At 38.7% G+C, this 140,678-nt stretch overlaps 10 protein-coding genes across 11 annotated transcripts in view; 8 read left to right on the plus strand and 2 right to left on the minus strand.

Moving 5' to 3' along the window:
- The window catches only part of LOC148836896 (G protein-coupled receptor 55-like), a 4,466-nt gene extending 3,047 nt beyond the window's left edge, over positions 1 to 1,419 (plus strand). The window contains exon 2 of the mRNA XM_088914690.1: positions 233 to 1,419. Coding sequence (XP_088770816.1) covers positions 243 to 1,190 — 948 coding nt within the window. The 5' untranslated portion in view covers positions 233 to 242 and the 3' untranslated portion in view covers positions 1,191 to 1,419. The remainder of the gene's footprint in view (positions 1 to 232) is intronic.
- A 20,043-nt stretch (positions 1,420 to 21,462) lies between these two features.
- Positions 21,463 to 26,599, plus strand: LOC148836897 (G protein-coupled receptor 55). 2 transcript variants are annotated; one of them, XM_088913741.1, is made up of 2 exons: positions 21,463 to 21,521; positions 25,581 to 26,599. In XM_088913741.1, the coding sequence occupies exons 1-2, from the start codon at positions 21,463 to 21,465 to the stop codon at positions 26,521 to 26,523; spliced, it is 1,002 nt and encodes a 333-aa protein (XP_088769867.1). In that variant the 3' UTR covers positions 26,524 to 26,599. The 2 variants fall into 2 exon arrangements, with proteins under 2 accessions (XP_088769867.1, XP_088769866.1); XM_088913740.1 differs by lacking the exon at positions 21,463 to 21,521 and adding an exon at positions 24,036 to 24,117.
- Positions 26,600 to 40,094: 13,495 nt separating this feature from the next.
- On the plus strand, positions 40,095 to 44,938 carry gpr55a (G protein-coupled receptor 55a). Its single transcript, XM_088914410.1, has 2 exons — positions 40,095 to 40,156; positions 43,286 to 44,938. Exon 2 carries the CDS (start codon positions 43,292 to 43,294, stop codon positions 44,225 to 44,227), a length of 936 nt encoding a protein of 311 aa, XP_088770536.1. The 5' UTR covers positions 40,095 to 40,156; positions 43,286 to 43,291; the 3' UTR covers positions 44,228 to 44,938.
- Positions 44,939 to 50,654: 5,716 nt separating this feature from the next.
- On the plus strand, positions 50,655 to 52,070 carry LOC148836899 (lysophosphatidic acid receptor 4-like). Its single transcript, XM_088913633.1, has one exon. The coding sequence runs from the start codon at positions 50,663 to 50,665 to the stop codon at positions 51,560 to 51,562; it is 900 nt and encodes a 299-aa protein (XP_088769759.1). The 5' UTR covers positions 50,655 to 50,662; the 3' UTR covers positions 51,563 to 52,070.
- Positions 52,071 to 60,073: 8,003 nt separating this feature from the next.
- LOC148836900 (lysophosphatidic acid receptor 4-like) lies at positions 60,074 to 60,997 on the plus strand. The gene has a single exon (XM_088914213.1). The coding sequence runs from the start codon at positions 60,074 to 60,076 to the stop codon at positions 60,995 to 60,997; it is 924 nt and encodes a 307-aa protein (XP_088770339.1).
- A 12,757-nt stretch (positions 60,998 to 73,754) lies between these two features.
- LOC148836901 (lysophosphatidic acid receptor 4-like) lies at positions 73,755 to 75,719 on the plus strand. The gene has a single exon (XM_088914214.1). The coding sequence runs from the start codon at positions 73,755 to 73,757 to the stop codon at positions 74,691 to 74,693; it is 939 nt and encodes a 312-aa protein (XP_088770340.1). The 3' UTR covers positions 74,694 to 75,719.
- A 6,926-nt stretch (positions 75,720 to 82,645) lies between these two features.
- On the minus strand, positions 82,646 to 100,303 carry itm2ca (integral membrane protein 2Ca). The gene is made up of 6 exons (XM_088912521.1): positions 99,487 to 100,303; positions 88,665 to 88,802; positions 87,450 to 87,638; positions 86,590 to 86,700; positions 85,612 to 85,762; positions 82,646 to 84,470 (listed from the first exon to the last, which is right to left on the minus strand). Exons 1-6 carry the CDS (start codon positions 99,580 to 99,582, stop codon positions 84,379 to 84,381), a joined length of 777 nt encoding a protein of 258 aa, XP_088768647.1. The 5' UTR covers positions 99,583 to 100,303; the 3' UTR covers positions 82,646 to 84,378.
- A 1,464-nt stretch (positions 100,304 to 101,767) lies between these two features.
- cab39 (calcium binding protein 39) lies at positions 101,768 to 117,572 on the minus strand. Its single transcript, XM_088912705.1, has 9 exons — positions 117,359 to 117,572; positions 109,884 to 110,038; positions 108,545 to 108,709; positions 107,551 to 107,669; positions 106,069 to 106,237; positions 105,850 to 105,909; positions 105,471 to 105,536; positions 104,450 to 104,593; positions 101,768 to 103,881 (listed from the first exon to the last, which is right to left on the minus strand). Exons 2-9 carry the CDS (start codon positions 109,995 to 109,997, stop codon positions 103,693 to 103,695), a joined length of 1,026 nt encoding a protein of 341 aa, XP_088768831.1. The 5' UTR covers positions 109,998 to 110,038; positions 117,359 to 117,572; the 3' UTR covers positions 101,768 to 103,692.
- Positions 117,573 to 127,318: 9,746 nt separating this feature from the next.
- On the plus strand, positions 127,319 to 128,752 carry her8.2 (hairy-related 8.2). Its single transcript, XM_088914119.1, has 4 exons — positions 127,319 to 127,381; positions 127,500 to 127,595; positions 127,692 to 127,770; positions 128,376 to 128,752. Exons 1-4 carry the CDS (start codon positions 127,319 to 127,321, stop codon positions 128,750 to 128,752), a joined length of 615 nt encoding a protein of 204 aa, XP_088770245.1.
- A 5,733-nt stretch (positions 128,753 to 134,485) lies between these two features.
- Positions 134,486 to 136,732, plus strand: her13 (hairy-related 13). Its single transcript, XM_088913309.1, has 4 exons — positions 134,486 to 134,868; positions 134,966 to 135,052; positions 135,178 to 135,259; positions 135,397 to 136,732. The coding sequence occupies exons 1-4, from the start codon at positions 134,788 to 134,790 to the stop codon at positions 135,852 to 135,854; spliced, it is 708 nt and encodes a 235-aa protein (XP_088769435.1). The 5' UTR covers positions 134,486 to 134,787; the 3' UTR covers positions 135,855 to 136,732.
- Positions 136,733 to 140,678: the final 3,946 nt, after the last annotated feature.

Here is a 140,678-nt window from a genome sequence, read left to right on the forward strand (position 1 = left end):
AGGAACACGTAACTAAAATGCCGAAGAAGGCTCCACACCCAAAACGTTGTGTTTTCTTTCTTCTCTTTTCAGCAGGGAATAAACCTATTACTTGTTCTAATAAAATGTAATAGCCTGACACAAACATAAATATAAAATGTAGTTAAAACATCTACTGTACCTATATTATTACAGAATAGTTGTTTTATTACTAAATCATTGACAAATGTTATCATTTCTATTTCCTTTTCAGTGCTGAAAAGATGAATATCTCATCAAATTGCACCCCTACAATAACAGAAGGGGTTCGGACATTGCTGACCATTATCTACATACCCACATTCATCCTGGGAGTGCTAGGCAACGTCACTGTATTGGTGATATTTGTCCGTGGGAGAAGACATTGGAACGACATGATGACATACATGACCAACATAAGCATTGCAGACTGCTTCTGCCTCATTTCTCTTCCATTCAAGATCTATTCTTATTATAGCACATGGACATTACCATCTCTCTGCTTTGTTTTTGTCTCCAGTTATTATGTTAACATGTATGTGAGCATCCAAACAGTCACAGCCATAAGTGTTGTTCGATATATAGCAATAAAGTACCCTTTTAAAGCACAAGCCATTATGTCTCCATGGAAAGCGTTAATTGTGTGCATCTTGATATGGGTGCTGAACTGCACAGTCAGCTCTCAATTTCACTTGGTTGACGCTCCAGAAAACCACAACAAGACGGATGACGATTTTAGATGTTTCCAGAAGAACACAAAGAAACCTTTACCCCTTCCTTTTATTCTGATTTTGGAGATAATAGGCTTCCTTTTGCCTTTTTCGATAATGACCTTTTCTTCACTCCAAGTTATCCGTACTTTGTCAAAGCAAAAACGAGTAGGTGAGAAAACACAATGCATTCGTATCATCACATCTAACTTAACCATCTTTGCAGTCTGCTTCATTCCCTTCCATTTCGGATTTCTGTTAAAGTACATAATTGAGACATATGCACGTGACAGCTGCGATCTCCTGCAAGGAATACACAATTTTGTTCACATATCCATGTGCATTGCCAACACAAATTGTTGTCTTGACTCTTTCTGTTATTACTTTGTAACCAAAGATTTCTGGAAGTCTGCTTTATGCTGTTCTACTTCACCTAAGGAACTTCTAACTAACAAACCATCGGGTGCAGGATCAGTACATTAGCTGGAAGTTCACAGAGTTTTTTTATCATTATGGATCTAAGGACAAGACTGGAATAGTTACATGTACCGTAAGCCACTGTTCTCATAAAAAATTGAAAGGAAACGTCTTCATCACTGTCAACAAGGCATATCAGAAAGAATTTGAGAAATAAACTTTTCCCTTTTGCAAAGAAAACAAGCTTTTTTCACTTGGATACAAATATTGAATGCCTTACCCAGGGATGACAAGGTCTGATGAATGTTGGTCTAAGAAACTAAATTGACTGAATCTGAAAAAGGTTGGGTAACACCCGTATGGTACACATTCAACTACAACTACATTTCTTTGTGAAGAATGTACTTAGCAAAAACAGTGTCAGGAGTTTTGTCCATAATCTGCTTTTATGTATGCCGTATTTGTTATATTCTGTATGTAGTGTCAGTATCATGTTAAAATATCAATGCGCTCAAAAACTGACGAAGTAACTAGGTCTTAGAAACATCCCCTTGCCTCTTATTTAACCAAATATAAATAAATAAAGAATCTTTTTATGCTAGATCTTCTGACCTGGTGGTGACAGGCAGCACTTTCCTATTAAGGGAGTGCTTCCCAATATGAAATACTGTATTTGCATCTGAGCAGGTTGCATTGCCAGACATCACTGTGTCACTTTGCCGAGATTCTTTAAAAAGGCAGAGGTTTGGGATCCATTTTGCCAAAGCCTGAGAAAAGATAGGCGGAACTGCTGCTTTTATTTCATTTGGTTTTGCCGTGTTGAATGTGTTGGTATTGTTTTAACAAAACCTCCTTTATCAGTTTAATGCCCAATGATGTAACTGAGATGTCAGTGTCTACCTTGTGTTTACAGTTTTTCTTTCAACTGTAATAAATGTTATCAAAGAATCTATTGAGTCAACTCAGAGTCAACTATTTCTTGCTCATTTCAATGTGTGAGTTTTGAAACCAGAAGGAAATACCCAATATTTCTACAATAATATCAATTAAGATATAAATATTTTATATATACAATAAATGCCTTTTCATAAGGGTTTTCCTTACGAAAGCTGCTTCTGCTTCTCACAGGTGATTGAGTTGTCAAACAAATAATCCACAAATCTGAAGTACGTGCAAGTGACAGAAAGACAAAAAAATGAAAGGAGCCACAGTAGAAAAACAATGACATTTGATCAGAGAGATTGGTTCATGTTGCATTTTCCCTCATCTAGTAATATCACATTGGCAAGCACCTGTACCAGAATTAATAAACCACCTTTTTTTTCTTATAAATCCATTTTCTAACTATTTCATCCAATTCAGGGTTGTAGGGGAGCAAGATCCTATCTCAACAAGCAACGGGCACAAGCCAAGGTACAGCCCTGGATGGGAGTTTGTATGTTCTCCCCGTGTTTGAGTGGGTTTCCTCCAGGTGCTCCAGTTTCTTCTCACTGTCAGAAGACATACGGGTAAGTTAATTGGCTTCTGGGAAAACGGGCACTGGTGTGAGTGTGTGCACCAGTGTTTCAGTCCGTATCTGCCCTGAGATGGACAGGAGTCCTGCCAATGGCGTATCCCACCATGCTCACCAGAATAGGCTCTTGCTCCACCGCAACAATGAATAGGGGGGAACAGTTAGAAAATGGATGGATGAAGGAGTGTTACGACCCCAAGTGTCTAGGGGAAAAGGGGTGTAACATTTAGGATAATTCTTTTGGAAGCAGGGGGGTTTTGGTGAGGGACTAGGAAGTGTGATAGCAAGGGTAAGGAACTAGAGTGGTGCCAAAGGAAAGAAAATAACAAACAAAATGGAGCTGGCTAGGACAGTGAGGGAAAGCTAATCTGACTACAAAAGAAAACCCGAAACACACGGTCTTCGGCGTCTTCAACACCCTAGCTGACCTGCACTGACTACCCAAAACCATACAAGACAAATGGCACTCACCCGTACTAAACTAGTGTACTAATACAAAATCAACTAAGTGTGTAAGTGTACCCAACAACCTAAACTAACCTTATATACAAAAGTTCACACAAAAACACAAGTGAACCAGGAAGACAAATAAGGGAAAACAAGAGTAATAAACAGGAGCAGGGTACAAAAGAACACAAAAGTTGAACATGTAACACTGGGGCAAGCTAATGACAAAACAAGGATGAACACATAAAAAAACGAAAGTACAAAGAAACTAACAAAAAAAAACAACAAAACAACAAAGCCAAAGCTATACGAAAATACACACACACAAAGCAAAACAAACCAACAAACGAAGCCGAAGCAATAACCAGAAGCGAAGTGATATCCAAAACCAAACGGGACCAAAGTCAAACGAAAGGCCTTTTCTTTCTGAAAGCCTCCATGTTAAATAGTGAATAAAATGAGTTCTGATTGGCTGAAGGCTGATTGATGATGACATCATATTGAAACAGTGGAGTGATGGTGGGCCAATGGGGAAGGGAGAACAATCAAGGGTCAGCAGTGTGGAACATAGAAAAAACACACACAGAACACACACTGGGACATAACAAGGAGTTTCTACAGTGAATGCTTCAAAAAATGTTTGAGAGGTGGCTTTCATATGTACTTTGATGCAAAGAGAAATGGTTTGACCCACAATGTTTGAAAAACAAATGTGACTGTAAAACCAATGGATTTTCTAAATAATAGTCCTGCCTTTTCTTTAGTATTTAATTACAGTTAAATATCACTTGCAGCATAAAAAGTGGGAAATTATTGTATCAATGAATGTACTGCACTGAATGTATCGATTCTGTACTGCAATAATTATTCACCACATTCATCCATCCTTCCAATTTCTAACCACTTTCTCCAATTCAGGTAGGGTGGCAACACAGCCAAAGCCTATCAGGGCAAGCAAAGGATGAAAGCAGGCTACACTCTGAATGGGACACCAGTCTATCACTGGGCACACACAGACACGCACACACTCAGACCGGGGCCAGTTTTTAACTAGTTTAAACTACTGTGTGCTTCTGGACTGCAGGAGGAAACCCATGCAAACATGGGGAGAACATACAAAACAATAGACCTGCAGATTGCACCACAGGAATCAAACCCAGGGCCCCATCACTGTGTGCCAGCAATGGTAACCACTGCACCACCATGCCACCCTTAAGCCTTACAGTCAAGTCCACAAATTATCAAACATTTCCACTTAACAAGCAGTGTAATAAGCAATCGGAACTCAATCACACAAGCATGTCTTAGCTCAGAAGAACAATAAAAAATAAAGCAAAAAGCCTTGAAACAAAATATGTAAAATGGGACACCTTTCAGTATAATAGAACATCAGTTTGACTTTGCAACCTGCAGGTGAGTTAGTTTCATTAATGTGAGAAAGACCTACTGTACATTAAACGTTTTGACATACAGTAAATGATGAAATTATTCTTTATTTTCTCATTGTGTCTGCACTATTAATGGAATAAACGGTTGAAAAATAAAAGCACAGCTCCTTTTCTGGAATTTGAACTGCCACACTCAAGATGGCAGTAACAATATTAATTAACTCAAAAGCAGTACTCAACAAAGAGTACACAATTTCCAAAGCACCTCTTTAAAGTAAATTGTGACAAAATTTATATTTTCTTACACATGACGATTAAGGAAAATCTGAGTATACCAACAATTTCAAAATAAAAACACAAAAAAAACTGTCTTAAAACTATCATCTATGGCATGCTTATAGACGTACAGATTTATTTAGACTGTTCATCTGGTCTCACATTTCAAATTCATCTTTACATGTCATAGACCCCGCAGTATATTCAGAACAAACCTGTCAGTATATTGCTTACCAGAAGATATTGGTACCACAAACTATAGCCATTGACACTTGGTTTCTAAACTGTGAATATTTATATGTGTATTGTAAATATTTGGATACTTAAGTTATCTAAAATCCTTTACTATACAAAAAACTAACACCTTCTGGGTCCATTCTCTAGGTTTTAGACTTATCTATTCCTCTAGTTCAGGTAAATAAATTATGATTTCTTATTTCTTTGTTAAATTTGTAATCACAAGTTGGTTTTCTATTTATATCCCTCATTGGGCAGGAGATAATTAAGGGTAATGGAAATTACTATGATCTTCACAGCCTGGGGAAAACAGCACTTTGACAGTCAACCACTTCCTGACAAATAGTCTGCTTCGCAGAAGGGGATAGTCAACAGAGCTCTTTGCAACAAAAGGGCCATGTGATAAAAACCAGAAAGGATCTATTAATAACCCTGTGGCAGCCTTTGTACAATTACCTGCAGTAGTAAATAGTTTTTGAATGTTTAATTTTAATATATAATAGTTAAAATCACGGAATTGGCGTATAAAACACTTCCTTATTGCTAAATATTTTGAAAGTGTGCAATTAAACCAGTATTCCTTAACAAATGATAAGAATTTGCGTATCTTTGATACAGCTGAAAGGACAAACGTCTCATTGAGCCGCACTCAAAAGCGGGTATTTCTGACAGTCATCTACTTACAGTACGCACTTCTAAGCAACTCTATAGCAGATATTCCTCCGTGGGAGAAGACACTGAGGTTTCGAATGACGTGATGACCCGCATGACCAACATACAAATCGAAAACGGCTTCTGTCGCATTTCACTCTAGGTCTATATTCCTACGCGTACTTCTTTTCTTCCACGAGGTGGCAGTGTTGAATAAGTAGACAAGTAGGGAAATTTTAATAAAATTTCCAAAATGGTAACGTTTTTAAACTTTTAGAGTCAATTGAACTGCAATGCACGGCAATGCATGGCAATGACTGAAAATAATTTTTACGTTGTGCAGCAGTTGTAAATGATTGTAAAAATCAGTTATTTCATGGCGTTTCAGATTTATGTCCTTCAGCTGTTTAAAACCCATTAAAATAATTATAACAATAATAAAAAACTTTTTTATAGCGCCTTTAAAGGTGGCTTCTCAAAGCGCTTTACAGAATGACAACAACAATAAATAAAAAGAATACACAAGATAAAACACAATTTTTTGTGTTTGGGGCGGAGCGGTGGCTCTGTGGCTAAGGATATGCGCCTGTGGCTAGAAGGTTGCTGGTTCAAATCCTGCAGCCTGCTGAGGAATCCTACTCCGTTGGGCTCCTGAGCAAGGCCCTTAACCCCAACTGCTCCAGGGGTGCCGTACAATGGCAGACCCTGCGCTCTGACCCCAGGCTCTCTCCCTAATTGTGTGTCTGTGTGTCTCATGGAGAGCAAGCTAGGATATGCAAAAAGATCATTCCTAATGCAAGAAATTGTAAAGGGTTAATAAAGTGATGTAAAAAAAAAATTCAATATGCAGAGGAGACTGTGGATGGTGGTACAAAGAAAAATAGAAGCAGAGGGGTAAAGAATGGAACCAGTTAAGTAAAGGCTCTTCTAAAGATTAGTTTTGAGTCTACATTTGAAGGAGTTTAGAGAAGGCGACTCTCTGATATTCTTGGGCAGAGAGTTCCACAGCTTGGGGACATAACAGGAGAAGGCCCTGTCACCCATACAATGTAGACGGGCTTGAGGGACATTTAGGAGACCAGAATTAGAAGAGCGAAGGTTGCGAGGTGGAGAGTAGGGCGATAATAGCTCAGACAGGTACTGAGGTGCCAAGCCATGCAGAGCCTTACAGGTGAGCATGAGGATTTTAAAGTCCACACGGAATTTGACAGGAAGCCTCTCCTATACATTTCCTTCCCGTTAAAAAGAGTTTCCCAGTCCTTGTGTTGAAGGCCCAAACACCCTGCTGCATTTTACTCCAGAGAGTCCCCATTTACATGGATGGGCCCTTAAATAACCTAATAAAAGGATTCATGTGATTTATTTCAGTTCCTAAACAATTAGGCCATTGGTTGTTATATATTACATTTCTTTACTATAAATCTTCAACTTTTCAATAGAAAACAATTCTCTTAAGGGTTAAATTGAGAAGTGTGTGTGGTCCACCAGCGCCAGGGTGGGGAAACCCTGATTTAATTTTTTTGTACAACCTAAAAACGTCATTGCTTTTTTCCAATTACATATATATCAAGTTTGAAATAATACTTTAAAAAAAAGAGAAAAAATGGTGATTTGCTCAAAACTAATAAAGGTATGCAAACTTTGTGCTTTTGATAGCAGAAGTGCAGAAGGCAGAAATGCAGACTGTCCATCAATGACATTAAGTACCAGTGGTTCTGTATATGTTAGAGGTAGTGATACAATAGAAACCTGACTGATGACCTTCAGGTTGCAGAGCAGTTTGATATACATTAATGTAAACAATCTCAATAGATGATTAATTTCAGCTGCCCATGTCACCCATTTTAATTTGGCTTCATTTGGTTACTTTTGCTCAGCAAAGGTTTTTAGGAAGCTGCTTATCCATTCAGATCCCTTCAAGGAAAATTATAATTCTTTGAATTTGTGTAGCACTTTCCTTCCCAAAAGATCTCAGAATGGTGTGCATACATAGGAGAAGCACCACTTACTCTACCACTAAAGCGTAGCATCTCAATGATCTGCAGCAGTTACTATGAACCCGCAACACCATTACATAGCAGATCTGAAGCAAAATTGCTTCACAAATAAAATCAAGGGGCAAATGTAAGAAAGACAGTTTGTCCCATCCCGGAGTAGACTTTAGTCTGGACCCTAGCAGTAACACCCCTGCTTATAGAAACAGTGTCATCGTATCTTAAATGACCAAGTTCCTTGGTTTCAAGTCTCATCAATAAGTCATTACTGAAGCACTACTGAAGTTTTTGTGTGCCACATACTGACCCTCTAACTCCAATTACAGCAGTAACCTGGTGTAAGCTTAATGTTGGTTAAACATTCCTTATATATGTGGCAATGATAACTCTAAATCTATTGACATTCGTTTTACCCTGAAAAGTAACTAGGATTACACAAAGTACTGTAATACATATAAGGCCTAGATTGTAACTTCTATAACCTTATTGTTCTAGAATATACATCCCTCAACAGGGAAGACAAGAACCTGAAAATCTGGAGGTCATAAAGAAAAAAAGAGTCAGGGAAAGAGTTACAATAATTGTCATTCTGATTGCACACTGGACTGCTGATTACTTTCAAGACAGACTCATTGTCCAACAATAATTTAAACTGCAACTCAAATTTGACCAGTAGGTGGCCCTTAGACACAATGTAACATTTTGAAGGCAATGTTAACTTGTACATTGATCTGAGGCTCATTTGTAGTTTCCTGAAAATGTTTCTATTGGCATATTGCAGGACCCCCATCAGCAGAATCAGCAGGAAAGCAAAGTATAAGAAAATGCACCTAAAGTGAAAATATTTTTGAAGAGTTGAGTTACTCTTGGTTTTCATTTAGTTCACAGGAGGTTCATATTATTGTGTCACAATGTGCCTCCAGTTTCAACACATTCTACACATGCAATGCAGTGAAATGAGAAAATACGCTTTGTGTGCCCCAGCTGAACAGAACACATGAGTGTAAGAAAACGTGTCAAGTGAAGTGGAAAAACAAGTGATATGTGGTTACAGGAACAAAGTTACAGCACCTAACCTTCGATCATATTTAACTTTTGACCCTATTCTTAAAACACAGCTAAATGTTAAGACAAGAGCCAAAACCTGCAAGCAAACCCGCTGCTTATGTCAGTGCTCCTATATCTGCAGATTTGTGATTCACACCTCAGTAACCCCGTCCAGGTACTGTAATTGCTACTGCAATTATGTGAGAATGAAAAAAAGAACGTTTTAATACAGCTGCAAGCCCTTTGATAACATTTTCCTATTTTGTTTATATAAAATATATCCTGTTTATGTAAAAAATACCCTATCTCATACACGCATACAACTGCATATCACATCCAGCACAAGTCAGTTTCTGGCCTGGGTACTGTAAATGATATTATTATTATATCATAAATTGGCATGGGGCAATGGTTAACTTGTGAGAATTTAAACTTTGCACCATGAATATGCTTGGTGCACCACGAAAACCAATATGCACCATGAAAACTACTAATTAAAATCACAAAACAGGAAACAGGATCATAAGAGTAGGTCTAGAAAGGTTCTTACTTATCAGCATTGCCATCCATCTACATCTTGATAGACTACCAGTAAACAGACATGCACTTTGTTAACCACTCTTTTTGTGAAGACCTACAGTATCTGTTTCCTCTCTTAATTGGCAGGTGAGTGAGTTGTGAGGGCATTACTCCATTGGAGTACTCACAACTGCAGTGTAAAGAGCAGTATGTACAGTATGATCCAAGCATGTTAACACCTTGCTTCTTTCACTGAAAAACCCATCTAATCATCTGTGGTGTACCATTTTATTTTTTAACAATCTGGCAAGCTTTCTTGAAAAAGGACTGAAAAACTGCCTCAAAAAGTTTTTCATTTTGTTCATAGTTAGAACCTGACATATTCACTCATCTACATTGTCTGGAGAGTTTTACTATTCAGTAGATCTGTGATGCACTTGTGGGAGATAGCTTGCATATTTGAAGCCTCTCAACATCTGTGTTACGGCACCAAGGCAATTAGTAGAGAGTTTTCTGAATTTGCCATTTGGATATGCAACTGCTTAAATGTCCACAGTATTTGGCTCCTTCAACAAGATTAAATGTTTTTTTTTTTTCCAGAGGTACACTATTAGTAGTCAAGCCTTTTGAAGCTCTCCAAAGTGTCACTGTACTGAATATATAGAACATTAATATGTTAATTATATATTTGTTTTGTTACCATAAAAACACTTTGAATTCATTTTTAGTGTTCAGCTTCGTTTTTATTAAAACTTAAGAGGAATTCATAAGAATGTTGAAACATGAACTGATGCAGAATAGTGGAAGCCGAGCTTAAAATGGAAATTTACAGAATTATCATACAGTCATGTGGACTGGTTAAACAGCTCAGTAAGGAAGCACTGTGCACTGTTGAGCAAATGAAACGAACTGGACCACAGGCAATACATCTCCTGCAGGTCTGTACCATGCCCTGCTTTGCATTATGGGTAAACATGGGGTCACATTACAGTTGCTGCAGTATTCCTTAGTGTTAACCATTTTAGAGTTGTTTCAATACGCCACAGAAAATACAATTATTTCACACATGTAATATACTGATGCTATAAAATTAAATACAAGGCAGATCAGCATTTAAAGAGTGAACCTGATGAAAGATGAACCTGCTAAGTATTGCCTTTGTCATGATGAACCACCTGAAGCACAAATCTATAGACTCAAAAATGTATATCAATGTAAATGAATCCCTTACATAAATAAAAGTTCAAAATCACTCCTAAAAATAAAACTACATTTAAATTTCAGAGAAACATGTTTCTGTAACAAGAAATAAAGGAATAAGGTGCAAAATGTGACTGCAAAAGTAAACCAACCTTTAAAAACAGTCATTCTTTTGCAAATCTGGAAAAGCAGCCTAATACATCATTTCGTGAATGCCTAATACAGTACATCATTTGTCACCTTAAAAAAAGGTTGGCAAAAGGGCAAGCAACCTGTGGTTTGTAGTGCAAGACAGAGCAGGAAGCAGCAGTCTGTGGGGCTGCCGGAAAGCAGAGATAGATAGATAGAAAGCTCGGAATGAAGGATATTAACAGTCTTTCTGTGTGGTGTTACTAAAAAATCTGTTTTAGAACACAGATCAAGAGAAGTGTAGCTCTTTAAGTGCAAATGGATATTTGTGGTCAGCATTAAATGCACCTGATAAAACGTATGTATTGCTGCTGACAATACAGTACATACAATACATGGTGAAGAACACAAAATCCTCTTCACCACTCTACTTACTGTATGTGATAGTTTTATTAATGTCAAGAAAAACAGAGCTAGTATGCTGGCACATGCTGGACTTTTTCACCTAAACAGAAAAGGTAACAAACTAGAGTTTGGTTAAGGCAGAACTATGCCTCATTGACCAAAGTCGCACTAAAATTTAGTGTGGTATGGACTGAGTGCTTATAAAAAAAGCTGATCTATTTCACATTTTGAATTAAGTTGTGGAAGTGGCCTCAAAATAATCCAGCAGGAGTAACTTGTGTATTACTTCTTCAGCAGGGTTTTTGACAGGTGAAAAGGCCTTTCTTGCTTCAGAAGCACCACTAGACATATATTTCCAAACCATCCAGAGTGGACATCCATTAGCACAAGCCTCTTCATATTTTGCAGTTAGCAGGGATTTGTAAAGTCAAAGGCATCGTATCACTTCTGTAGTATATACTGTATGTGCTGTACAATAAATTAAAACTTTCTAATTAGCTGTGTTTGCACAAAACAGATAAAAAGTTTAAAGGATGAAAAACAGAGCAATCTGTTTTAAGAAATTCAAAACTAAATGTTGTACCTTTTCACACATCAAAGCAGATAACATTAAGTGGAAATATAGGCCTATACAGCAGGTCAAAAAAGTGTTTGTTTGACATGGCAATATAGTTGAGAAACATAACAGTGACAGCAAACAGGATATGATTAAGCTGTTTTTAGATCAAGATGGTGTTTGGAGACCAAGCAAGACCTGGTTACCTGCATACCTGCTGCATACAGTACTTGCTGTGGTTCAGTGGCCTAAACATAAAAAGTTTTTTTTCACTAGTTTAATAGCTGTTATTATTTAATTAGCAAATTGTACTAATAAGCTGAATGACACAGTGGTCCCTGCATTAATACATCTCAAAGAAATAATGTTCCATTAGAATTACTGAGATCGTAGGACATTTCTGAGCTTTGGTTGGCCTTGTTTTCAGCCTTCAAATTAATTTAATCTATCACAAACGATAATTCACAAAATCTTCATGCAGATCCTGATGACAAACACTACTCATGTGAAAAGATGTAGGTCACTTTTGGCAGATGAGATGAAAAGTGTCTCTGTGTTCTTCACTAACAACAGAAGCTGAGGTGTACTAAAGAGAACAGTCAGCAAACGAAAACGGGAAAGAATGAAACAACAGTCGTCACAGCAGGTAAACTTTGAACTACTGTACATCTCCTTGACACTAGAATAAATCCACCTTGACTATTTGTATCTTTCAAGTAATACTAAACTTTTAGCTGTCACGATTGTAGTCCCTCCCCCTTGAGGGCGCTCCGGCTCTTTCACTTTTGAGTTGATTTTTGCACCTGCTCCCTATAAGAGCCAGACGCCCACTCTGTTCCGGGCTCTGCATTGGTTCCCGTACCAAGCGAGTCCGGGATCTGAGCGCCTGGTCCCATTCCCCCCGACCCTCCACCGGATCCCGCTCCAGTTTTTAATCCCGTTTGTCCTCGTCTCGGATGGACCGCCCGGCTTTGGACTTTTGCCTCGTCTTGGATTTCCCTTTGGACTCTGTTTTGGATTGTTTGCCCCGGACTCACCCCCCTGAACACCTACGCACCTTGGACACGCCCCCTGTTTTCATTCCCGACTCCTGCATGCTTTTTTCCCCGTGTTTTCCTCACTCATCCCCGGCTTGTGTCGTCTCCATAGGGTCCTGAAAGAACGCTTTTGTTACGTTAACTAGCAACCAGCGTTTTTAAAAGGAGCAAAAATAGATAATCTGTCTCTTATACTTATGGTATTTCAGCTGGCAATGCCAAACCATAGGACTGAGCATATGTGAGAATGTCTAAGAGGCAGAAAAACACTGTCACTCCTAAATCTTTTTTTTTGGGGCTAACCATCAGTGGTCGCACAATTTCTAATTCCTTGCTCAGACTGAAACACATCTACTATTAGAGCCTATTAACCCTTTAACTTTCTGTTTGTAGAAAGCAGGACTAGGAAGACACAGTACGTCTACCACAGTATATGTAACTACTCCAGGTCACTTGCAGTGAAAGATTTGAACCTTAAATACAATACTACATCCTAAAAATCTTAATTGTTTTTGTACTGCAAGTTGTGCACTGTGAAATTTGTATAAGCTGGTAGAGATCCCCTACATACCAGAATAAATTCTAGTACCAGCTGGACTCAAAGCTCTTATCTTTTGAGCTGTGAGATAAGTTTAGCACAGCCTTGAAACACATTTTTAACACCGTAACTCTTGAGAACTCCTTAAAAGGACTTTTTGGTCCCATACTCTTACTTAAAACAGGTTAGTGATTTACCTCTTTTAACAACTATATACAGTGGTGTGAAAAAGCGTTTGCCCCCTTCCTGATTTCTTTTTTTTTTGCATGTTTGTCACACTGAAATGTTTCAGATCATCAAACAAATTGAAATATTAGACAAAGATAACACAAGTAAACACAAAATGCAGTTTTTAAATGAAGGTTTTTATTATTAAGGGAAAAAAAAAATCCAAACCTACATGGCCCTGTGTGAAAAAGTGATTGCCCCCCCTGTTAAAACATAAATCAACTGTGGTTTATCACATCTTTGGAAAGCTGAGTTCAATTTCTCTAGCCACACCAAGGCCTGATTACTGCCACACCTGTTCTCAATCAAGAAATCACTTAAATAGGACCTGCCTGACAAAGTGAAGTAGACCAAAAGATCCTCAAAAGCTAGACATCATGCTGCGATCCAAAGAAATTCAGGAACGAATGAGAAACAGAGTAATTGAGATTTATCAGTCTGGAAAAGGTTATAAAGCCATTTCTAAAGCTTTGGGACTCCAGCAAACCACAGTGAGAGCCATTATCCACAAATGGCGAAAACATGGAACAGTGGTGAACCTTCCCAGGAGTGGCCGGCCGACCAAAATTACCCCCAAGAGCGCAGCGACGACTCATCCAAGAGGTCAGAAAAAACCCCACAACAACATCCAAAGAACTGCAGGCTTCACTTGCCTCAGTTAAGGTCAGTGTTCATGACTCCACCATAAGAAAGAGACTGGGCAAAAGACGAAAACCACTGCTGAGCAAAAAGAACATAAAGGCTCGTCTCAGTTTTGCCAGAAAACATCTTGATTATCCCCAAGACTTTTGGGAAAATACTCTGTGGACTGACGAGACAAAAGTTGAACTTTTTGGAAGGTGTGTGTCCCATTACATCTGGTGTAAAAGTAACACAGCATTTCAGAAAAGGAACATCATACCAACAGTAAAATATGGTGGTGGTAGTGTGATGGTCTGGGGCTGTTTTGTTGCTTCAGGACCTGGAAGACTTGCTGTGGTAAATGGAACCATGAGTTCTGCTGTCTACCAAAAAATCCTGAAGGAGAATGTCCGGCCATCTGTTCGTGACCTCAAGCTGAAGCGCACTTGGGTTCTGCAGCAGGACAATGATCCAAAACACAACAACAAGTCCACCTCTGAATGGCTTAAGAAAAACAAAATGAAGACTTTGGAGTGGCCTAGTCAAAGTCCTGACCTGAATCCGATTGAGATGTTGTGGCATGACCTTAAAAAAGTGGTTAAGGCTCGAAAACCCTCCAATGTGGCTGAATTACAACAATTCTGCAAAGATGAGTGGGCCAAAATTCCTCCACAGCGCTGTAAAAGACTCATTGCCAGATATCGCAAACGCTTGATTGCAGTTGTTGCTGCTATGGGTGGCCCAACCAGTTATTAGGTTTAGGGGGCAATCACTTTTTCACACAGGGCCATTTTTTTCCCTTAATAATAAAAACCTTCATTTAAAAACGTTTACTTGTGTTATCTTTGTCTAAAATTTCAATTTGTTTTGATGATCTGAAACATTTCAGTGTGACAAACATGCAAAAAAATAAGAAATCAGGAAGGGGGCAAACACTTTTTCACACCACTGTAGCTCTAAAAATGCATGGAAATTAAAAAGATTGCACTTCCCATAAAAATATCTATTCTGCATCAATGTTCCGTTGTATTAATATTAGAAAATGAAAGGATATTAGAAAATAAAAGGATCACAGTTTTATTTCTTAATGTTTGCTCAATTCCAGCAGTAGAGATTTGTGCACTAATGGCTGATCCCTGAATATTATTTTGTTTTCTCCCATAGGCTTAGAAGACAGCAAGGGGCAGATCCAAATGCTAACCATGTTCAAACTGAGGCCTCGTATTGCACCATTCTGAGCAGGAAGCAAAATTAAGAAAGCTAGACTTTTTCATACAGGCACCTGTCTCCAAAAGATGGCGTATGCAGGAAGGTTTCACATCCCTTTTTTAACTTGGCACCTATTTTCCGAAAGCAATAAAGATTGCAAACAAAGATCTCTTGAAAAATACTTTGAAACTTTCAACTGCTGGTTGTATTTTAATTAAGAAATGGGTTCAGTTATTTGCAGGTGTTAAAATAAAAGGTTTTACTGTAGAGTGAATTGAAAGAAAAAAACATCATTAAAACCTCAAAAGCGGGAGTGCGCACTCAGCACACTGAAAGAAAAAGGATGTGGTTAACCTTTCATGCGAAGTTTGCTGTCAAAAGCACTGTTTCATACTTGCAAGTCTCTATCTTTTTTTTTAAATATTCATGAAGTATTGGCTCTGGGTCTCTAGTTCCTCATTATGATTCAATTTACTTGAAAAAGACTGCTCAGACTGGTGAAATCCAACTCTTTAAAATTCACAGTATCTCACAATACTTCTTGTTTCCTTTGTTGCAAAATGCAAACTTCATTAATACATTAACTGCACACCTATGTATATAAATATATTTGATTCTTTAATGGCCACAGGAGGCATAAACACACATTCTCACCATAGAGACTGCCAGTATATTCTAAGTTATACTGTTAAAATCTTTTACTGCACCCTATAACCATTTTAGTCTCTGGTTATATAATATATATTATTGTGGCTTTGCAATGATACAGTGAAACTTCAGATTAGGGATTGAGAATAACATTTATAAATCTGCATAACAAAACATTCTGAGACGCTTTAGAAATGTCACATCAAAACAAAATGTAACAGGGTGTAATAAGGAGTCACATTTATTTAAAGGTATCTGTGTCCCCCATACAACTTTAGTTACTGTGAATATGCTCCTGAGACTGCAATATGATAGTCACAAGGTGATATGGAAAGAAGACACCATTAATTCAGTCACCCCTCAAAAAATGTTCGACGTGTAGTGCATTAGGATAGCATGAGGTACAAAATTATTAGTAGTAGTGATGATGATGATTATTATTATCACCATCACCATAATAATGATGTGTCATTGACAGGCTGAATTGACACACGTGGACATAATGATTCTCTTCTGCTGCTGCAAGACCGCTGTCATTATGGCAGCATTCGTTCTTTTCCATGTGTCTCACAGATCAAGTGGATTCATATCCAGGGGTCATGCTGGTGAGATCAAGAGCGCAGTGATGTGCAACTGCAGATGTGGATTCCAGGGAAGCTGGTTTACCACGTTACCATTGCTTGGGCAGCTACAGCACAGTCCAAAGCTACAGAGATGTTTGATTACAGTCATTGCAAACATGGGTCTCCTACAGTATGTGTATTTGCAGCCATTGTTGCAGCTTTACAGGACTGACAATTTGACAAACAGAGGCCACCCTACCCACATGTGACATGGACTGGGATAATCAGAGATGCTGCCTGTCTCTTGGCACTGTTAATTCATCTTAAAGATGGTCAATGGGCAAACTCTGCACTTGCAACTTCTCAGGCTGACATCCCTGCCTAGAGCACACCGTCTCTCGCTGTGGGATCATGATGCCTGCTTTTTATGTGTTCATTTTCCATATTTTAATGTGCAGCATGAACAAACCTGAAAAGGTTTCTTGTGAATGTAACACAGCATGTCAGATGAGAACATTAAAATTAGGCATGGTTAGTATTTGATTCTGTTCTTAGTCTCTTAGCACTTTCATATTATTTGCCATTTGTATCCTCTGGTTTGCGTATTACTGCTGATTTGGCTATACTGGATATAATACTGCTGAGCAATTAAGTAATACAACAGAAGTCTTGATACAGAGCTGGATCATGTAGGAAGTCTGCTCTTTGTGGCATAATTGATTGTTTTGATAAAAACGCCTGTCTAGACAGCATGCTGTCAGCAAGCATTGTACTGGTACTATTCATGAGAAAATGTTCTTCAGACCCCCAAATTGTAAGTTTTGGTTTTCCATTAGAAAACACGATCCTGTGATGACTTCATTTTATTATACGTGTCACAGTAGTCATGTTTTGCTGGAAGACAGAAGTGATAGAATTCACACAGCCTTCACTACATGTAAATTACAAAAGCGCTGCAGGAATGACTCACGAATGACAGGAAACAAGCATCAGCCTAAGAAATCTTTGTGAAATAAATTGTAAATTTTAGGATTGCTGCATTCAAGAGACATATGAATATGAGTCAACAGACCATTTCTTCCTTAATCACTACACCATCTCCTGTATCAACACATGATGTGTCATCATCCATAGCCAACAGAAAGGATTAAGAATCAGATAAAAAAGCATAAATCACATAAAGGTTTTCTAAATTCATAACGGTTAAGAATGTCAACATTTCTGGAAACAACATGACTATTTAATATTGTTGAGAGTTAAATTAAAAAGATGATCTAATACAAAAGCAAACATTTTTTGCAACACATGTTTTATGCCATCATATCTTATCTGTTTCAAGAACTGAAATGTTAACCCGAAACTTTCAGAAACCATTTTGAGGTAACATATATTGATACAATTTCCAGCTTGTACAAACTCCATTACTCTCTCCAGTCCCAAGAGCACATCCAAGACAAATTATATCCTTAAGAATTATAGAAAAGAAATAAGTGTGTGTCATCATATAATATAGACTTGTGTTTTTTTTCTTAGGGTTATAATTTTTTATTTAAACACTTTAATTTATGGTGATGTTGCTTGAAATCTACATACTTCCTCAGTAAAAGCACCATCATCATGTGTACAGTACTTTAGAGTCTTTAGGTCTTCTGCTGGCCTAGTATGCAGGGACTTAATCTCAGTATCTTGACCTAAATTGACAGGCTGCTCTAGTTTTTTTTAAATGAATCACGAAGCATGGTTATAGCACAGAAGTACTACACAGCAAATATACAAAATGTTGTAGCTACAAAATGTTGCTATTTGTGAGAGATGAGGTATCAACATTAATATGTTAGTTGTGCATTGAGTAAAGTGCTGAATTGATGCAAACCAGACTTGAAATAGTACAAAGCAGGCACAAATTTACTTTTACAGTATTACAGTCATGGTTGAAATTTGTTCAAGAAAATAACCGTGTGATGCATCATGATTGAACTCTCCTGTGATGTATACTGTAAAAGTAAACACCTGAAAGTGTAGAAATGCAGCAAAGAAATTTAAAACGGCAAATATAAGCAGAAGAAAATGTTAAATTTCATAGTGAAGTTCTTTTCAAAGTATTTGCAGGGTAGCAGAGGAGATCAACTTATCTTAATGGTTTAAGTGTTTTCTCTTTGATCATTTTAAGGTATTGGGGGATCAGCAGCCAAACTTCCCTTGCATAGCCTTTTCTAAACCACGAAAAAGAAAACAACAACACAGTCAATGATACCAACATGTCTCATAAGTAAGGTTCCACCCTATCACTTTACTATTCAAAGGATGCACAAGTGTTTGAAATCTTTCACTTGCAAAAAAAAGAAAGATGTTATTTGTGTAGTACACATAAACCTAAACTAATGAACATAAACCGTGGTTTTTGCAAACGCAGAAGCATGTTGTTTAATAAGAAGAGTGATACGAAAGTACAGTTAGCAATCATGTTAAATAAACTGATCCAAAATTTCAAACTGTGGCATTCATTAAATGGAGAAGACAACTAGACCTGGTTTCAGCAATGGTAGATATATTAATTGATCTGTTACCAGGGTCAGACTATTTTCTGATATTATACAACAACTAATTACAAAGATAAGATAGATTGAAGGTGTAAAGAGGTATATTTAATAAGAAATGTTTTGAAGCAATTGAAAATGAACCAGAGGAATCCATCTTCTATGTCATCCACACATGATTATACCACAGAAGCCACTTCTTGTTCTTCAAAATGTCACATGCATATGAAAAATAGCAATGTTACCTGATAAAAGTCATTGCTATGTCACTTTCATTAATAAGCTATAATTATTCTGCTTTAACCCCTAGAGAATCCAATTTTTCTTCACCTTTTCCTAGCTCTTCCTCTCACAACTTCCTCTCTAACTGAACAAGTAAAGATATGAGAGTAAATAAATAAAATATGAACTTTTGTGAATTATAAACAAAATATGTTTCACGGATGGTCCCCAATTCATTCCTTCATTCCTGTACTGTTACTTGGATCTCTGCGTTTCCACAAAGAGTGTGCTACGTGGGTGGCCAGAGCACTCACTGATGATCAAAGACGATTTGGGGTTACAGCCCAAACCTTTTTGGGCAAATACAAAGCAGAAGGTGAGAAGGCGATATATTATTGACAGAGATCAACACCACACATCAAACATTTGTTCATCATTACGAACGTGAAAGCAGTCGAGCTTCAATCATCACTACCAACACCAAAATTTCAAGTCACATCCTTATATCAGGAAAGTGTTCATGATGATATCGCAGGACCAGAAAAGTGTTCCTTTCATGTGTTTAAGTGTTGACTGTTAAACAGCTCAAAGTAATAATATCAGAAAAAAAAACTACGAAAGAATAAGGCAGTGCTTCCAAGAAGAATGGATTAATTCACAGCTAATCGTGATTCAGCGCATCTTTATAAAAGGCAGAACCTCTGCTTGGATAGATGTAAGCAGTCATATACTGTAGAGATTCACTTTAAACCTTTTGGTCTTTCTGATATATATCAGCTACATTTAAATTCTGGCAGCAGAGACACCAAACAAGATGATTTTGCAGATTATCCTAAAATACAGTGAATAGCAATTACAGAAAAAGTGGCAAGTTTATTGCAAAAAGATTATGGCAAAAACACGGACTGAGCAGATACAAGGCAAATTAAATTTAACATCAACAAGTGCAAAGTGATCCACCCCAGATATACACAGGATTACACACAGGGATACTGTATACTGTACACTATGTTTGGATGTCACATGGATGATTTTGACCTATAGTAAGCATATACTGTAAGAAACCTGGATGTTAATGCAGATCCTTCAATGTCCCCATCAAGATGATAAAGCAAGTACAGTCCTTGGGCATATCAATTGAATTTATATCAAGACCAGGAGATGCTCAATTTTTTAAATGCACTACACTACTACTCTTTTTTGTATTTGTTTGGTCACAATGACACATAAAGGATAATATAGATTAAAAAGTGCTCAGAAAAAAGAGGCAAGATTGATTCCTGTTCTGAGGGGAATTATCATATGGATAGAATAAAGGAGTTAATTATCTTCAGTCTAGAATCAAGGAGAATGAGAATTGATTTGATCTTAGTACAGTATATAAAGTCAAGGCTAAAGGTCAAAGTTCTTTAACCTATCTCTGTAGGATACTCCTCTATGTTTACCTGTTAACTTGATTTTGATCCTGATCTTTGAATTGATTCCTGAGCTACTATGTCTTTAATGTAAATACCAACCAAAATTGCATACAGCATTCAAAACCTTGAAAGGAATTGGCAGTGTCAGCCCAAGTTTCCACCTCCAATAAAGCACAATAATCTATGGGAACAAGTGATTATTAAGTGCATTAAAGACTGGAAATAAAAGTATTACTTTACATACTTGCAGGCTATACAGCCCTTGCCAGGTTTTTTTGTATTTTTAAGAATAGGTCTTATTAGACACTTGTATCAGTTTTATTAGACTGTAAATGAGGAATTGTAGTCACATGGCCCTGTCTCATATTTGTAACACCTCCTAAGACCTTATTTGCCCTTTTTTTACTATTTGGCCCACATCTTTGTGTTCCACACAAATAAAGAAATGAATGACCAATATGACTCGTTTTAAGCAAATAAAATTAAAGGCCTGAAATTGAGATGACAGAATGATGGAAACCCCCTCCTTTATTCATGTAAATGAATGTGACCGTAGTAAATATCCACAGTACAGTATATGGCCATGGCATAACAACACTACCACCAAAATGAGACAGACATTGCAGAATCTGGAACATAAAAAGATTTTTAAAAATCATACAGGAATTACAAGTGTTTCTTTAAATCTTCAAGGAGGAGGTGTGACTTCCTCATCACAATCAAAGGCCCATTCCTGACTTGTTTACAAACAAATCTTTATCTTTTTTTTTCAGTGGGAAGTTTTGAGAACTTATATTTAGTCAGAACGGTTCATTAAAAAACCTATTATTACTTAATATATAAAATCCCCTGCGCAGGAAAGTTAATTTCTTTGCAAATTACTCTTACATCAAAAGATAAAAAAGCATTTATTAATGGTGCATATGGTTTTGTTTTCTCTGTTGCAGTTTGCCAGATGAGATTAATGGAGTTTGTGTACTTGATGAATCTCTCGATTTTTAGGCTCTGGAATTGGTAAGCATTACACTGTCTTTTTCAATTTGTGGATGAGGTGGCAAGAATCCTTTTCTCGAGTTAAAAGGGTGAAAATTTACTGCAGCACACCTACTGTAGTTGGTCTTTTGCATGTTCCTGATTCTGTAGGTAATGCTGCAAGTCCTGGCAATTAACATGTATTTAATGAAGGTACAACAGAAAATGAGCCATTTCATCTTGAAAACAACATGCATCACAAGTGCAGGGTAGAATTAGGAATTGGTATATTTCCTACTGAACATGCCGTTTTAAAGTGAAAAAGTCTCCAACACAATCAAACTTAACTTCAAAAAGCATTATAATTATGATGTGGGAGTATAGGAAGTATTTAAGTATGTTAATAGTATTCTATTTTTACACCTGTACTATTTGCGGAAGAGAGAACAAAGGATATTTAAAGCTTTCAGCCGAGCAACAAAACAAAGGGAAATGAAACATTACACAAGGTAAAAGATGTCAGCAACATTTTAACCATTTGCTGTGTTATTTGGGAATGAAGAAACATTTTCCTAATTTCCGTTTTATAGGACTTGTACAAAGAGTATTTTCAAAGCAACTACTTATTCTTGCCTGTAAAAATCTAGATTAGACAAATAGCAAAAGAGCAAGTTCTAGTTTGCTGTATCTCTACAATGTAGACGAGAGAAGATAAAGTATGTCTTTACACAGGATAAAATGTAGACTGAGTGATCTGCAATCTGAGCATAAAACAATAGATAATTTTTATGCATTATAATCTGTGACCAAACTGGGTTATTATTTCACTAAAATTTTAAGAAGTCAGGGACTGTAGGTAGTGAAATTTCAAAAGGGGCACTAAATAAATAACTTAATACAGCTTTAGGGCAATTATTATTATTAAGTTGTTAATTCTTGAAAATATCAAATTATCATAAACTGTAAATATAGAAATCAAAGCTCTTGAATTTAAAATATAATCAATACATTATTTAAAATAACAGAAAAATCTCAAATTAAATAAAAATGAACTGCAGTAAAGTGACAGATTTATCATTCTGATTCTTACAGTTCTTTTGAAACGACAAGGAAAATTACAATTGCATTATTAACATATCACTATTTTTCTACACACTAACAGCATCAGAAAGTAATTCTACTTTAAAAACTTTAAAATTTTGAGTATTTACTTTAAAACTAAATACTCAAATATTTCATTGGAAAAAACAAAGAGCATCTAGTCCTATGTCAATAAAACAAATATAAAAAAGTAACAAAAATATTAATGATTAGCTTCAAAATTATTAATACAAAGTAGCTTGTGTTTTATAAACTGTGACAGATTATGAATTTAGGGTGCCTAAAAGTATTACAATTTGTCCTGCAGTTAGACCATCTCAATCTTTTATTTCATATTGTAGTTTGAAATAAATGCTGCAATGCTGTTTAATACTAGAGATATAATAAGGTCTAGTAAAATGAGTAAAAAGAAATGTAAATATGTAAATATAAATTGTTTATAGGCTTACCAGACACAGAATGGAGTAGCCAGTGATACCCAGTTGTGTGACATTCATACTGTATGTTAATGATGGGGTTAGTGTAATCATACTTAAAGAATTGTATTACAGGAGAAACAAATGTCACTTACTCAAAAATATTTCTAGGTGTGATGTAAACAGTATTTCACTTCTGAATAATGAACTTTAAGTCTTATCATTCAACCCAGTAAAAACTTAACAGAGAGTGAGGAAGGGTGTTTCAATTTGTTGCTCTCCATAGATGTGCTTACTCTTTTGCTTCTACAGGTGTTTTCATTTAATATAACCACTCATTCCTGAACACATCAATTTTGCTACTTGTATCAAAGGTTAACAAATTAAAATGTTTTTGCAATTTAGAAGTACACATAAGCACTATAGCTTAGTATTTCTTTTAAACAACTCTTATTAGATTTAAATATGAAGAAGCACAGTATCATAAGTATACAGTAAATATGAGACAATAAAAATTAACCTTTAAATCATTTAGGTTTTTCATTTTACAACAAAACCATCGTTGGCTCTAAACAGCTGTTTAAGTATAATGAAAATGAGAATGAGCATGTCTTCAGATAGCAAGTAAAGATATTCAAGTTCTTAGTTAGCCTTTCATGTATACACCCACAAGGAAAAATTCTTATACCACAAAAGAAATCTTGTCACGCAAACCATTTTTTCAGAATCAGACACCAGTAAGTATTAATTGTAAAACCCATGAAATTTGCAGCACTTTTCCTTAAGGTATTTACTTTAAAATACTACTACACTTTTATCATTTGAATAAAAAATAAGACTTTTTTTAAATAAATGGAAACTGTGAAAAGTATCCCATCATTGAATTAACTTGAAGATTGTTTAATCTAACTATAGTTTTATAAAGCCTTAGAATTAAAAGATAGAGATACTTATATCAATTTGAACACTCCTCCTTCTCAGTACTATAAGGAGATTGCATGGTTCTCACTTAATAGGAAGTGGTACTTGGACTTGCTGCAGACAACAGAAGTCTGAACGGTTGTACAAAACAAACACCACTGAACATTTGTATCCGTCTGTCACTCACAGATAAAGCTCAGGTAAGAGACTTCTAAACTACAGCGATAGAGATTTTACATTGCAGGTATAAATTGTATTGATGGATTTGTTCTGTTAACTGATGTAACTGAGTTAATGTGCAAAATTGTACTTTCGTGTGACTTTTTTAAAATCAAAAAGATGTTAACTTAGATGTCAAAAGCTGGCAATGATTTCAACGTGACACAGAAAGAGATAATAATAGCTGTCACACTTATAGTTTTTTATTATCCAATAAACATCATACATTAGTCTTTCAAGCAAGCGGAAACTCAACTGTTTGGGTTTCAGCTATTTCAGAAAAATATGACAAAAGTCATAGCTCTAAAATTGATTTGTTGTAAATGATGCTATGTGAATGAGAGACATACTTCTCTTAAATCTGCAAACCATGTCAACTGCTGGTTTCTAAATCATGTAGACTACATAGTAAACAGACATATCAAAACAGACTAAGTGTAGGGGGGTATTCTGTACCCACACAAGTGAAAAAAGAAAGTGGTTTTACACTATTAGTCAAAAAATCCTACAGGCACAAGATGTGAAACTTACCAGCAACATATAACAAAGGCTTACATTTCTTTTCCTATCATTCAGAGATGTTTTCCAATGCAAAAGACAGAGGCATTACATAAGTTTTGTGGCCTTACCCTAAATTGAAACGACATCTCTTTTAACATGAACAAATAATTTAATAAAAGTTATTAAAACTACTTAAAACATAATTTACAAAATTGTGCTTCTAAAGAAATTTACAAATATTTCTTGGTTTGTGCTGGGTGAGACCAAACGCCACCTAAAAGCTATAGTATATCAATTGTTGCAGAAATACGTTTGGTTAGTCAGATGTGTTTTGGAGAAGCACAGGAACAACTACATATTGAGTAATTTGTTTGTCTCGGCTATGGCTACTCACGAGTGCTATGCTTGAAGTCTGTGTTACTATTTTATGTTCATTTTAAACTTAATTCTCGCCGTAATTAATTCCTTTGTGATTTCTCTGGCGAACAATACTGGAAAGATGTCATGTGCCATTCCTGAATTCTCACATTTTTTTTGTCAGGCCACTAAACTAATTGTAATTTACTGACTTACAGTATAGAGACTTCCACTTCTGTTGTGCTGTACTAATTAAAGTAGTATCAAATTAATGACATGATTTTGCTCTAATGTTTAGTCTGATTCATTTTATATAATTTTGGGTGTTTCATTTTATTGGTGTTTTATTTAGTGTTGCGTTTTAAGTCTCACTTAAATCATGCAAAATATACCATGTACAGTAGATTCTGAAAATAGTATTTGGTTTTGACAACGTAAATAACCCTCTGTAAATTTAGCGGTGTTAATCTGTTACTTTGGTTAATCCCAAAAGGCATTAAGTAATTCATTTTGAAAAGTATTCTATTCTGCCAAAAATGTGGTGAAATGGTTCTCCCCGTGAAACAACTCATGTTCTCTGTTTCAGCTTCACCATGAACAACTGCTCCTATGGCTATGTTAACGACTTTGCCAATTCACTACAGTTAGTCGTCTATATCCCCACCTTCGCTTTGGGCCTTATCCTGAACTCAGTGGCACTCTTTGTGTTCTGCATCCTGCTGAGGAAGTGGACAGAATCAACCATTTACATGACTAACCTTTCACTAATGGACCTCCTGCTCCTGCTCTCCCTGCCTTTTAAGATGCACGCATCCCAGAACAACTGGTCTGTCAACAAAAAAATGTTCTGCACTTTCCTGGAAAGCCTTTACTTTGTCAGCACGTATGGAAGCATATATACAATCATGTGCATCAGTGTTGACCGGTACATCGCGATTAAGCACCCTTTCAAGGCCAAAGTCTTGAGGTCGCCAAAAAAGGCACTAATAGTCTGTGCTGTCATCTGGGTTGTAATGTGGACAGGAACATCCCCTGTGTATAGTTTTCACAAGGATAAAGATGCTCTCCCGTTCCGATGCTTTCATGGCTTTTCAGCGGAGTCTTGGAATCCTGCAGTAATCATCAATCTGGAAATCTTTGGATTCCTAATCCCAATGCTGGTGATGGTCTTCTGTTCCATCCAGATCATTAGAACACTTAAACAATCACAGCGGGACCCTAACATGCAAAATAATAAGACTTGTATCAGAATCATATATGCCAACCTGTTCGTATTCTTGGTGTCTTTCACGCCAAGCCACTTGGGGATTTATCTGCAGTTCCTTGTTCGCCAAAATTATTTTAAGGAGTGCAATACAACAGAAAAGATCAGCCTTTTTGTTCAAATAACCATGTGTCTGGCTAACGTCACCTGCTGTCTGGATGCGATTTGTTATTACTTCATTACAAAGGAAGTCCGCTCATCATCGACGGATAATATCAGAAGATTCCGAAGCCATAGGGTTAACACTATAACGACTGAAGTGTGAACTGACGTTTTTTAAATGCATAGAGGCACTGAGCATGGGTTACAGGCTCATAAACAATGACGGATCAGTGTACGCAGCAGTGGTTGTTTGAGTATGCATAGTTTCAGATAATGTGTGCATTGACAATGGACATCTTTTATCCTTTTGACTGCTGTATGTATATCTGATTGAAAATGAAGTGGGATCTTCAAGTCTTCTTTAAGGCCACTATTAAATCAGCAGTGGTACTGCAGAAGAGGTGTGTGCTCATAGAGATTGACTTTGGAAGTTCATAAAGCATCTTTTGGATACAATATTGAAAGAAAAGAGTGTTACTGTGTGCAAGAGATTACTTAAATAGTCATTAAACATCAAGGAAAAAACTTACAAAATAATTATTTAAACCTGGGAGAAATAAGGCTTCACATGCATTTATGTACAGAAAATTGTGAAAACATCACTTTGGTTATTGAAAATCGTAAAGTTCATTGTATGTTAAATAGCAAAAAAGCAAGTCTTTCCCAAATTGATTTTATCGCATTTGTAATTAATATTAAAGATGAATGTCTATATATTTTTGGATGCACTATATTGTGGGGTAATGCAGTTGTCTTAAATGTTAACTTGATACTACCATACTACCAACTTTTAAGTTAAATTAAGTGGTTACCACACCCAAAAAAGGCAGAAATGACAATGGGTTATGTTTTTGTACCTGTACATACACAAGCAATTATTATCTTTCTGTCAAGTTATGTATCGTAAAATAATTCTGTTGAACCTTCATTTGTTAGACCAGCACTCTGTTCAGGGTCTTAGTCAAAGAGCTTTGTTTTTAGCAACATTCAACTTTTGAACTTTCTGGAGGAGCTGGGTGGGACACTTTCTTAACATTCCCCTTCTGGCCACCTGATTGCTGTTGTGTTTTCAAGACTAAACTAGGCCTACACCCACACTCATACCCCAGTTCCACTTACCACCTACTCAAGTGTAGCCACTCCCTTTATGGGTGCACACTACTTCATATTCTCTTTTTTTACTTTGTTGAGTATACCTTTTAGCAATTGACCCACGATAAGTCAAAGAACAAGTGTGATCTTACAGAAGTCAAACACAAGCACACATAACTAAATTTCAGCTGTCTGTTCAGCTGCATGGGACTCGCTTGAGAATTAGTTTAGAATATGTTGTAGAAAATAGTTATGGGTCACTCGCAATCAGATTTACACTTTTAGGCAAGTTACACCTCTCTTCTGACAACATGGTGAATTCTGTGAGTAAACTGTTTTGGTTTATATGAATGAATATTGAACTGAATAGAAATATTGTAGTTATAACTCATCATCAGGAAAATAAAAACAATTACTTTGAATACTGATGTACAGTATACAGTTCAACATCATATACTGAACTGTGTATACTCTGATCAAAAGATGGAATGTCAACTTTTCAATATTAAAACATGTTTATCTCAAAAACACCATTATATTATCTAAGCTATACTGTACATGTATATTACAATGTGGATATGTTGTTTTTCATTTTGTTTTATAATCTTAAATATTAAAATATTCTGAAATACACTTTAAGATAGCATTTAATTCAGAATGATTAAATTGTAGTCAAGAAAGGTAATAATTGTTTGTTACATTAGCTACATTAAGATAGTTATTTGAGATACTCAGCCTACTCCCAAAATTTGAATCGGCTTCAACAAACTATAAATGCCAGATCATTTAACATGCTAAGCTCAGTTAAGCATTAGCGCAGAGCAGCAATGAATTGTCCCATGTGTTTCTCCTATGTTCCATTCATTCATGTACTGTAAGTCAAAATAAGAACACTAGAATGATTATGAACAAGAGGAGGTAATTGAATTCATCTTACCAGTCTGGTGGTTAGTAGCTGCAGTAAAATATTCAAATTTATCATCTTGAAAGAAGCCAGGGTAGCAACTTCAACAACATGGTTTGTTAACATGATCCGTACTCCCACAACCCTTAAGGTAAGTATCTCCAGTTTAACATTAGCTTCCATGGACAGTACACCTGGTTCCTGCTTCAGTGTTCATTCTAAAGAAGTCCAGAACAAAGTTTCTGAACCACTTGTGTACATCATTCTTGGGCAGCCTAACTACATGTCTGTCATAACAGATTTATTCTTTGTGAATTTCTTCTTGCGAGTCCTGTGAAAACTGACTATGACTGTGTTAATAAGTTTTCGTCTGACTGGTTGACAACCGTTAGACTAGTTTGCAAGTAAAGTGCGGAGAACTGAAAAGGTGTTAATTGTATGCAGGAAGGCTAACAGCCTTTCGTTATTTCCACAATACAGTCCTCGGTGGCAAGTAAAGAACAGATTTAATACTTGAAAATATGGTGGTTAAACCAGTAATCCAGTCGTCTGCAGTTTGTGCAACATGGGAAGCACCCTGGATGACCCACAAGAGCCGAGCTACATCTGTGGTGACTGCTACAAAATCCAGGACTGAAGGAAAAGGTTAATACTGAAGAAAAAATTAAAGGCACTCAATGGGTGCAGCATTCAGGGAAGTGTGCACCCTGAATTATCAGAGAAACGTGGAGACTGATAGAAACTGGTCCCAGTTGGTGAAAGGGAATAAATTCCACCAACACATCCCAAGAAACCACAAAGCATGACATCACTGACCAAGTCCGCCCCACTATAGGACCTGGATTCTGACATGACAACTCAAAACCACGACACCTCTATCACTGGCTGGAAAACTCAATCACTGGTCTCAGCTAAGAATCCAAAATGAAGTGGTAGTTCTCAGAGCCTCTACTCTGTGAAACACTAGGGCTTAGATTTGCACTAAAAACCATGAGACGATGACAGAGTTCTGCCTGCCTGGAGCTGGGATGACGCATTCTCCATAAAGCCAACTTACTGCTAGCCTGGCCAGGTGACGGCCATGTCACTGTGTCCATGTGGGTGGAAATCATTACCCAGAACAAATTTTAAACAACTTGGCAAGAAACTAAGGAAAAGGACTAAAACTCTCATTTTCTCAGGACACCCACTAGCACCAGACAAATGTGAAAAAAGCTAATGCTAATCTGTCAGCACTTCACACTGGTGAGGACATGACTTACAGACATCTACAGAAGAAGGCTTCAGCTTTCTGGACCACTGAAGACCTTTCTATAGCAAAGGGCATCTATACAGACATGATTATATCACAACAATTAAATTAGATGGGCTCTATCTTCCCGTGAGTCCAGAAACATTTGAACTAGAATGAATGAAGGGAGAAACCCAAGAAAATTGAAAAGGAAGTTAGATGTGGAACAGAGATCAAGAGAAACATAGAGAAAAAAAAACTAACAAATGATTGGGTAATTAAGTGCTTGTACCTGAATGTTGGGTGCACCAAACAAATTAGGTGAGACAAATGCTGAAAATGATGGAGATGAATGAAGACTCAATAAAATACATTCCAAAGGTTTGTAGCGTATGCAATAGACCACCAAATATAAATGTTGAATAGAATTCAATTCAGTTTACAGAAATTGAGAATTAATGTGCAAAGGAAAAATTACTTTTTACGGAAAACTTTAACATACAATGGAAAAGATCTATAGGAATAACAGCGACAGAAATTGAAATGGAAGACATTGTTATTGATGGCTTTCTTACTCACACTGTCAGAATACCAGAGAAGGCTTGTATAAACCTTGTATTTTTAAACAATCAAGACAGGAATCAGGAGTCAGGAATACAGATGTGAGAGAAATATTAGGGAACTGTGATCATAATATATTATGGACCTGTACACGTTAGGTTCAAATCAAAAGTATACAATTTCCAAAAATTACAGACTTTGAGGGAATGTGACGCAGTGTAAGGGAAATAAAATGGGATCGGATAGATACAAAATCACTGGATAATAGACAGCAACAGTGTCAACTGATTCTGCTTGATCCAAAGAACAAATTTATCCCAAAAGTGAATAAATCAAAAGCTTAAAAATAGTATCTAAAATGTTAGCATCCAAAATCCAACAAATCAATTGGAAAAAATATATAGAAAAAGAGAGTGCTTTATAAAATGATAAAAAAGACAACCGGAAACACAAGGAAAAAGGGATATTAGAACGACAGATTGAAATGGCAGCTAAAATAAATATGTTATTTCAGGACTAAAGAATTAAAACATATCAGGAACAATAATAGGAAATGTCTAGACAGTGAAAGGGAAATGGTTGAATAGTTCAGTCAGGTGTTCAATGAAGAAGTTAACGATATAATAATAATAATTGCTTGCACTTATGTAGCACTTTTCTGGACACTCCACTCAAAGCTCTTTACAGGTAATGGGGACTTCCCTCCACCACCACCAATGTGCAGCATCCACCTGGATGATGCGACAGCAGCCATAGTGCGCCAGAACGCTCACCACAAACCAGCTATCAGTGGGGAAGAGAGCAGAGTAATGAAGCCAATTCAAAGATGGGGATTATTAGGAGGCCATGATTGGTAAGGGCCAATGGGAAATTTGGCCAGGACACCGAGGTTACACCCCTACTCTTTTCAAGAAACGCCCTGGGATTTTTAATGACCACAGAGAGTCAGGACCTCGGTTTTACATCTCCTCCGAAGGACGGCGCCTGTTTAAAGCAACACAAGAAACTAGTGAAACAGGGAACTAGATCAGCATTGCAGTACTGTATATATACATATAGCTCTATGCAAAATTACTTCCACAGCACATTTTCAACCATTTTCAGAAGTCTTGTCTGGAAAATTACCTAGGTAAACAAAGCAAACAAAGAAAATCCTTATTGGAAAGAATGTTGCACAGAGCACATACACTGAACTGATAGCTGTGAATATAAATAAAAGGAAAATTAACAGGTTATTGTACATAAATGAGACTTATGAAGTAATTACTTATGAACAATCGAACTTACTGATTTTTTGATTATCTGCCAATAAGAAAATATTGTCCTAATACTGCAATGTATCTGTTATAGAACAACTGTAATCTCCTTAGGTTGGTATACAATAAGTACTGTAGGTTTACAAAAAGCCTGTGGAAATATATTAATAAAATCAAATACCACAGCAGCAATCTTTTTGTACTTCAAACAAAACGTGTTTTATGTCACGCTCAGCCAAGAAAGTAGCGGTTTAAGTACAGGTTGAAATAGTCCACCAGTTGAGCCAGTCTGATCATGGGATGTGTGACTGTGACCCAATGGCCAAGTAGTGAAACACAGTTGTCAAAGCAGGGCAGAGTGTATGTTAGTCAACATGGCATTTGTCAGATTGTGGTTAAATAGCAAAGTCAGGTGTTACAAAGCCTGTATGTAACAGTCTTGCAATAAAGTCAGTAAGAGAGACATCACTACTCCAATCAGTGTCAAGAGAGTGGCTCGGCATTTTCCCTGTTGTAGTACAGGACTTCCAGCCAAAAGCCAAGTCTTAAACAATTTGCAATCTCCAACTGGGGGGGCAGACGATAAAAAATAATTGCCAACATCACATTTATGTAAAAAAGCGCTTTACAGTATGTTGACAGCACTTTTCAGGATGCCAAAAAAAGTTGCTATACTCTCTCCCCTCCGCTCATTGAGCTCCACCTACACTGAATCAACTGCACAGGCCTCTGTTTATAACAAACGCTGAATACTCTGCACCACAATTTTCTGTGTTTGCCCGGCCTGATTTCAGTGTGCTCTGCAACTACCATGTGGGTTTTCTGTTCTCCTTTTCTGAGCTGCTGTGTGTTTCATAAGTTTCTATGTAAAACACACTACTTGTGAGCGGGTACAGTTTGTAATCAGTCCAACAAAAACACTGTTTATTAGTTTTCCAACAAAGAACGGTCTCAGAATTAGTTTTCCGGCAAAGAATAGTTTTGATATTGCAGTATTTTGGAGCTGCACAGTAATAAACGTAGCAAGATTATTTAATTCCTGAATGTAACATTGTTCACAGATTAATTAATGTCTCTGATGTCAGTTGATTAGGCCGTTCTCACAAATTATGAAACTGTATTTTAACCAGAATGGCTATCCTACCTTGTTACGCCCATTGGTACAATGTTCATAAGTATATCAAAATGTGGATCTTACATTTCACCTATGGTATCATATCAATGAAGATATACTGTACTCAACAAAATGCAGCTCCATAAAGAATGTGCTGTCTTGTGCTGTGATGTGATGTAATGTTTTTCCTCTTCAAAAAATGCAGCTTGTATGACATCTTGTAGTCCATAAATGCATTGTTATATCAATGATCCTGAATAATTACAATCCTGGTTTCCATCTTCAATCAAATCAGACCAGCTTTCTTGTAAATCACCAGGATCTTTATATACTCTATGTATATGTATTTGTGTGAGTTTGTAGATTATTCATTCTCTAAAAAGAATTACCCTTAATGAGCTAAAGAAGCAGCCATAGTTAATGTACATTCTGCAGCTTTTATCAATGTCCAGCGTGGCTGCAGTACCCTAGATCTTGTGACAATGTTTAAAAACAAAGCAGTTTATCTCAGATGGAGTCTCTGTACATGTTCTCTTGTCAGCAGTCCAGAAACAAAAGGCCACATGTTTTTTGTCTGACTTCACTTCTCACTTACAGGGAGGATTCTTAAACAGAACAACCTGACTGTGACAGATAATGCGCTAAAGACACCATGCGGTAAAGTGAACATGCAGCAAAAAGAAAACAGTTACATTGATTCAGCCATTCATTAGGCATCAGAACAACCATATGCACATCTGGAATCTTAGCCACCATGGTTTGTGAATGCAGAGAAACCCAAACAGCCATCCATGTGGTGGAAGCATGTCTCATTTACAGCCTTTAAGGAAGCTGATGTCCCCGACTGTTTCTCTAGACTGTCTGAGGTTCACCAAATTCACCAACTGACTGCTTAAATGAAACGCCCGACCACATGCAAGAAGAAGATGGCACATTTAAGATGACTAAAAAACCCCCCAGCAATTTCTCAACTAACAGAGGTCCTCTAAATCAACAGTGTTTCCCAATAAGCACACCAATCCCTATGTCAAACAGCAATACAGCACAACTATTCTGCTGTGATGAGCTGCAACAAGCAATCGTGACAAGCAGAAGAATCTTGGACAGAAGTAAAGAAATACATTTTATTAAACTTTGTTGTCAAATGAGACTGGAAAAAACTCCCTTTCTTAATTTTAGATGTTAAAGGAAACCACCCTCCATGACCAAATGAAATCTGATGTGTCATACTGAGGTACTCACAAACGCCATGGGTAAGGTGTTTTTTTACACCTCCCAATGTAAGCCCAGTCAAGACAGGATCATGGCCCAGAGCTTTCTTTGTTCAGACCTTTTACAGAGTACTGTACTTAAGATGCTGGAAAGAAAAGACATACTTTAAATATTCTAGACTACCTGTTCATTTTTACTGTCACAAAGGTAACTAACAGTAAGCTGCTTTCGAATGCACTGAATTTAATATTATCTGAGCACCTGCGAATGCAAAAAATGACATTTCACCTTAATTACAAAACACGGCTATCAGTCACAGCAACGTTTCTTTGCAAACACAGAAATTGCAATCATTTTTACAAGGTCAAAGAACCTTTCTAAAGTTCAGGTATAAATGCTGCATGTTAGTGCATTGAGTAACTAAGCAGTGTTTCATTGTAAGAATTCTCACTGTCTTACTGTCTTAGAATTTAAACACATTGCATTCATACCAGGAGAAATGCAAAACATAGATCACAGAAAAAAGGAAACATGCAAAGAACTGAAAGAAAAAGAGCCGTGATATTTTAATTTTATACAAAACAAAAATATGAATCATTTGAAGGTATAATTAATTGGTTTTTCAGTTTTTTATACTTAAGCAGGAACAGCAATTTCTAGATAAGTTTTGCAAGAATAGTCCTTGAAGAAAGATTTGTGGTTTTAGCCAGAAAAGAAACTAATGGAGTTGTAAAACAGGATGCTTATCATCCCCGTCAGACTTCATTTTGATTTTATAACAGTGGTAACTGGTTACAAAATATTGGAGATATGTATCTAACATTTATAAAAATCCCTGCAGCAGTTACAGAAGGAGAGACATTTTCTGACATTTTGTTTTATCACTGAAGATTTCTATCTTGCAATTCACATCCTTTAAAAGCAATTTAAATCACCTTTTCAAAACTCATGGTTCAAGTACTTATTATCCCAAATATTTCAAAAGCAGAAGTAATCATACAAAATAAGGAAAAATAAAAAAAAATTAACAGAATAGATAGCATGCAGTGTGGTATTGTGATTTGGAATGGGGAACTATTGAAAGAGACTTAGGAATCATTTTAGTATTCTTTGGAAATTCGTTCACTATTACAGCTTTAGAGCTCTTGAGCACAAGTTCAACGTTTCGTAAGCCATTTGGTGTCTTAGTAGTGAGTAATTATTTTAAAGAGTCCTTTTTCATTTTAATTGTCATTTCCAATTTACGCTCCAATGGAATGCTGTAATAAAAAATCTTATAAGTATAGTTCTAAGGACTTCTTAATGTTTTGTGTTATGTGGAAGATCCCTCCCACCCCTCCTGCAACCTCTTTGCCCTCCTACCATCTGGTAAAATATATCGCAGTATACGGGCCATCTCCACCAGACTCCATAACAGATTTTTTCCACAGGCTGTCAGGCTCCTCAACACCCTGGTACCTGCTGCACCTCCTCCAAATCTGGAAACCTTGTTCTTTTTTGCCTAATGTCAGGCATATTGTCTGATGTATTCTTTGCACAATCCTGTAAAGTAAATTGCCCTATGCACATTACACTTCATGTACCGTGTACCCTGTCAGAAATGTCTATGTCTACATGGTCTATAGCATTGTCCTGCCGGTGTCTGTCTGTATTCGCACTGTAGACCTGGAGAACGATATCTCGCTCCTCTGTATACTTGTATATGGCTGGGCTGAGAAATAAACTTGAACTTGAACTTATGCCTAACAAAGCTCAACAAAAATCTCATTCTTCCCAATTTAGATGTTGAACATAACGAAATATTTTGCAGTCAATCAGTGCCCTCTGGTGGCAACAAAAACGTCAACGATGAAAAGCGTGTAACAACTACCTCGCAGCATCGTTGGGTAAGGTTGTTTTAGCTGTACAAAAGTACAAGACTATAATTGTTATTAAATTAATCCCATTTACTTACAGAATAGCTCAGTCAGTGAGAAACTTAAAAAGATTTTAAGTAAATAAAAATTATGTAAACCTCTGAGAACTTTCTATCCTAAATTTAATTTTGGGGTTGGAATATCCTAATGGTGTAATCATGATGTAGATAATCTGTCTTCATGTAAGTGTTTTGTTGTTTTGTTAATGTAAATTTCAAATTCATTTTAAATGGCTTTCTTGTTTGGCTAGTGGCGCTTTTGTTGTATACGAACTTAGACTGCCAGCTGTGGTTGTGGTAAGATGCTGATACTCTAAAGCAAATAAACTACTTTCACAAGAAATTGAATGTTACATTTGGTATTGGTTGTTTTCTAACAGATAAAATTTAGCTTGATGATTTATCTATCCTCAGATACAGTGTGTTAGAATTGATTTGTTTACTGAGCTGCATAAAATCCCTTTACATACGACAGTTCTGTAACGTTCCAGTCAAAGAAAGATTTGCATACCTGAAAATATGTTTATGGAAAATCAATGTGATGCATGAAAAGCTAAGCAAAACAAAGTTGCAACTTATTAGGGAAACAAGTAAATCCAAAGCCCTGACAAACCATATATTTATCCATCCACTTTTCAACCATTTTGTCCAATTTAGTGTCACAGAGAACTGGAGCCTATCCTGACAAGCAATGGGCACAAGGCAGAATACACCCTGGACATGACTACACGTCCACCACAGGGCAGACAGACGCCAACATACACACATTTTCCCAGAAGCCAATTAACTTACCAATACGCCTTTGGACTGTGGGAGGAAACCAGACTGCCTAGATGGAACCCATGCAAACATGGGGAGAACATACAAACTCCACACAGACAGATCCCCAGGTCCAGTATTGAACCAAGGGTCCCAGCACTGCAAGGCAGCAGTGTTAACCACCGTGCCACCCTGTCTATTGATCAGTATAGAATATCAATCTTATTTGGCTTCTTGTCTCGGTTTTCTATCACTCCTCCCTTCACAATTATGCCCAGGCCGAAAGTGCACACTGCAGCACAGTGAATTCATTTGGTTATGCTGGGAACAGGGTCGGAGCTGGACTACAGGATCCATGAGATAACCTCTGAAGCAGCAACACCACCTGCACAGAATATGGTACTTAACCTACGTTTTGTGATTGCCATCTCTAACCTATGTTTCTTATGATTGCCATCTCTCAAAACTCCCACAGCATCTACAGTGCAGCTTCCTTCAGAAATTTTCAAATGAGAGTGAGCTTAGTCTCTTATATGAGTAAACAGGAAGTTACTACCCTTGACAAACTCTATGATTCCACTACAGGCCAGTGTTTTCCAACTAACTGTGAAAATATAGATATACTGTAGTTTCCTTGGGGGGGGGGGGGAGGGGGCTTGCTGTGTTTGGCATCATGGTTTTTTGACAGGTAGACAGACCATCTGTTATGTGATAAAGGTGGAATTTGAACATCCATGTTTATGTCCATGTTTGTTTAGGCCATCTGCTCATATTTAATTAATTAATTTAAATTAATTAAATTTAAATAGAATTAATTAATTTTCAGTAAACTTATTTAGTGAATTATATGATTTGGTCCTTTGTTCTAAATCAATATTGACTGTTTTTGCCCTTTTCCTTTTCTAAGACTTAAAAGGCACATTTCAGTCTTGCTCCAATATTTCTGAAGCTCCATATGTCACATCAGTGTTGGCTGTAAATGAAGGTGACAGGGGACATTTATTATGAATGTATCATAGTCATAGTTTTTGAGAAGAGCTGTTTTGCTTTAAATACGACAGCTCAGAAAAGAAATGCATCAGGGATCATAAAACTGTGTGACATCTTTCGTGGAGATATGCCAACATGCAATGCTTCTCTTCTTCAATGAACCCAATCAGCTCTTACACAGTATTCTGAGAAGTGTTTCAATGGGATCTTTAGTCATACCGATAGTTACAAATGTGAGGAAATTTGAGAGACTTTTGGAGAAAAAAATAATTTAATGCATACCTTCAGAACTTACTGTAAGTTCAGGTTTTTCAGTATAACATGAATAATAATAATTATTATTATCTGACTAAATCTGGCTAAGCCACAAGACCTTATGAACAGGAAACCCAATTGTCACATATGTTCTCAAAACACCTGTTTCCTGCAGGGTCTCATGCCCTCACACCTTCGTGGAAATACAAACAACAGAGGGGCAAAGCACCAAGTGGGTACATGCACACTTACGAACATGCAATGGAACTATTCACCGAGTGCACTAAGGTCCCATGGCTTAAGCATGCACTAACCTAGACTCTACTGTCGTTATTGGACGAATACTACTGTTCCCTAGTGTCACGATCGTTACTCCTCCTCTTAAGGGTGCTCCAGCCCTTCCTCGTTCTGTCCCATTACCCACACCTGTTCTTTATTCCAGCCCCTCTTCTGATCCCCCTTATAAGCCAGATGCAGACGTCATCCGGGGCTTCTCATTGATTTCCGCATCGTGAGAGCCCGGGTCCTGCTGCGTCTGGCTCCGTTATGTTTTTAACCTTCAGTTCCTGATTCCCCTCCCTTTGCCGGTCCCGACCCGGTTCATGGTTTTAACCCCCGGATGGATTGCCTGGTTAAGGACTCTTGCTTTTGTGTTGGATTCCCCGTTTGGACTTTACATGGATTGTTTGCCTCGGCCACACCTCCCCAGCTCACCAGTACTCCCTGGACACGCCCCCTGTCTCCAGACCCTTTTCCTGCATGACCATTTTTCCCCTTGTGTCTTCACAACTCTGGATCAAGCCGTCCGCATAGGGCCCGGAAAGAACCGGATCGTGACACCTAGAGTATGCACTACAATATTACTTTCTTGTTATAGCTTGTAACAAGAGACAACAAACAGTAATAAATGGAAAAAAGCAATGCAGAGCAATGTCATCCATGCCCTTATGAAAGTTTTAAAGGATGAACTTATCAGAGACATTCTACAATTGTGGTTAGCTTTCCCAATAGCAAAGGTTTTTGATAGGTTTTTAATAGGTCTTCACAGTCCTTTGCTACACCCGACTGTAATGGGAATGGGGATATCACTAAACATTCTCTACACATTTTTTTCACTGTATCCCTGGGCACAGTGTGTAGAGCACAATGAAGGCAAAGGAAAAACACAAAACACCATTATCAAATCAATGGTTAAATCTTTAAAATGTGTAAAAATGTTTTGACAAATTCAAAAATATTAAGCTTTTATAATAGTTGTTGAGCTATTGGCTGAGAAAAAAAGGAAGAGAAAACCAAATGACTTGCAAACGTATACGCAGTGGAAAATTGTGGTAACTGTCTGCAAGGGTTTAAAAAAAGCCACATGAAATACTTTTCAGCACTCAGAACTGCTTGTGAAAGAGCTAAACATCGACCTGTCTGTATTTTTGTCTTTTTGCCATCTCAAGAAGAGTCATTACCTTCAGTTCAGGCAAATAAAACCACTTATAGTCAAAGCTCTACAGTAATTCAGTTGTCCCCTTACAAACAAAACAGAAGACATACAGTATATTCTAATACTAGGAGAAAGACAATGATTCATTCCATTATGTATGCATCACTGCACTTTCCCCCCCAAAAAATAAGCATGGATGAAGATATCCACAATACCAATGACTAAGGTATTTTGAAGCATATTATTTAAAATTGTTACCATATCCTGTTTAAAGTTAAAATACTTAGTTTCAACATCAAAGTTCATCATATAAGACATCCTTTTGATGAATATCATTTATCATTCAAGTGATTGACCGGTTTGAAAGACCATAGGCATTTTCCTTTAGGAAAACTATTATTTGCTTTTTGAAAATTACATGAGATAGGTCATTTTTTCTTATCGTTCAGCTTTTCTTATGTTTCTTATTTTTCAGCCTTTCAGACAAAAAAATGACTGAGAGAAACACAAGTTCCAGTTTGCTAATCTATACATTCCTTCTGTCTGTCAAGAGACTTCTTTTCTTTTTGAAAAAAGCTCAGAGATGTAAATTTATAAGGCAGATTTCCTTGTGTGCTATCTTACCTGTTTAAGAGAAATGTCTCACTGAATTACTACATTAGTAAAGCTGGGCTAGGTAATGTTCACCTTCTATGGATGCGTATTTCTAAAAATTGTGATGGTCCTGCATGTTGCATTTACTTAAAATACCGTTTGATGAGAATAGAAACCACGTTTGTATTCATCAACTCTGCAAGCTCTTTTAAAAAAAATGAATGCATGTTGTAACCTTTGGTATGTAAAAGCAGAGATGTGAAACCTTGAAGCAGAACCAAAACCACAGAAAAAAGCTTTGCATATCATTATGTATGTTGCAGTACTGCCTTTATCTTTAACAGAAGGGGGCTGAACATGCAATGTTGAATTTACATAACTGAAAACAATTCACAACTTTGTGTGTTTTTCTCAATATGTGTTTCTGCAAGGACTGATATCTGTTTTAGAACTGCAAGCCTGTCTACACTTCTATGAAGTAAGTAAATATTTCACATTCAAATCTATTTGATTTTAGAATAAATTGAATATGATATTTATGATTTATGATGATATTTCTTTTTAAAAATTCAAGTATGTTCACTCCTTCACTTATATCAGCTTGAAAGGTTAAAGAGCAAGTAGTCAATTACACAAAACCATACAAAGAATGTAAAGGTTTACAAAGTTTGCAAATGTCCCATTGTACTTGTACTTCAGTGTATAGGGAGTTAGAAGTAACTTGTGTGGTTTGTGAAGTTAATCAACAGATGGAAGACTTCCATCAAATTAAAGTGTGTCATGATGTGCACGGTGTGGGAAAATATATTTTTTTAAAGTAGAAAAGGCCAACAATGTTAATTAATAAATTAGTTATTTCTAAAATGAAGCATTTCTAAGTAAAGATTATATTATATTGTGCATTCTCCGGAGTTACTGGGACAAATGTGTTACTGAAAAGATGTGGAGAAGAAATATTTAAGAAATTACAAATAAGCATCTATGTTGTTTGGTTGGTAGAAAATAATTTGCTGATCACATAACAGCAATGCTTGAAGAGCTATTAATTACAAAGATTAAGAATATCTTCTAGACATTATGAGGTACCATTAATGAAAGTCAAACAATGGTGTGATATATAGCTTAAAATTTACATAGTAGATAGTACAATTCTATAATTGATGGACAACCACAAGGGCATGTGAATCAAAACTGACAAAGTCAACCCAATGAACTTCTACAGACTCATCCGTTAAACACAAACCAGAGGCAACCATTTGAAACTACAGAGAAGCACATTTAAAGCTGAGAACAGGAGGCAACCTTTTACACAAAGGATAGAGAGGATCTGGAACAAGATACCCAGCCATGTTATTGAATCTGATACCCTAGCTTCCTTAATGAGACATTAGGGTGAGATCTTTAGATCAATTAACTACAACCCTTGCAACCCAGCAAGCCTGAAGGACTGAATGGCCTCTTCTTAAGGGTAACACTTGTTAATACTATTGAGCTAATACTATTTAACTGGATCTTGAACTTGAACTTTATTTCCATATGTAACCGGTACATGTACTGGTACAGTGCAATGAAATTCTTACTTACAGAAAGTAGACAATGTACAAGTAAACAAGTAGACAGTTCTGATCTAAACAATGCAGAGATGTAAACAATGACTGCAAATGTGCAATAAATAAAATTATGAGGTAGAATGTGTAGGTGTGGTCCGAGGGGCATGGCCAATTTTTTTTGCTAATCGCACTGCTTGAGGGCAGAAGCTATTGAAGAACCTGGTGGCAAGTGTCCGTATGCTCTTGTATTTCTTGCCTGAGGGCAGTGAGGTGAAAAGCTCATGCCCGGGGTGGTGACTGTCCTCTGTGATGGCCAGAATTCTACCACGGCAGCAGTCCTCATAGAGCTGTTTAATCTCTGTGAGGCCACAGCTGATGATCTTCTGGGCCACATAAAATACATAGAACTACTGAAATGTTATTGTAACATATTAGCCTTTTTCCTTTCATTGGCTGCACATTTCCTACTTTTAACTCTGAGATATCTTACTCTCTTTCTAAACAAGGTCATATTATGTCTGCATTTCCACAAACTAGCAGACACCTGTTAAGAGTTTCACATGTCAACCAGGCTCAGAAGGACATCACTCACAGTCAGAACATCACATTTCTGAATAATTGAAGCAGAGGTAACACACTGCCCATTGAGGAAAATCCTATCCACTTGATAAATGGCCTATGAGGATTTCCACACATTAAACTTGATTTAAACAATTGGATAGAGGAATTGTTCTGGTTTTAAGCTTCACTAATCTCCAGCTAGATTAGACAGATTAGATTACAAACAGGTTTTCAAGTGGCTGCCACAGATGACCATGCTTCTCTAATTATCATGCACGTCCATATTCACATTCCACATCATTAACAATCATTCTACTGCAATTCATTAAAACGTCTTTGTTTAAGCCTCTGGTGGTCACCTGTTGTTACTGCAGCCTTCAGTTTTGCCACGATGTATGAACAATTAATGTAGGAACAGGTGCACTGTGAATGGGGCCAGCCTGAACAATCCCTGTCCAGCCATGCGGTCAGGGCCAGCTTTACTGCTGGGCAGTTCCCCCACCAGAGCACCATGACAAAGAGTGCATCCAGAGAAAAAAATTCAATTAAAAATGAAAAGAGATAGAACACAAATGCATACGTCAGAATGGGAGAATGATTAGGGCAAAGGAAATGATATGTGTTCATCTCAGTTTACAATGGCTTACATATTAAATAAAAGGGCTGGTGAAGAGGAGTGCAAAATAAAAACGTTTTTAGGAGATGGAGTTTTCCCAAAGTTGAATTTTTGTTTTCCTCAGAGAGAGGACACTACCCACAGCAGCCCATGGCTATCATCATGGGTGTAGTTTTCTCTGGGCATAATTTGCCCTAAAGCCATCCCTGCAAGAAGATACCCTTGGACACTCAGTTAAAGTACAGCCAGCAGCCATGTCACTCTGCAACTCACAACTGGCAGCCCACTGAAGCTCAGCAGGTGTGAGCCTGGTCAGTACCTGGATAGGAGACCTCCTGGGAAAAACTAAGGTTGCTGCTGGAAGAGGTGTTAGTGGTGCCAGTAGGGGGCACTCACCCTGAGGTTCATGTGGGTCCTAATGCCCCAGTATAGTGACGGGGACACTATACTGTAAACAGGCGCCGTCCTTCGGATGAGATGTAAAACTGAGGTCCTGACTCTCTGTGGTCATTAAAAATCCCAGGGCGTTTCTCGAAAAGAGTTGGGGTGTAACCTCGGTGTCCCGGCCAAATTTCCCATTGGCCCTTACCAGTCATGGCCTCCTAATAATCCCCATCTATGAATTGGCTTCATTACTCTGCTCTCCTCCCCACTGATAGCTAGTGTGTGGTGAGCGTTCTGGCGCACTATGACTGCAGTTGCATCATCCAGGTATGCTGCATATTGGTGGTGGTGGAGGGGAGTCCCCATAACTTGTAAAGTGCTTTGAGTTGAGTGTCCAGAAAAGCGCTATATAAGTGAAAGCAATTATTAATTATTATTATTATTAAATTATCAATGTTTGCTCTAGGAGCTCTCACGTGAACGTTTTCTCTTTCAGAACAGAATGTCTGGTAATGAAGAGTGCAGCTTGGTGTGCTGGATCCAATGGATAGTCTACATCCCAACATTTGTTGTAGGCCTTGTACTCAATCTATCTGCACTTTGGATTCTGCTTTTTAAAATACGAAAATGCACTGAATCCACAGTTTATCTGGCAAATCTAATTTTAAATGACTCCTTTTTGCTATTCTCTCTGCCTTTTAAGATCCATTCTTACAAATACAACTGGGTACTGGGGCACACCCTGTGCTCATTCTTGGAGAGCCTGCTCTATGTGAACATGTACGGGAGCATTCTGCTCATAACATGCATTTCAGTTGATCGCTACATCGCCTTAAGACATCCTTTCCTGGCAAAAACCCTCCGTTCCCCTCAAAAAGCTGCCGTCGCCTGTTTCGCAATATGGGTTGTCATTTTTGGAGCAAGCGTGGAAGTATACAACCTTCACGAAAAGAATGCCATCTACTGTTTCCGAGGTTTCTCAAATAAAACCTGGGAAAAAGTACACATAGTGGTCATGATGGAGACCGTGTACACTGCCAGTGCCCTCATCATGATCTTCTGTTCGATCCAGGTCATCAGAACTTTAAGAACAATGAGGAAAAGGAAAGCAGAGGTCCAGACATTAAAGAATAACAAATCAGTTAAAATTGTCCTCTCTAACCTTGTGACGTTCTTGGTATGTTTCACACCATATCATATTGCAGCACTTGTGTATTTCATTGCAAAGAAGAAAGTTACAGAATCAATTCAACCTCTCCGGGACTTCGTTCACCTTAGCATTTGTCTAACAAGCATCAACTGCCTATTTGATGCAATATGCTATTACTTAATTTTTAAAGAGAACTGGATATCTACTAAACAGGCAAATGAACAGGAACAACAATGCATGAAGAAGTCAGAAAACGTTCATGCTGTAAGTGCACAAACTACCAGGTAACCCCACAGTGGTTAAGGACAACTATTAAGGACAGACCAAAGACTACATTTGTTTGGCTACTAGATAAACTAACGGTGGCGAATCAAACAATGGAATGATGCCACAGATTCTTATTTTTCCACTACAGTAATAACTAACACTTTTCAATGAAGACGATTGTGTGTGGATTTGAACATGACAGTGCATGAATGCAAAAAACAGCAGCAGTGAAAAACGCGAAAAAGAACAATAAAGGGTATTTTCTCACCGGTCTCATCTACAGTCTGTGCTTCCTAACTGCTGCATTTCAGGTATGATGCTGAGTAAAAGTACATTAATGGGCTTTTCATTTAAACATGTTTTGTTTCCCATTGTGTAACCATTAATCCACAACATTTCTCACGAATCATTTGTTACACATCCTTAAATACAAATTGAAACAATGCAGCCCACTTCCTTTTTGCCGAATAAGCAGAGCAGGGAGGAACAGAAATCTGAAGGTCCATTTACACTAAAACATCTTGCATCACAAACTACCTTGGCAGGCAATTTCCATTTAACTTATTATTTTAGAACATGCAAAACCAGGATTTGCTGAAAAAGGAAAAAAGGAATTACCAGAATAACAAATTCCTTGTTCCTTGTTACAGAAATTAACATAGCCACAATCATTGACCTAATTTGAACTGGAGCAGATAAGAAATATCTGTCTGGCCCAGTGTCACACGCTTGTCAAGGGGATCCCTGTACGGAATTAAACTGAATCTTTTGTATATGTTAGATTCATTAACAGAAGAAGGTGTACTACACCAAAACTACTTTTTTTCTGTTAAAAAATACATTTCCAGGGAGATTTCCAAATTATTTTACTACTTTTCCATTATGGCTCTGGCTCTGGCTCTGGAAACTGTGTAGCGTAGTAGTTGTTCTAGGGCTCAGGACTCTTGATGTTTAAATCCCATTCACAAATACTGCTGTTTGTGTCACTGAAAAAGTCGTGTACCCCTGGGCTCTGTAGCTCACCCAGCTGTGTGTGTGGGCATCAGGATTGCTTTTTTCCAGGAATAGGACTGACCTCCTATTCACGGTGAGAAACTGAGTAAACTGTCAGCTTTACTTTGGTCATAAAAACCAAAGTAAACTCTTTATATTGAGGCTCATTGTACAGGCCTATCCTATCTCTGTTGCATGACATTACTGCTGTAGTCAGATGCATTTATAACTGACCTTCTGTGCACTTTCTTTAAAGCTCCTGTGTGCTGTATAATGCGAAGTGTGACTCATATACCTAGTCTGCGCGCTGTTGTAAATAATCGTCCCCAACCACAACTTGGTCAGTCGCTCGCACGCCTTTTTCTCGTCCCTTCTGGGGAACAGCAGTGCAAGCCAGAGCCTAGACTCGGTCTTTCCCGTTTGCCCGCCCTACCTCCTTTTTTCTTAATTTACAGGCGGGCTGCCCGTAAACGACAGAGGCTGCTACTCTTCGAGAACTTTCCCTGCTTCCCTGCTTTCACAAGAAACCCCTCTGCTCCCTGATGTCTCTGTTCGTTCTAGGCGTCTCCCTACTTCCAGACACCACGCCCTGAAATCCCAAACCTTCCTGTAATACCCAGATGTTGCAATTATTTTCTCACTGTTAAGCCTGACTGCGAGGCTCTAGCCCAAACCTGTGTAGACAACCTCCGTCTAGCTCCTGAACCCTTAGAGGGTTCTCAAACTTTTTCGATGACAGAACTCTTTTCTAATGGATCCCCAGCAACATTTTTCTTACTTTTCAGGATTAGCTATGGTGGTGTTCTGCAAAAAGCATTCTAGGACTGCTATTCAGAGGCAATTTAGCCAATTATTAAGGATGAAACTGTCGATTGCTTTTGTTTTAATTGTAAGCATTGTATGAGCCCATTGAGTTTATTTCAGCTAGCAGCCATATCAACATGCAACTCACAACTGGCAACCCATTGAAGCTAAGCAGGTGTGAGCCTGGTCAGTACCTGGATGGGAGACCTCCTGGGAAAGCTAAGGTTGCTGCTGGAAGAGGTGTTAGTGGGACCAGCGGGGGGTGCCCACCCTTTGGTCTGTGTGGGTCCTAATGCCCCAGTATACTGACAGGGACACTATACTAATGGGGTGAAGCAGTGGCTCTGTGGCCAAGGATCTGTGCTTGTGGCTGGAAGGTTGGCAGTTCAAATCCCGCGGCTGGCAGAGGAATCGTACTCTGTTGGGCTCCTGAGCAAGACCCTTAACCCCAGCTGCTCCAGGGGCGCTATACAAGGGCTCACCCTGTGCTCTGATCCAAAGCTTCTCTTCATGTCTGTGTGTCTCTAATAAAGTCATCTTATCTTATACTGTAGTGGGAGTGGTCTTTCAGATGAGACGTTAAACCAAGGTTCTGACTCTCAGTGGTCATTAAAGATCCCCAGGCATTTCTCGAGAAGAGTAGGGAGGTATCCCAGTGTCTGGGCCAAATTTCCCCCCTCAGCCCTTACTGCGGCCTCCAAATTGTCCCCATGTGTATGATTAGCTTGCACTTGCCCTGCGATGGAGTGGCGCCCTGTCCAGGGGGTACCCTGCCTTGCACTCGTTGCTTGCTCCGGCTTCACCACGACCCTCACCAGGAAAGGCGGAAGTGAAAATGGATGGATTAATCACATGCTAACTTTTCTGATTAGCACCCCTACAGTTCAATAAAGCTTAATCACGAAATACTCGTTGAGAATAAAAGAATCAAAGTTCTAACGGCCGGTTCGACCAAATCAGAAGAAAAGTCGAAGGCTTTCCTTCTGGTTTGAAAACTTTTATTTTTTTGCATAGTTAACAAAGGGGAAAAAATAATAGATTTATAGAAACAGACGACACTTTATATGGTCGAACCCTGCGCAAACAGGAAAAGTTGGCAGCAAAATTACTAAGTAAAACAAAGTGAGACAGCAATACATGACTTTTTTTAAGAGTACTGATAATTTTTAATGAACCAATTTACTTTACTAAACCCGCAGAAACAGAACAATCTCGTTGTGATGAGTGAGTTTGCCTCTTATTTCTACACTTTTTTATATTTGGAGTTATGGATGTGAGTTGCAGTCTCATGTTCGACTCCGCATCTAAACTGTTGCGATACGATACACGTATGACGAAAATCCGGTTTCACACAGATAAGTGGTCACAAAGAACAGCAAGATCTTTCTATGATAATACTGGATATTCGTTTTTGGTGCTGCACCAAAACACTGCCAACTGCACTTCATTAAAAGCTGTTTGTATGGAAGAGGCTGAAATCAGATCATTGAACCTCTCACCTTCTTGTGACGTGAAGTCGCGAAGTCTTTTAATTGTTTTTCACATTTTTCTTTTTTTTTCTCTCGTGGTTGCAGTAATTTCTAAGCGATCTTTCTACCTAGTAACACGCCATTTTCTCTCATTGCGAGAGTCTTTGAGAGCTGCCGGATAGCGAAATGGCAAACATTTTTATCTCCAAACAAGAAAGAAGCGCAGATGGAAGAGGAAATTTCATCCGACACCTTTGAGGAGCCTTCTGGCTCAAGCAGCGAAAGTACAGAAATTTATCCAGAGAGTTAATTAGATGACGTTTCAGAAGATATGCCTACTTTTTCTGACTTCTTGGAGCCATGCAAAGCCATCGTAACACATTTTTTTATTAATAGCAAATTTTTATTTTTCTATGTGAGAACTCACACGGAACACAATTGGAGAACCACTGTTTACAAACCAGTTTACAAACAGATGAAGCCAATCCCCCAATACCATAGTGCACAATTATATATTCACATAGGCTGCCCTCTAGTGACCTAACCCAGTTCTGACACTGACACTGATCCCGCTGCTCTGTTACACTGAGTTATCATTACTGCTCTGAAACTGTTTTCTCTCTGAGGTATCTGCATGTGAATTCCACATGACTTTTTTAATTTGATTCTTGGTCTCAAGACATGATGGGTCATCAGCACAAATTGATAATGTAACGAATTCGGGTTCAGCGAGGAATGGAGCAGGCATGGGACTCAGGGAATGGGGTTTGAACAACACATTTATTAACTCAAACCGGCGACATGGCTTACACCACAGCACCTACACTAACACACACACACGAAGGGAAGAGACTGTCTCCCAGCCTCCGTCCCACTATATACAGTCCAGTAGTCCTGCCCACAGGCACTGTTCCCAGCCAGCCTTGTGTGCGCATGGCTAAAGCACCCCGCATGGCGCTACAATAATATTTCATCAATAACCAACACTGAACATCCTCAAAAATAAGGTCTGACGGTACAAAAATAATTTGTGTTGTTTGTCTCATTCACAAATACTGCTGCTTGTGTCACTGAAGAAGGTGCTGTACCCCTGGGCTCCCTGGAAAACGTTTAAGTATGTGTAGACCACATTCAAATGTTTAATTGGCTGAAAAGAATAATGAAAAAGTATGTCCACTATCATGTGTCTACTGTCCAGTGGTGAAATGGAAAGACAGTTGAGTTAACTATCATCTGTACCCAACAAAAACCACCCAATTAATCCTTAACATCCAACCTGTTTTACTGCAAAAAAAATCTCACAAAAGTGAGTTTAAAAAATGTCTCACAACACAATATAAACCACTCCTTGAGAATGGCAATGCAAGTTTCAGAAAGGGCCCTTATCAACAAGTCTCTAAACTCTTTTCTGAACTTCTTAAGTTATAGGTTTACAATTTTTTAACAAAATAAACTTTATTTCCCCAAAGTGTACAATTCTTTCAATGGGTACAACTCTAAACATGAAATCTTTATCAAATCAAAAATGTCTTGAAGGGCAATTGTCCGTTCTCAATCAATTTATTCTGCAAGTGGTTGTGGGGCTGGATTTGTACACTAAAAGAGTCCCTCCAAGCCCTTCCACTTGCTTTAGTCCAAGTCTCTTTTTGCCTCTCCTGGCTCTGAAACTGGGGGTGTCCAGTCCCCCGCAGGCGCTCAGAGGAGCAGGGTTTTTCTTCCCTTCCCTGTTTGGTTGCTAGCAGGTGATCGATCCAAGGATCACATCCAAGTATTTCTTCAAGCAAATTGGAATTTCAGCTTCGGCAGGTTTTGAGCTGCAATGGGCCACAGACAGGGACACTTAAGATAAGATCACTTAATCAGCCATATACAATTTCTTGCATTAGGAATTTGTCTTTTTTCGCATACCCCAGCTTGCTCTCCGTGAGACACACAGGCACGCAGAAGCTTAGGGTCAGAGCACATGGTCAGCCATTTATACAGCACCCCTGGAGAAGCTAGGGTTAAAGGCCTTACTTAGGGGCCCAACAGAGTAGGATTCCTCTGTCAGCCGCAGGATTTAAACCAGCAACCTTCCAGCTGTAGGCACAGATCCTTAGCCACAGTGCCACCACTCCGCCTTTAGAAATGATATTTCAGACTTCGGCCTGCTTCAGACTGCACTTCACGTAACCAATTCTTCCACAATTTGAAATGTTCTGCTCCTCCTTGATTTGACTCAGAATGAGATGTTTTGTAGATTTTTTCAAAAATATCAAATGGTTTATTTGAACAAAGTGGATTTATTTATATACCCGTTGTGTTTTAACACCTTTCATTATATTTTTGCATGAACTGCATGCAAGAATGTGGATGGTATTAAAATGACCTGACCTTTTTACTTTTCTCCAAGTCTTATTGGTTGGAAGTTTTGAGTCTGTGTTTTTGGCTTCTTTCTGCAGTCAAAGATGTAATGTATTCTTTAATATGGGGAATGACATTTTGATGGACATTTCTCCTGATGTGTTCATGAAGAGCTGTCTCAATAATATTACATATGTGTATAATGTAAGCGGTTGTTCAGGTGGGTAGCTGTCTCAGCATGCATAGGCTGCAAAGGAACAAGTGATAGGTTTATTCCATGCTGAAAGGAGAAGTAAGAAAACAACGTTTCATTTGTGCAGCTTTCTTCGGGTGTGAGCGTGTAATGTAAGCAGTTTTAACATCAAGAATGTAAAAAAAATAGATTCCATTTCTAAGCAGAGGTGTATATTTTTGCATTTAGTGTACAATCATCAGTTGAGAAACATATGACAATGCATAAAATTCTTGAATTGAAGTTAAATTTATTGGTGGCAGTGTTGTGTAAAATCACTTTATAAATTTTCAAATTAATTTATAAAACCCAATCTAATTTTCTTATAGCACAACACGAATTTCTCGATAGCACAGCACAAGTAATTCATGTATGAAAAGAAAATTGAACACAGATGGTTAAAAAAAGGTGTTTGGGATTTTTTTTTCTCATTGAGAACATCAAACAGAAGTGGTTGGCAGCTGAAGAAAAAGGTAGTTATAACGTACCACAGTGTAATGGGCTTGTACTCAAATAGAAACTTACCACTGCAAAAGGAAGAAGTGACACTATTTTATATTCATCAGCTGTGTCTGAACTTTGCCGTTTGCACAACCATTTTGAAAGGCAAGAGAAATGAACAACACGACCTGCAGTGTGAATGGGACAGCACCTTACCAATACCTTTTCACCACAGTTTATACTGGAGTGATGGTTATTGGTCTGCCGTTCAACGGGATCTCTCTCTGGATTTTCTTGAGGAGACATGGGATGAGGTCTCCGCCTGCTGTTTTCATGACCAATCTGGCTACTGCTGACCTTCTCTTTGTCCTGTCTTTGCCTCTGAGGATCTATTACTATTCCACTTCGAAATGGCCCTTTGGAAAAGTCATGTGTACGATCAGCGTGATGTTGTTCCGATCTAATATTTATTCCAGCGCTTTCTTCATTACCCTGATCAGCGTGGATCGCTTCCTGGCTGTGGTTTATCCTCTGAGGTCCCGGGCAATTCGCACTGTGAGGATAGCTGGCACGACATGCTTAGCAGTCTGGGTTTTCACCATGATCCTCATCGCCATCTGGGCAAAAAAACACAATGATAGACTGGCTAACAGTTCTGGTTGTTTTGAGAGCAATTCGACGCTGAACAAAACAAATATATCATCACCAATGCCTTTGGTGTTAGCTATTTTAGTATTTCTTCTGCTTATATGTAACGTATTCTGCACTGTGATGGTTTTGAAAACTCTGCACAGGACACTGACTGGTCAGCTCCTGGCTGAGAAGAAGAAGCTTATGTGGATGTTTTTTCTGAACGTCTTCATGTTTGCTGTGTTTTTTGCACCATTTAGCATTGTATTGTTTTTAGCTTTCTATCAAGGCACTGTCTGCAGATTGACTTTACGGTTTGTAACATGCTTTACCAGTATCAACTTCTGTCTAGATCCAGTCATCTATTATTTCTCTCTAGAGTCTTTCTGGGAAAAGAAAGAAAGTGTGGAGATGGACACAACTCGCACTCAAGATGACATGTGAAGATTCATATACTACACAAAGCTACTTGAGACAAATGAATGATTCTGTACGTTTAGTTAGACTTCTTTAATTTCAAATGACTAAAAAGAATGCAAAACAAGGCAGGCCTTATGTGTGCAATTTTTTCATTTTCAATATGCAGATACATAGACTACATAGTATGATTTAGGATTCTTTATTTCCAAATAACTTTTTTGCTGACAAAAATACTTGTGAAATGTGTATTTTTCCTCACTTCAAATGTTCACATTTATTGTAAAATGATTTTGCTATGTGGATATAACGTTATAACTGACTTCCATTTGCTTAATAGAATTGCCTTGAAATGATAGAAGATCAAGATCACATTAAATGAATTTATATTTGCCTTTGACTGGATGATTTAGCTTATGTGCAGCTTAAAGTGCATTACATGTTCCATTAAAAACATTTTTGGTAAAAAAAAAAAACATGCTTGTAACAGCATACTATTATTCTTTAAATTAAAAAATGCAAATGCATGAGTCAAGACTTGCTTTCTCCAGAATTTGAGATTCAGTATATTCAGTAACAGCACTTTCTAAGATAGTTAATTAAGTTCTGGGTAAATGATTAAGTGTCAATCAACAGTCCAGAAACACACCATATAAGACCAGATGAGGAGAAGGAAAGCAGAGAGAAACAAAGAAAAAGAAGGTGAGACCACGAGAGAGAGAGGAGTCAGGAGGAGTTCAAATTTGAAGGCTGAGCCAGGCGAGAGTCCCTACTCCATGATCAACTGAAAAAAAAAAACCCTGATTGGAGCTACGTTTTTGCATCTTGCCGAGAGAGCTTGCTATTTTGTAGTTTTTAGGGAACTTGGAGTTCTTGAGTGAGGAATCCCTCAGTTTAGTACTGCCACTCCTGCTAGGGGTGACTTTTAGTAGAGGGAGATAGGCTTCCATTTTAATTTTGTGGCATCTGGGTTAGAGAGAGATTTAACTGTAGGTTGTATAGCATTTAGTTTAAAAGGCAGCTTAAAATGCCTTGTCTGTACATACTGTATACATTGTAACTTGTGTGTTGTATGTTTATGTTGTGTGTAGTGTATGTGTGTCACTGTTACTGTTAATAAATATTTGTTTAACCAAGTGTGCCTCTTTTCACCAAAGTTGTGCCCGAGAACAAATAATCAATATGCCTCCAACTATATCAACCATTCAGGTATTTACTGGCATCTTCACAAGTTGGGGGTTATGATCATTTATTTTACTTATTGAATAATGCATTCAGTCAGTTCCTGATATTTCATATTTTTGTAACCCTTACTTAGACCTTCACAGTGGATCCCTTTTTTTCTCTTAAAGATTTGTAAGTTTGTACAGCTACAGCGCTAACAGGCTTTTATCGAAAAGACATTCACATTTGTGCAGCTGGGGATTCTACTGGAGCAATCAGAGTAGTTTTTGTAGTTTCAAATGCAGCTTCTCCACACTGCTACACCAAGGCAGGAAATAACAAATCATGCAACGGAAATTGCACAAATCAAATTTGTGAATTTGTCTAGATAGTAAATGTAACAGGATATGAAAATAGATTTAACAATAATGCTCAGAATTAATGTGGGTCACATTTTGAGATGAGTGAGGCTAACAGGCTATTATGGATGTTTTTTTTTATTTTTTTAAAACAAAAGAAGCCCATTAAGTGTACAATGCTTTCATAAAGCATCACCAGAAAGTACAAGTGAAATTGGTTGAATTTGACAAAGTAATATTAAAGCTATTAATTGATCTTGGAATTGGTTTGTTTGAGGATTACGAGATACATTCAAGCCCAGCAGGGTTCAAAGGTGTGAAAAAAAAATTAAAAAAACATTTTTCATCTTTTAATCAGATATAGTTGGCCCTCCTTTATAAACTCACTACTAACATTTATAGAAAGAAAATAGTCAAAGAAAGTAATAATATCCTAATGTACTGTATTCTCTTTTTACTAGGAAAGTAAAAAGAGAATACATTCTAAAAGCAAGGTGTGTGTGTTGTCAGGTAAATATAACACCTATTTCCACTTCTAATTATTTTAAAACAATCTGCTAATGGATTGTCTAATTGTTCAGATGCTGTGACCAACTGTAGATAATACCAAGATTTGACAAATGCTTGTTTTATGTAAAACAAAAACAGATTAACAATAACCATTAAGCAGATAAAGCTAAGTAGGAAGAAACTTGGTATCTACATAGGTCATGTTCACAGGTGTAGGCCACAAAGGAATGCAATTTCTTAAGAAGTAGAAGTTTTGGCTGTGTGACACCTCTGGCTTTTCCTTCGATTAGTTCAGACCCCAACAGTCGTGCCAAGCATACCACTTCACACTCCAGGCAGTCGAATTTCAGTTTTCAGGCAAAGAGCCTCCTCTCTGAAGAGCTTGTCTATTTGTGCTGTTTATGGCAACAAGTGGGCCAGTCCAGAGCTAGAGGCCTGTGTGTGTAAAATTCAGAAGGTTCCTGCAGTGAAGTTTTCCGCCACTCATTCAGTCAACGACACAACACACAGTGGACTGCCTTCTGTTTGAACTAAATATCCAGCAGTCATATCACCGTGCAACTCACAGCTGGCAGCCCAGTGAAGCTCAGCAGGAGTGAGCCTGGTCAGTACCTGCATGGGAGACCTCCTGGGACAAACTAAGGCTGCTGCTGGAAGAGGTGTAAATGGGACAGTAGGTGGTGCTCACCCTGCGGTCTGTGTGGGTCCTAATGCCCCAATATAGTGACAGGAACACTATACTGTAAAAAGGTGCCGTCCTTCGGATGAAAGATCCTGACTTTCTGTGGTCATTAAAAATCCCAGGGCGTTTCTTGAAAACAGTAGGTGTGTTACTCCGGCGTCCTGGCCAAATTTCCCATTGGCCTTTACCACTCATGGCTTCCTAATAATCCCCATCTATGAACTGGCTTCATCACTCTGTTCTCCTCCCCACTGAGAGCTGGTGTGTGGTGAGTGTACTGGAGCTCTATGGCTGATGTCACATCACATCCAGGTGGATGCTGGACATCTGTGATGGAGGAGGGGATCCCCATTACCTGTAAAGCACTGAGCAGAGCGTCCAGAAAAGTGCTATATATTGTAAATGAAAGGAATTCTTCTTAATAATAATATCATAAAATTATTCATTTTAAGTAGCTCACTCTGAGGTAACTACAGTCACAACATGTCAGGTGTGAGGTTAAAAATCCCAGAACAGGCTTTTGCATGGCCTGCAGTTCTGTTTCAGTAAACATTTTAAACAGACAGACCTGAGGTAAACGTCTGCACACTGGACTCCCATCAAGTGCAGAGTAGTCCCTAGAATAAGCCAAAAGATTAGAAGCCTGGTAAACCATTGTGTGCTGGGTGAACAGACCCCAAGCCTGGGACAGGCCCAAGTCAGGGGACTTGGGATTAACATTTCATATTCAGAATTGTCATTTTATGAATTTAACATCTGTTGACATCATTGATGTTAGCTATACTGTGAACATATGTAAAAGGTCAAAGCTTGTATCGCTGATAGTGTTTTTTTATGTTTATTGCCCTGAGGACAGTATCATTATAGTATATGGATTCCTTAAACTTTAGAGAAGCTATTGAGATACATTTTCTCAGGGTATACTTAGGAAAAATTGTAACTTTGTGAAACATCCAGCGATTACAGTCTGTATCACAAAGGAGGCAAAGTTAATCAGACTCTACGAAAATATATTATAAGACTGATATCAAGGTTTAAAAAAGCAAAGCTCTAACCTAAGTGAATGTCGTTTACATAACTCCTGAGCCACAACACAACTCATTAGGCATATTAATACATAGCAAAAGTAATACGTGTTGTGGCAATTTTTAAGATCAAATTTGAATATCATGTTCTCTATTGTTTTAACTTATTTTTTTGTTGTTAGAATTGTAGATACTATTTCAAAACGTGTGTGTGGTTTGTTTAAACATATCAAGCTCTGCCCAAATAATTCATTTCCTGATTGTTGATTATTAACAATTAGTCACCAAATCATCTCAAAAGTAAGCTGGTGCCTTTCAATTAAAAAACACATTATATAATTTTCATTTTCAAAACATGCACACAGTGGTCAGAAAATAAATCACTCACATCATCATATTCTCTTCAAACCAAGTGTCCAGCATTTTTTTAAAAAGTATAGAGGTATGCAGATAAATGATCATCTACTGGCCTTCCCAGTGTCATTATTGATACATTAGTAACATTATATTGATAAATAGTAGCATTATTGATACATTTTACATTTTAGAGGAGATTGTAAACTACTTTTTAAAGTAAATACAGCATTGCTAACAATTTTGTGTTGTGTTATATGATTCTGTATGTTTAGATTCTCTTATCTGAACATACTTGTGCATATGCAGGATATGCCCAACGCATAGTGTGCAAAGATTTGGGATGAGTCTCTGGAAGTTTATTTTTATTATAATAAATGCTGATTTTTTTACTTGTCATGTAAAAAAATGTTCTTACTATTGTTTGTTACTATTCCAGGTATCTAGAATAAAAACAGAAACCTGTAACCTGTCATTTAAAAAATTATTTCCAGGGGAGCAGCCGTTGTCAGATAACCAAAGCTTATCGGAAAAGATGCACAGAAGTCTGTGTTTTTATAGCTTTCTTGTCTTGTTTGCGCCAAATGCTAAAATTAGAAATACCTCAAAAAGTTGCAGGATGTTAGATGTCAGATAAATGGATGCTTAGCTAAAAGGCAATGCAGAAGGACTTTTACTTTCATAATAAAAAAGGAAATCATCTGTTTTGCTATAAGTGTAGTGTTTTCTTATGACTGACATTTTGATTGCATGCTGAACAAAAATGTTTCTTTAAACGTTATTATTTAATTACAACCTAAAACAACAATGTTCCTTTTTAAGGGAATGAATATTGTGCAGCCTAATGAGCCTAGTGTCACGACTGTAATCCCTCCCCCCTTAAGGGCGCTCCGGCCCTCTCACTTTGGACTTGATTTTGCGCACCTGTCTCCTGTTCCCAGTCCACCTTAAAAGCCAGGCGCTGACATTAATCCCGGCTCTGCACCTGATCTCCGTATCGTGGGAGTCCGGGACCTCGAAGCGCCCGGTCCCGGTCTGCCGGTTCTGGTTTTTATCTGGTCTGTTTTTGGATGGACCTCCCGGTTTTGGACTTTTGCTTTCGTTTTGGATTCCCCCTTTGGATTTCTACTGGATTGTTTGTCCCGGACTCACCCCCCTGAACACCAGCGCACCAAGAACACGCCCCCTGTTTTGATTCCCCGTTTCCTGCGTGGCTTTTCACCCAGTGTTTCCTCACTGTTCCGAATTGTGTCGTCCGCATAGGGGTTTATAAAGAACTGTTCGTTACACATAGCTCTTTGAACATACAACATTTCATTCGTATGCTGAATGAAAAGGATCCAGGTGTTTATCTACATGATAGTATGAATACTGTTTCATTGCCAATGACATTCCTGGATTTGAACTAATTGTTCTGCTACTTGCCTCAAGTTTCACTAAATTAAACCACTAGACAAGAGGTTCACAAATAATACCTGGTGCCATACAAAGAATGTATTTAGTAATAACAATACCCCCAGTAGTCTCATCTGTCCAGGACTATAGAGGTTTGGTTTCTTTAGCCTTTCCAAGACTTTCCTTTAGGACTATAAAAGTTATGAAGTGTGGTAACCACATTTATACACAGTACTCTAAATGAAGACTTATTTTTAAACTGTGAATTTCTAGCCTTTCATAAATTTTCTCTCTCAAAATACATTTTACCCAGGAGGTAAAATACTTGCTCTTGTACAAAATCGGGAGGCTGCAAACAACACGTCTGACCTAGCCTTTGAGAAAGGGAAAAAAAGTCCATAACAAGTGTCCATAGAACCTTAGAAGCAGCCTATTTCTTCTGCACAACACTGTTCTTCATTATCAAAACCACTTTGACATTAATGAGTAATTATTCTGTGCATCTACAGAGGTGTAGATCATGACTATTTAAGTCACTAAGAGCACATGACCACATTAGACAATTACAAGTTGGAGATGAGCAAAATATGTTTCATGTACAGCAGAGCTGTACCACAGGATTGTCAGATTGGTATATCAAATAATTTCATTTTGAAAGACAGCATCAGCTCATTGGTTTGCATGTTAACTGTCCAGTTTAAAAGTGGTTCAGGTGGGTAGCTGCGTTAGCATGCGTAGGCTGCAAAGGAACAAGTAATGGGTTTATTCCATGCTGAAAAAAGAAGAAAGAAAACACAATTAGAAGAAAATAAGTCTGTTGTTAAGAGAAGGGGGAAGGTGTGAACCAAGTTTCAGAATAATTTTAGCTTCTGATGTCATTCTGCTAAGGAGGTTAAGAAACCCTTCTTTGAGAACGCAGATGGAGAGATCAGTGTGATCATGGCCATCAGAGGTGAAATGAGAAACTATGGGCTTGGAGAAATTTTTAATCTTCACAGCCCTAACATGTTCTCTGAAGCGGTCTCTGAGTCTCCTTCCTGTTTCCCCAGTGTAGATGGCTGGGCATTTACTGCAATAGATACAGTAAATAAGGTTGCTGGAGGTACAAGATGTCATCTAGGTGATCCGGAATTGTCCTGAGGGGCCTTGAATGAGTGTGGTGTTAGATGTGTACTTGCAGGTGATACAGCAAGCTCTGTTGCAGGGGAAAGTGTCCGGATGATTACTGAGGGCGGTCAAGGGAGCTATGAACAGGAAGGTTACACGGATTAGGTGGTCGGGGATATGAGATGATAGGTCAGGAAATGGTCAAGAAAGAGGGAACCAATGGAGGGATCATCCTGTAGGATAGGAAAGTTGTCGGTCCTGGGGACAGAGAGCGTGTTAGGGTGGTAGGGAAGCACCAAAGGAATGTGTTTGTTAGGCCAGGAGTTCCTAATCGAGTTGGTAGTTCAAGGGCTGTTTTTGGCTCTGGTGAGGGCCCTGTCAATAATATGGGTGGGGTATCCTCTGTTGATGAAGAAAGAGTGCATTTTGAGTGCTTGCTTCTGGAAATCAATGTTATCATTGCAGAAATGTCATAGCGGAAGGAACTGTGAAAAAGGGAGAGGGTTTTTAGTGTGTTTGGGGTGAAATGAGCTGTACAGAAGATAGCTGTGTACAGCCATCTGAATCTATGGGTTTGTAATAGACCAAAGTAGAGAATCGGGGATGGTTAATGGATAGATTTATGTCAAGAAACGGAAGACTAGCGGATAATACATTATCTGTATATTTGAGAGACGGGTTGGTGAAGTGATGCAGAAAGTGCTCTAGCTGGTCATTAGAGCATGTGGCGGCACAACACAGTCATCAAGGTATCACTTCTAGAGGTCCAGGACAAAGCCTGGGAGTGCCTGAGTTTCTCCTTGGGTGAGGTTAGACCTGTGTTCACTGGGTATAGAAAGGGTCTTGGGAGCTTGATTGATGCATTAGTTAATGAAGTAATCAACTGGTGGAAAACAGCTCTGTTTAGGATTAATATTGTTAATTGCATCAATAACCGGGTTGTTGTCAGCTGCCTGTGAGGAGTCATCAGAAAAATGTGTTCCGAGACGAATCCTGCAGAATCCTGCAGTAAAAAAAGGTCGACTTGGGTTTGGGGGATGTCCAGCTTCTTGGGGACTGGTACAAACCTGAGGCCTCTGCTAAGAGATCGTTTAACTTTTTAAAGTGAAAGGTCAGAGGGTATAGTAATGACAAGGTTAGGATTGGTGGAGGTGGTAGGGGTGTTGGTGGTATTTTTCTACAGAAGATGATTGAGTTTTTTATCCTTCTCTGAAGTGAGGAACTGGTAGAGCTGGGAGTTGAGGGATCTGATGAGGTTAGTTATAAAGGGAAGATGATGTGGAGCCATAAAAAGTCCTTGGCTTCTTTGTTGTTGTCAGAAAGGGTAATCTGTTATTTGAGGGAGAAAATGGTAGAAATTATTAGTTTCTTAGAAAATTGTTGTAGAAGTCTCTGAGTGTTACTCTGGGTGGTGTAGGAATCAAAAGAAAAAGTGTTAAATTTCAGGCAAAATCCTTTAGGAATCATATTATAACGACGATATCTGTAAAGAAATAGGAGGTGGTTAGAGAGCCTGGTCTTGGAACAGATCGCTGTGAAGAGACAGAATGCTGGTTTAGCAAGTAGGGGGGCAAGTAGCCCAGGGAGGAAGAGAAGGAATGACAAAGAGATCAAGAAAAAGATTTAGAGGAAGTCATAGTGTTTTCTTTCTTCTGTTTTCAGCATGAAATAAACCTATTACTTGTTCCTTTGCAGTTTAAAAGTGGTTTGAAAGCAGTTTCAAAGTCAGTCTAAGAGATAAGGGGAAACAGAAAGACAGATGGTGGCCGTTGATAAACTGCTTGCTTCTTTCTTCTGAAGTATGTTACAAGCTACAAGTCTGATTACATATATTACACACTTTTATATCTTAAATTTTATTTAAGAAGCTGTTAATTGATTTATATATCTATCAGCCACATCTGAACTTTGCCGTTTGCACAACCATTTTGAAAGACGAGAAATGAACAGCACGACCTGCAGTGTGAATGGGACAGCACCTTACCAATACCTTTTCACCACAGTTTATACTGGAGTGATGGTTATTGGTCTGCCGTTCAACGGGATCTCTCTCTGGATTTTCTTGAGGAGACATGGGATGAGGTCTCCGCCTGCTGTTTTCATGACCAATCTGGCTACTGCTGACCTTCTCTTTGTCCTGTCTTTGCCTCTGAGGATCTATTACTATTCCACTTCGAAATGGCCCTTTGGAAAAGTCATGTGTACGATCAGCGTGATGTTGTTCCGATCTAATATTTATTCCAGTGCTTTCTTCATTACCCTGATCAGCGTGGATCGCTTCCTGGCTGTGGTTTATCCTCTGAGGTCCCGGGCAATTCGCACTGTGAGGATAGCTGGCACGACATGCTTAGCAGTCTGGGTTTTCACCATGATCCTCATCGCCATCTGGGCAAAAAAACACTATGAAAGCCTGGCTAACAGTTCTGGTTGTTTTGAGAGCCATTCGAGGCAGAACAAAACAAATATATCACCAATGCCTTTTGTTTTAGCTATTTTTGTATTTCTTCTGCTTATATGTAACGTATTCTGCACTGTGATGGTTTTGAAAACTCTGCACAAGACACTGACTGGTCAGCTCCTGGCTGAGAAGAAGAAGCTTATGTGGATGTTTTTTCTGAACGTCTTCATGTTTGCTGTATTTTTTGCACCATTGAGCATTGTATTGTTTTTAGCTTTCTATCAAGGCACTGTCTGCAGATTGACTTTATGGTTTGTAACATGCTTTACCAGTATCAACTTCTGTCTAGATCCAGTCATCTATTATTTCTCTCTAGAGTCTTTCTGGGAAAAGAAAGAAAGTGTGGAGATGGATACAACTCACACTCAAAATGACGTGAAGATTCATATACTACACACAGCTACTTGAGACAAATTAATGATTCTGTACATTTAGTTAGGTTTCTTTAATGCCAAAGGACTAAAAATGATGCAAAATAAGGCAATAGTGTGATTTAGGTTTCTTTAATGTCAAATAACATGAATTTATAAGGCATGACATCTTATTTTGATGTCAAAAATCCATGTTAAATGTGTATTTTTCCTTATTTCAAATTTTCACATACATACTGCATACCGTTAAATGATTTTGAGACATGAATTATTTATAATTAATCTTCCAAGAAGATCATGATCTAATTCAATTAACAATTCTACATTTATATTTGTCTTTGACTAGATGATTTAGGTTACATTCTTCTAAGTGCATGTAGTGTGTTATATGTTTCCTCAAAATGTAGCATATTATTGTAGTTTCAAATAAAAATGAAAATGTATGAGACAAGACTTACTTTCTTCTAGAATTTGTGATTTAAAACATTTTTTGATGCAACTGAGGAACATTTTTTAAACAGAAATGGGAACATTTCTTTGTCTTAGACTAAGAACATTCTTCTGAATCATTAAACATTTGAATATTTGTAAGAATATAGTTCTATAAGAAAGAGAAACCTTCTGCTATGGAACCAATCTTAAAAATGTTATTTTTATTTATCGTTTTTTATTTTTGTTTTCCAGAATCAGTTTTTTACTAGCTTCTTTTACTACTCTATAACAATTGCTGTATCCTCACAGATTTTTTGCTTAATCTAGTCATCTATTATTTCTCTACAAAGTATTTCTGCAAAATGAGAAGATGTGGAGTTGGACATACAGTAAGTTCCATACAAGAATAGACGATGGGTTATAGTAGGCTCCTTTGATGCCATACGACTGAATATTTCGCAAATTAAGGCAGACATTTGCATACAATTTATTTTTTAAATGTATTTTCTTCATTTCATATATCAAAAGTTAACACGTCGTTTAATGATTTGTTCATGTAACTGTCAATATATTTACTGGATTTTTTTTCTAAAGCATAAAAGAACAGCAAAGGATAAAGCAAAGTTTTATTATGTGTACTGTATCTATGGGCATTTAATGTAACTTAATGTATTTACATCAAGGGTATGACCAAGGATGGTTTTGTTTTAAACAGATTAAATAAATATTATTTTCAAATAAGTTGTGTTTCTTTACAGTATATTCACATGAAGCACATAAAAAGCATTTCCAAAACAAAGCTTTGTCTTCCTAGAAAAATTACATATCTTGTAAGAAAGGTGTTTTTAACATTTCAACTGCTGCTGCTGCTAAATTTGTACTCCTGATGTTTGCTTATCCAGTCAAAGGATTTATCAGATTCTAAATACAGACTGATCATGAACAGTAGATATACTGTACCGAAGGAATCAGTATGTGCTGTATGTGCTGGGAGTGATGTTTAGCACAGACAAGCAATCAGTCAGGAAGTATGGGTTAAAAAAGTGGGTTAAACTTTTTCGATATTCACCTCAGAGCAGGCTGGCTGTAAACTCTGCTGTAGGGTGGAAACACCCAGTCTTACTTCCTGTGCTGTTGTGGTCACAAAAACACGCAGTGTGAGGTGGCTGTAGAATCAAAATGTAACAGTTCTTTAGTTTTAAGTCACTATGATGATACACCATTATACATTATAGTGTGCATGTAGTCACCAATACAATAAGTAATGGGAAAAATTACTTTTAAAAAGTAATCATTTAAAGTTACTTGTGCAAGGAATTACTTCTGGTAAAATGGTAAGAAGTTAGGAAAAAATACTTAAGAGGTAAATGACTTTGTTGTTAAACACATATTACATAATGTTTTAATAATCTCACAGTCTTTCGAGATATTTCACTGTCACTGTTGGCTTCACAGCGGCATGTCTAACCAAGATTATTTGCCTGGTGTGGAAGGGTGGCCTGATCTAGCCCTCCTGTTATGTAAAAGACAGCTTTCTATTTTTGATGTTCATGCCCAAAATTGGGCGGCTCATTATAACTCTTTATAGAACAATTATAAAACATATTATCACCTAATGTTGTGTTACACCTTTTAACTAACTTCATTCTTCGTCATTATAACAAGTTCTGCATTTCTTTTTGGAACTTATGGTATATAGACCTCATTTACCTGAAGTTATACTACTCGTTTTTGAGTAAAATAAGCACAATTTATGTGTTATTTTGACTACAGTAAAGACCAGAGAAAAACATGTTGAGTGATTATAAAAGTGTAGCCAAGATACTTGTTTTGAAACCATTTCAAATTTTGCAATGGTGCCACATGAACAGCAGAAACACATCCGTTGTGTTTCTGGTCAAAACTAACCAAATGATTTTATTTGCAAAGAAAAGACACAGAGTAACAAATTTGTGTTCAAATGACGATTTATTTTACAAACATCACAAATTCAATCAGGTTATAAGATAAAATGAACAGTTCCATTTGTGTGTGTTTGTGTGTGTGTTCATGCACATGAGTGGAAGTGTGTGGTAATGAAGGCGCTTGCCTTGCAAATGTCATGTCAAGTCATTTGCCAAACGCTTTATATCATACGGTGTTGCGGGATGCTGAAGCCTACCCGGCAAACAATGAGCGCAAGGCGGGGTACACCCTGGATGGGACGCCAGTCCATCGCAGGGCCAGTGCAAGCCAATCAGACATGGGGACAATTTGGAGGCCACGGTAAAGGCCGAGGGGGGAAATTTGGCCAAGATATTATCGTGAATTGCCAGGGGATCTTTAATGACCACTGAGAGTCAGGACCTCAGTTTAACGGCTCATCCGAAAGACTGCACCCACTACAGTAGAGTGTCCCCTCCACTATCAAGGGGGATTAGGACCAAGCAGCTGCTGGGGAGGTAGAGCCTTCCTGTACATCCCTCACCAAACTGGCAGAGGCTGGTTTGTGGGGAACACGTTAGAGTTTCCTGCGTTGTAACAGCTAAAATTAAACAGACCATTAGAATTATACATGCTTGTCGGTAAAGAAAAAAACCGTAACAGTTCCAAATGGGATGCAATGCTGCCACCTATTGACAATAGTTGTACAATGAATTGCTGCCTGGGCATTTAATCTTCTCACATAACCATAAGATCCCGAATGAAACAACCCACTTGAAAGGTGTTTAACTTACTGTGGCAATAAAATCACAGAAAACAGAAGAGTGAAATGAATTGTCAATAGAAAGGATAGAAGTCTCTAAACCAGTATGAAGCCAGGTCTCTGCACCATGAGGCACTTAATGATCAAACATTGCAAATAAACAGACTCACCTAAACAGCATATGAAAAACCTCCGTCTAAAACATTTTTTTACTTGTGGTAGAAAATGTAAATTGTGCTCTTATTGTGAAAAAAACAAACAATAAACTTACTTTTCTAATTCCATCATGAAAACTGCCAAGAAAAAAAATCTCTTTCCGTTGCAAACATAATTAAAACCCCCAGGAGTGCCAGAGTTCCATACTGGTTTCAGATCTGTAAACTTCAGTTGGTTTCTTGTACTTTTCGCTGTCCTCAAAGTTCACCCACAGGGAATTAATTATGCTTTGAATCACACGTGCTTAAATGCCATCTTTCACTTAATCTAATAGCTGTCTATAGGCCCCCAGGTTCTTATTCATCCTTAACAGTAAAGTTTCTAGATTTCATATTATAGTTAACTCCCGGTTACGAATTGTTCCTATACCGGGAGATGTAAACATACATGTTGAAGTGGAAAATGAACCCCTTGGTCATTTTCATTACTGTGTATCTTGAGACTGTGTGTTTCAATCAACAAACCTTAGGTGAAACACACTCTTAAAAGTCATGCAGTAACCGAGTTATCTAGACTGGCACACAGCACTGTATGATTAGTCAGCTGACTGTTATGATTCTCAAACCACTTTTATCAGGCCATTATTTTATTAGGTTTGAATTGCAATGGCCCTTTTTGACCAACAATCAAGTAAAATACATCACTACATGACTAAACGTTCTGTCCATGGTTTTATGGCATGAAAGGCTCACGCAAATTAGACTGCCAGAGATCTGAATGTAAATGGAGAGTGACCATGTTTAAAGTTTTTTAAATTGCTCGGACTTGAAAGCACCATGAAGAATAAACAAATTGTATTTTCATCTTTCTCAGTTTACCATTCAGAGAACTGATAACTTGAAAAAAATCCACAATTTCTATACAATCCTATTAATAATCTTACACATAAATGATTGGATATACTATCACATATCAATTCAAATATTATTTTTATAACTTTATGGACTATTTTTGCAAATATCAGGAAGCAAATACTAACAGAAAGTCGTGCTCCCGGGATGAGAAAAGCTAACTACTGCTCGCTGCCATTCCTTCATTCTATACTTCAAAATAGCGCCGATCCAATGGCTGCGTCTGGCATGTAGTTCTCTTGTTTGTTATTTTCGTGTTACGTCTCGGTTTTCGTGTGCGACCGATAAATAGTCCTGGACCTGAGTTTTAGAGCCCTAGATTTCAATTCAGTGGAACTGAAAGTACACAGCTTTGCTTCTCGAGCACAGAGCCAACAGGGCCACGAACGCAAGAGGAAGCGGCGTAAGAGAAGTAGCTTGTTAGCCTGCCGGCCCCCTCTCCACAGCATCGTGCTGCCAAATGTACAATGAGATCGACGACCTTCACTGTCGCATCAATACACAGCGCGCCGTGAGAGGCTGGTGCGTCTTCTGTTTCACTGAAACTGGGCTGAAACCCAGCATGGGTTCACGCTTTACGGAAAGGACCGCACAGCTCATTCTTCCGGAGAGGAGAAAGGAGATGGTGCACTCACGTACAAAGTCTCTACAGATTTGCTCATCTAAAATGGAATACCTCACTATGAAATGTCGCGCCTTTTTACTTTGTTTTCTACCGAGGGAATTTACGCCTGTTATTATGACCGCTGTGTACATTTACCCGCAAGCTAATGGTGAAGCAGCACTCGGCGAGTTGTACAGCGTCATCAGCAAATAGGACAACACGCATCAGGGAGCTGTTTCTATCGGGGGAGGGCACTTTAACCACTGCAACCTTAAAAAGGTACTACGAAAGTACTTTCAACTCGTCTCCATTCCCACTAGAGGCAGTGACACACTGGATAACTGTTAAACCAAAATTAAATGAGCATACCGCTCCATTTCATGTTTGCTCCTTCTTCTTGTCTACAAGCAGAAGCTAAAGCGCGCCACCTGCAGTAAAGGCCATGCTGGTCAGACACTGCTGACCAAGAACTCGCAGGCTGTTTTGAAATGACTGGTAATACACTTACACATGTAGCGCTTTTCTGGATACTCCACTCAAGGAGCTTTACAAGTAATGGAGACTCCCCTCTCCCACCACCAATGTGCAGTATCCACCTGGATGATGCGACAGCAGCCATAGTGCACCAGAACGCTCACCACACACCAGCTATCAGTGGGGAGGAGACCAGAGTAATGAAGCCAATTCATAGATGGGGATTATTAGGAGGCCATGATTGGTAAGGGCTAATGGGAAATTTGGCCAGAGTAACACCCCTACTCTTTTCGAGAAACACCCTGGGATTTTTAATGACCACAGAGAGTCAGGACCTCAGTTTTACGTCTCATCCGAAGGACAGCACCTGTTTACAGTATAGTGTCCCCGTCACTATACTGGGGCATTAAGACCCACATGAATTGCAGGGTGAGCGCCCCCTGCTGGCCCCACTAACACCTCTTCCAGCAGCAACCTTAGTTTTTCCTGGGAGGTCTCCCATTCAGGTACTGACCAGGCTCACACCTGCTTAGCTTCAGTGGGCTGCCAGCTGTGAGTTGCAGAGTGATATGGCTGTTGGCATTACATGAAATGACTGGTGTGTATTCAAGGATTTTTCCACTGGCTCTGTGGCTCTGGCTGGAAGAGCCTTCCAACCTATGGCTGGAAGGTTGTCGGTTTGAATCCCGGCAACTTAAGGCGCATGGGGCAAGTCTTGCAGGCTATCACAAACTATGAAGGCAATACCAGTGATATTTCCAACATTGATGCATCTCTACCAGATGAGCTGAACACCTTTTATTTCCACTTTGAGGCTCAGAACACAGAGCCTGCTGTCAAGGCTCCCAGTGAACCAGGGGACTTTGTGTTACAGCTCTCTAAAAACGAGGTGTGTAGAGCCTTTAAGAGAGAGAAAAACCATAAAGCAGCCAGCCCAGGTGGGTCTCCCCTCGTGTCCTTAAAACCTGTGCAGGTCAACTGGAGCTCCCCAAGGCTGCTGTCTCAGTCCTAGGCTGTACTCCTTGTTCACCTACGACTGTACAGCCACTTACAGCAGCAACCACATTATTACGTTTTCAGATGACACCACTATTATTGGGCTGATCAACAACAACGATGAGTTCACATACAGAAGTGAGGTGGAGAATCTTACAAGATGGTGCCCGGAGAAAAATCTGGCCCTGAATATCTAAAAGACAAAATAACTCATTGTGGACTTCAGGAGACCCAGCGAGAGTCACGCCCCAATCAGCATCAATGTCACAGCAGTGGAAACTGTCAGCTGCTTCAGGTACCCCGGTCTGTTGCTCTCCACCAACTTGGTGTGGTCTTACAATACTGTAGCCAGTGTGAAAAGGAAATGCGCAAGTTCCTCATGAGCCTTAACCACAGGAAGTGTCTTTACTGGTAGTACTACTTCACTACAAGTCACCACAACTGCACTAGAAAAAGTTGTGGAGATATCAGCACAGAGGGCTATAGGATGTGATTTGCCATCAATCGGTGAAATTCAAAGCATCCGCTGGCGCAATAAAGTCCAATCCATCATTCAGGATCCCAACCATCCTGGCCACAGACTGTTCTCCCCCTGCGCTCTGGCAAGTGGTACAAAACTACTAAAGCCTACTAAAGCAGGGACCACTAAGACACTAGAAAACAGCAATGCCTCAGACTCAATACCCATCTGCACTCTGCACTTTTTGCATGGTCTACTACATATTTACTGTTGCACCACATATTTATTATTCCTGTTTTTATTATTTATTGTGTTTGTAATGTACTGTCGGCATTGTGTGGTGTTGTCTGTTGTCCTGAGAGATCAGGGTGAATAGGAATTCCAATGTACATGTAAATATGACAATAAACTCCTCTACTCTATTAATCAATCAAAGTTTATTTATCAAATGCAAACAATACAGCGTGTAGCAGTAATTGCTGGCAATGAAATGTCTTTTCTGTGAGCTCAGCAGGGGGAATTAAAAAACAAATGAAATTAAAAGTTACCGAATAATGTTACATAATAATAGTGCAATAAAAATTGAATTAAAAAAAACTCAATATAAATAGAACTGCTACATATCCGGGGTGTACGCAATACATTATATCCAAACAGTGCAATATGCAGTGTGCCAAATACAATGGAAAACTGTATGTAACCTGACCACTTAACAAAGACCGTTGCTGAAGGTGACTGCAGCTTGGCTGTTTAGCAGTCTTATTGCCTGGAGGTAGAAGCTGTTCCGTAATCTGTTGGTCTCTGACTGAATGCTTCGATACTGTTTACCGGACGGTAGGAGAGAAAACAGTTTGTGACTGGGATGACTGGGGTCCTTGAGAATAGACCTGGCCTTCTTAAGACATCTAGCTGAGTAGATATCCTGGATGTTTGGTAGCTCACAGCCAGTAATGAGCTGTGCTGACTTCACCACCCTCTGCAGTATTTTGCGATTGCCAGTGAGGATACTCTCAATAGTGCACCTGTAGAAGTTGGTCTGGATATGTGATGGCATGCCAAACCTCTTTTCACCACGGTGTTGGTGTGATGAGACCAGGTTAAGTGCGCTGTGATGTTAACTCCCAGGAACTTAAATCTGCCGACCCTCTCCACTGCAGTCCCGTTGATGTAGATAAGGTGTGTGACCTCCTCCCTGATGTTTCCTGTAATCCACAATCATCTCCTTAGTCTTACTGATGTTCAGAGAGAGGTTGTTCTTCTGGAACCATGCTGCCAGGGTTTCAACCTCCTCCCTGTACACAGACTCTTCACCATCTGTAAATTAGTCTTTCTAAAAACTTTACACACATCCGCTCTGGATATGATCAGTGGGTGTTCACCCTGGGTTACTGGAATCCTCCTGGCTGGATCTGTGTTATTGACCACAAACCAAGCATGTACATATGGCAATAAACTCCTCTTCTACCCTACTAATTAGAATGCTGAATGATGTCCCTTTGTCTTTGGACACTGATGAAAGCACCATGTCCCCCAACAGGGACTGTTTTTCTCATTGCCAAAAAAGTTTGCCAATGTTCAGTTGATTGCCTCAAACCGTGGTCTTGTGCCCAGTCACAGTAACACATTTCCCATCTTCTGATATCCCTTCTGCCTGCACTGAGGTCATAATACTTTTCACACTGAGCACGCATGTCCTGACAATCTGTGACCTCAAGATCAAGAATGCTTGATCCACGATGGCAGACCCAGAAAAGCTCAGCTGCTTCACAGAGATATCTCTGATGAAAGAGCTAGCAATGCAGGACCCCAACCTTTGATATCACAGAGGTTGTCCAAGATTTATTGTAACTAATGTGCCACTAAGTCATATCCTGGAGGGGATACAACCATCAGGCCCTAGAACCCTAGATGTACATTTGTTTTCCTCTCCTTCATACCCACTGCAACAATTCTGTAAAGTGCCCTGTGGCTAACTGTTGCAAAAGAGCTATAGCAACTAAAGTGATTGATTTCAATAATTCAAAATGAAACAAATCAAAACTGGGTTACATTGCTGTGTTAACAGATTGCAAAGTAAAGCAATTGAAAGGACATGGTGATAAACATCAATGGACAATGGAATTAGATTTGACAAACTTTGCAAATCTTTTTGCTTGACATGAGCAAAACCAGATCAATCGATCATATATAGAATCAGAAAATTTCTGTAAAAATGTTAGGCATTTCATTGTCAAATATTAGCTACACCGAAGGATTGGCGTCATTTGGCTAGCGGTTGCCTTGGGCAACCGTCACAGTCTCACGAGGGCTCACGGTTTGCCAGTTCTCTGCTGCTCTGACCGGATCGCTTTTCGTGATCCGTGTTAATTAGCTTATTATTCAATTCCCGCTTTTCTATATACGTAAAGCCATGGGGCCGCTTTGATGGTACTTTGTCATTTTTTTCCACGTCACCCCGAATTTCACTAGTACGTCTGACACACTTTCCTATTTTTTTTTCCTGCTGAGCTAGACAGTCTTTACTCTGCACATAAGCTGCAGTCTCAAGACTGCCCTGAAACCCGTTTGGTCATTTTTGTTAATTTGGAGGTTCGCTATTCAGTTTCCACGTGCTTTTTTCTGACCCACGGGCTGTGCGGCAGTTTTTGCCTCACGCCTGCGTTTCACTCTGCGCAGCGGTTTTCTGCCCCAGCGTCACCCCCATGCCCCAGTCTCTGCCACCTCGCCCTGTGCGCTTTACCCTGTGCTGCAGTCTTCAGCCAGCCTTCGCTCTGCTCTGCGTATGTCTCCAAACTGTCCATCGGCCTCAAGTCTGTCTTTCTAAGCCGTGCGGCTCCTTTCCCAGGAGACTCTCTCGTCCACGAGACCGTTTCCGACTGGCGGATTATGTTTGGCAGCAGTCCTGGCTTCCAGCCTTTGCTCTGCACAGCAGCCTCGGCTCTCAGCATCGCCTGTGCACTAGCTTCAGCTCCTAGCCTGCGTCTTGCATCACCTGATGTCTCAGATTCATCCACACTTTCTCCTTTCTCTGGTCACTGCATTGACCCTTGAATGAGCTGATCGGTACCCCTGGTACACCTGAGGGCTACCCTTCTAAGCCTGGTCGGTTGCTTTTTCAGGGGTCGCGCTATCTGGGTTTTTTCCGTTCCTAAGATTCCCTTTTTCTGAAGGGCTGTGTTTAGTAGCCTTTTTTTCCACCAGGGGTGCAGTTAGCCTGGCTTTTCCTGGGATCATCATTTCCCCCCATTACTGATTGGCCTGGGCTGATGAAGCCCTGCCAGCCAGTAATTCATTATTTCACTTCTCACCTTTCACTTTTCACTCCGTGCTTGCACTTCTGACAAATTGCCACCTGTGCGGCTGTATCCAGTCACATCATTACAGGTGCCTGAACAAAATGTTCCATTTAAAATGCTACAAAAAACCACCCTGTTCTCGCAAAGCCATATTACTTATACTAGAACTATTGCCATTCCAACTGCTGCTGTACAATTGTTGCAGCTACAACTACAACTGTTTCTGTTCCTACTCTTACAATCACAGCTATGATGTTACTTTTATATACTGTAGGGTTTATATCCTGATGGAAACTGCTTTAGGGTTGAAGGAGGAGATCCTTAGGCATCCATCATTGAAGTACTGTGGGATTACTCTGTAATGGTATTTTTTGCCATCTATAGTCCAAAAGAAATGACAGGTCAGCACCAGTCTGTTGAGCTTCTGACAAGGCAGTTAGAGCACTGGCTGAGAACAATCTGCTTGAGAGAGGCACCAAGCAAAGACTCAGATGGTTTTTTTCCGGTTTGCATGACAATCTGATCAAAGGAAAACAAAAATCTTGTTTACGAATGTTATGGTAGTATCTGCAAGATGAGTGTAAAGAGTAAAGCACCTCAGGTGAAAATCGACAGAACGCCAGTACAGGAAAGACAAAATGTTTGGTCTGTCAATTTTAATTTCCTTCAGGTATTTGGGTTATTTTTGTGGGCTGCAATCTGCTAACATTTAAAATGCCTACATAAAAAAACCTACGTACACAACGCTGAACATGTCTGCATTTATTTACGTTTAACAACCTTTCTGAATAAACAGGAAGTTGTTAAAGAATTTCGAAAATTGATGGATATTTATTTCACACAAAAATCTTCTTACTCACAGTCATTCTGTGATGCTGGAGGTAAATGAACTGCACATAATAATAACTACAGTAGTTACCCCACTATCTGCTGCTGAAATTGTCTGTTGCCAGTACTGTGGTCACACTGCAGTTATATAATCACATGCACTGCAGACGTACATGATGTCCTCAAACAATATCGAAAAATATTTGATGTATCTGATATCTCCTTAACCCACGACATGGTAAATAATCCATCGGGATAAACAGTGTCTGCAAAACACAGCCTGTTAAAGCATTTTTTGAAGTGTAAAAGAGAGGATGTGATGTGTTGGTGTGTGAGATGGCAGACTTGGTCAGCACAAAGCCAGGACAGTTATAACCATCCTTTGAGAAACCGCACTGAAAAGCATTCTGCGGTGGAAAGGGAATCCTTTTTATCCATATATTTTTTTTTAATTTAAAACCTATGGACTTGCACAACAGTCAAATTTTAACTTAAAAAAAATGATATCACTGAAAACAAAACAAAATTATTTCCACACAACCTGCACTTACCAAGTACAAAATGTAGGGGACACTTCTGCTAGCTTTAGGTTGCAAGCCCCTGCATAATATTTACATCACACAATCAAAAATTACTGATCCTTGTAAATGAGAACATCACAATATTGATGGGAAAGTTTAAAATGTTTCAGGGTTCTGAGAAACGAGAGCTGGAGTGATTCTACAGGGTCTAATCATAAAATACATGTACAGATGACCATTTACATGGGTTTTTCTCATATGAGGACTGGATAAGAAGCCCTCTTTTCATTTATTCCATAAAACTTTTTTTTTACAACCAAACCCTTTTTAAATGATCAAACAACACATACACATGAAATACAAACATAAACTGCACGTTTACGGTATTCAAGCTGCTCAGTAAATGGGTGAAAAAGAGAGATGAGGGAAGAAACCTAGGAAAGTAATTACCCTGAACGCAGAATATTTTGACAGTTTAAAGGAAATGCCATAAAGAACATTAGATAAATAGCTTATAAAAAGAAATCCAGTAACATCACCGATAGTATATTAGTCAGGCACAGTGGACTAAAACATATAAGAAAGCAACAGGCACAGTAATTAGTTGTCAAATAATACCAAGACTGTTTGACACATTCTTAGTCTGGCCAAATGTAGGGTGTCAGAAAAATAATCTCTGCTTGGTAGCAGCTCCCACACCCACCTTCTCTTGCAAGTAATGAAAGGAAGCAGGGTGGTGCACAGTAATGTACTTTTTATGAAAGTGTCTCAAAACCACTAGTAACTCCTCCACATTCGCAGAGTAAGACATTACTTTCCACTTCCTGCCACTGTAGTTGCTATATTACGAAAGGGGTTAATGTTTAGTTTTTCCGTTATCTGTCCTCTTTAAAACAATTGGGCTGCAGCACTTTCTTACATGAAGCTTAAAATGCAACCCGAAGAAACGCGGCTCTTGAAAAGTCAGTATCACCTGGCATCTGAAAATGCCAGCTTTTATTGAATCGTTTAATCACGGCATCAGTTTTTGATATGATCCAAAATTCCAAAAGGTATACTGCCTCAGATATACAGTTTTATGCAAAAGTTTGGGCACCCCTGGCCAAATTACGTTTTGTTGATTTTCTAAGTGAAAAGAAGTTAACACAACCTCTGCAGTGAACAAACTTAAACTTGACATGTTTCTGCAGATTTTAATGCACAGTTACTATTTATTTGCTATAAATTCTCTTTTTATGCACTCCTGTTTTGGTTTCAGCTAAGCCCCTATGCTCATCCTTGGTCATGTTACGTAGTAATGCAACTTTTTCATTGCTGGAGATGTTTACTAACTGCATATGCTGAGAAAACTCACACACTGTGAGAGGAAACCCCCCCTCTTTCTATTTAAGAGGAACACGGCTCTTAATATTTTCACACAGGCTTTGACCATGATTACGAAAGGACAACTTGAGAACGCAACATGCGTTTTAGATCCTTCACATTTCCGATACCCTTTATTTACAGTGACTTACAGTGTGGTGCTGGTCCTCGGCTTGCCATTGAATGCTGTGTCCTTGTGGTGCCTCTTCAGGAGATTGAAGCTTCAGTCTGTTCCAGTCATTTACATGACCAACCTGGCCATCTCGGACCTGCTCTTTGTCCTTTCTCTGCCTCTGAGGATTTACTACTTCAGCACAGCAACCTGGCCTTTTGGACAAATCCTCTGTATGGTACCAGGTACTCTGTTCTCTGTGAACATTTACTCCAGCTCTTTGTTCATTACTCTGATCAGTGTGGATCGCTTCTTGGCTGTTGTTTACCCTCTCAGGTCACGGGCGATTCGCACTCCCAAGTTTGCAGCAATATCTTGTGGATCAGTTTGGGTTTTCATCTTGGGGCTCAGCATCCCCGTTGCACTGAACCACTCGACGAGCTACGACAAGTGCCAAAACATCACCCGCTGTTTTGAAAGCTTTTCTCCCAACAGCTGGTATTTTGGTTTCATTATTCTCTGTCTCATCACAGGACTGGGGATTCTTATACCGTTCGTTATCATCGCAAGCTCTACACTTGTGGTAATATGGAAAATCAGAAATGAAGCACACTGCTCAATGCCTGACAACAAAAAAAAGATCACCAGGATGTTTATAGCAAATCTGCTCATGTATGCCTTTTGCTTCATCCCATTTCATGCTGCATTCATTCTTTATGGTTTGTACAAACTGAAAGTCATTGCATATAACTTTTTAGACATCCAAACAATTACAATGTGTTTTGCTAGTGCAAACAGCTGTCTGGACCCCATTATTTATTATTTTGTTTTGAGAGCCTTTAAGAAACGAAAGGATGACAATTTGGAGCTGAGAACACTGCGATCCTCTGTGTAACAGAGGTAAGGTGTGTTTGCTTGAAATCCAAGGCAGCTATTGGCACAATCAAGAGGAAAGGAAGAAAATACAGAGGACGTCATCTTCAAAAACAACATAGACTGGATGTAACACAACACCTAAAAGCTGAACTGCGGTGAGAGAACAAAAGACTTTTTTCATACTATATCACTGAAACATAAAAGAGGAGCTACCTGCCCTTAGCTTCTGGTTTCAATGGGTCTTAAAAGTAGAAAATTAGAATCTGCATGAGATCTGCACAAAGTAAATGTGAGAAACTGAAGCTGTCACCACCCAAAACTAGGTCTAGTTCTTATAACTCACTTCCTTTTTGTGGTTGACCTTAGTAAGAAATACAGAATGTCTCTCAATCATGATAATGTTTTTAAAAAAAATTATATCACTGTGGAAAGAAAACAGAGCCAAGCATTTCTGAGCTTATTTCAGAGGTCATCTCATGTATGAACAATGATACAAGAATCCAGACAGAAATCCTGTGTAGGATTAAAACAATTGTGGTTATTTTAAAAATAATTGAAGCTTGGAAGTTCACAACGATTCAAAACAGTACTTAAAACAGTAAGCCAGCAGCCATATCCCACTGGAGCTCAGCAGGTGTGAGCCTGGTCAGTACCTGGATAGGAGACCTCCAGGGAAAAAAAAGGGAAAAAGGTTGCTGCTGGAAGAGGTGTTAGTGGGGCCAGCAGGGGGTGCTCACCCTGCGGTCCATGTGGGTCCTAATGCCCCAGTATAGTGAGGGGGACACTATACTTTAAACAGGTGCTGTCCTTCGGATGAGATGTAAAACCAAGGTCCTGACTCTCTGTGGTCATTAAAAATCCCAGGGTGTTTCTTGAAAAGAGTAGGGGTGTAACCTCGGTGTTCTAGCCAACTTTCCCCTTGGTCCTTGCCAATCATCCCCATCTATGAATTGGCTTCATTACTCTGTTCTCCTCCCCACTGATAGCTGTTGTGTGGTGAGCGTTCTGGTGCACTGGGGCTGCACATTGGTGGTGGTGGAGGGGAGTCCCCATTACCTGTAAAGCGCTTTGAGTGGAGTGTCCAGAAAAGCCCTATATAAGTGTAAGCAATTATGAATTATTATTATTATTAATCAGTATATAACTATAATCCAACATATTAATGTTTTTTAGCTGTTACAAGTTTTAAAAATTGTATTGAAGTTTTTTTTGTATCACGGTTTGTCAAATTAGGTGTTTTAACCATTATAAGTGATTGAATTATTTATTTCAAAATGATGCTGAGTCTAAAGTCTTCATTCAGTGTTATTTTGCTGAAGATGATTTACATTAAAAAAAACTGTGGAAATCCAATTAGTAAAATTGCAAATGAAATAAAACTTAGAATACAATGGAACAAGCAAAGGTTAATTCCATGCTGAAAAGAAACACAACGTTTCGGCTGTGGAGCATTCTTCGGGTGTCCACAGCCGAAACGTTGTGTTTCTTTTCTTTTCAGCATGGAATAAACCTTTACTTGTTATTTTGCAGCCTACGCATGCTGACACAGCTATTTACTTGAACTACATAGAATACAATGTATCACTTACCAAGATTCACACACACATACTACAGAGACATTACTCTTGTAAACCTGGCTTGTAGGCTTGTACACAGCCCATTAGTGCAAAATAATGTAACAATTATTTTAAGGTCTTTTAAATTTCTTTTAAAATCTTTGTTTACTGTTCTACTGGGACATGAATTGTGTTCTGTCACTTTCATTAGAACTCCAATGCGGGTTAAATGTGTAGATGGCCGACATCTAAGACATTTTGTGCTCTTCACCTCGCATGTTGAAGTTCTGAAGAAGGTTGGACAATCAACTCCTGTTTCAGTAAGAAGGGGCACATGAATTCAAACTCAGCATTTTGAAGATATGAGTGGGATAGGTTGAGGTGGTGAAAATGTTACCTTTTATGTTCTGTTTTGTTCATCTTACATTTCCAGCCATGATTGAGTAATAAAAAACAAGAACAGATAAAAAAAGCATCTCTGTTTTTTGTAACCACGTGTATGGTTTTTTGCACCCATTACCTATGAAATAATAATAATAACAACTTTCAGTTCGCTTTATAGGTAATGGGGACTCCCCTCCAACCTCCAACCACACACCCCAGCTACAGACTGTTTGACCCTCTACCATCTGGAAAACGGTACCGGAGCATTCGGGCCCGGACTACCAGACTCAGAGACAGTTTTTACCCCCGCACTATCAAACTATTAAACTCCCAGCCTCTCTCACCTACGATCTGAACCTCACAGTGCCTTCTTTCTTACCAAAAACCCAAACACACATTGAAATCTGCCTCTACCTTACATGTCAAAAAGCTCTCTCCCCATAATTTTTCTATCCTTTATTTCATTCTGTTGATGCATGTTTTTGCACATCTGATGTTTTTTTGCACATTACCTGTTACCTTTTGTTGTTTTGCACACTGCCTGTTGTCTCTGTCTTTCTTTTATTATACAATTGTATTGTTGGGTATTTTTGTACCACTTATCGTCTGAGAGCTACCTAAATAGCATTTCGTTATACCATATACCTGTATGTGAGTATAATGACAATGAACTTGAACTTGAACCTCCAGCCCCCCACACCTGGATGTGACAGCAGCCAGAGTGCTCCAGTATGCTCACCACACACCAGCTATCAGCAGGGAGGAAAACTTAGCGATGAAGCCAGTTCGTAGATGGAAAATATTAGGAGGCCATAACTGGTAAAGGCCAGGACACCAGAGCAACACCACTACTCTTTTTGAGAAGTGACCAGAGGGAGCCAGGACCTTGGTTTTATATCTCATCCAAAGGATGGCACCTTTTTAAAGCATAGTGTCTCCCTCACTATACTGAGGTATTAGGACCCACACAGACCACAGAGTGAGCACCCTCTACTGGTCCAACTCAGCACCTCCTTGAGCTTCAGTGGGTTGTCATTTGTGAGTTGCAGGATGATATGGCTGCTGGCTGTAAGTTCAAAATGCTTAGAAACGTAAGAAATAAAAATTAATACAGAATTCATGTCCTGAATCTTAAACGTTTACTTTTTGTATTGTTAAGCTTTCCTCAGTTCAATATTTTATGCAAAGTGTTCTTTAAAAAAACAGTTTGATACTGCAAGCAGACAATAAGGACATAAATGAATAGCTAAGGAGAAATGTTATCTCACTGTAAACAAAGACAGCTCACTACCCCAATCGTTTCATATTATGACTTTGAAATGTACTTAAAAAAATAGCATTTGTGTGTTAGACCAGAGTAAGATAGACTATCCACTGAGCAGTAATGCAGAATTAGCCTGAAGCAGGCAATGTCGAAGAGATGTCCATCATTTAAAAGAAAAGGATTCAGGGGCTAAACCAAGCGGTTTAACCAGATAAGATCCCTGTTCTCAGTGCTGGCTGTGACACTGTTCAACCGTCCGAGTGCTGTGAGGTGTGGTGGCTTGAAAAAGCCAGCATACCCTCAGCTCACTGTGGCCTACAACTGTCCAGATGCCTACAAGCTCACAGTGCAGTCAGTGAGACCTGCATAGTGTCTGCAATTAAAGCTGACACTCCTGTATAGCATGTCCAAGACTTGCGTTACATAAAACACCAAAGAGAGCTTGGGTAAAGGTGTTTAATCTGAGTACAGGCTGGGCACTATAAACCGGACCTTGCATGTCAGTGCCTTGGTCATGTGATCAGCAATCCTCAAGAAGTAGCTCTGGGGGTCAGACTGTAACAAGTTGCCCAGGGCTCCTTGGCTCATGGGGACCTCGTGGGGACCTGCAAGCATGTAGTTCAGTCCAAGTAGCGGAATTACTCAAACTGAGAACCAGCTGTTGATTTCTAACTGAGAAAAAGCATAAAGAAATGCTGTGTATACAGTACATATGTTTTTGATGAAGTATAAATATTTTGGATATTGATTCAATGCTTTTGGTGTCACTTTAATTATTCATAATGGACCCCAAAAATACTCAAGTGATTTTGTTGCATAAGCACTAAATCACCTCATTGGTGAGAGCTGCATGGGTACAGATTAAATCTATCAACCTACCGAATGTCATAGAAGGTGAAAATAAAGAAAGCAAAACGCAGCAAGGAACCAATATTCCCTGTTTATCTACAGGGCAATACCTTCATGCTAATTGTATGTTGGAGGCCTCGTCTAAGGACTGTCACTTCCCATCTGGGGTTTTCACAGCTATCAATTTGTAACTGCCAAAAACAACCTGTTAAAGAAAGGCCATGATCTGAAAAATCACAAGTCCCACCAACAATAGTCTCAGTTGGAGAGTCCAGTTCCTACAGAACTTCTTCTGCAGTGATTGATGACGATTGATTTCCACCCTTCCTGCAGGTTCATTCTGATGTGAATACATGCTAGCAGGACAATATACATCATGTTGCAAGTGTAACGGTCGGCGGTGGCTCTGTGGCTAAGGATCTGCGCCTGTGGCGCAATCCTACTCCGTTGGGCCCCTGAGCAAGGCTCTTAACCCCAGCTTCTGAATGCTTCATTCAGATCATTCCAGTGAAATGCCCAGCAGTATAAATTAGTACAAATTGTGTTGTAATGCATGGCAAGAACTGGACAATATCAGATTCTAGCTACTGGCATTAGTATATGACATCCATGTCTTTCAACCCCAATAACCTTGGAAACATTCGCCTGGTATTCAACATCTCCAATAACTCAACATCTTTTCTGCCCATTACAACACTTTAACACTACTGCTGTATGGGGAGATAACTGCTAATCTGCCACTGAAATTGCAAAAACTATTACAATTGCACATTCATTGACCTTTCTGCAAAAACATAATGAGTACAGTAACAGCACTTGGCCCAGCACAAGGACAACTTAAAGATCGGCTGCTGCCTTCTTTTGAATTGCAGTGCAACAGCAGCTTAACACAGTCAACACAGCACAGTGTAATGAAATGATACAATAATACAACAATACAATACATGCAATACTGTACAATCAGTACAGTCAGTGAGAAGTGCACTAAGAAGAGTTACTCACAGTCCAGAATATACAAAGAACAAACCAGAACAGTACACAAAAAGTTGTATTGCACATTATAAATATAAATATAAATATATTGCACAAGTCCCTGGCATATATTGCACAAAAACGGTTGTAGACGGGAAAAGCCAGATGTAGCAGAGTTTACTGTTTAGTCCAAAAACAGGTCAATGTCAATGTTGTCCCTGCCCAGACACAAAGTGGATGAGTTGTACAGTCTTATGGCAGAAGGCGCTCCCTGTCGCACCGCGGATGGATCAGCCTATTGCTGAACATGCTCTTCATTTCCGCAAGCACGTCACAGAGGGGATGGGAGACGTTGTCCATGATGGCCTCTAGTTTGGACACCATTCTCCTCTCAGCCACTACCTCCAGGGGGTCCAAGTCAGACCCAATGACAGCTTGCTCTTCTGATGAGCTTATTCAGCCTGTTAGCATCCCCTGCTCTAATCCCAGAGCCCCAGCATACCACCACATAGAAAATGGTCGCCACCACCGACTGATAGAACATATGTAGCATCTTACTACACACATTGAAGGACCTGAGCCTCCTCAAGAAGTAAAGTCGGCTCTGACTCTTCTTGTAGATGGCCTCTGTGTTCTTAAACCATTCCAGTCTATCGTCGATGAGCACTCATCTCAAAGGAAATCCAGGTAATAAAAGAGAATAGGAATCAAGACTGTTTGTGTGGCAAATCAGGTCAAAAAAGGTCTTGACTAAAACCAGAACCTTCATTGAACATAACCTAATGATAGTATAGCATTCCCTGCTTAAAAATTAGGCTTCTGTAGAATGTGAATATAATTCTGACACAAGACAATTTGAATTGGGCTAGGAGTTCAACAAGGAATTTCTACAATGACAGTGTTTTAAATTATTTAAATTGTTTTAGTATTGGCTGTCAGCAATAAAAAAATAACTTGTTTTACATATGGCTTGCAGAAGCACCTGTAATTTGTATTTGGAAATTAGTACAAAATCTATAAGCCTACAAGAAGACTGGATGGTACTCACAACTTGCAGATAACATCAGGCTCAAGGAAATTCAGCCCATGAAAAGCATGACACTTCTACAGCTTATAAAACACAAACAATGGTGTGCATGAAAATGGATTGTTTCAAATCACATTTACAGTACATAACATTCATTTACAGTTTTCCTTCATAACCAATAAAGCTGAGGAATTCTGTTTCTTTTGATGCTAAAATCCTGTACTGCCATTGCTCATGGAGCTTAATATTAAAATGTGCTTCTAACAGCACTTTTGTGCATGTCATTTAAGCTAGGATACTCACTTGTTATGAAGGTCACTTTCAGAAAACAAGCAAGGCACTTTGAACTCCAAAAACACCTCACAGATTCTTCCCTCCCCTCTGTCTAGATTAACCGAAATACCCTTCAGTTCAGCGTAGAGTCTTGCCAGACATTTTGGGTGCACATTTGCATGACTTAACAGCAAATGTACTGCAGAGAGGAGCAGTTAATGGGTTAATCCAATTAGAACATATCTGACACAGTCATATTCTGGGCTATATTCAGAAGATGAAGGAGCAACACTTAATCACCCTGAACTCTGGCATGAAAATTCAGTGTTACATTGAGGGGGTGCAGTATTAACACTAGTTAATGTCCAATATGCCCCAAACATATGCTTTTACAGTCTATCATTTGCCTCTTACGATGTCAAGGCAGATGTCCTATGCTCAAGCACCAAAATGGCATATGCACTTTCTAAATTCGACATCACAAATACTTTAGCGGCTGGAAGAAATCCGTAAACAAATGACGCGTTTCTTTCCTTTTCTAAAAGAACTGAAAATGCAGAGGTTTTTCACAAAGCAAGGTCTTTCTTTTTGCAGCTGAAGGTTAAGAGGCTTCTTCAGAAGAGAAGGTAATCGAGTTGAGATGCGTGAAAGAATCACAAATACTCTTTTAAATGCATCCACCTTTTTTATACATAATCCACATCGTTGAAATATCTTAACAGTTCAGTAAAACAAGAAGTCTCAAATGTGGAAGTGCAGCAGATAGCAATCGGTTGTCAAAACGTTCTTCAACAATAGTAAAAGTAGGCAGCTGCGTCAAGCATGCGTAGGCTGCAAAGGAACTAGTTAAAGGTTTATTAACATGCTGCAAACAGAAGAAAGAAAACACACAAAGCAAATCGCAGTGAAACTGAATAGGCATGTTGACAATGCATGCATTCATACAAATAACTGCCACTGATAGTGCATTTTAAATACTACATTTCTGTTTGAAGGACCTGTGCATGCAGTGGTAATGACACCATATGGCTAACCATCTGTCCAGTTTCTGATTTGTGTAAAAATTTTATGAACTACTGTTCTAAGCCTGCAGCATGCATAGTAGCAGTTTTTTTTGCAACTCTGCTTTTGCAACTCAGAGAACTGAATATACAGTAATTGGATTGTACCATCTCTACAAATAAAAAGATTGGCAGAAGAAATGCCCAGCTTTCAGACCCAAAGAAGCAATTACTAAAAATGAATTTTGTATCTATAGAATGCATAATTTCTGCTCCATTTTGTAAAGCGATTCCTTGCAACTGCATTTGTATTTGTTTACAAGGTTAGTCTGCTGTCCTGTCACCAAAAACAACACATTTCATACACGTCCTGGTAATGCAGATAATTTATTTCAATCATATCTGAAGAATGATGAAACAACAGCCTTCCTGAACCAAGATGAAGTATAATGATTTAGAAAACTGGTTAAGCTACAAATTAGACTCCAAAATCTCTTCAAACTCAAAGGACTTCAGCAAAGTCTCTTCGTCTCTCTTGTGCCACGTATGACGGGGAGATCATCCAAACTCCTCATAGAAAATGTCCCAACCTAGAACTGAACCAAGAGCTGTCACTTCATTAGTAAAACACACAGTCCAAGCCAGTAGTATTTACTTCTTTATTAATAGATAGGGATTACTAGCAGACAAAAGTAACAGACGGGTTGAAGGTTTCATATACAGACATTTAATACTAAATTCCCTTACAATAGCAATTACTTTAGTTCATCACTGAACTAAGGCTTTTATTCCCATAGTATTATAAAATGTTCGTACAGTGCAGGATCTGGGGAAACAAACATGCAAACTGAAGAAAACCAAAGACAAAAACAAGTCTTCATGACCAAAAAAAACAGGGATAAAGTGAACATACTCAAAAAAATGTACAGGGGAACATTCCCAATATCAGAACCTCAACAAGGAGTGAAACTGGCACTAGTTCTCTAAACTGATGGCTACAGATTTGTAAATGAAAACATGAAACCATTAATGTGGATATAATGCCTGGTTTCTTGCACTAATTAGGTACATGTGGGACTCCATGAACCAGGGTCTTTTAGGCACGTTCAGTACCTTATTTGCTGTTGAATGCTCACCTGGTAAAATCAGAAATTTGTTTTACTTTGCTAATGCCCAGCGGATCAAACAGGGCCTGACTAAGTTACTGTCTTAAGAGGAGGGAGGGAGAAAAGCGGTGCATTTTGAAAAGTATCAGCACGATAAAATAGGACACCAAAATCCCGCAATAAGAAATTGGGGGGAAAAAAGTTGGTTGACTATTCAGAAGCGGTTACAAGGATACATAGAAAGAGAGGAAAAAACCCAAAAAGGAATTAAGGGACGGCAATTATTTACTGTTCAATGGATGCCTTTAGTTTATTGAGCACCACTCTTAACCAAAATAAGTGAATACCAAAGTTATTTTTGTGGTAATAAAGATACCAAACATTTGCCTTCGGGACATTTTCTTAGTCAAAAAAAAGGATGTTACAACACCTAAAATCCACACTTTATGCACCACTATTGGCTGCCCTCCTCCTTTGACAAAACCAAATCCCATCAATTCTTTAAAATGTAGCCATGGGTTCAGCCAAATGAAAACGTAACCAATTTTTGTCCCTTATATGTCAGTATAATTTCTTGATATATAATATATATATGGTGATGTAGAACTCCGGATCTAAATATCTAGAAAATCATGCTTGTTTCCCACCATAAGAAAAGAATTCTGATGGATTTAATGGGACTAAGACAACTGTAAAACAGGTCAATCGAGTTGGAAGAGAAGAAGGACATAGTGTTTTTTTCTTATAAAAATGTGAACAACCAAAAGAAAAAATCTAAAAAATAAATTGTGCTCACACAAAAATTAACATTTAACAAAATGTGCTGCAAAATATGCATTGCGAATCTGCACACAGAATAGTCTTATTACTGTCTAAAAAGTGCACTAAGTTTCCTATGAAGGAATTAAAGCAAAGACAAGAAAAAAACAAACAAATGGAACCTTTTTTGGTTCAAATCTGACAGTGTTTAACCCTGGTAGTACAATGCTGGAATCTAACTCCTTGTTAAATTTTACAGCATACTTGTTCAACATACTAAATGTTGCTTCGAAAAATAAAAAAACACTCAAAAATGCCATGTGTGTCTTGTAACAAACTACAAAAAATAGTGAGACAGAAACAAATTATAAAATAAGACAAACTAAATCAGAGTAGACAGAACTCCCCAAAAACAAGGTACAATACAACGCTTAAAGTGCAGTTAACAAAACACACAAGAGATGGCTACAGTATCAGAGTTTTTTTCACATTGGCAAAAGAACCAACAAAGTGTTAGGCCTTATCGCAGATCACAGTTTCTACCACAAAAGTGTTTTCAAAGTGACGAATGCTGTGGCATTTTTGTACTTCACGCTTATCAATACCTGCAGAAGAGAAAAGGCAGAAAATTAAAAGTAAGCCAACTGCAAGATACTTTTTTAAACCACGCAGTAAAATAGTCCTCCTCACCACTAACATTTACTAAATATAGATATCTTAAAGCTAAGTCTTTTCAATCCAAATACCCATGGTTTAGGAGCAACTACATTTACCAGACCACAAAATTCAAAAGTGAGAAATACGGTATCTCTGGAGTTTCTTTCATTTTACCCATGAAAAGCCATTTTAACCACAGAAGCTAAAAATGTGACACCATATTCTGCTGCAGTACTGATGTCAGTTTTGACAATTTACCCAACACTATCGAATACTTACCCTAACTATAACATTAAAAATGATATTTTACAATTCTACTGTGATAAGTATTTGCTTCTTAACTGGAAGGAAATAAACTGAAAAGAATTGGTTTATCATTGAGATCAGCTCCAATTTTAAACAGATGAATGCACGACTGATAGGTTGTGTTACAAAGACAAAGATTACTTTTTTGTGTCTTGCACGATTTGCAATTAAATATCAAAGTATACTGTAACAACATACCAGGCTTCTTTAAAAAAATAGCATCAACTCAAGTTCTGCTGAAAATTTAGTGATGGTTATTTCCAAATTGCCTGATGGCCCACACTATGGATTGGGTGAGCAGTTCCTCATTCTCCCTGGTCATAGTCGATAGCAAAACAAAGTTTTAACAAAATTAAAACTTCTGATTTGGCAGAAATCATGAATATCCCAGTTAAGATTTAAATTTGCTGCACAGTCTGTAATCTCAAGTAAGACATTCCTCTTCTCTCCATCTGTGCAAACTTGAAAACACAAAGAAGATGTCTCATTTAGCTGGCTGTACGCTTTAACATTATCTATTGCGCCATCTGGTATGTAAGACTATCAGACTGTGAAAAAGGGTTTGTTGCACTTCTGCAGTTTAGCTCATGTGTCTGTGTCGAGACGATTTGTCATCCCATTACTCATTAGAACACTGGCATCGGTTCAGTCAGATATCACAGGCCTCTTGGTCAGCACTGCTTCAATTAAACAGAATTTACCCTGACAGGCAGTGGTAAGTGCTGGCCTGGCGGTAAGTCTGCCTCAGCAGATTCTCCAAAACAATCAATAAAGGTTTCTTACGTCTCCTGCTGCTCCTGCGTTTCAGCCGGTAAGTCTCCTTCCCATTGCACAGACGGTAAATGAAGGCCCCCAGCTGACGCATGTTATGGACCCTCCCAGTGACGACCATTTCCTCCTGGATGATGTACGTCTGTGGCAAGTACGTCCCCTTCTGGAAAGAGGCGGGTACAATCCATTCCATCACGCATGTTTGTGGGAAACAGCTCCCGAGTTACATGGGTGCCGAGCAGCTCAAATACTTTATAGGGAGGTTATGCTAGAAATGTCCTGGATTTTTTTCATGTGTTGAGCTCATATGGAGGGTTGTGGGGGAGCCGGAGCCTATCCTGGCAAGCAACATGCTCACATCCTGCTCAGGACAGCAGTCCATCGCAGAGCTCATAGGCACTGGGCAGTATATATTCACAACAACAGTTATTATCTCTTCCCAACCTAAAATAAATACCAAGCTTGGACTAGAGGGCAAGGACTGCAGACATTTTATTTGTGCACTGTCTCTGAGTAATCCATCCATCCGTTTTCTAACCACTTTATCCAACATAGGGTCGCAGGGAAGCAGGAGTCTCTTGCAGCAAGCAAGTGGCGGAAGGCAGGATACACCCTAGATGGGACACCAGTCCATCACAGAGCACACACAGACACAAACATCTGTGTTTGTGGACAATTTCCAAGAAGCCAATTAACCTGCCAGTATGTCTTTGGACAGTGTGTGGAAACTGGAGCACCTGGAGGAAACCCATGTTCATTCTCCTCATGTTCACAACACAATATACACACATACAGCACCCAAGGAACTGAACCCAGTGGCCCACTGCTGCAAGGCAGCAAAGCTATCCACCGCGCCACAGTGCCACGTTATTTCTATACATCATATATAGCTCATTTGCTTAACTGCAACGCTGTCTTAGAGCAATTTTTCTTTGAAATAAAATGTTCCTGTCACTAAACATTCATGCATTTCGAAAACTATGTTTGTACCTTGACATTTATCAGCAGCTCCCAGAGGTTCCGTGGAGGCATCACGATGGTGGTGTTGAGCTCGATGACATAGCACTTGTCCAGTGCAATGTCATGGTAGGCTGTCAGACCCTGCAGGAAGAGAGCTGTTCAGGTTGGGCAATCGTGGGCAACGCCTTGCCAACATAAAAGTCAAAGTTTCCACAGGAAAATACTGCAGATAATTTTAAAAGCAAGCTGTGATGCTACAAAAATAAACATGCAGCTGCAAATCCAAGCTGACTTGAAACGCCCGTACCACAAGGTACTGTGGAGGCACCTCTCCGCCAGAGCCAGTCGTCTTCTCCACACACTGGGAGTGCCATGCTAGAGAGCTGGCCCTAGTAGGAGGGGTGGCACACATGTTACGGACGACCCTGTAGGCTCACAGTCGCCTGGCAGACTACAGGAGCTGCCGTGAAACCAAAAGCCATGGGAATCTGCACCTGCTGAAGCCTACCAGCGGAGCTCAGCCATTTGTGTGCTGTTGTACAGAGGAGCCCGGAGACGAGGCCCAGATTCACACCAGCAGTGCTGCAACTTTACATCTTAACCGAGACTCTGACTGCACCACACTGCACTCAGATACTCGTTATGTCACTTGAAGCCCCCCACTTCCTCACTTTAAAATCCAAGTCTTCGAAAGCTGTCAAAAAAAGCAATCTTTACACCAAGAAGGAAGAGACAGAACACACCACCACCGAGCTCACTTTCCATTCCCAGTCTCTGAAATGAAAATGTCAGTTAAACAAATTGTTACACTGTAGAAGTAGAAGTAGAAGACTCTTCAGCAGCCAGCAGAGGAAAAGAAAAGCCAGAGGAGGGCTGGGCGAGAGACTCACCCTGTGAAAGTCGTGGATGATGTCAGCAGGATCGCTTCCTCCGAAGTGAGGCACGGGGACGTTGATCTGCTCGTAATTGTCATCGATGTAAATGCCCACGTTCTCTTCTAGCTCCTGACGGCCTTTGAGCGGGGCGTAAACGGAGTCCTCGTACAGCACACGGCAGTGGAACATGTTCTCCTGCGGGATCTACAGTGCCGCACAGGGAAAGAAAGCTCAGGGCCAGGGCAGGGCAGGGCAGGGCAGGGAAGGGCAGGGAAGGGCAGGGAAGGGCAGGGAAGGGCAGGGAAGGGGAGGGGAGGGGAGGGGAGGCATCCCAGTCTCACAGGCCTCCCCACCAGGGAATTCAAGCTCAAAGGGAAGCAGTCGGCAAGGCTCGGCTTTCAGATAACTTGTGCAAGACGCAGATGGATACATACCTAATTGCAATGTTCAGAATTTGTGGATTTTGTCTAATTGGCTGTATATTAAATAAAATCTCTGCAACTGGATGCAGAGAATGTGCAAAATAAACTTCCTTTGATAAATTTCAAACTGGTAAAGTAGAACTAATGATGCCCTTACAATCGGCTAATGACTCTAATCGCCTTTGACTGTGCTGTATCTTTTGCTGACTGCGAGTACCTTTCCAGACTAAGCTAGAGAGCACAGAACAGCACCTTGGCTTCACAGTTAACATACCGATCACCAATAGAAACCTGTCACTTATAACTAATATTCACAAAGCGATCGCCCGAAATATGACAACCTTTTTTATTGAACTTAACAGACATCACGTAGGTAATTTCACTGTGCTGATTAACGTGAGTCAATGCCACGGTATCTCCCAGGCGAGTAGCATGACTGCCTACTGCTGCCAACAGTGCAGATTGCGAATCCTGTCTTGAACCAGGTTGCAGTGCTGTATTGAGGGACCCTGTCGCAACCCTCTTGTGCAGCCTGCAAGTTCACAGGTCTCCGAGCCCCAGATGCCCCAGGTAAAAATGGATTACACGGACTATAATCATTTGGCTCTTACAGTGTGAAAACTTGTAAATGAGAAGAATCTCATTGAAACCACTGTAGCTGTATGCTGAAGGGTTTGTGGTGCGTTAAAAAAAGCATAAATAACATGCCAAAAATACCCCCTACGCAACCATTGCAAAGTCTATATTTCTTAACCCCTCAAAAATGAAACAGAAAGGCACAAACAGGCTGGAAAGAGGCCATGCTTACCTGCGCAATGAAGTAGTACCTGTAGACATAGATGGACGCCAGCACAAGACCAGACATAAAGAGCACCAGCCCAAAGGTCAGGCAGCAGAGGCCGTTCAGAGAGGACTTTTTGGGGCGGATGGGAAGAATCAACTCTTCCTGAAAAATCATGAAAACCAAACGGATTATCATATTTGGGAACAGACATGTTAAATGCAGAAGCTTGTCTTTTTTGTCAAACTCCAATACGGAATTCTTTAACCGTGTTCAAAAACGGGTTCAAATTGCCGTGCTATTTTTGATGTTTAATTAGTGAAAGATCAAAAAGAAAAACAGGCTGGACATGACTGTACCTTTACATAAGTTCTTAAAGTTGTTGCAAAAGTCTTGCTGTGGTGAAAGGGAACAAATTCCAATATACCAAAACCAAATAACCACTAATTCAAAAAATTAGTTCCCATTTTCTGAATGGGCTAGTAAATTGAATAATATACTGTAAACCTTTTCTCACACTTTCAAGTGGAAGTTTTATATATAGCACGAAAAGGTCTTTTAACTGTTCTCTGTGGAACTTCAAAGAGTTGAAAGTACTTCATCACTCCAGCAAACTACATGATTTAAGCTTTATTACAAAACCAAAAAGCACTGCCTTTCAGTTTCAGGCCCTTGACAAGGTTAAAAAATGAAGTGCCTAGCCCCTCGGCCTCCAGCAACACAAGCACATCTTATCGTGACTCGTGGCCAACGAGCTGCATTACATCATAGCTTGCTTAATATATTAATCAACATTTATCTACACCTGTAGGTGTGTGTTCACACTTAGAAACACCACACTCATGATTACCGAGCCTACTGCAGTTGTATCAAACAGCTTCCTATTTTTATAAAGATGGATATTTCATACCCATGCAGCATGTAACGCCCACACAGTCACGCATTAATACCAAATCCTGCTCCATGGCAAGGTGACCATCTGGGATTCTGTTCCTACTTTCTAAGCTCTCGTTGCAGGGAAAAAACAATCATATATAAAAAAATTTGGATTTCTAGAAAGTAATCAGTTAGACCCAGTGCTTTAAGTGGGGAAAAAAAAACTGTAGATATTCATTTCGCCAATCTTCCAAAATTTTAATGGTGGTAAATAATGTTTGTAACGCAAACAGACCTGTTTATCAGTTGAACTACTGGTAAAAAACAGAGATGCCTTGTCTTTCGGGACAAGCTGGAAGGATAGAAATGGCCCTGTCGAGTTACCTTTAAAAAAAGGAAAAATTGATCCTCATGTTCAAGAAGAGCTAAAAACAAATTTCCAGAAAATCAAAATGACTGGATGGAAACAATCTTGAGAATTCTTACTGTTCTTTATCTCAACACAAGGCATTAAAGTACAGGATTAATTTGCAACCCTGTACGACTGTATTCAGTATCATCATGGATTATAATCAAATGTGTTTTGAATTGAACATGATCAGACCATGAACAGAAGTTATTAGGGAATTTAGGTCTGTGAACTGTGTACTACAACTGCTAGTACTTCCATATCTGACAGGACCAGCCAGATGCAAAAGCACTGGTTAGGCCTAGGTATCACTTTTCTCTGCGGGAAACTTCAGTATTAGAAAAGGGATTTAATACTGTCACCTGCTGGTGAATAAATGGCCCTGCAATGGCTGTATTAGCTGCTATTTTCTGAAGTCATGACAAAAATGGCAAAAATCCCATGTAAAGACAGCTCACTGCTAATGCTAATTGGGAATGTCTATACAATGACAAATTAATTTGGTATCAACAGAAGTTTCTAAGAAAACAAAACGTTTAAGCACATGGGGTTCCAGATTGGCTCAACAAAGGTGCTTGCTCGGAGTGGAGAACGAGAAGGATCATGGGTTCGAGCCTGGGTTATGTCAAGCGGTACTCGGAACAAGGCAATATTAGTCAGCCAGGGTCTTGGCACTCACTAACCCCTGAGGTGCTCGCAGGCTTGTGGTGCTGTTAATAATAATTCATTAAACTTATATAGTGCTTCTTGGACACTCCACTCAAAGCACCTTACAGGTAACTGGGACTCCTCACAACCACCGCCAATGTGTAGCCTCAACATGGATGATGCAATGGCAGCCAAAGTACACCACACATTTGCTGTTAGGACACAGGATGGCAAAGTAATGAAGCCAGTTCATAGATAAGGATAATTAAGAGGCCATGATTGCTAAGGGCCAGGGGGACACCAGAGTAACACTTCTCTGTCACTCTGTTGCTTCACTAATCAGTGCTGAACCTCCAGTGAGCTGCTGTGCTGCCTGTGATGTATTAAAAGACAAGTCGCTCAAAGATGGGACGGCCTAACACTCCCTCAGCCTCCCGGGGTTCACATCGTGACAAAACACGACTCGCTGTTCCAATTCACTGGCCTATAAAAAAATAACCCACAATCCTACATCTTTCGAGCTGACAGAAATAGATTTCATCTTTGGCCATTCCACCCCTTTTGAAGGGTGTGAAAGGTAAGTCTAAGGTACTGCAAGTCACTCTAGCAATCGTTTGGCAGCTCTGTGTGATGACGTGGATACACGACAGGAAAATTTCAACTGGGAAGAATAAATAAGGCATCCTCCTTCAGACCACCAACATAAATCATCGTCAGTAATATTATGTAAATTATTGGCAGGCTGAAAAAAGCGTGAAACTATTTTTATGCTGCCAAATCAGAAGTCTGCTACATTTTTTTTCATCCTTGGGGAAAAAAACAAGCTTTTTTCTATTACTAATCTGTCTGGAAGGCACACAGGAACAGAACTGACATCACAGAACTGCTGATGTTTTTTTTTTTTAAGTTGACACTAAACCTCAAGTGATCCTCCAGCAAAACACGATAAAGTTGCTTCCTGTGTTAAATGCATCATCCATTTAGCTGTAAAAGTTTTATTGGAAAGTTAACTTAAAATTACTTCCCCATTTACGGGTGAAATCGCTCAATCTTCATTTTTGATCATTTCAACCATCAAGTCCATATGACTGGGGGGTCAGTTCCATCTGTAAGTATTTTTTACCTGATCACTTCTCTCCGATAAGAAAAAAAAACATTACATTCACTATTTGTAATGAAGTCTTGATGACAGCAGATAGATACGACAAAGACAGGCATACTACAGAACATATTTGGGAGACTAGAAATGCCACCATACCCAATCACCCTCTGCAATGCTCCACTAAATTAACCATCACAGTACATTTCTTTGAATGTCAGGCCATTCCATATTAAAAAGCACCTGACATCCCTCTGTAGAAAATGTAATTAAGTTAGTAACATCATTCCAGGAAGAAGAAATGAAAAGTGAACAGCCTTTATTTCTGTTCCCTATTCTACATCCACTATATAAATGAATGAAAATATTTTGAGTGCACAAGCTATCAAATTTAATTATGCTCAGTATTATAACAGAATATAGCATGTACGTCTCCTACATTCTAACCACTATCCTATAATTTTCTTGCAAAGAGTACTATAGTAAAGTAATGTTCAATTCAATTCCAGAGATACAGCTGAGCTCACAAAGTTCCAAATTGAAGAGAATCCATACACAAACGCAGTCTGCTCCATAAACAGACAGGCTCTGGAAACACATTCCGGGCTACGCTGTCACGAGCAAAGAAAGCAAGGATAGACCTATATCCTGATATCAGCTGGTTTTAAACCTGGATGTTTGTGAGCTCAAATGTGCAGATTCAGTGTCAGTGTGCTAAAAAACAAATTAAAACACTTGCCTGCAAGCCTAAATGTTATAGTGGAATAATTGTGGCAGAAACAGACTACCTGGCAAAAAGATTACCACTGCCGTCAATGCACTCAATATATATCCAAGCTCTAACGGTTTTGTGGAGGCAAAATAAGTGCTTTGGGAAAAACATCAAGCAAATAGCAATCGTCACTAAAATCTCAAGTGGCATAACTTGAATACAGTAATAAAGAAGGAAACACATGTAGCTCTGCCCTTGCCAGGATATGATCACACTTGCTCACGGGCTCAGAGAGGACACAGTGCCACACTAGACAGCAGGGAACACAGTCTAGATTTAAACAGGGGCGACATGCTGGAACTTGGTGACATCGGGATGAGCACGCAGAAAGGGCAGCCAGCGATGCCCTAGACATGATCAAGGTAGTGCTGTCATCAATCCTTGCATGTGGAGCTCTCCAGCTACAAGACACTCCTGCCTAGACCATGACACAGGCGACCTCCCCGTACTGTTCCACACTCTGCGGCATCCAGCAGGGTTGTGTACACAAAACCTTGAATCATCCCTGTAGAGGACTTGGCTCCACTGCTAGCGAATCCACATGAGATGACTTAGTCATGCCTCCAACATACTGAGGAACCAAAGGCACTGTTATCTTGACATGCGGGGTATATTGATTCCTTTCTTTGTTTATCTTCCTAGATCTTAACTAGGCTCAATGTACCACAGCTCAGTGATAATACCTCATCACCTGCTCCAATCAGCTCTTGCTAATGAAGTGGTTTAGTGCTTATGCAACAGTCCCAAGTCTCTTAACATTTTTATTCAAAATGACATCAAGTATCCAAAATGTGTATACTTTATTTCTTTAAAAAAACATGCTCAAGCACAGTGATACATTTCTTTTAATGCTCAATATATCTATGGGAAAAAAACAGACTCTAAACCATTAAAGAATTGGCTCTACTGAGCTCACTAATTCAATACAGCTTGCAGAGGCAGTGCAGGGTACAGTCTGTTCAAAATCTTCCCTCAGCTTCATATTACAGCTTGCAATACAGCTTCAGTAGGCAAATAGCTTAGGAGCACTGTCAGAAAGGCTCTTTCAGATGACGCTCAAGTCTTGCGTTTGATTTTGGCAAAATTGTTCATAATGGAATGGTTATGTAACATCTATTTTTTCATCCGTATTCTCTATAGAGGAATTAAGGTGAATTACATACTGTATTTTCTTTTCAAAATGCTCAGTGTGATGTAGTTTTCAACTGTGTTTCGATTAGAATTTGAGCCACACTATTGGGCTTTGCTCATATCATTTTAAATTAATACTGAAAAGCCTCATCATTCTTTGGAAGACTGTGTACATCTGCACCTTTTCTAAAATGTCATTCTACAATTACCTTTTCTTTTTTTGTACATTGTAAAAAAATCAAAGTATCCATTTTGGATGTATAATCCTTCAAAGAGCCTGTTGTATTACAGCTAGTGGGAGCTGTGTATACAGAGGCTTTCTCTAATCTATCTATAATTAAAGGTGGGAGTATTTACTTGATCCCACCCTTCAGCCTTGAGAATCATGCACATTGTAAATGCTCATTAACACTTCAGGGTATTTGCAATTAATATTGATCTTAAAACACCATGTGTGTAAAACAAAAGAATGGAGTGAGGGCATTTTTAAAGATAATAAATTTCATGTCATTAGTGTTTTCAGCATTTTACAACACATCTCCTTTTTAAGGGCAATTAGCAGTCATTATGTCTGGGCTGGATCCCAACATGAAAAAACTCATCCACTGCTTTCTCAGTGCGGGATGCTCCATGATCTTCATAATAATTTTAAATTATTATAAACAACATCCCCAGTGTGTTGGAAAGAATATTGTTGCATCTTACTAGGCAATAATACATTTACAATGCAAGTTAAACAGGCACTGGGAACAGTGATCTGCATGAGAAATAAATCACTCGGGATCTGGTGTCGTTTTGTAACTAGCAAATATTATATTCCTAATGGTGAAATGAAATTGTACTAAGTTAAAAAGGATGTCACGTGATAGACAAATAAACAGAAAAGGCCCTACAACGATTATTAACACGACACCGAGTCGGGCAAAGCAAAGAAGCAATGTTAAATGTGAGAGGTTAGACCTCCGGTATACACGGCTATATAATGTCCCTCGTCTGATTGTGCACAGTTTTTTTACATGTGATTTTATTTGAACAGGTCTTTAGGAGACTGAGAGTCTTTATTATCCCCAAGAGGCAAATTGTTTCACAGCAGCAGGCAAAAAATAAAGAAAAACAAACAATACACATATACAGTACATGCACAAAAAAAATCCAGTGTTGTGGCCACAAGAACGAATGAGAACTTGAACCCGTCTGTTTTTAAATGTGGAAATCTCAATCCGGTTTCTGGGGGGAGTCACTGTAATTCATGAAACAAATGGCGTGAACGGTCCTCTAGGAATTTGATCTGCTGGACCTGGGACAGGGCTGAAAGATCAGCACCAATGACTTCCTGGCACAGTCCGACAACACGGCCCAGTGTGTTCTTACGGCTCAGACTCAGATCCAGGATGACTTGTCATTCAGCATGAAATCTTTTCCATGGCCAACAGGCTAGGTAGCAAAGGTCACAATTAAATATGGTATCTCGACGTTGAAATATCTGGTTAAACATTACTCGAATATTACATATAGCAGAGATTTTTATTCTAAATCCAATTAAAGTCCTTCACAGTCACTGGCAAATAATATTCATTGTAAACCCCTTTCTTTTCTCGGCTGCCATTACCATGACAACAGTCTGCACTGCTTTTGATGTGTTTAGTAACATTAGGCTTGAACACATGGTACTTGACTATAATCAGAAATTAATACTATATAAAGACAGACAGTCAAACGCCCAATTACTCGGCTGTCAGTTCTAAAAAAAAGATACTGCACACAAAAAATGAGAACAACATATTCCAGCTCTGAAACAAGCAAACGAGGAAGAACCCAGAAGCTTTGAGGCAGCGGTTTTCATGGTAACTTTCGCTTAAGCTCAAGGACTCGAGCTCTGACAACAGCATGGATCCCCAGCCAATAGGAGACAGGGTTACAACATATGAGCAAGCTAATGTACTGTATCAAGGTAGAACATCATTTCCATGATTGAAAATAGAAACTCGGGTTCACGGTGCATGCTGGGATTGCAGGATTCTGCTATGTACTCCGCAGTGGCATTTGCCTCTGTCTGACCAAATATACATTAGCGCTTATTAAATCATTTCAGATTTCTAAAAGACTGTATTAAACCATTTAAGAGAACTATATTCAACAACATTATTTTAAAAGTCTTTTGGTAGAAAGACTGACAAAGTAATGCAGGACAAATACCCACAGAAAGGATCACATTCTCAATGGGTACGTGCTTAAAGAACAGTTAAGAATAAGCCATGAAGGCATCTGTTACTTATAAATGGACCGTTTTAGTGATGTACTGTGTAGATTATTGAAAGGCAAAGCTGGGCCAGGGATACGTGATTACCAAATGAAGCCTTTATTTTCAATTTCACTGTATACAGTGCTTCCTTTTAACAAGAACAAACCTTTTTCTTTGCCAACTGGCCTATTATGAGAAGCAGCTACAGCAAGTCCCACATCGTATAACCCAGTGTTTAATTTGAATGGTGTCATGTCCTGCTGGCCTTTGAGCCAAGCAGTACCACGACAGGACCGATCAGAACGACTTTCTTAAGAGGCCCTTCCAAGAGGCGCAAATGTCTGGTGCTTGCCCGAGCCCAGTTGGAGCTCTAGGGGTTGCAGGTTCGAGCCAGAATGTAACTTGATCCCTGAAGTGGAGGTACATATTCTTCCCAGCGTCACCTAGAGATGAACAAGGTCATTCACATAGGGCTGTTGTGGCTTCAGAGACACAGCGACCCCTACTGGTATATGGAACTGTCAACAAGAGATGTGCTTCACCTCCATTCGATGATGAACTGCTGGCCCAGTGCTCTGCAGCCCGTGATGTGTGACAAGATCACCGTCTTGAAGGTGGAGTTTACTAACACTCTCTCATTTCCAGTGCGCAACTGTGCAGTCTGTAGCCGCATCCAGCGACACGACAAACAGTTCCTTATTCCAAAAGAGGGGGGGGGGGTTAACAATTACAATCACCAATGTTTTTTTTAAAATAAATGAGTTGTATGACCTGGTGGAACCCAAGTGGGATACATTTAAATTCACACATCACAGAGGATTTTTCAGATCATGAACCCTAGTGAATCCTAGGGAGAAAAAAAAAGTACTGCATTAAAATGCTGTAATTCAAAATTGAGAAGGCCTCGTGTAAACAGGCTGTAGTAAACAGTCTACTCTCAATAAAAATGAACTTAAACAAGAGCAGGAAAATTTAAAACAGACTGATGGAGTGGGAGTGAGAAAACACTTGCAGCTTATTTCTATTTCTCAAACCATTGAGCCATGCTGCCTTAGGCCGGGTGGCAAATGTGGTGCACTAAGGAATAATCAGAATGTGCATAATTATTATTGTACTATTGTGTGGATAACTGAGTTTTTAGGATAAGAAATACAAGGAGCATCTTCCCTTGCAAATGAAAAAGAAACCCAGAATAAGAGGCACTGGTCTTAAAGCACAGTTGGTGATTCCAAAATTAGTGGGCATAAAAAATGCTTTGGGAAAAAAAAAATACTTTAATGCCAGTTTTCCCAATATTAGGTTAAAAGACATTCCCCTTTTTCTCACCCAGGTGGTCCCATGTATCTTTGAAGGCTGACATTTACAGCGGTGAAAATCTGTACAGTAAAAAGATCTAGAAAATAAATCACTCCGCTAGAGCACTGGTTCTCAATTCTGGGTCTAGAGTGCTTTCAGCTTTTAATTAAACTGAAAGTGGTCTGTAAATAATATGAACCCTGTGCTAATTAGAGAAATTCATGACTGCCATGAACCCATTCAACTTAAGCAGAAGGAAAAGCACTTACTCGCTGTGGGTGATGGCCAGTACACGGTCATTTCCACCTGTGTTCATCAACTGATCACTTATTAAGAACTATCTAGTCAAAAATAGAGCAGTTAAAAAGCTGTGGGGGGCTGCATTGAGGTCTGTGCTAAGGCAGTTGGAAATATTGTGCTTTTAGGGTATTTTTTTTAACCAAGTGCAAAAAATTGAGTGCAAAAAAAAAAGTCTAAACGTGTAAGCTGATCAGTTACAGATACCAATCAGCACAAGTGATTAAGGGCCCATAATAACAACCAGCACACACAGTGGTACTACAGAACCAGGATGAGGAATCACTGAGCTACAACATGGCCAAATATTCACAGCCATCCATCTGTCATCAGAAAGCGGTTTATTCCAGGAAAGGCAGGAAAACACCCTGAATGGGTGATACACGCGCAAAGGGACACTTTAACTTTGCCAGTATGTATCTGGAATGTGGAAAGAAACCTGAACACACAGGGAAAATCTACACACACATGGGAGGGAAAATGCCAAACACACACAGACAAAAGGTCCCCCACTCTGCAATCGAACCCAGGACCGGAAGAACGCCAAGGCAGCAGCGTTCAACACACCACAGCAGCACGATGCCTTAGTCACCATCATTTTGCAAAATGCCACAGTTATGAAACCTCAACCGAGTATAAGATTTTATATAAAGCATCAAGACGTCTATTTGCAGTGCTTCCTGTGTGGGTGTAGTTCGGCTGTCTTCAGGTCTCCTGCAGAGAATGACAAGTCTGACTCGTTTCTTCATGAAGGAACTGTTTACTCAGTGTGATTAAAATTGTTACAGACACAAGCTGACATAATGAGGTCTTTGTGAGCTACTTTAATGCTTTACTCACTGCAGTGAGGCTGCTACACTGCAACATTTACACATAGTAGTCACTGTAGTTTTCTTTTACTTCTGCTATACATCCATTTAGGTCACTATGATTGGATATAGTAATACACATAATGTATGCTACAATTTTCAAAAGCTAAGGAAATACTCGAGCAGATTTGTCAATGTACAGGATAGAGTATGTCAAGTCTTATTAGTAGGCCTTCAGCTTCGCTTCAGATTAAACTGAAAAATGATTAACAAACGACAACCTGAAAGCAAATGTGCCCTCTGCCTTATCTCCCAATAAATCTATTATCCTATAATGAGATGACAGCTGCCCATAAGCCTTGAATCAGATATAAAAGATCAGTAGGTGCTTCTTTAAAAGTAACCAGTCTCTTATCGTTCCTCTAGAACCCTTAACACTTACACAAGATCATTTACAGTAAAGATCACGGGAAATTCAACACCCTCAAGAACAAAAACAATGTAATGAGGGGAAATAAATGACGTATCCAGACGTATTTTTGCCCTTTTAGTTTCAAGCTCAGTGTATATTAACTGTTCTCACAGATATCTCGTCACATTAAAAAGGCAAAATGTATGCCGTCAGTAAGACGGGCATTATCACTATTTAAACCAGCAACATTTGTTGACTGCACCTAATTCCATGAAACGAGCAATGTTCTAAATCCGAGACTGCAAATCAAGAGTAAAAACTGCATTTACCATCTGCCATTTTGTCTGCTCTTCCTTGCTGTTGCTATTTATTTTTTTCGGTTTGATAATAGTCATCTCTATTACTTTCCATTTTAAAGACTTTAGTGAGAATAGAGGTTGAGGCAAGCCTACTCTTTGCAGCCAGGTATATTAATATTTGACAGGGCTAATTTACTTAGTTGTTACAACTGTTTTTTTTCCTAGTTTTTAAATGCATTGCCTGTACTAAAGAACATTTTTTGTTTTGTTCTCGCTGTTTGTAAAAGAGCATCAGTCATCACAAAACGTGCGTTCAACCTCATTTTCAAAAGTAAGACTTTAGACCATCCTTCATTTTACATTGTGTGTTCGAGCCAAATAACATTTTTAAAATCAGAGATGAGTGTACTGTTCTAATCCCACCGTGTTTTCCTTTCATAACTCCATTTAATTAAGACGATAAAAACAGATTTTTATTAAACATAAACGCTCTGCAGTACACCAAACGATTGAAAAAAAAATGAAAGAAAACCCCCCCCCCTCACAATAATTAACTTACATGCGGATGAGGTATGAGAATCTCCGTTTTCTCTCCATCTTTCTCATCTTTCTCGGTTTTCTGGCCAACGGATGGCTGAAAACTGATCTTCACCATGTCTAGCGCCTTCGGTGACCGACCGTTTCGATCAAATGGTTTCTTCGACTGCTGGAGATAAAGACTGAGGGATAATTTAATCTTTCTATCTCTCTCCTCACCTCTCCTCTCTCACCCTCTACTTACTAATTCTTGTCTCTGTGGATTCGCTTTTGCTTTGAGCTCCCGGAAGTTTCGGGGTTTTTTTAAAAAAAAATCCTCTTAAAGAGACAGGGTGTTCAGGAAATGGACCCGAGACTGCGTAGGCGGAGCTGTAGAGCTCTTCCCTGGAAATACTCCATAGATGGAGAGACGGGGAAGAAGCCGGGTTTGTGGAAATCTTGCAGCCTTTGTACTTCGCTTTCATTTAATCACACAGGGTTCGTAAATATCAATACGAATAATGCGAACCGCAGTCAGGAATTTCTCTTTCCTAATGATAAATGTTCCCCATAATGCTATATACGTTCTTTGAAAAAAAGGCAACAATAAGCGTTACCAATAAAAAAGATTAAGGGAAAAAATCCTTTAGGTACGTACACATATGGGGGAGGGATGCCAACCTTAAAAATGGCTTTTGTTCTGATTTACCGACAGTATACCCGTTTTTACATGCAACAATTGCAATTATATAACTCTTGCTGTTTTCCGCGGCGGGTGTCTGGCAACGTTTTTTTTTCTCCCAGGTGGGTCCCACTATGACGATACATTTCTTCATTTTCACTCCGTTTTTTGCTTGCTTTTATGTAACCAGCGGGCCAGTTCCTTAAAGTACCGGCCTTTGCTTCAGATATTACGGACAGTCTTAAAACGGGACGGTTTTTTTTGCCAAAAGTCCGTAAACAGGCGATGGCGAGTGTGATAGTGGACAGCAGACTGCCGGCACACCGAGAACTTGGAATCACAATCCAGTTTTGACATAGACTAACCCAGATGACCCACCCACCTCTTTTCATGTGAGCTCAGTGGTTTTAGTTCGGGGATACGCTGGAAGTTGCCTTTTAAATATTGGGTATTATATGTACATCTCCACACTTACAGTAGGAAAATAAACTTTAAAAGGATCACAGCAAGTCACTGGAACAAAAAAAGCTTTGTGGTTCCCAGGATCAGGGTTGGGAACCCCTGAACTGTTTTTCTCCCCTCTCACAATTTTATACACTTAAGACTTTACCTAGTTACTGTGGCAATGTCCATAACTCTTTTGTTTTAAAGACACATGTTCAGTAAACCACTTTTTATACCTGTATTAAACAGAAAAAATGAAATATCACACAGAATGGATAGTTCTGCTGCAATACTCGACTTTTCATAGATATGAATTGTCTGATTGTTTTCACTCAATAAAGCCCTAGTACAGTGTTTTTCAGGCAGGTAGAAAACAATACAACTGCAAAACACTGCAACTTCTCCCATTATTCTGGAGCTTCAAAAATGCCCTCACCCTCCACATCATTTCTGCACTCAGATTTTTTTTAAAAAAAGTTAGCCTTGATCCTAGAAATATTTTTAAAGATTTGGGGTTAACTGGTAAAATGAGTTCCCCGTATCCACATCAATACACAGAACAAGCACAAAGCGTCTCATTAGGTGTGATGTATAAATAATAAAAATAGCTATAACCAGCTATTCTAATATACCATGTTGGCCCATAAAATCAAACTTCTAGCTGTTGGGAGTGAGGGAAGACAATTATTCCGGAAATAATTCACTTATGGGCTTTTACTTACAGCTTTTATAGATATGCCTTGGGACAATCCTTCTTCAGAAGCTAAGCAGATCCAAAACCTCCACAGCGTAGGTTGCCTGTTTTAAAAGAGAGCCTTAAACAGCAACGAGGTTGGAGGACACCCAGCAGAACACTTTCACACAAATGTGGGCTGAAGCAATGAGTGGTATTTCCACATTTAGGAGAAAAAAAATCATTGGACACCACATTGATAAAAAAAGCGTAATGGAAAGAACACTTCCACCTACATATGGCTTATTAACATTGCCACATAACAGCAACATAATTTCACATGGAGTAAAGCAAGATTTTAAATCCATTCGAAACAGGCGACGATAACTGGAGTTGCCCCCTTCTCCTCTCTCTGTTCTAGTCACACATTAGCATGGCATTTAGAACACTATCAGACTGCACATGCGATATATTGCAATTCACCAGAAAAACAGGACACAACAAAGAAAAACAGGATGAAATCAATTTGAATTTATTCAAAATTTATTTTTTGTAGTTGCTGTTGGGACCAGCCAGATTATTGGACAACTGAATAAATGCACTTTTGTACCTCCTGTAGAATCACATCAACACACTGTAGAGTTCAGTGAAAAGTTAAACTTCTCTCTGAACTTATCCATTCTCCGATTTCTCACCACAGCTTGTAGTGTGTAAAAATATTCCAGTACAGCAATTCTGAGAATATCATGCTATATTCAATTCTTCTGTGGAGCATGCTATTTAAATGTGCACTGTGAAATACTTATTCAGATCTTTGCTTTTTTTGCATATTACATACATCATGTTTCAACTGAAATATCTTAGGTTTTAACCTGTACGTTTAAATTTGTTTTACAGGCGTATCTTTCACTACATAATCAGTTTTTGTTCATTTCTGTTAAGATTGTACAACAGAAAAAAAAATCAATAAATATCATTTCAACTTTTAGTATCTTTTCTATTTTTAATAGTAGACTTTTAAAGTCTGGCTTATCAAACATTTCACAAACATCCGTTTATTTCCCATGTTGGTTTGAAATAGAAAATGTGCTCCTTATCTTAGAGAGTAATGGTATATTTAATTTTAATGTAAAATTAAAATTTCAATTTGAACTTAACACGTTTTCTTATTTTTGGAAGTGCTCAAATGTCTTAATACTCCATGCATTAGATTAAGTATATGTACTGGAATTTTTTACGGTTTTCAATAAGAATGACACATGGAACTGAAAGTCCTTTTTGCCGCTGTAAAACACTGACACAGGAGAACTTGAAATACTTTTATTTAGGGACTATTAAAATGATAAAATAAATGATTTTGGCTTCATTTGGGCCTTGTTAGGGATCCAGTTTACTGGGTTCCAGTTTTTATTCACCTATTCTTAATAATGGCACCCCACAACCTAAGCAAATGCAGATGCTTCACTTTCACTAATTCTGTACCCCTCAAAAGCAAGTCAGCACCCTTTGCAATCTGCAAAAATATTCAATTATATATGCGCAGTCATTTGCAAAAAACAATAGGTTAATAGTTACAGACTAATACCATAACATTCTTCTGCTGTACAAATTTATTAATATCTTAAGAAGTTATGAGCTGTCTAAGGAGTTATGTACATAGGAAACCAGCAAACACCTCTGTAATGAAACGTAAAGTCACTGCTATTTCTACTGTTTGAAAATGGATTCAATAAAAATAAACAAAAACCCTTAAAAGATTTCAGGTAATATACTGTCAATCATGACACCTTCAAAAAATACCTAGAAAGCAAAAAAAAAAGGCATATGTACATGTTCGGCCACTTTTTTCCCCCCAACTTTCAAGATGTTCTTCTAAACACGTTTTATGAATTTTACCATTTTTTCTCCAAACATACATGGTAGTTGCATGTTCCCATCTAATTACATTAAAGCACAATCTTACTTTAAATCAAGGCATAGAATTGCAGCTATATTCATACTGTAATGCACGTGCATTAAGGTTAGCACAGGTCACATGTGCTTAACACTCGGCAAAAGAAAGCAGGTGCGAGTAGACTGACATATCAGATTTTAAAGGCATGCAACCTCTCAATGCTCAGCTGCCAGTACCCTTCTTTTATAAACCCCATGCTATCTAGCGCTGTGCTTCCAGACATCTACGAGAGAGCATTCAAAATATAAAAGATGTCTACTGTGCTGTTTGAATGACAAAATTATTTTAGGAATATGTCCACATCGTGTTCTAATGTGCAATAAAGCAGCATCTAAATTTTCTGAAAGTCAAAATAAGATGAAAAAGAAAAAAAAAAGAACCGTTCATTGAACAGCAGATTAGCAGGAATATTCCTCATGAATTGAATAAGGGTGTTTAATGTTCAATATCTTAACAGCAGGTGTCGATTTGACCGTTTCCATAATTAAATGGAGCTCTAAGCTTCCTGGGGAGCGGGTCTCTTCAAATCCCTGATTTGTTTCACCAAGTAGGTCTTTTCATCGTTGAACTGTTCGTCTTCGGTCCTGTCATTCTGGAATTTGCTAAGAAACTCAATAAGTTTTGTCTGGTTCTTCAGCAAAATGTCTAAGATAGGCTGAGTCTTGTTTGGATTGGCTACAAACACCTGTATAAAGAAAGAGAAAAAAAGTTAGGATTCTCCAATATCAGTGATACATTACATAGTAAGGACAATATCATAAAATTTGCAGAACTATTAAACATCATCTGAAAACATGGGCATCACTTTGCTTTATGGGGAAATTTTATTTTTCTGTAAAATTTAGAATCATTTTAAAAATGATATACAGAGATTTTCTGAAAATAAGGAAAACTGTAAAATAATCTAATACAACTAAGTTCATGTACAATACAACTTTATTTTGCATCAAAATACAGTTTTTGTTATGTACACATAAGGTATTAGACCAAAAAGTGCTCTTTTTGGACAGAAGTTTTAGAATTGTTGTATGTCGCCACCTTGTGGAAATTGAGGGGAACTGCAGGAGTTAACTTTGTGAATTTCACACCATTTGTAATGGTTAAACACCTCTATTTCACAGTGAATCAATAAGTACTTTCTGAAATATTTAATTAGATACAGTGTCAAAATGTGTAATAGCTTTCTTCAAAACACAGTTTTCATGAGAACTGAGAACTGTGCAGTGAAAACTGTCCTACATTCTCCTTGCTACCTTAAAGACATGGAAGGCCTCAAACTGGATGTTGCGACTCTTGTCTCGTAGTAAATTCATCATTAATTTCAGATTCTCCGGTTTGCTGATGTACTTCGTCATGATGGTGAAGTTGTGTCGGTCTAAAAGAAGTTCACCCAGCAACTAGAGAATTTAAAAACAATTCAGGCAAAGATAGAGAACGCAGATATGTCTGTATAACGCCACCTTAACAAAATTACCATTTACTATCAGTGCATTAAAATGTCACATACCAACTGTACACAACTTCATTACATTCTCTGAACACACTGCTGTTAACACTCTTAAACTATTATAAATAATTTAAATAATGTCCTTTCATGACATCTCAAGCTTTTCATAATTTAATGCCAAAACACATATGTATACACATATTAATAAATAAAACAATTAACAACCAGTGTATAACATATAACAGTTTTAAGACAGGAAATGTTAGCACAAGCGGACTAGCAAGATCTAATTTGGGCCGACAGAAGATTCCACAGCCTTGGAGCAATAGAAAAGAAAGCTGTGTCCCAGTCGATGAGAGCCTGATTTTGGGATGTGAAGGAATGCCAGAGTTCTAAAAGTGCAAATGATGTGTACTGTAAGTGTAAAGGGAGTGTTAACATTTCACTGATAGAGACAGAAGCCAAACCTTATAAGGGCTTAAGTGGTGAGCAGCATTTGCCATTTTATTCTTAAATTTACAGGGAGTCTGTGCAAGCAAACTAAAACAAATGCTACGGTATGTGCGCATGCATTGCAGTTTTAGTACAAATCCCTAATTAAGCTAATTTCTCAGTCAGAAATATGCAATCTAGCTTTTATGTTAAAACTAGATTATCTAAAAGCCTTGAGTATAGCAGGGCTGCATTACCTCCATCAGATGTAACTCTTTGTTGCTTCTACTTACAGCAGGAAAGCACACACAGAGCAACACAATTCTATAGTTCTTTAAAGACTGAGATACAGTACACTGAGAGAGAGTAAATTAATCTTGTAACAAGTTTCTCACCTTTAGAGACTGCCTCTTAGTCACATAGTTTTCTGAATGGAGCAGCTTCTCATATTCACTAAAGAACTGTTATACATAAGAAAGGAAAGCATTATTTAAGATAATGGAATGATGTATAACAAACAGAATTAGCATTTGACTCCTGTATTTATACACAATGTAATAAAACACTTGCAATTTCAAATAACTGGCCGAAAACTTATTATTCTGAATGGAAACTATGCAATTTAAGTATAAATATATTCCCCTTTAAGACAAGATACAATTTATAGCCATTCCTAAACTTAGTTCTGATAGCAACTTCACCACCAGAAAATGGAAGAAAATGTGTCTTCTGATATTATGCAAGCAATATGAACATAAAAAAACAACCACTTACTCTGTCATAATGCTGTTCCAGAAACTCGGCACTCAGTAGCTTGTGTCTTGTTAGTAAATCCTATAAGAAAATACAGGACTAAAATCAGCCATCCTATCTCATACTACTATAGTAAATGTACATAAACTGTAATAGGAAATGTATTAAATGTGATCGTGTAATACTACTTTGTCATAGAAAGGGAAACATTTCAAGCAAACGTAGTACACATTTTCTTACTTTAAAAGTGGCAAATGCATCTGAAGCAATATCAAATGTTGACATTTCAACGTATCTGAAGAAGTCGTAGAACTGCTCAGACCATAGGATGATTTTGGCCAATGGTTCATGTCTGATGCACTCCCTTAGCATTATTCCACAATTCAAAGCAATTTCAGGAGATTCATACCTGTGTAAAAAATGAATGCAGAGCTCAGGAAATGAAATTAAGATAAAAAAAGACAAAAAATCTGCACACAGCAAGATGCTTGGCAATATCATTAAGAACACAGAATTTATAAATTGAGGAAAATAATGTTATACAAATAAATACAATGCATTAATAAGATGTAATTTGTAATTCTCTGTTCTGGTCACCATGCTGCAGCAGCTACTAGTTGATAAAATTCCTCGGTCATTAAATGTCAAGCTTATTTTATAATAATAATAATAATTGCTTTTTTGGATACTCCACTCCGCTTTACAGGTAATGGGGACTCCCCTCCACCACCACCACCACCAATGTGCAGTATCCACCTGGATGATGCAACGGCAGCCATAGTGCGCCAGAACGCTCACCACACATCATCTATCGGTGGGGAGGAGAACAGAGTAATGAAGCCAATTCATAGAGGGGAATTATTTGGAGGCCATGATCGGTAAGGGCCAATGGGAAATTTGGCCAGGACACCAGGGTTACACCCCTACTCTTTTCCAGAAATGCCCTGGGATTTTAAATAACCACAGAGAGTCAGGACCTCGGTTTTACGTCTCATCCGAAGGATAGCACCTATTTACAGTACAGTGTCCCCGTCACTATACTGGGGCATTAGGACCCACATGGATTGCAGGGTAAGCGCCCCCTGCTGGCCCCACTAACACCTCTTCCAGCAGCAACCTTAGTTTTTCCCAGGAGGTCTCCCATCCAGGTACTGACCAGGCTCACACCTGCTGAGCTTCAGTGCCAGTTGCCAGTTGTGAGTTGCAGAGTGATATTGCTTTCCTTTTAACCTTTCTTAGATTATAAAAGAAAGACTACAGAAACATTTTTGATTTGAGCTCAGCCTTTAAAATGTTATTTCAATATTTATAATTCATTTTACAACTTTGTTTCGATATCATGACTTCAATTAGATCACGCAGTCTGATATCTTTAAGTAGCACTGCTTCAGTATTTTCAAGTAACTGACTGGAATTGATTTATACACATTTCTAAATCAGTTACTGAATGCTGGAAATGTGCTCTTATAACCTAAAATCTCGTACACCAAAAAGTTTGCTTCATTATTTGAAGGAATAATTACATATGAATGTCTTAATTATAGAATTTTGGTGTTTTTGTTTAAGCATCTCAGAAACTAGCTGCTTATTGGTGTGACGTGTAAACAAATTTTCATCACAAAATCACAAATAAAGGAACAAATATGAAACTTGTCAGTCTTTCCTTTTTAAAAATAATGGAAACTATTTAAAAAAGTGAAAGTATAAGATGTTTAAACACACCCTTTTAACAACATGAACAATATATTCTGTTGGGTACAGATGTATTCTACTGTAGGGGTCCTTGTACCAATTTGTCTTCTGAGAATGTTGTTGAAGATCTGAGCAACATCTTTTTTACCCTGTTTTAAGAAAAAAATAAAACAGAAGAGAAGAATATGAATAAAACTGTGGTTAACCATAAGTGGCATAGTTCTAGGAAACTTAATTTTTCTGGCACAAGTTGGATGTTGTAGAAGCAGTACAGTTTTAGCACATAACTTTTAATATTCTGCAATAAATTAAATGGCTGCTAAATACTTTCATGTACTTTATTTTAATGGTACTGACATTTTAACTGCTTCCCTATTTGTCCAAGCCTAAATGTGGTTACAGTGCATCTGAGGAAGGAATAAGTAAGAAACAAAGATCTACTCAGAAATGACACATGAGTTAAAATATAGAAAGGGGAAGAGAATAAATGAAAACACTCAAAGCCTGAATTCCATAAAATAGAGAAGGAATTTTGACAAAATATCTGATGTATAGCACTTATAATTTTAGGCATGAAGTCAGTTAACACATTTGTTTAATTTTAACCTTAGTTTTAACTTAAACACTACTTTGTAAAAATGTAGCATTATTCAAATATTCTTTATTCAGAATGGGTAGCTGCGTCAGCATGCGTAGGCTGCAAAGGAACAAAAAGGTTCATTCCATGCTGAAAAGAGAAGAAAAGAAACACGTTTCGGCTGTGGAGACTTCGAGTGTCACCTGAAGAAGGCTCCACATCCAAAACATTGTTTCTTTTCTTCCATTTCATGGTCATTAAAACATTCTGCATGAGAACATACCAGACAATAATGAAACAATGAATACCTCAATATGCTTAGACATAACTTTAGAAATTTTATAATATGCCTATGTTAATATAGAAGTCCTACTTTTTATTAAGGAGATCCCTCGTGCAGTATGAACAAAAAGGCATGGAAATGTGAGTTCTTTAAGTGCAGTTTACCTCAAAGTCGATGAGCTGTAAATCTGCTATTAAAGTGCTAAGAAGGCCGCTGTTGTACAATTCCTGGGCAAGCTGTGCCACAGCTTCTGTCTGAGGCTCTTTCTCATTTGTGCCATACAGGATTTCCTTCATAGCCACAAGATTCTTTGAGACCTCTTCTGTTGCCTAACCACAAAAACAAACAAATGACAAAAAGAATTGGGTCAGTAATGATATCAAATACTAACAGAATTTAGATCTATAAACACAATTAAAAGATTTGGCTAACAGGGAAAAAAAAACAACACTGAAATGTATTTTTAAGACACACAACACTGTATGCGACCTTTATAATTCTAGGTTTGGCTTTCAACTCTGAACTGTTGTCATTGGTTTCCAAGAAGTGACCTCTTGAAAGTTAAAAGAAGTTGCATCAAAACACTGACCTTGATGGACCTCATTCTGCTCTCCACATGATTGTTTAATTAAGTTTGCACAAAGGGATAGCTTTCACTTAATTTGATTTTAAATCATGCAAGGGCAATATTATTTTTTATGAAGACATCAGACATCAGCGCTCGCAAGAAGGACTGAAAGGCAAAGAAGGGAAACCGATTCTAGGTGTACAGCTGAAATGTAACTAGTTCAAAACATGTTCCGCAGCAGTCTGATGTAAGTGATGGTGTAACTCCAACAGATTTAGAAAGGGAAAATCTTGTTGAATTAGCTTGTTAAAATTATTCAAAGGAAAAACATGAACATTTAACAGTAAAGCACACAAATATCTGTATTTAAAATTCCATGAGGTTACTGATAACTTCCCTCATAAAATGTTTATTTTTATGATTGAAAACCTCTGAAGTTCAAATTAATGCATGCACATGGATTATTAACAAACAGGAAACAGCAAATCATCTTAAGGGGCATCTAACTGGGCAGATGTAAGCAATGGTGTACTGTGGGATCCACTTTAAGACCATTGCTCTTCCTGATCTATGCCAATGATTTGGACTATCAGTAACCAAATTAGATAAATTAACATATATAGACATATCTATAATGCATACACAACATTACACTTATTGTTAGTATGAATACAATCAAAAACACACTCATCTCAGACATAGGGTCCATCTACCCTCAAAGCTGAATTTTCAGTGACTATATACACCTTTTACTTAAGACTGGCTTTGAAACTGCAGACTTCAAAAGAACAATGAATTCTGTTCAGCTGCATTCATTTAACATTCTTCAAGAAAGTCTTTGGAATGTAATGGTTCATTTATCTAGTTAGAGGAGACCAGTTAAACTTCTTCTAAACTTCTAAGCACAAGGTAAGAAGGCACTGTTTTTACTGTACCTTTTCTGCCTTTTTGTCCGAGATATCTTGTTTTTCCAAAACGGACATACTGTCCTTCAAGTTTTTCACAATGTCTGCGGGAGACTTGTGAGACTTGCCAAAAGGGAACGGCATGGCTGTCAATAGCAGAGTCCTACTAACAGCACACTGTCCACCTGTGGAAATGGGAGCCCAATTAAACAGAAGTTAAGCAAGACACCATCAAGAACAACTGTCACTGTTAAGAATGAAAAATATTCTATCAGAAAGAACATGTTGACCATATAAAACAGGTATTATTCAAACACAAGAAACATGATGGATTTAGCTTTATTTCCTGATATGTGAAATCTCAAACTATGAACTTTAATCAATTAGCCAAGTTAATTGGAAAAAATAGACCAACCACAAATGCTCTTTCAACAAATTTGAACTTGTATTGTGGTATCTTCCACTCACAGAAGATGAGTGATTTTCTATCAAAAAACATTTTATATGGCACAATAACATCTTCAACTTATTAATATTTTGAGGAATATGTCTTATTTCAGAAACAAAGTAGAATTTGTTTAACCACCATGTTGTTTGTATAATGTACTATTTTTTTAAATAACATTTTAGTAAGCACAGGCTTAAAACACTACACCTTATACTGTTCTGTTATGTACTGTAACTCATGTTATTCTTCATTAGTGCATTCAATCTCAATTGAAAGAGTTCAGCTGTGGTCATTTGCCAGGACACAATTCTACTTTATGTTGTGTAAACTGCCTTTCTCAATAGCAAAACCTCCATAAAAGTTACATTGTAATAACAAATCAAGTCATCTTGAGACATTTTGATAAGAGCCAATGCTGTCGATACTTTTCATTTTTTAAAATAATGATTTTAAATCTAGGACTTTATATTTTTTCTTAAACAGTTTCATAACATGAAATCTTTGTTAAATATAGAAGATGAGTATTTTTTCACCACTTTTAAAATTCAGGATGTATAGGCTACATTGCAAAATAGCCTGATTCTACAAACCACAAAAGAGTGGGTGTTGAACTCTGTCCCTCAAGTCTCTGCTCCTGGTTTGGATTCCAAGGGTTACAGAACATACTAGTAATCGTTTACTTAATATAGGAAGAACAGGGCTTGAATAAATCATCTTATCACATGGTGGTCATTACAATTGAAACCTCATGCCTTACTCCATCCGCAAAACAGAGTTCTATAATTATAGCAGCACTGCAAACATACTGCAAGTAATCAAACTGTGCAGATAACTCAGTCTAGGACATCAAAATGTTATTATATTTTGAAAAAACAATCTTGGAGGACACCATACATTATCTGAACAAAATATGAATATCTGACTTGTGAAACATGAGAACTTCAAAATTACAGACTCATAATACAGGATGATATCATGCATCACAAAGAATTAGACTTTTCTTTAAAAACAAGCCTCGAATCTCATTTCTGATGCACTGTTTCACACTTACACCACCTTTTCAAATTCCTTTTGAAATCTCTACACCTGGCCTACAGGAAGACTAACACTCCTTAAAATAAAGAATTACCAAATCACTTATTTTGAAAAACATTAATAAGATTGTAACCAGTAAAATAAGATGAGTCTAACTTAGTGCTTTCCTGGATAACATCAGAGACAGAATGCATCACTTATATCATCTTAAAACACTAATAAACTTACACTAAAAAAAAATACTTGGAGACCTACATTTTGTAAACTGGCAAGTGCAAGCTTAGTTATACTGTATGTTTCAGCTTACGGGTGCTTTTAATCTGATATTTCAACATGGCTGGTTCTAGCAGTTCCTCTTACACAAACCAGGGCTTGTTCAACAGAGAAGTATACCCCTCTATGATTCTATAATGTCTTTGATGAATGCAAGAGCATTTAAAAAAACCATCTTACTATTCCAAGTGACAAGAGGGGGTGGGAACTAAAATAAATTTCTAAATATGGTTCATCTCGGTCTTCACAATGCAAATGTGCCTGTTCATAATTATTAATATTATGTATTCCAGTATTCTTTAAGTCAACATTTCTTTGGTTTAATTACATAGTCCAAAATGTAATGACTGTTGACTGATCAATACATAAAAAATGTTAAGCTGATGTTTTATAGAACTCACTCCCACATTATTACAAGTTGATATTTTGTGTGAAGTATGAGCAGAATGCTTCCACTGAGATTACTCCGGGTATCCCAGTGGATGTTAGCAGCTCATTAATCAATACAGTGACTGCCCAAATCTAGTCAATCATATTTTAAAAACCTGGATATCTAATATATTCTTTAAATAGCTTGACAGTCTGTATATCAGAAACCAACTAGTCTCATCAAGTTGGGAATATCAGGCAAATAATACTGATTTTTGCTTATTGTGTTACAAGCTGAGTGGCAAAAGGCTTTTGTTACATTAAGTAAAAAGTATTTCCATAAACATTAAATAATAATCACATTCCATTCAATGTAAAGATATGCTGATAAAAATAAAAATAGATAATGCAACAGTTCAATTATAAATCTGTCAACTGGTGATAAAAACTGAACATTCGCCACTAACCGCTCTTCATAACACAAGTGGCAACGGTATGGATTATGGATTATCATTTCAACCACTTACAAAAAGTAAATTTTATGCATAAAATCTAGTTAGCATGGGAGGAACTCAGTAGTTCCTCACAGCTCCATTCTAGGATAAAATCTATAGGTTCTTAGGTGAACAAAACACTCATGAAAAATCCTGGCCTTCATAACCTATCACTAACCATAACTGGTACAAGAACGTGAGAAAACAGGTTTCCTACTTTTTTGTTTCACAAGGAATCTTCAAATAGCAGCATGGCGATCATGATGGAAATCTATTAAAATCTTTCTACTGCACTAAAACAAAGAAGATCAATGTTTTTAAAGCGTATGTCATAAACAGTTTATAATGCACTCTGAACTCCCAAATATTATATAGACTTCACCATAAAAAAATCAACAATACAAAAATGTAAGATAGTTGACAAATGACAGGACAGCTTTCAATCCATTGCATTTGTTTGGTAGCTGTTTGGGGTCATTTTGGACCAGCCAAAGGAGAATTCAGCCCTTTCTTGAAATGTACAGTAAGTGATGGTATCAGCTGGGTAAATTTTGTGGAAATTTACAGAAGGGAAAACAGTCAATCAATATCTGATTTAATACTGGCAACAAGAGATGAAATCTAATTAATCTAAGGGGTTCTCTATTTTGTCTGCCGAGATATTAAATACCCCAAATGAGCAATCTAGGACAGAAAGATGTTGACCCACACATTTACTGCAGGACACAATGAGTTCAATGAAAGCTGCAACGTGCATAGTACTGTATGAGGTCACCTTAAATATTCTCTTGATGAAAATGCTTCTCTGTGAATCGAGACAGCTTTAAAAATCACTCAGAAAAATGGACCTGTATTCCAGAGGCCAGCAGGCTACAAGCAGGCTATATAGTATCATCACAGTCATCCTCATCATCAAATTGATACTGATCTCATTCCCTATTACTCTTCCATAAGAGTATGTTTAGCAATCCCCTTAAAGACTGCCTGTCACTCGATTCATACTCTCACCAACTTTGCTCATGAATGCGAGTCTGAAATAGTCAGCTAGGGTATGAATGCCTCAGTGTACAAATCCCATAAAAGCGCTTAAATATACTGCACTGAAATTACCAAAACTTATTTTGAGTAGCAGCCAACATAGTGGAGTGATGGTTAAAACCTGGATTCTGTTCTAGACTGGGTTACCTACTGTTTAGAGCTTGCATATACTTTTTAAGTTTGTAGGAGTTTTGGACAGATGCTCAATTGTCCTCTCACTGTCCCCAAACATGCTGCCTAGGTTTTCTGTTGACTCTATAAGTTATTCCTATGTGGATGTAACACCTGGGACGAAGACGCACCATAGGTGCCCTATGTTTCTAGAATAAACCCCCAATTGTCAAGACCTTTACCAGCCATAAAAGGGTTGGTTTTGTATTATGCATGGATGGTTTTAAGTAACACAGGAATGCATTACCAAAGACAAGAATTTCCTCAAGCATGCAACTATGCATTTATGGAATACTTTGTAGAAGAACTGCTTTTTATTCATTCTGCTTTTTGAACATTAAAAAAACTACCTGAACCCAGTGTGATGGGCCTCAAACACAACGTAGTGCAAAAACAGACCACAGTAGAAAACAAGTAAAAAGTCTTCCAATAGGTTCCCAAAAAATACTTCCTTTTAATCTGAGTACTTTATAAAAGTAATTCCTCATCTACAAGAGCAACAAGTACTTACAAAAGAATTAACCAAACTGCATTCTTTAGAAACTGCAATGCTGGATCTACTATTAAAGATGTAAATGCAAGGATATTCAACATTTGTTTAAAAAGGTTTTGCCCAGAATTCTCTCACTGTGCAATTTTTGTATTGACCAGCAGTATCAAAGGATCACACATTTACAAATGCAACCAATCGCACTTATAATAATGTTACTGTATGTGACTTATCTTGTAAAATTTAGTGGCAAACTGTTAACCAACTGTTTAGTCTTTTGGAAATATAGAATATATTGTGAAGTCTTTTAACCTGATAAAACACATGACAAAATCATCTTTAATGTTCTTTAAACTCACAACTGTGCAAGCTTTATAAAGTTCAAGATCAACAACAATCTATTCAGCACCCAAAAGGCATTCTGTAGCTGCAAATTGATTCTCCATTGTTTTCACTGAACCTCTACAGGTCCTGCTTGAAAACATATTACTATGAGCATTATAATGAGGCTATTTTCTGGACAAGGACAGGCAATTAGGTGTTAGAATTAAGGTTGTATGTTTTGGAAAAATAACATACCATTTTTAGGCTTTCAAAACAAAACTGCTTAAAAGATAAACTCATAATAGGTCCAGTGGCTATTTTAACTAAATTTTTGCATGCTTATACATAAGCTGAATCATGTCATGCAAGTTTCACAATGTTCTGAGAGGCAGTGATAGAGACTGGTTTTCCAAAATGCACAAGACCACTTCTTTACTGTAGCCTCCAACTATATGCTTAAAGTCAGTACACAGAAAATTGTACATTCCTACTGTACATAAAGAAAAATGTTGAGACAATTAAACCAGGAATGGCCAACCGTGGCACTCAAAATAGCAACACCCAGTAGCGTTTAACAGATCTGCAAATTACTTAATTAAATAAATCACCTGCTTAAGTGGCCAGAACAATTATTCCAAGCATTTAGAAACAGCTGATATAAGGATGACCCATAAGACCTGCTGGACAGTTGTATATCAAGGTTGTCAACCTTGATATTAACTGAGTATTTAACTTATATGGGCTTCATTTTATTTTTACTATTTGTAATGTTGGTATTTAAAGGAACTCTTGCGACATGTTTTTATCTATTGAAAAGATGTGTCTCCTGTATAACATCTAATAGCAAATAGAAAAGTATAACTAATGCTCATGATTATAAGCCCACTGCCTTAGCAAAATATAAAGCATCCACAAATGTGTGCAGCATCATTCCTGTGTACTTCATAAAGGTCCAATTATCTTTAGATTAATACCCAATACTTACAGCATTTTTGCATCATATTTCTGAATGTTGATACAGCTAGCTTGGCTTCTTTTACACAAAAAGCTTAGGCTTAATGTGTACAATCTATAGGCGTGTGAAAGGATGTTGGTCATACATATGGCATAATGTAATCACCTTGGTCTTCTATTTCAACAAATTAATCTGTTATAACATCAAATCTCTCACTGGATATTTTGCCTTTATCCTTACAGATGGAGGCCATTTATTTCAAGATAATCTCAGTCACATTCTGCTTCAACGCCTCAGTCAACACAATCAAAACCGTCTTGAGTCAAAAGCTATACTAGCTCCCATTTTAGTTTTCAAGTTCTGTGCATTTTGTAACTCAATCAGAATGAGCTGACATTTACAAAATGGAATAATTTTAAGTGTGGTTTTGCTCAAAGGTTATTAAACCCATAAATACCACAACAGCAAAACAACAAGAAACCTCTAAGCATTGAGTTAAATTAGTCACTCTATAATATGTAAAGGAGGACAACCACAATTACATTTCAAGTGTAGCACAAAATCATTCAGGAACAAGTTATGGAAATGGCATAAACAAATAGACTAATGACTGCTTCAATAAGATAACACATTAATCTTTGTTACTGTATATGTATTTCAAATGACTGTACCACATAAGCTCATTAAAATCAAGCCTTGATAGGTTTTCGTTATAGAGTGGTATTTAGATAAGACTTGAAAGCAGGATGTCTAAAATGACACACCATTTATTTTAATCGTTTAAACTACATACAGGTACCACGTTGTATAAATAGCATGACTTCATTTTGCCTTTGAATACAAAACATACGGCACCACATTTACTGCTACCAATAGCAAGACGGACAGAAAGTCGAATTTAGCTTGCTAAACCAATTATTCCTACACCACGGCCTGAACTTTGAACCACGAGTGTTTGGTTTACGCAAATCGCTACATTTTCCTTGCCTGTTACACCCTTTTGCTTCGCAGCGTTGCACAACCTCAACTTCAAGCTCAAAAGCAATATGTTACGCGTTCAGTTTACAGACGGGGGCACGTAATTGGACAAATATGGCACCGAGTTTTCGTCCAGCCCTAGACAATTACAAATCACAGCGGAAGGTGGTAATCAAAAGATGACCACATACGCACATAATAAATAAAAAAAACAATAAAGGAAATGAATACATACGAAGGCTACATGGGTGATGAATGAGCTATGTGCTGCATGTTCGCAGTATGTACCAGGCTTACCAATCGTGCTCGGTAGTCATTTTAGGGAAAAACAGAAATATACACCTTCAACGCTAAGTTGTTGCACCCTATTTGGAAAAAAAAACACAAAACAGAAATTGGAGACAAGATGTGACAGTGGTCTCTACACAGCATTAGTTGATACTCTGCTTTCGGTTTGCTGTGGTTTATTTCACTCCAACAGCTGATTTGCAAATTCGCAACTATAAGAAAAACAGCCATTTAGGTATTGCATCGCAACTCGCCCAGAATCGTTAACTTATATGAATATATCAATCACAACACAGGAAAGTACCAGCAGTGCACACTGCACCGTGTGCTGGATCCAATATAACCAGCAGGCCTCAAGCAACCGGGCCTTAAGAAAAAAAATGCTTTGCTTGTTTAAATCTCCGCACAAAGACAGCACAACTACAGACTGTTACTTTTTCCATCTAAATGATGCGAACACAAACCAGTTTATTCTCCAAAGTGAGGACTCGCGGGCATAGACACACTGCGGTTTTTTTACACCACACAATTTTCCTCTTTTCTCGCCTAAAAGAGCACACTGACAGGCCTGCAAGACGAGAGAGAGGGGGAAAAAAAACTTCGCTGTTTGCATGAGATAGTAAATATTACTCTGCAACAAACCTTGCAAACACGACCCGTCTTCCTCGGTCTCCGAGCGTTTTGGAATCGCAGAAGCAAGTGAGGAGAATGGCTGGGGTTGATACCGCCCGGTTTTCCTTAATTTACTGCCCCTCCGTGATTATACTTTTAGTTTATTTCCTAGTTCTCCCTGCAGCTGGATGTAACTGTGTGCGAATTCTCAGTGCGGTGCTGTTTCTATTTCCGCTGTGATACCGAAAAGGCCGCTCTCTGCTGCCATCGCCCGCCCGCCAGTGTCATAGCAACAACACTGCGCCCCACCGTGAGGCCTGCGCCGCCAGTCTCTAGTCGAAATGTTTCCTCATTCCTCGGGTACTACGAATGCCAGTATGCCCCAGTCCAGCAAACCTTTATTGTTTGCAGACAGTTAAAGGTGCTTTTTAGATTTAAGGATTTTACATTTTATTGAACTGTTTAATAGAAAATTTGGGTAAATTTCACATTCATAAATCAAAACGATCTAATAATACTCCCCTTTGTAGTACTTTTGAGGTGGAGTTGAAACACTAAATTCTATTAAAAAATTTGAAAAAGGCTAAAGCAAGAAAACATTTGATATATGTAAAAAATACAATTTGATCACATAATTTACTTTATTACCTCTGGCAGTTTATTGTTGTTTTTTCTGTTTGTGTTTTTTTTCTTTTGTACCTGTTTCTGATCCTCTGGTTGTATTTGTAAATTCTTCATACATTTAATAAATTTGTTTTAATTTTTTTTCTTGCATTTTTGTTTTTCATAGAAAACTTAAGATATGTCAGTTCCCAAGGCTTTTGTACTTTATTCCATACAGCAAGACCGGACAGAATGGGGTTTGATAGAACGAGCACAAAAAAACAAATGATAAACGATAGGTTTTTTTTACCCTACCGTCGTATTCCCAAACAAGAGTTAATAGAACCATGTTACATACAGTATACAGTATGTAAAGAGACATGACAGAACTATATTGTATGAGAAGCAAATGAGGCCCTACAGTCAAGTAATTAGCATACAACCAGCTAGAAATGAAAAATATCACAGGCCAAAGAAACTTTGTGTAGTTAAACCACCATGAGAGGTGGCTAACAAGAGAGGGAAAATTACTTTAGGCCAATGGGACATTTTTAAGGAATTTGCTATTCCCATGTGAATTTTTAACTAGGTGATGATTTCAGTTTCAGAGAAGTATGGGGACAGCCACATATACAGTACCTTGTGTACATTAAGCCAACAGAGTGGATCAGTAGAGCTGTAAAGACCAGTAGCAAAACATGATGAGTAGCTACAAATTGTGTTATTCACAGGAACAAGGTACAATTAGAAGAGCAGTGAGATGTAAAATCCCCACCCCCCTTTAGTCACAAACTCACAAAGTCACAAACTGCGTGGCATAGCACAGATGTTATCAGGTGCCCCGGCCTTCAGGAACGTGGCATGTAGTCAGACAACTCCAACATTTCACACCTCTCAGAAGCCTGAGAAACAGAGGGCCTGTCTCCCAATAATGCTCAATATGTTTACAGTATATGTAAATATTTTCTGATATGTCATTAATATGTCTGCAGATTTTATTTTATTTTTATTTTGTTTCATGTTAATTGTATTATTTCTATTTGCTTTGGCATCACTGACTGTACCCATCGGTCATGCTAATAAAGCACCTTGAATTGAATTGAATCGAATAGTGGTGGAGCCCTGACATGTCTTCTTTGGGCCACGCGAAAGCTAGTTTGTGCGTCAGAAAGGGGAAGGCCAATGAAAAGCTGAAGCTGGTGGCCTGTGGAAGCATTTATCTTCTGCAAAGTACATCAGCTTTCTGTAGGTTGCTGCTGCCTTAGTTCTAATACCCATACAATGCAGAGATGGAGAAGAATGAGCCAGGCAGATCACTGGATCTGATACCATTTGACCATGTCAGTGAGCCTCTATTGATTTACAGTACCTGAGAAAAAATTACTTTAAATCTTGTGGTTGGCCAGCAGAAAAATTAAATTATTCTGCCTTGAAATATTTTTTTTTCATATTAGCAGTTAAGGTGTATTACATACAGTATATAATGTGTAATTTATACAATCTTAATTACTAAAGTAAAGATTCCAAATAAAACTAACACTACAGTTACGACTTAATCTTGGATAGGTGCTTTGACTGTGTCTACTTCTAGGGTTTGAGGTAGGGTTAAAGCTCTGGTAAGGGTTTAGCTTATGGTCATGACTGAGGTTCCCCAGAAAGCTAAAACTAGACTAAGGGTTAAAGAAAAAGATAGATTCGGCATTAGTTTTCAGAAAGAATCACTTGATTTCCTTGAGAAAATTGCCCAGTTGTAATTTTAGGGTTCTCACTGGGAAGGAGAGAAGCACTGGCCTTCCAATCTCAATTGTAAATTTAGGAGTCTTTGTAGTTTTTCCCTTTTGACATGTTTTATATGTGCGTTCCTGTGATTTCTTACATTTAATCCCATGGGGAATTCTGTGCCAACCTTTGTAACCCATTTCTTACAGGTTCCTGTTTGTGGGGTTCTGTGTGCCTCTGTGTGCACGTGGCACTGTGGTTTGAAGCCTCTGTCTGCATTGATCAGGCCAGTTCTTTTCCTCTGGGGCTGAGTCCTCCCAAGTGTGAGGGTGGAACTGGGGTTCTGGGTTCAGACAGGGAATGTGGGGAGACCATTTTTCCTTGTGGGATTTTGCCATTACAGTTGGTGCTTTTACTGCCGTCCCAGCAATTTGTGATTCTGCCTGAGGTTTCAGGTTCCTGCACATTTGGGGCTTTGTTGAACCTTTCGGTCTCACTCTTCCATCTTATCTCCTTTTGACTTCCTGCTTGTGTTTTTTCTGGGGCTCTGAGGGTGAGTGTTAGCTCTGAGCAGGTTGACTCTACAGTGGGCTCTACAGTACTCCTTCTCCCCTGCATACCAGCTTCTGGGTTGGCTCGGAGATTCACTGTTGCCTCATCTAGACTCAGCAGTAAGCTTGGTTCATATCAGGGATTTCATTGTGGGTTTATGAGGGATTTTTTTGGCTATAGTTAGAGTTAGGTTTAAATGTAGAGTTAGGCCTTGGACTAGCACTAGTATTGGGACTAAGAACTTTGTTGTGTAAGGATAATGGAATAAGATATGGTTTAGATTTCAGGGATATTGTCATGTTTTGCAAGGATTGGGTTCCAATTGTGCAATTACTCATCATCACTGTGGAATAAATAGCAGTTGTTTCATGACTGTAAGTCTTATGTGAGATCTCCACGAATACAGTTAATTGTCCCAAAAATCACCTACTGACCACTATTTTGTTCAACTACAATGCCGTATCTACACACAAGATGGCGCTCGAACTCTGAATTTATCTTATTGAAAAGGGAGCACAGAAGCAGGAAAGGAACTGGGCCTATCTTAAATATTTAATTCTTGTTTTTATAATGTGTGCTTTTAATGTACGGTATTTGAGTTTTATATGATGTGTGATCTGAGTAAAGTAACCTAACCGGTTTATACGCTGTTTGAAGACATTTTCGGTATATTTGGAATCCAATATAATTCCAAATATCCAATAATATTTGGACAATAATTGTAATCCTACAGAATCGTTACAATTGAATTTATTATGAGATATAGTTTAGAAGGATCGGTCAGGAGACCACCTGTTTCTAAAGATTGAGAACAACATGATGAATTAAGCAAGTGATTCATTTAGCTAAGAGATCTCAGGACTGAAGGGAGCTCATAGTTTGTTTCAAATAAATTAGAGATTACACAATACATAAAAACACCTCTTTAATTAATCTCAGAGTTTCAACTATAGTTAGATATTGGTAGTTTAATGCTGACATATAAAGTGTGCTGAATTTGGGCCTCCACAGGTTCAGGGTACTAGAACCCTGCTATATGTGAACCAGGTACCCCAGGGGTGCACAAATCCCGAAAGACCGGAAAGCTTCTGGATTTATTTCCGCCTAAACTCTTAATTTCCTCGATTAACTCGTTATTTCCCTCATCAGACAATGTGAAGCCGTTCCTTGTTCTTAAGAAGCTGGAGACCGAGACCTGTGAAATCTGTTGAATTTTGAGGACAGGAGATGGCCATCCCTGAAATACACAGTAATTTCTGTGGGTTCAGCGACCATTATAAAGTTAACATTTTCCCAGTCTTTGAATTTTTAAATGAGAAGGTATTCATGTAATAGACTGAACAGTAACGATGCATTACGATTTTGAAATGACAATTTTATCAATTTCACTAGACAACATTTTTATATCATACTCAACATATTTGTAAACATAACCTGTAATATTTTTTTGGAAAACAAAAACGATTTTTTTTTTGCGATTCCCTCTACCATACAGTGCGTATCCACGGACACAATGAAACAACAAATACAAATATATTTCTTAGCTTTTAAACCGCACTCTAATCCCGTTTCAGTCTAGAAATTCGTGTCTAGATTATCTTCCCCGAACCGCCTGTGCAGCTTCTCTTCCCCCACTGCCTCAGCGCGGACCTCCTGACTCGCCGTCAGCGCCACGGTACAGCGCTCGGCGTACTGAGCATCGCCCTGAACTGTGTTTACCATGTCAGGGATTAATTAACTTAAACTGAACCTAGAGACGGCAAGACAGAAAAAAAACAACCCAGCGTGACGATTACGTTCAACCCGATTAGTAACCCAGGGGTGGACAAGGCACGGATCTGAAAGAAATGGTGGGCGGAGACGCTCATTGTTGCTCCGCCATTCCGAAGCTAATTCGTAGGTATGAAGACGCGTGGCCAGATGGTAGAGAAGTGTCCACAATCCTCAGCTTCCTGTCGCAGACTTTGTTTAAAACAAAAACGATGTTTTGACTTGAATGCCTGCTGCTTCGACACAGATCAGCCTATGCAGTTCAGTCGGGGATCGCTCTTCTATAACGCGTAATTATTCTTCTCCCAATTTCTGTCCTGGGTGGCCAGAAGGTTTCTGAATTTCCTATTCATCCTCACGTTTTCTATCGACTTCATCCAATATAGGATCGTGGGGAGCCGGAGCCTATCCCTGTAAGCAACAGGCTCAAGGCAGGATAGACCCTGGATGGGATGCCAGTCCGTCACAGGGCACACACAGCCACACATTAACACCACTAGGGCCAGTTTTCCTACAAGCCCATGAACCTACCAGTATGCCTTTAGACTGTGTGTGTGTGTATGTGTGTGTGATAGTCTGGTGGAAACCCACATGAACACAGTGAGAACATACAAACTCCACACAGACAGCACCACAGAAACTGAACCCAGGACCTCTGCTCTGTGAGGTACCAATGCTGACTACCGCTCCACCATGCCATCCAGTTTCTGGATCTCTTCTAGTTGGAGAACTAGAGTCCAGCAGATCTCACTGCACACCTGTCTATCATCAATCTGTAGACCTGGAACACGGGTTCCACGTTTTGTTTCATTTGCAGTAAGTAAATTAGTTCAGTTAAATTGGGAATTGTTATTTGCAATATTTGAGCTAAAGGGTATTGCTATTTATTTTTCCAAGGAACTTATTAATTGAACAATTTGACTGTTTAAGTGGTCAATGAACATGTACCGAGTCTCTTCGGTGGTTAAGACTGACCTATACAGACCTCTAGACCGTAGCTCTACAGAAGCAGGATTGACCAGGCCTGTCCTGACATGCCCTTGAGGAATAATCCGACTGATCAGGGGTTGAACGGAACTTTGAGGAGTATTCTGCAGGTCTTTCTTCTGAAATATATTATATCTTCTCGTCTTAAAATATGACCCGAAACCACAATCTATCGTGGACCATTACTGTGTGAAATCAGTAAAGATATTTATTAGCTCATTAAACTACTTTTTTTAAGATGCTGAAATGTTTCTTGTTTTATTGCAAATGATGGCTACAAGTCAATTAGGTCACTGTTTTAGTACGAAAGGGCGTCTGAATTGCCTTTTTAAAAGGGGGTAAATGGATCACATTATTCGCGCTTGTGTTGCTCCTTAAAATGCTTTTCGTTAAACCTGTCAAATACTGTACACTGCTCTCATTCTTCTTGAATCACTATACAAAAGTATTTTTTTGCGCAAGTATCATGGTGCTTTTCTACGTAAGACAGCTAATAAGTACTCGGCTGATTTGAGTATATTTAACATTTCTATCCTTAACTCAAACCGTACTCCTGACCTCTACCCCTCTCCCTAAATCTGCCTGTACTCTAAAAATATTTTATATTAGTTGGTAAAAGATATCCGGCGTGAATGAAGCAGAAATCAGGATTTAAGAATACTGTTCATTCATTCTTAAAAAAAACCCTGAAAAGGATCACTTTGAAGCGAAAGTTCTGAACTTCCATAAGGATTGAATGTAAATAGCTTTAATCACAGTGTGGCTCTGTGGTTAAGGATCTGTGCCTGTGGCTGGAAGGTTGCCGGTTCAAATCCTGCAGCCAGCAGAGGAATCCTACTCCGTTGGGCCCCTGACCAAGGCCCTTAACCCCAACTGCTCCAGGAGCACTGTACAATGGCTGACCCTGCACTCTGACCCCAAGCTTCTCTCCCTGTCTGTGTGTCTCATGGAGAGCAAGCTGGGGTATGCGAAAAGACAAATTCCTAATGCAAGAAATTGTAAAGGGTTAATAAAGTAATGTTAAAACCCATATTAATAGTGGGATTAGCCTAACTACCGTGCAAGTACAACATATAAGCATTTTATATTTCATCCGTAAATGAACGTTGTGCGTAACGTTCAGAATGTAGGGGAGATATGCCTTTCATTAGCCCGTCTGAAACTTTGCTTGTTCGCTTCTGTGGGGCTGGACTGGGGACAAAGCAGGGATGTATCCCAATTGTTCTGCAGGACGCTTTCTGGATCTGACTGCGTGCGAGTCGCGTGGCCAGATGTCTAGCTGTTCATTGTGCTATCCGCCTCCCTCAGTTGGCATGCTTTTCAATCCCTGTTAAATCCTTTTTAGTGCTGCAAAGAAACCTCTTCTCCTTGGACTTAATACATCACCAGAGGGTGCTCTCGAAAAAAAAATGAGTTGTCTTTTCTCTTTTACGAATCGTGATTTACAGGTATTTTAGAAAGCCGCGACGGTTTCCCCAACAAAAGCGAAGCACGTGATGTCCGCCACCTGCCTGCCGTCCAGTGCTTTCTGTGTCGCCAAACCCGCCATTTGTGTCTCGCTGCTCCGTGTAATTTGGACCGTTCCAAAAAACAAAAATACAGCACGTGCCTTCTTGCCTACTTAACAAGCACGTGTCATTCGGGAATTTAGGAAGCCGATTTCTTTCTAGATCAGCCTTTTAAACTTTTTAAAACTATATATATATATCGGGGCATACTTATTTGTGAAACTGTCGTTAATTCCATCATATCAGCGGTCATTCTCGTTAAAACATAATTTTGTGTCTTCTTATACAGCCAATTCAAGCATAGTTGACTTTGATTTCTTTTGACGGTGTTAGTATGTCGAAGTATTAAATATAAACTGACTTTATGTCGCATGTTGTAATATCGCGGGTTCCTGCTTAGGTCTGTGATCTGTAGCAAAACTTTAGGTCAGTAAAATAGGTGAATTTTACTACTCACAGCTAACTGCTAAATCACACAAAAATCGAAACGGCTCCATTAATGCCCACCGCAAAACGTCGGTGAGGGTGCATGTTGTTAGAATAGGAAGAGAACAAAACAGTAATTATCTCGTCAGTAAAACAATTAGCTCCCCTAATGGATCGCGGTTTCGAGGAGTAAAGTGGGCGTCGTATTCGCTGTTTTGGGTATCGTGTAATTAAGGCATTTCAGGTCCTATAAGAATAAGCTGGGTAAATATCAGAAACATGAAAATGCGGTGTATTCAACGACATATGTTTCGAGTCTACTCTGGTTGAGTCAGGGCAGGCTCTACAGTGTATTTTCCCGTACTAAAGCTGTTGCAAATCTTTGAAGCGTGAGAAGGAAGGGTGGGGTGTACGGGTTTTTTTTCGGGGGGGGTTGAAATGTGAAATTCTGCGATACTTTATCCTACAAAGAACAATCGAGTCGTCTAATTGCAGAGGAATGCGGCGTGCTTCCTGAATAGAGCCTCTGCCACATGGGCTAGTATTGTAAGGGCCGCAGCACCTGTCGCTGCCCAGAGCACGGATTGTGGCTACCTGCACCTGCCTCTCACGACTCGCAAAACCCCCTTCCGTCCTAGCGGGTGCGGAGAGCTCCAAGAGAGCCTCCGAGCTTGCTGTCCACTGCTCCGCGGGGTCATTCAATTCTTCACGGTTATTAGATTGGAGTGAATATAGGCCATTGTTCCGCGGCGTTTCCCACGTTCCAGCATTCGCCTGGCAGTCGCGTGTCTTAAGTCAAACAGAGCTGTTGCCATGAATTCCAAAAGAAACTATTTTTTAAGAAGGACATCTGCCGACAGCCATATACCGACATCTGCCGTGCTTTCTCCTCAACCGGCTTCTTTGTGGTTTAACGTTTTTGCAGCACAAATAAGCAGAATGTTTACCAAAAAATATCTTTTTTTTTTGGTAAAAAGACCCAATTTAAGAATCAATTATTATATTTTTTTTTCTAAGCTAATACTGTTGTACCGGGCTTTTACTCCTCTGTAGTCTATTGATGTAATTATTCAGAGTCATCTTTAGTAATGAGGTGGGGTATCCGAATTTGTATCGTTTTCTGTTTCCGTTTTTGGCAAATTAAAATATTATCACATAAACCTGCATATTGCTGCAAATATTAAATATTGTTAAAATTATCACATAAACCTGTACCAAATGATGGTATCTTTCAAATTCTACTAAAGGAAAACAATTTAAGTATACTACTGATGTATCACCTATACACAGAGTTTAAACAGTTATACAAAGGAATCCGGACAGTGTAGTTACATTAGTTTCGCCAAAAATAATGTAAACCGACGATAACCTTTCATTCTGTCCTGGTCGAAACATTTTAATTGTCAGGACAATGCGTCTTAAAAAAAATGTTCTTTTAAGCGAGGATGGCCGGCGTTTCAAGAACTCGCTGGACTCATTTTTGTTTATCACACGTAGGATACGCGCACCTGGAACGAGATGTTATTCGGGACTAAATGAGGTCATGTCTGTTCAGGGCTTTTTGACGAGAAACGAGGTTTGTGACACCTCTTACATCACAAAAAGCAAGTGCATTTTTTTAGGCTGTCCCTGTCTTTGATACTCGCATTAGTTAATACCCTTCAGTGTGATGAGCAGCTCATTTGAGTTCTCCGTTAGATGTATTTTTGCTGGCTAGCAACACTCATTTGAGGATTTAGCCAAATAAGCACAGAAGCCCCCGGAGCCACTCAACGTATTGACCCATCTTCTGCCACTGTAAAAAAAAGCAATCCTACCCTCCTTTTCCTTAGGGGAAAAAGGGGGATTTCAATAGAGGCATTCCTGACCGCCTTCCTTACTGTCGGATATCACTACACGTAGCTCGTTGTGGCCTACAAATGGGCAACATAGGGTGTTAAATAATGGACATGAGGGGATATTAAGTACCACTACAAGGGTTAGGTTTTGCCTTTTTCAGGTATTGTCGTCTCAGTTCATTCGCATACAAAACCCTTAATGTCCCAGGTGTAACAGAAGTAATAGCAGACTCTTGTTTCTCCCTGGGAATGTCACCCTTCGCATCCAAACGCCCATGTGACCTGCTTTAAGGGAGAAGAGAGTTTCGCTGGGGTGCAGATTTCTAGGCTGGACATCTGTCGCTTCTTTTGGGCGGGCAAGTTGGCTATTGAAAAGAAGCAGTGACCTGTCGGGCTTGATTGATGGGAGCGAGCCTCTGGGATCGCCCCCTTGTGTGGGAAAATAACGCAGCCAAAGAGCGCTCTCTTTCACATGCTAATAGATCTGTATAAATAGAGGGACTCCGGAGCGCGGAGGCCTCAAAGATACTCCAGTTTTCAAAACAGAAAGATCCGAGTGCGGAAAAGAGATCGCACGCCCGCAGGACATGGCTGCCACCACGATGGCACACAACGTGGAAAAGCTTTCCAGTGCTAAAGAAGAGAGGAAGGTAGGGGGCTGAGGGAAATCTGGAAAGAATGCAGTCGGCAGCATAGGATTCCGCGTTTAATATGAGCATCTTGGGGATTTATTTGAATTATATGCCCGTGTTTGTTTTTCTGTTCTAGCTGAGAAAGCCGCTGATTGAGAGAAAAAGACGCGAAAGAATCAACAACTGCTTGGATCAACTGAAAGAAACTGTAGTTGGCGCCTTTCGGCTGGATGTAAGTTTTTATTATCTTGGTATGTTAATTAAAAAAGACAACAACCGTACAGCATAAGTACAGAGAGTTTTAATATATATATATTCTGTTTTGCAGCAATCAAAGCTTGAAAAGGCTGACATTCTTGAAATGACAGTAAAACACCTTCAAAACATACAAAGTAATAAATTCGCCGGTAAGTGGTTCAGACTGTACTGTGGGTTAGTGGGTTCTGCTCATCCTTTCTGGTATGAATGCAGTAAATGTGAGGCACTACGGATGAGATTTTTTTTTGTGTGGGGAAAGGGGAACAAGCTGTGAGCTCATGCTATGCCAGCCAGTGTGAGAGTGTGGGTTCGTTTCCGACCGCTAGAGGGCAGTGCTCGCCGCTGGACGGAGGCTGCCCTGCTCTGGCGCTCCAAAATCCCAGTTGGACTTAAGCTTTTATGGAACCATTCAGTCTGCGATATTTATGCCCAATCAAACCACTAACAGTTCCGTTCTATACGGAAACTATCGAAAGGCCTAAAAAATGCGAATTCACTCAATCTGTCTTTGTCAGTCCACATCTGTCTGGGATAAACGTTTTTTTTTTAGTCCTGTATAAGACTTTATAGTATGTACATCGTTGACTAACGTCATTGTGAGTTTACATTTTTAAAATACTGGAGCGAGAAACAAGAGCTTCACTGCACAGGCGGGAATCTAGACACAACGGTCTCTTCTGAACACCACCATGTTTCTTTAACCACAAGGGGTCGCCTCTAAACAAGCTTTAATGAATTTGTTGTGTTTTTACAGCCGATTCTTCAATGGGACTGGAAGCTCAGCAGAAGTACAGCACTGGATACATTCAGTGCATGCACGAAGTTCACAACCTGCTGCTAACTTGCGAGTGGATGGACAAGACACTGGGGTCTCGCCTGCTTAATCACCTCCTTAAGTCGCTGCCGCGTTCCACCGCGGAGGTCCAGTCAGCTCCAAGACCGCTTAGCCCATCGGCTCCCTCGCCCGCACCGCTGAGCGAGGGCCACCGCGCTGCGCCGATCCCGGGACACACGCAGAAAGAGAGCCGGGAGCTCTCCGCCTGCTCCCAGCAGAGAGCGCGCAGCCCGCAGGAGAACAGTCGCTTGCACAATCACTACATGGCTTCACTAGACATGTGGAGGCCGTGGTAAAACACTGGAATCTCGAACGCTTTTTGATCTACACGTAGACATTTGTTATATGTATCTTATAGATATGCTTCTCAAAATCACGTGTGGGGCTGTACTGTTCCAGTAGGTGTACTAAAGACCTGGTTACTTCCAGCTGAAGTAAACTCTCACGTAGCCTGCATTGTAGAAGGCTGTTATTTTATTTATTCTATTAACTTTTAAATTATTAATTAACGATAACACCTGGCATTTAGATTTGTGTACAATTAATATAGTGTGAATGTTTCCTCTTCCTTCATACTTGTAATTTAAACCTTAACACAATATTAATAAACTCATTTCTTCTCATTGAAGTTCTTTTAATTCATAATTAAATTGCCTACAATAAAGATCATTCACCATATACACATGTATACATATTGCTGTTTACAGGGATGAAGATTAACCCTTCTTTTAGCTGTAGGGTACTAATGATTAACGCACACACTTGGCCTGCTTAAACAAAACTGTAAGACTTCATGGTTATTAAAAAGTGAGTTTTTGGACGTCTGACAACAACTTTGGTTTCACATGAATAAATGTTTGTTTACAAAGTGACATTACGATATGTATTCACATTCTTAATTGTAGCGCATTTGTAGGGATTTTTGGAGTTTATCCAGACTAGACCTACACTGATTTACTGCTTGTGATGTTTTTAGAGACGGGGTTGTTTTTAATCTTATTACGATCTTCATAAAAACGTGGTCTCCCCACATTCAAAACTACAACATTTGGCGTCCACATACCCTTGAAAGAAGTTTTATTATTCATGACTTCCTACAACAAACATCACACGGTGTCATTAACCTACTTCAGAAAGGTGCAAGCCCGTTTTTTTGCAAATCGTCTTTGATGTTGCTTGTTGCCACCTTGTTTTAGCGCCAAGAGCCCATTTTGCTTTAAGCTGATTACATCGCAGTGGGAGGTGATAGGTGCCACACCAAAGTGCCACGAATAATGAGATCTGGTATCCCCGTAAAGCACCCCAATAAAGGTTGGCTTTCAGGCCAATGCTTCGAAATGATATTTTAATAAACAGACGAAATATATAAAACTAATAAAACACGAAAGACCAAAGCCGTTAATAATTCAATGCTGAAAAGGTAACAAAAAACAATAAAACATAACAAAGAAGAAACTGAAATCATTACCTTGCCACACCTTAAGCACGTATCTAGTCTGGGCGTCTTTCAGTTTACCTGTAACTGTCTGATTTACTCCGTTTTCATATAGAACCGTATATTCATTGGTACAATGGTTCATTATTGAAGATGTGCAGCCTTACTGTTTTCTTAAAATTGGCTGTTAGTAAACAACCTCGGGCATTTATGTTTCCTGAAAAACATAAAATATGAATTTCAAGTACGTTAATGTTTAAAGTTAATAAAGTTAATGCATAATGCCTGTGTATGTGATACATTCTGCTTACGTTAAATTATGCATCGAATAAACAAATGCTGCTTTAATATTAATTTATAGTGTTTATATTGCGGTATGGTTGTAAATTTTGCACACTACAATTTTCATACATTTTTCTTAATCGAGGTCTATTGACGTGAGTTAAGTTCTGATTCATGGTTTCTTTAGTGGTAAATGTTAAGCTGCATATACCGGTAAAACAAATAAAAAGAACAGAATAAAGTTGTTCTCACGGAATTCAACGCGATGTAATAACATTTCTTACTTTTGTTTAGTAGTGGCAAAATGTGTTCACACAAAACACCCCTTTTTGTTTGCCATTACTGTATTGGAACAGGCATTACGAGCTTCTAAGATCATGTACAGCGAATAATCTTCTAAAAATCGAACACGGTGGTATACAATGGTGCCATATGGTTCATACTAGGAATCAAGTACTGTACAAACATCAAACTGAGCTGTAAACTCAGCTACATCGTTATGATAATAATTTCACTTTTCAGATACACACAGGTTGTGCACCATATCTATGAAAGAATACTCACGTGTAAAACACCTATTTAGAAACATCGGTGATCTTACACGTGAAAAAGAACGTGAAAATACTAGACTGACATAACACCTCAAGTATTCAATAAAAGTGATTCCGAAAGTGTTACACAACTACAGACGTCTCACTATGATGTTTTGAGAATGGTTAGACTAAACAACTGAAGTATGAAAGGAGACTGTTTACTTTCGAGATTTTTTCAGAGAAAAAATACAGTTTTCTGGCTGAAGGTGTTGTGTAAGTTTTTATATTTTACACGAGTTTATGTAACCTTCTTGTCAGATGTTGCCTTGCTTACTGTTCAAATAAAGAGAATCAGACATACTGGATATGAACAAAATGCTTACTCTTCTTCAGTTCAAGACCACTTCAATTTACCAACATCAACGTCAGACAAAGTCAGACAAAGTGTTGCATTACCTGTCACACAGCACAGTTTCTTGGTGGTGTCGTCAGACATTTTAGCGAAAAAAGTGCAGTCAAAAATAGAAAAGAAAGTTTTAAATTCTCGACCAAACTACACGATAGTGAAAGCGTTGACTCAGAGGTCAGCTGGAGCACTCTAATGCTTAATGATGATTGCAGGGTTTTTTTACTGCAAAACAATTTAGCAAATCAACTATATACTGCATGCAATGATACCCCAGCATTACGTAGGCATAGCAATAATCAGTTTGTTCGCACAACACAAATTGCGTTCTGAAACAGTCAACCTACAGAAGACCACAGCGATTCTCTGAGGGTGGCATTTTGTACCTGCTAATCACAGCAGGTGACTGTTTTTTTGCATAGTGCTTTTTCAATGTATTAAAACAGCATACATTCGTTTATAGATGTAACAAAATTACTAATGTAAAATAAAAATAGTAATGTTGTAATCTTCTGCACAGTTAAAAAGGTGGTACATCCTAGGAGTTTCTTCAAATAACAATAACCCCATCCCATTCAAGATCGTGGACAGCATCGTAGGGGTTTACAGTACTTTCTCCGATATGGATATTTCAATCAACCTGCAACAGCGCCACTGTCGCAGTATGACCTTCAAGTGTGTCGCGCCCTCACGTCCTTCAGAATGTCCTACTGTGCGTTAATACGAAGATGAAAGGTCAGATATTGCAGACATGTACGTTTTGGAGGAACAGATGAAAAGTTGCTTCGTTTTTGATGTTGAGAGTGTCAGATATGAGCCTGTACTTGGACAAATAAGTAAAAAAAAAATATAGGAAATGAGAGGGCAGAGACCAGCGTCAGCACACGAGCTGCAAAGGAAAAGGTAGAGTATTTTTCTACTCTGGAAGGTAAAAAAGTGAAAATAGGAGAAAAAAAACATATTAGCCTCTACATGTGTCCCTACGATAATGCTAAACAGCGAAAAATGCGATTTAGAATCTCCTGTTATAAACGAAGCGCCCCAGTGTGTTCCAAACGTCACATTTGCATTGAACAAAAGGTGTACACTGTGGCTTTGAAATACGTCAGGTGTATTGATTGTATCTCGTGGACTACACTCTGGCCATCCGGCCTTGCTAGATCCGCTTTACTTCCTGACTTGGCCACCAAGTAAAATACAAACGTCCGGACAATAGGCTTCGTAATATTCTGTATCTTTCCTGGATCTGTAAACACGTGTAACACAATTCACGACCGGTATAGTCTTTCTTCTGTTTAGTTCCATGCGGGCTACACCTTGTGGTTCTTTTACAATTGCACTAAGGATATATGCGATGCATATGAGTGAAGATTTAACACTAGTAGGTTACTGTCAGCTGTTACTGGCATGGCTTTAAACAGAGAAGCCAGGATATGTCAGATTTCTTCTTTCCTTTTATCTTAGAAATCTGTACATTTTTATCTCGTTCCTCTCCTAATAAACGTGATTTTCATTACTTATGTACCTACCAGGTAGACGGTAAATGATTGAGTGGAAGGCACACAAACTTACAATGAACCCTTTTCTCTCAATAGTGAGTTTGTATCAGTTATGGCTATGTAGCTGCTGGTTGTCTTCTGAGTTTTCTTTTACTTTGTAAAAAAAAAAACACGTCAAAACATTTTATAGCCTTTAATATATTATAGGGAAACAGATGGTGAATCCAACTTTTAACACACACGGCATAAATTGATAAGCTCCTGGTGTACATGCATACTGCTATCATTCAGCGATCCATGAATAGCACTAAAATGGTGGTGAAGGAGAGGGAGGGTTAGGTACGTCTGCGAGAAGTGAACAAAGGCAGTCACAGACAGCTGCTAGATCTGCAGACTAGACTGTTAAGAATAGTTGAAGCAAAGCATGCCAGGGCGAGGTGCCAAAACCTCCCACTTCAAAGCCCAGAAATATTGCCTTCTCTTCGGTAGTGTAGCTGTTTTATTGCTCCCCTATTGCCAGCCTGCTGAATTAGAGGGGAAATTCAGTGCGTAGAATTTGTGCTTTTCTGTTGATTTACCTGTGGAAATTGCTAAGTGCCCCTCTGAACTATTTTAAGTTCCCCTTTCAATTGTGCAGCGGCATCTGCGTAACAATAAAATCCCTGCACGTTACACGTGCGATAAAATGAGAAACACACACCTCTAGTGCCTATGAACAATATTCCAACTGCTTTCAACCCCGTGACCGAACTGCTCATCATAGATCGTCAGCATCATTATAAATCGCACTTCCCAAAAGGGCAGTTTTAAATAAGGTCTCTTTGTGTATGTGTTTTGGGAGCTTTTCTCCGAGATTCGTACTGATATGAACGTGTTTCACTCCAATACTCCAGTACGAGGTTGTTGTTTGTGTGTGTGTGTGTGTCGTTCCTGGAGATTTTCTGAGCTCCAAGTTTGTGCAGAAGGAGAATGAGTTCTAGCCTTTGGATCATATGCGCTGGCAAACCACCGAGAGGACGGAACAACGCCGAACAAATGAAGCGCGAGCTAACACCTGTCGTTTTCTTTGGGGACGGGTCCTTAATTCTCTGACTTGATTCATGTAGTCCAAAGGGGCTGCAGCTGCCAACTGTCGGCATCGTGTTACATTCACAAGGCCGTACAGAATAGGTCTCAGAGTAACAGATCTCGAATAGGAGGTACAGGAAAGAAGCAGGGCAAAAAAAAAAAAAAATTAAAATGAAATTCGCATTAGCTGTGTTCCCATGCCCTTAGGAATAATACCCCTGCAGCTCCAATTGTATTTTTTCTTAAAGATATGATCATTTAATTGTATAAAAATCACAATGTATTTGGAATTTATGTGCCACAGAGTTGCATGATACAATATTGTCATTTTAATGTAATAGTGCTCCATAATATATACGGGAACCAACTAAATGAACCATTGAAACGTCTCCTTATAAGAAACACATGCTGTCTTGTCATAAAGTAATATTACCCAACACTACTTCCGCCCCGGAACAGTTTTTTTTGTCAAAGAACACAAGTGTTCTATCACAGCTTTTTCCATACTTTTCCCTGTGTTTCATCTTCTATATTCGAATTGTTTAGATGGATACTATGTGAATAATTCCGATTTGTTTGAGGACACACTGAATACAGATACACTCTACAGTAAAGTTTTTTTTTTAAAAAAAACAGACTGCATAAATATCTAACATTGCATTGTTACTTTGCCCTGGAGCGTCCGTGGTTTATAATTTTCCTCCCAGGCTCATGAATGTTTGGGGGGGGGAGAAAATCGCCTCTGCCGGCACAATAAACCACAAAAATAATTTCTTGCCCATTCACATGTCCGCGCAAGCGAGTCCAGAGAGTCTGTGCGCGGAGACAAAGGGCTGCTTTGCGATTGGCTGAAACGGGGGTCGCTCCGGCGTCTCCGAGTTCGTGTAGCCAAGCCTCTTATTCATATGTAAATTAGATCCTATAAATACCTACCACAGCTATCCAGTGCCAACGGCAGAACTCGTTAAGGTTACACAATAAACCCGGGCTTGTTTGCTTATACTGTATAGATTTGCGTCTGCGTCCGCCTTCCAGCTGCCACTTTGAAGGATAGTAACGCAACTGTGGAGTACACACTGTTTTCTCTTGTTCTTGGGTTGAAACCAACATGGCCCCCTCATCTCGACCCAGTAAAAATGGATCTAGCAGGGATGAGGAGGAATACTATGGGATCAAAGGGGACAGAAAGGTAATTATCTGCTCGTTTCGCATGCACGTTTCTGTAAATGCTGTCATTTGCACTCAGGGGCTGTGATTGAATCCTATTTTTTAAACCTCCACTATAGGCAAGGAAACCTTTGGTTGAGAAAAAGAGACGAGCCCGTATCAATGAGAGTTTACATGAACTCAGGGGGCTCCTGGCAGATTCGGATGTAAGTTTTATAGTCTTTTACATTGTTTTTTTTTATTTACAAACCTGGAATACCAATACTTTTATTGCGTTCGTAAGTTTTTTTTTTAAATGAAACGTAATGGCATCCTGCTTTTGCTTTTATAGTTCCAGACAAAAATGGAGAATGCCGAAGTGTTAGAAATGACCGTGAAGCGAGTTGAAAACATTTTGCGGAACAGAGCAATAGGTAAGAAATGCTTTAACGCGGTCTGAGTGCCATTGATCAGCCTGCATTCTCGAAACAGCGCATGGAGCCACAACGTGTAATTCCCCTTCCCAAGATGTGTGCATACCTAATCTTTGTTTTCCCCTCTGTATTTGCAGAAGCAGATACTCTAAACCGAGAGGCCAGTGAGAGGTTCGCTGCAGGGTACATCCAGTGTATGCACGAGGTGCACATGTTTGTGTCGAATTGCCCAGGGATTGACGCCACGGTGGCTGCGGAGTTATTAAATCACCTTTTGGAATCTATGCCTTTGAATGAAGACCATTTCCAGGATATGCTTGTGGATTTAATGTCGGACTGCACCAGCAACAACAGCACTTGGCCTACTAGTGATGGGATGTGCCCCTCTCTGGTGTCCCCCGGAGGTACGAGCTTGTCCGGCGCCTCCTCCTTGCTCTCTCCGGCCCCCTCCACAACATCAGGCGAGGACATCTGTTCCGATCTGGACGAGACTGACAATGAGCAGAATCAAATTTCGCCAGAAACCCTGGAAAACTCGGGGATCCAGAATATGCCCACTACTACCTATTCAAAATCGATGTGGAGACCTTGGTAGACGTCTCGTCCGACCCTGCCTTTTTTTTCTCAATGAAAATCACGTTTTTTTTAAACCTACCTACTGATATGGCTTGTGTGTATTTTGAGGTCCGTTAAAAATAGCCCGTATAATTGGAAAAAAAGGGTCCACGGGTGTTGTTTAAGTAATGTATGGCACTGTTCCTCTGACTGCTACTGATTTCCAGTCGTGTTATTAGAGCTCTCCTCTTAGAGGCGAGACTATGTGTTTGTAAATATCTGTTCGTTAAGTGTGGACATCGCAGAAAAGCTCTTGTAAAGCACAACCTATCTGGTAATGCGCTAAGTGTTTCGACTAACTACAGATGTCCACTTAGAAATAAAAAAAATAGTGTTTTATAAAAATGAATATTACCAAGATAATTGTGTTTGTATAGAATATTGGGTTTTAGTTGTACATTTTCCCCATATTCCTTAAAGGAATATGTATTAGTTTTTTTAATCAGTTAGGCGTGTACTTTTACCTTCAATGAAGGAAGGATAAATTAAATGCTAGATAATAAATGTCCAAATATTGGCAGCAGGGTTCCATTAGGGGAGGAAAGTACATGTACGCGCACGTGAAATGACTGTTAGCACATTAGTGTTTTTATGTCCAATATGTATTTTTTTTTCGTGATCTGGATTTTTGTTATCACTGTAATTAGATAGACCTTTTTTTGATGTGCTTTACTGTTAAACCAGCGTGGATGTATTGCTCAGCTGTCTTCTGAGAACAGTCTTGTCAAGCTCGGCGACTTTGTAATCGTTCATCGTGCCTTACGTGTATCGCCTTCCACCCATGCTATGTGACTTTAGAATGTATTGCTGTCTACCTTGTGTTCAAGCGATTAAAGATAATGTTATTTCCCTCCCAAAGTAATGTGTCCTTTTTGGAACAAATCAATGTTTGTCGACCACGTACTCCAAAGCCGAGAAGGATAATATTTGTATTATCAAATGACACATTAAAGTGCGTTAACAATATTATCAAATCCATTTTCAATTAAATCACAGGTTTTAAGTAAAGGCTACAATGAAATTGACTGGAATATCTTAACATGACTATAGGTCATAGAGGCTTTCAATACACCTTAGGCATGTGATTAACTACCATACTCAATATGAAAGAACTTTAAAGGGTTAAATCGATCATAAGTATCTGGAGTATCGCAACAGAACACGTTCATTAACCTACAGTCAACTGATGTTTCACTACAAATCATCTGGGTGCAGGAAGACCACATGTTTAGAAGTCTTTCTGAGTTGGCTTCGCCCGAGTGACCGATTTTTAAATTCCCTTTTGTTTCTGCAGTGTCAGTGTCAAATATGACGCTTCGTCTTCAAAGCAAGGGGGTCGCCGCTCGCCACCCTGTGAAGCTTTTTTGATTCCTGCCGAATGTTTGATGTGCAGACTGGGTGTTAGTGGCAAAACTTTCGAACTTTTTTTAAAGAATATAATCCCGACATTTTTTTTCAATCAACTCTATATTTCGAAAGTAATATATATGCAATTAGTACATGCAAATAAAGAAAGCTGAAAAGATAATAATCTCTCCTGTTATTCCATAATGTAATTCTGTCACACAACAGTTGCTTGCTACAGTAGCTAAAACACATTTACTTACAGTAGAGAAACAAACGTTTGATTTATTAAATATGATAAATGTTTGCTTAAACATTTTATTGTCTAAAATAAAAGAAGCTTTACTGTAGGTTTTGGTTCAACCCCTTTCTATGTGCGTTTTTACGTACTTATATGTATTACATTGATGATCTCCGCGTCATGGCGACATATTAAAGCCAGGTCATTTCTGATTTTAGAGCTTTATGGGTATCACTACCTTCTAATGCTGCTGGAGTATACTAAATATTAACGTGATTAAGAAAGTTTATATGTCCTCAACCTATTCTTATAAACAAAGGTGTTTATCTTTGGTATATGAGGTGCAAGGGATCGTTTCCGTAGTGTGTCACTATTCACTGCTCTCCGTAGTTCTTTGTATAAGAACTTGTCCACTTTTGTGTCTACAGGAATGAAAAGGCATGTAGTTGTAAATGAAGAGTTAAGTGTATACCTAATCGCAATAGATGCATTAAATACTAGTTGTAAATAAATATTTTTTTATACTTACATAATATAAAAGTTATTTTTATTTGTTGAAAGGTCAGTTACAATGTCAAAAAACAGCTAGGCTGTGAAAGATTTTTAGAACTACTGTAAAGAATTGAGACCTTTCAAATACTAACATGTCCGTGCTTATAAATATATAACGATTGGAAGGATTTTCTCGTTTTCCTCCCATCATCTCAGTACTGAATGCAGTTAATATACTGTGCACATCACATACCCATATTCGGGCCTTTTGTAAAGTGGCTTGCTGCGTTTTCCAGACTACTTGTGTTATACAAAGAATTTGCGTCAGGAATTCTCCCGTCTGCTCTATTATTCCAACCCACACAAATTTTTAAGCATAACATGTGCTTTATCTGCTAAGAAATAAAACGGCCTTGTTTCATTCAACAGCATTGAATAGTAGTAAAACTATGACTTAAAAGGGATATCTTTCAGAAGCGAGGAGACTACCTCACTGGCGCGTCGTGGACTTCTCACGGAGAAGATGAAAGAGCTCTGTTGCAAAGGAGGCTGCGTCTCCAGCCTTGTAAACACGGTCACCTTTGATGGCACTGTGAAAAGGACGTGTCGATGACAACACCACCAGGTACGGAAACAATTGCTTTAGTCAACAGGAAAATGCTAAATCCTGTCCCCAAACAAAATGCCAGGCAGTACTACAAAGAGCCCTCTTTTTTTCACTCGTTCTCCCTATTCTGTCGATTATTACAAAATCTTAAAAGGTGGCGCCCATAAACTGCGCAACCTAACAGCTTTTATTATAAGAAACCCCCAGCAGCATTTTCCAAATGTAAATTACAATGCAGCGTATTATTTAGTAACTGAACAACATACTGAAGAACCTTAACGATTCGTCAGGATTTTAACATTTCTGTTTTTTATTGTGTCGAGATCTGTTCCGAAAAAAATGGAATAGAAACAGATTACGAGTTCAGATTCTGACATGCAGAACGAAAATGATCAAAATATAAACATATCATGATATATAAAGTTATATATTCTATTCACAGTCTATTTTCAGTTTGTAATCGAGGTTTGGTTAACAAGAGCGGATTAAAGGAGACTGTGGAATGGCCCTCCCTGCGGGGGATCCTGTCAGTTTTCACAGCTCTCACTCAAATTGGGAAATGTGCAAATTCAGAGGCATGTCAAGTGATATGCAGTCTTGATCAAAGCTGGAAAGGCTCCTCTTGACAGTCTGTTTATCCACCAGCATGGCATTCCTGCAAAGCACAAAATTCAGGCCTTGTTAGTATCCGAAACGGTAAATCGAAAATTAAGATTTCCTCGTTTTGTACAAATCAGCCTGTCTTTTTACACCACTAAATAGCAGGCTTTGAGTAAGGTACAAACCCCCGAGGATTTTATTTGATCTAGTTTCTGTTTTCATTTTGATAGTTCAACATCCATAATTGCAAATCCCAAAATAATAAATAGGTCAATCCATTCATCCTTCTGGGTCTCTCTTATGTCACTAGTTTTAAATTTGTGATGCTGTCATTGATGTATTTGGTTGGTTGTTGATCATCTTCGTAAAAATGTAATTTGAGAAATGTGCATTTTAAAATCTAATGCATTACATTAGTGTGTATATTTGAATAAGAACCTATGTTGGCGCAGTATCCGGCATTGCTGTCTTACAGTACTGGGGGCCTGGCTTCAATTCCAGGGGCACTGTCTTTGTGAAGCTTGTATGTTCTCTCTATGTTTGCATGGGTTTCCTCTGGGTGCTCTAAAGACATACCAGCAGGTTAATTGGCTTCTGGGAAAATTTGGCCATAGTTGGTGTATTTGTGTCTGTGTGTGCCCTGCCATGTGATGGACTAACGTCAGTCCTGGGAAATCCCTGCCTTGTGCCCATTGCTTGCTGTGATAGCCTCTGTAGCCTGTATTGGATAAAGTGATTAGAAAATGGACGGATGGATATTTGAATAATAAAGGCCATTTCAGAGGCAGCAGTGTGAAATATCACATTGGACTCTAGAATAGTCCTTAGTCCTGGCCCCTGAGGAATGCCATATTTTTTGGTTTTTGCTCCAGTCTCGTTTTTAATCACAGGATAATTTATTGCAGTTTTCTATGTAGGGTAGTTCTATAAATTTGTTCTGATGGGATTTCTATTTGGTATCAAATCATTTCTGAGTTTGAGAACTGCCCTTATTCAGGTGTGCATAATTGATCAACTAGGAAGAGCTCCCAAGTTAACAGCCATGCTAAGGAGAGGCTGTGTAACGTCCTGTGTGTTGAAGCTGTAGGAAACAGTACCCTTGAAGTTGGGTGTTTTTGACACACGGGACAGACTGAAGAAACAAGTTAAATAAACTCCGAACAAGCAAGCCAATCAATTAAGTCATCAGTGTGCACAGGAGCTGTAGAGCTCAGCAGGAAAGAAAACCAGCAGACACTGTGTTTCTCCAGGACCAGGGTGGGGAACCAGTGACTGACTGGAGTTACTGGAAGGTTGTGGGTCTAATCTCTTTTTGGGTCATTGCAAGGTAGTTCACTCAATTTGCTTCAGTGAAACATCCAGCTGTAGCAACACATGCAAATACTGTACAAGTTGCTAGGATTAAAACTGTCAAACAAATAAACTGATAATATTAATGAGTATCTGGATATATCCGTTCAATAATTTGTCTCATCCTCTTTTCAAAATGCCATGCAAGGCTTGGTTATAGATGTCTGAGA

Source organism: Atractosteus spatula, chromosome 4 (genome assembly GCF_055471065.1).
Source record: "Atractosteus spatula isolate fAtrSpa1 chromosome 4, fAtrSpa1.hap1, whole genome shotgun sequence".
In the NCBI taxonomy this organism is placed as follows: Eukaryota; Metazoa; Chordata; class Actinopteri; order Semionotiformes; family Lepisosteidae; genus Atractosteus; species Atractosteus spatula.

Bases quoted from the DNA above. Each gene is read 5' to 3' on its own strand.
- LOC148836897 (XM_088913741.1), top strand. From the start codon at position 21,463: ATGAGATTAATGGAGTTTGTGTACTTGATGAATCTCTCGATTTTTAGG. The intron at 21,522-25,580 runs GTAAGCATTACA...TCTCTGTTTCAG, and splicing joins ATTTTTAGGCTCTGGAATTG to CTTCACCATGAACAACTGCT.
- gpr55a (XM_088914410.1), top strand. From the start codon at position 43,292: ATGTCTGGTAATGAAGAGTGCAGCTTGGTGTGCTGGATCCAATGGATA.
- LOC148836899 (XM_088913633.1), top strand. From the start codon at position 50,663: ATGAACAACACGACCTGCAGTGTGAATGGGACAGCACCTTACCAATAC.
- LOC148836900 (XM_088914213.1), top strand. From the start codon at position 60,074: ATGAACAGCACGACCTGCAGTGTGAATGGGACAGCACCTTACCAATAC.
- LOC148836901 (XM_088914214.1), top strand. From the start codon at position 73,755: ATGATTACGAAAGGACAACTTGAGAACGCAACATGCGTTTTAGATCCT.
- itm2ca (XM_088912521.1), bottom strand. From the start codon at position 99,582: ATGGTGAAGATCAGTTTTCAGCCATCCGTTGGCCAGAAAACCGAGAAA. The intron at 86,701-87,449 runs GTGAGTCTCTCG...CTCTTCCTGCAG, and splicing joins TCATCCACGACTTTCACAGG to GGTCTGACAGCCTACCATGA. The intron at 84,471-85,611 runs GTAAGAAACCTT...TCTCTTCTGCAG, and splicing joins ACGCAGGAGCAGCAGGAGAC to GTATTGATAAGCGTGAAGTA.
- cab39 (XM_088912705.1), bottom strand. From the start codon at position 109,997: ATGCCGTTCCCTTTTGGCAAGTCTCACAAGTCTCCCGCAGACATTGTG. The intron at 108,710-109,883 runs GTACAGTAAAAA...TTTTGTGGTTAG, and splicing joins CGGACAAAAAGGCAGAAAAG to GCAACAGAAGAGGTCTCAAA. The intron at 106,238-107,550 runs GTGTGTTTAAAC...TTTTTTACACAG, and splicing joins TTGTTCATGTTGTTAAAAGG to GTATGAATCTCCTGAAATTG.
- her8.2 (XM_088914119.1), top strand. From the start codon at position 127,319: ATGGCTGCCACCACGATGGCACACAACGTGGAAAAGCTTTCCAGTGCT. The intron at 127,382-127,499 runs GTAGGGGGCTGA...TTTCTGTTCTAG, and splicing joins GTGCTAAAGAAGAGAGGAAG to CTGAGAAAGCCGCTGATTGA. The intron at 127,771-128,375 runs GTAAGTGGTTCA...GTGTTTTTACAG, and splicing joins ACAAAGTAATAAATTCGCCG to CCGATTCTTCAATGGGACTG.
- her13 (XM_088913309.1), top strand. From the start codon at position 134,788: ATGGCCCCCTCATCTCGACCCAGTAAAAATGGATCTAGCAGGGATGAG. The intron at 135,053-135,177 runs GTAAGTTTTATA...TTGCTTTTATAG, and splicing joins GGCTCCTGGCAGATTCGGAT to TTCCAGACAAAAATGGAGAA. The intron at 135,260-135,396 runs GTAAGAAATGCT...CTGTATTTGCAG, and splicing joins TTTGCGGAACAGAGCAATAG to AAGCAGATACTCTAAACCGA.